This window comes from Eptesicus fuscus, chromosome 6, assembly GCF_027574615.1.
Source record: "Eptesicus fuscus isolate TK198812 chromosome 6, DD_ASM_mEF_20220401, whole genome shotgun sequence".
In the NCBI taxonomy this organism is placed as follows: Eukaryota; Metazoa; Chordata; class Mammalia; order Chiroptera; family Vespertilionidae; genus Eptesicus; species Eptesicus fuscus.
In genome coordinates this window covers 84,937,167-85,081,345 of record NC_072478.1, presented here as the reverse complement: position 1 = coordinate 85,081,345, position 144,179 = coordinate 84,937,167, and the positions used below count along the sequence as shown (strand labels likewise).

At 42.8% G+C, this 144,179-nt stretch overlaps 2 protein-coding genes, 1 non-coding gene and 1 pseudogene across 3 annotated transcripts in view; 1 reads left to right on the top strand and 3 right to left on the bottom strand.

Annotated features, from left to right (window-relative positions):
- The window catches only part of LOC103285324 (dihydropyrimidinase-related protein 3), a 57,821-nt gene extending 14,281 nt beyond the window's left edge, over positions 1–43,540 (top strand). Inside the window, exons 2-14 of the mRNA XM_008140731.2 lie at positions 14,155–14,243; positions 18,263–18,447; positions 20,813–20,977; positions 23,374–23,435; positions 24,294–24,374; positions 28,705–28,773; positions 32,620–32,740; positions 36,804–36,960; positions 37,652–37,793; positions 38,915–39,085; positions 40,286–40,465; positions 41,496–41,658; positions 43,016–43,540. Coding sequence (XP_008138953.1) covers positions 14,155–14,243; positions 18,263–18,447; positions 20,813–20,977; positions 23,374–23,435; positions 24,294–24,374; positions 28,705–28,773; positions 32,620–32,740; positions 36,804–36,960; positions 37,652–37,793; positions 38,915–39,085; positions 40,286–40,465; positions 41,496–41,658; positions 43,016–43,104 — 1,674 coding nt within the window. The 3' untranslated portion in view covers positions 43,105–43,540. The remainder of the gene's footprint in view (positions 1–14,154; positions 14,244–18,262; positions 18,448–20,812; positions 20,978–23,373; positions 23,436–24,293; positions 24,375–28,704; positions 28,774–32,619; positions 32,741–36,803; positions 36,961–37,651; positions 37,794–38,914; positions 39,086–40,285; positions 40,466–41,495; positions 41,659–43,015) is intronic.
- Positions 1,669–6,590, bottom strand: LOC103289371 (40S ribosomal protein S23-like; annotated as a pseudogene).
- A 3,914-nt stretch (positions 43,541–47,454) lies between the features above and the next one.
- On the bottom strand, positions 47,455–47,558 carry LOC114233511 (U6 spliceosomal RNA). The gene has a single exon (XR_003619656.2). It is a non-coding gene; the product is annotated as a U6 spliceosomal RNA (small nuclear RNA).
- A 5,858-nt stretch (positions 47,559–53,416) lies between these two features.
- STK32A (serine/threonine kinase 32A) lies at positions 53,417–122,826 on the bottom strand. Its single transcript, XM_054717022.1, has 11 exons — positions 122,787–122,826; positions 121,795–121,946; positions 96,449–96,622; positions 81,980–82,017; positions 74,990–75,079; positions 68,529–68,626; positions 62,818–62,934; positions 60,814–60,939; positions 59,317–59,445; positions 54,132–54,196; positions 53,417–53,740 (listed from the first exon to the last, which is right to left on the bottom strand). The coding sequence occupies exons 2-11, from the start codon at positions 121,911–121,913 to the stop codon at positions 53,647–53,649; spliced, it is 1,050 nt and encodes a 349-aa protein (XP_054572997.1). The 5' UTR covers positions 121,914–121,946; positions 122,787–122,826; the 3' UTR covers positions 53,417–53,646.
- Between the last annotated feature and the right edge of the window lie 21,353 nt (positions 122,827–144,179).

Genomic DNA, 144,179 nt, shown 5'->3' with positions numbered 1-144,179 from the left:
CTTAAGACTGTCGAAATTACGCTCATTTCCTAGCTATGTGTTCTTTGCCCTTTCAACCATACAGTACAATGGCAGGGAATTTCTTTTGCTCATTGTTATATTCCTAGTCCTGTGACTAGGAGACATTTACAACCGTTAAATGAAGGAATGAATGGATAAATAAAGGAATGACAGGCACACTGCTCCTTTATTGTAAACTAATGTGGTTTCTTTGGGTTAAGTGGTTTGGGGAGGATGGTGTCTAGGGAACAGTATTATCAGAAGCTATGATACTGCTCCCTGGTGATACGGACCATGTCTGTGTTGTTCTTCACTGTATCACCAAGGCCTAGCTCAGTCTAACCTTGAATGAATGGAGTGATGGATGAAAGATGAAAAGACTTGGGATAACAGGGACAAAAGTGATAAAACACATGAACACGGCTGTGTCTGAGATGACTTGGAGGGACTTGCAAGAGTTGTAACTTGTTGGTTGTTTTTTAGACACAATTTGATACATGCCACATCTTGCTTTGATATGCACAGGACAACGGCAGCTGTTCAGTAGTCACAGCACTTTTTGGAACCGTTCTGAGCAGAGAAACAAAAAGAACACACATTTTGGAACTTTTGCAAAAGAAGATGATTCTGCTGGTGTTAGAATCATACAGTGTTAAATGGTGATTATTGGAAAGAGCACAGCTTCATGGCTGTGCAGGGAGGGAGGAAGGCTGCAGGGCACATATTCCTGTAATGTCAGTGTGATATTTGAAATAAAAGCAGTCTTGTACATTCCAGGAGGTGCCCGTTGTGTACAGTCTTAGATCTCCGCTGAAGGTGAAGAAACATCTCCCTGTAGGATTAACTGCTGACTCTGATCATTTCTAAAGTGGAGCCTCAATTGTATTTAAGTGGAGCTGGCCTGACCTCTTGAAGTCCTTGTTCTCAGAGCATCTGTAGTTTTCTTTGTTAATATAACTTTGAGAAGTTTGGGGCACAAGAGTAAAATAACCACCTATCTAGCAAATGAAAGTGGAGATGTAGGTGTGCAGGTTTCTAGGCTCATAGATGGCTGTGACCAAGAGAATCAGTCATCACCATCTGCTTCTTGTGTCAAGAAAGAACCAGAAAGCCCTGGTTGGTGTTGCTAAGTGGTTAGAGCATTGGCCTGCACACCAAAGGATCATGGGTTCAATTCCAGGTCAAGGGCACGTACCTGGTTTTGAGTTTGCTCCCTGGCCCCAGTAGGGGTGCGTGCAGGAGACAACCAATTAATGTGTCTCCCTCACATTGATGTCCCTCTTCTCTTCTCTTCTCTTCTCTTCTCTTCTCTTCTCTTCTCTTCTCTTCTCTTCTCTTCTCTTCTCTTCTCTTCTCTTCTCTTCTCTTCCACTCTCTCAGAATGGAAAATATATCCTCAGGTGAGGATTAACAACAACAGAAGAGCCAGAAAAAGAGTGATCTCCTTCATTCCCTCTTCTCCCTATACTCCATCTTAGGAAGTGTGTCTGGGCTCTTATAGGAAGGTAGTTAAAGCATATGTGAAAATTAAAAAGAAATGCAAAGCCAAGTTACTTTTTGGGGATGGAGGAGAGAGTGGGTAGGCATCCAGGTGAACCTTAGAAGATTTGGGTCCAATTTTTTTTTTTTGCGTGTGAAAATTTATTACTATGTTTTTGTCACCAGAACTTATGATCTTGGCCTTTCCTCCTTGCCTTTGTCTAAGGCCAAAAAGAGAGACATCGGCTCCTTTGACAGCCTTAAAGCAGACTCCAGGAATGTCACCAACAGCATGACCTTTGGGACCAAATTTGGCAACAACCAGAACTTCATCATTTTCCTCAATAAAACTCGAACAACTGTCACTGGGTACAAGGCTGTGATTTTTGGGGGGAGGCGATTCTTGATCAGCCGGATGCTGACACACTTCCTGATGGCAGAATTTGGCTGTTTGGCTTCAACCCCTACTTTTTCCCTTGGCATGGGAAGTGCCTCAAAAAGGGTTGGCCTTCAGGGCTGTGCCCCAGTGGGTTTTCTGTACTGTTTATCATGCCATTTCTGACCTCGTCAGTGGCTCTGGAGCTTTCTGGCAGCACAGACTTGCCCATCCTGCCGGTGTCATGGGCCTGGACAAAAGAAATGTGCAATTATTGAGCACTAACTATGCACCAGAACGTAGGCTTAATGCTCACCTCAGGCCTTTGAGGCAAATCAAAGTCTTCTCATTTTGCAGCCAGGACTGTGGCTCCAAAGCCCACTGTTGTCACCATTTCATCAGGCTGCTCTGGCACTTGGGATCGTTAGCTGCAAAGTGAATGCTGAGGCCTGGAGAGACCGGTCCCGTCTCCTGTACAGACCCAGTCTCTGTGATGTCCGGACTCCAGAGCAGAGCAAACTGGGGAACAGCTCTGGCCTTTGAAACAGCACCTTCCTTCCACATTGTCTCTCCAAGTGCTCTTTCCACCACAGCGTGGTGTGAGTTGCAACATTGCAGCTGTATGTCCTCTTAAATGCACCCACCACGGGACAGTTTTAGGAAGTTGCATAAGCCAGTGGTTTTTGTGCCCATAACCACAATCCCCAGGCAGCCCCCGCCAATTTTAAAAGTATAAGGTCAGACTTGGAGAAGAATCCCCATGGCCACCACAAATAGATGGGGAGTAATTGCCTGTCATTTGAAGGTGCCGCTCACACATTCCAAGCCTGGAGCCCACATTTCTCCTTTGGGAATTGCATTTTGGCTGGCTTTCAGATTTAGTGAAAGAGTTTCTTGTTTCTGAGAAGCAGTCGGGTGGGAATTCACTAGACTTCCCTGTCATTCTAAAGGCTCAGTCAAAGCCAGCTGCCAGTCAGAAGTGATCAAAGAGGAGAAACACTTCTAAAAGAGGGAAGTGGGTACCATGCGTTGGCCAGCAGCCCAGAAAGGCTAAGTGCCTTGCTCGGGGTCGCAGAGTTATGACCAGAATCCAGGGCTCTTGACTCCCATTCCAGAGTCCTTTCTTCTACCCTTTGTTGCCTTTCAGTTGATGTAGTCATTTTCAGTGTGACATTAACTCAAATACGTCCATGAGCACCTGACCATCCTTCCAAAGCACAGGCCCCCATTCTAGCTATCTGCTGCATGGCTGTTGGGTTGGCCAGCACGTCTAAATTAGCATTCGTAGTCTTGTGCCACCACTTTGTTACTCTCCTTTCTGTTCTCCATTTTTATTAATGGGTCCTTCCTGCTGTCCTGCCTCGAAACTTCAATTTTTTTTAATGTGTGTGAAGTTGTGTGTGTGTGTGTGTGTGTCTGTGTGTGTTTTATTTTTTCAGAGGGAGGAAAGAAGAAGGAGAGAGAGATAGAAACATCAATGATGAGAGAGAATCATTGATCGGTTGCCTCCTGCGTGTCCCCTACTGGGGATCTAGCCCTCAACCCAGGTGTGTACCCTGACTGGGAATCGAACCCGTGACCTCCTGGTTCATAGGTTGACCAGCCGGGCCCAGTCGATTTTGACACATCACTTTCCATTCCCTTTCAGTCGCTAAGTGGATCCCAGCTTTTTCTACAGTTTCTGACCCATAGTCTTGTCACAGTAGACCATAGCAATCAACTTATTCTGTTTCCTTTTTATGATTTTCTTTATTAAACCTCTTTGAAAAGTAATAAAATGTCATACACATTGTGCAACTGGTGAAATTGTATAAATAAATAAGTAGAGGAGAAAGGGGGGGGGAATTAAGTTCTGAGGACCCCCTCCCTCTGCTTTCCTTGCTCCTTACCATACCCAGTGTTAATAGCTTGGTGGACATCCTTCAAGACCTTTCTCTTGCTCACACAAAAACATAATCATATTTACCTAGAGTATTTTTTGTTCGCTTTTGCAAGAATAGAATCATATTTTGCACTTATTTTAGATCTCCAGTTCAAGATGCCTGTTTAACCTGTTTACAAAAATAGCTGCGTAATAATCCATAGTGTGGCTGTATTGCAGTTTATGAAATCATGTTCCGTGGCTGGATGCTCAGAGCCTGGGCTGGATACTTCCTGCTTGCCTCTGGATACCCTCTGCACCTTTGTCTGCCCTGCTCCATGCCCGGGACCTGCCTTTGCCCTTGGGTGCCTGGTGGGATTCAGGTCACGTAATATCCCTGGGAGATGGAGAAAAGGGTACTTCTCCTGAGTCCCTCCTGCTGGGTCCCTGTGGAGCGGCTGCATGCCTCCACTGAAGGACACAGCTCCTGTCACACAGACCTCTCCGCACAACTGCCCTCTTCACTGCCCATAACCAGGCCCTGCCCGCGCCTCCTTCAGGCCTGGGATGGCGATGACTCCCTGCTTTTGGTCCCGGGATGCTGCGCATCCATTTAATTTCCCTAAACCCTGTCTACACTTTGTTAAATGATCCCTTTGCTAACCTCTCTTTCGTATTCCATATGTTTGAATATTCCATATGTTTCCAGGCAACCTAAGTGATAAAGGTTCTTTTTCCTTTTTCCTGCCACTTGCCATTACTTTCTAACTAGTTCCTTTCTTCATCTCCATCATGGCCATTCTGGTAGCTTAATTTTTCCTTTTACTCTGAGATTGTATTTCACTCATATTCTCAAAATCCTTCCAGAGCTCCCCAGGATTCATAGTAAAGGTCAAACTCCCCAGCCAGCCATCTCTTGCATCACCTACCCCTCATTCCAGGATCTTAAGCATTAGGGACCCTGCACGACTCCACCCCCCAGATATGCATTTCTCGCATTGGTACACTTGGTCTCCCAATGACTGGTTATGTGATGTTGGACCATGAACTGAACTCCCTGGCATTCCATGTCTTCATCAATTCAATGGGGATAATAGCAACACAGAATTTATAGCATTTGATTGAGGGTTAATTGAACAAAATGTACATAACGCTTCTAAGAGTTTCTGTCACATAAGTGTTCAATAAGTGCTAGTTAGGAATTATTGTACCCCCATTCTGATTAGAATTGCCTTTGACCTTGCCTGCATGATCAGCCATTTTCCCAAGACTCAGACCTTCTTTGATATCTACCCAACAGAGGATCTCTCTCTCAATAGACTTTGCTTTTTTAGGGTAGTTTTGGGTTTACAGGAACATTGACTAGAAGGTACAGAGAGCTCCCATATACTCTTCCCCACTCCCCCACCCCAGAGTTTCCCGTTACTAACAGATTATATTGGCGTGGTACATGTGTTACAATTGATGAACCACTATTGATGCATTATTAGCAGCAGTCCATAGTTTTATATTAAAGTTCACTCTTTTTGTTGTACAGTCCTGTGGGTTTTGACAAATCCATACTGTCATGTATCCTCCGGTCAAGTGCCTTAGGGAATAGTTTCACTGCCCTGAAAATCCTCAGTGCTCCAACTGTTCCCTCACCACCCTTCCCACCTCTCCCCTCACCTCCCCAAACCTCTGATCATTTTACTGTGCCTATCGTCTCACCCTTTCTCTTCCGATTTCACATTATTACTTGTGTTCATGGCTTACTTTCCCTACTGTTTCATCTTTGCTTCTCCATAAACCTAACGTGCAGCTTCACAGCCAGTAGTCACACAAGTGTGTGTTTCAGGGATGAATTATTAAACCTGGTTATCCCTGGGATCAAGGGTTGAAATTTCAGGCCCTCCTGCCTGATGTCACAGGCATTTGGCTTTGGCACAGGCTCTGGGACTCATGGACACAGGATCCTGTTGGGACGAAGCTGGAGCCCCGTTTTCTCATCTGCACAGAGAGCTCTCACCCACTGCACGTGGGTTGGAGGCCTAAAAAGGAGCAGCGCAAGACAAAAGAAAAAAGTAATAAAACACAAAAGTATCGTATAAACCCAGGCCAAAGATGGCATGAATTCATTCTCAGAAAGCACTGACTTTCCTTTAAGTCTGTGTTCTACTTTGCGCTCAGGTCCTGAGCCACACGTTTCTCAGGCAGTTTATAATATAAGAGCTAACTTCTATTTGTACTGCAATTTGGATTTGCCTTTAATTGTGCATCTATATAATAAGAGCAATAAAATAAAAATGGTAGCATGGTGGTAGGGTTATTATATTAATATTTAAAATGCTTACCACTTATGGAGCCTTTTCTAAGTGTCTGACCCTGCAGCGTGACATTTAATTCTCACAGTAACTCCTTGAGGTCGGCATAAGGATCTGTACCTTAAACGGGCCCTTTTGGAGAACTACACCTTCACTCAGCAGAGGAAACTAAGGCCCAGAGACAGATCAATTCACTTGCCTAAAAATCACACAGATAAGTAGGTGGCAGAGATGCAAATGTAGCTCTAGCTTCCACTCTCCCCAGGAGCTCTGCAAAATGGTTTCCATCCTAGGCAGCATCCTTTCTGTTTTCCCTCCCAAAAGCTCAGCCGAAAATGTGCCACATTTCTTATTTGACTCACATCTGATACGTACTATTTTCTCATAAGGCATGTTTGTTCCCACATTCAACCTTCCCCACCCTGCCTTTCCCTCTCTACCCCAACCTCATGATCCAGGGGTCCTTCATGATCCCCATCATCTCCTCCCTCTGCTGTGCTGCCTGGAGCCTGGCAGGTTCCTGTGACTCTGCTTTGGGCCCTGCTTTGGCTTCTGACAGGCCCCGGTCCATGTCCAACCAGTGACCTTTCGGTGGGCAAAACAACACTCAACCTACTGAGCCACTCTGGCCTTTCGGTAACCTTCCTTTTTAACAAAGGTAGCAGATCTGAGCTCAGCCTTTAGAACCTTTCTGAAGGCAGCAAAATGTAGCCAAAACTTAGCAATGTTTTTATTCCTAGTTTTAACGTCTATTTTTGGTAAGTGATACAGGCTTAGAATTTATGGGAGCTAGAGAGTGTTTTCTGTAATAACACATTTATTTAAGCATGATACTAAGCCAATAAATAACAGGATAGTTTGTACCAGGATGTGTCAAATACCATGAAAATAGTATATGAGTGACCAAGGTGTGGGCTTCCCAGGTCCAGGAGACCTTCCTGCTTGAGACTGGAATGGCTTTGTGTCTCCTCCTGTGCAGGGCTGGGTTGCCCCTCCCTTCCCCATCCTCTCGTTCCTGTCCCGGTTACCCACTTGTGCTTATCCGTGTCTGGAACCCTGCTGAAGATGGAGAGACTGTTATCAGGGGGCTGGGATTAAGGAGCCGTCACAGTCATCCCCCCCACTGCACTCTGCCCGAGGGCTGGCCACATCTCTTGGCTGGCCCTTTGATAGTTGCATCTTTAGAATGGTTCACGTGACGTTCTGGGGAGGGGAGAATGCCCGTAGCTGACTTTGATGTTCTGGTCCAGAAGACTGAGTAACCTCCTGTCCTGGTTAATATTGCCCCCGGCTACTGCTTCCTCTGCTGGCTGCTTTGCCTGCCCTGCAGTCTGTCCCTGCAGGGCCCAGCCAAGCATGATCCCTGCACACAGTGCTTCTCCTTTGGTATGCATTTGGCTGAGTGGGCTGTGCTTTGAAGGGGGTGCCCCAGGTTAACTCCCATCTAGCACACCTTTGATGGCCATAGTGTGTTGGGATGAGGAGAGAAAGGAGGAATGTTTTTGAGGTTCCTCTGTAGCCGTTCAGAAGTTTGGAAGAGCCATCCCTGCCAGACTCTGCCCAGTTTCAACGAAGACTCAGAGCCAGGGCACGGCATTGCTCTTCAAGACGTGTGTTTTCTCCAGATGTTTTCTGTCTCTCTGTCTCAATGGCACGTTTGTCATTGAGGCTCCTAGAAACAGACCCAGGCCTGGGGCAGGGAGTGTGGGTTTGGGGGCAGTTTGAAGACCTTTCCACCCACTCTTTGTTCCTCCCAGAAGAGAGCAAGCAGATTGTAATCTCCTCATGGAGGCTTATTTCCAAAGGAAGAATGACCTGGAGGGGCATGGGAACTTGCCCTTGGTGGAGGAGGGGGATTAAGAGGGGTGACCTTGGCTGCTGGTGGCAGGAGCTGAGAACAGTTGCTGAGGGCTGGCTGGGGACTGGCTGGGGACTGGCGTCTCTTTGTGGCAAGGTCTGTAGATTTCGATGAACAAAACTTAGTTCAGTTCTTTGTGAGCTTTTGTGAGAGGGGGGTTTATAGTGGCCAGTAGTAATGATAAGGAATAATAATAATGGCGGTAGCTCACATGTATGAAGCATTTATGGCATGCCAAGGAGAATTCAGCCCTTCACATGTGGTATCCCCATAATCCTAACCAGCACTCTGAGAGAGAGGTATCATTGTCCCCGTTTCCCAGGTGATGCGACTGAAACCCAGAGAGGTGAAGTCACTTGTCCAAACACAGGGAGTATTAGTGTTAGAATTTACACTCACGTCTGTGTGTCTCATCCAAGGTGCGTATTGACAGCAGAGGCAGGATGAGAACCTTGGTCTCCTAAAAGCCCATGCAGCGCCTTGTTCTGAACACCGTTTTGAGTCAACTGGACTATCTCAGAGCCTTTTCTCTTTCTTCTTTAATTGGTGCTGCTTCAGGGAAGAAAAACAAGATTTCACCCAGGTAGTCTACCCGTCCTGCTGCATTCTTAAGAGTAGAAGTGTTTTTAGAGAGTCAAATCTAATTACCCAGAGGGAATTTGTTTTACATAGCCACTGGCGCCTTCCCCTGGAATTCTAAAGGATCTCAGTCCCCCTTGAGGATTGGAGTCAGGTTCTGTGATTTGAGCAGAGGTAACATCATATGTGATTTTGGAAGACTCGTCTCTATTCTGTACCCTCTTTTTCTCTTCCGAGGATTCTAATTTTTACTCTGAGCTGCTGGAATGTCCACCGCACACACAACTGAGGTGCTCTAAGTACTGTTCTCAGGCTGACTTTATTGATGGGAAAAGTCCACGGGGGACTTTGGGAGGCATATTCTCAAGACCTCAGGTAGACAGAGGTGATAATTCAAGTTCTTGAAGTTGAAGACTAGATGAGGAAAATGAAAACGGGAACCAACATTGCCAGTAGGCTTGAGTTCCAGGTTCTGTTCTTTCATTCTCTATTCTCATTGGAATCCCAGCCTTTCTTAACAACATCCCTTGTTACAACTGTTTCCTCCTGCCTTCCCTCCTCTCCACTCTCCCTCCATTCCTGCCTCCTTTGTTCTCTCTCTCTCCCCCCTCCCTCATTCTCACAAACTCCTAATTTTTAAAAAAATATATTTTTATTGATTTCAGAGAGGAAGGGAGAGGGAGAGCAAGATAGAAACATCAATGATGAGAGACAATCATTGATCAGCTGCCTCCTGCACACCCCCTACTGGGCATCAAGCTTGCAACCAGGGCATGTGCCCTTGACCGGAATCGAACCCGGGACCCTTCGGTCTGCAGGCTGTCACTCTCTATCCACTGAGCCAAACTGGCTAGGGTGCAAACTCCTAATTTTTTGTATTGGTTTGTCTTAGTTATCTTTATACGCTAGTGAAGGACAAAAGATTTGATTTCGTCACTTTCTCAGACTTCAGGGACCTGTGTTACCTTGGATTGTGCATCAGGCCCCTTTATGAACTGCATTGACACATAAGGGGCAGGTTTACTGCCCTGACTTTGTAAGTGGCAGTGGCAGAAAGTTACTGGATTCCTAAGGTTACCTCCCGCAGAGCACTGGTCAGCAGTTTCAGCACTGGGCAGTCAGGGTCAGTATTAAACAGAGAAGAGAGCCCTGTCAGGAAGAGCCGCTTGTCTTACGGGTTAAGACACTTGGTGCAGTGGCTTCCGATGGAAACGGGTGTAGCGCCGCGAGGTAGAGACCTGGATTTTCTTCCAACTGGAACTAATTGACTCTGTCACTCAGAGGAAGTTACCTCTCTTTGGAAAATGGGAAGTCACCCCTTTTCAACATACTTCTTAAAGCTTTAAAAATATTAGGGTACTGTAAATAATATGAATGGAATCAATAGAACTAATATTTAGAGATGTTTACTTGTGTGCTAGATAGTTTATATGTGTGTACACACACACACACACACACACACACACACACACACACACATGTTTTATTCCTGGCAGCCACCCTATGTGATGAGCTAGCTAGTATATTCACTTTTAGCTAATAAAAAAACACCTGAGGTTCTGAGAGGTTAAGTCCTAACTCAAGATCACACTTCTAGCTAAATGGTCTGCCCCAACTCTCCCAGTGGTGGGAGAACCCAGCCGGACCCACACTTACTAGCTGGTATGCCTGGCACTCCTATGGCCTCTCAGAGCTTGCCACACTCAGCCCTGGGTGACTGTGCAGTGTCTAAGGCAGAGAGAGTCCTGGGCTGATGGCTTCGGGCTCTGAATAGCTTCATTTTGCGTTCCAGATACCCTCCAGATTATCCCAGTGTGCTCTAGCAATACCCTCATCCTTTATATACCTCATTCCAGGAGAAACACCGGTAGGCTCCAAACTAGACCATTTTACCTCCGTGGGCATCAGCTCATGGGTGCTAGACAACTTCAGCTGCCGGGAACAGAAAGCCCACAAAGCCACATTCACCCATCCTTCCTAACACCACCCTTCTAATCTTAGAAGTCAGATTTGTTCGTCTTGTTGGTTTTTGACCCCAGCATGTGTTACTCTCTAAAGCTGATCCAGGAATTCACAAACGAGCATGTTCTGTAACAAGTGAGGTTTGTTTTGATGTGGCTTGGGAGTGGTCAGTAGTTATGTCATTCTTCAGTGACAAGCCCGAGGCTTGCTTTTCAGACTCTTCTGTGTCTAGTAACAGTGTGCCTGGGTTGCCCTTTGTCGTGGATCCCATTCCACATGCATGGAAAGAGTTAACGTGAATAAAGCAGTTTTATTAACCACTTTCATAAAAGTTAGGGGGGCAAGCTGAGGATCCCAGGGCAGCATCCCTTGGAGTTCTGTGAATGGAGGTTTTGGTAGCTCTGTTTAGATTCCTGATTATTGAGCCAGAGGAGGTTTATTTAATTATCACTTGAAGGGTTTCCAATGGTGTTAACTCCACTTAGATCCGCTCTTACTAATCCCCCAGTGTACATGGGGCCTGAGATAGCTTCTGCCCCTGGCTGACATTTGATACGTGTGGAAGGAAGTGATGAGCAGGCCAGTGGCTCAGGGCTGGATGTCCCCAGGCAGGAGGATGGTCATATTTCATAGCTGGTCTCCGTTCAGGCAGTAAGTGGCTCCTTTCCAAAACCCAGCTTACTTCAGCTCTTTGTAGAAAGATAAAAGAATATCAGAAATGCACTGAGCTACGAGAGGGGACTCTTACTAGTATAGTTACCAAGATTGTTATTACTACGAAGCTCCTACTGGAGGTGCTTCTCATGCCCTCACAGGCACACGTGCCTGGGGCAGTGGTTTCTGCTACTGGTGTGTGACTTGGTCCTGGGCTGGCTGATGACACCAGAGCTGTGTATGGCGCTTATAAAGTGCAGCTGTGGTGACCAGAGCAGGGCAGGGGAATCTATATTCTCCAGTGTAGGAAGCACAGTCCTAGGACTGACTGCCTCATATAAATTTTCAATTGCTGCGAAACCAGTAGATTACAATTGCCTTCCAGGTTTTTATATATATATATATAAATATATATTTTATTGATTTTCCACAGAGAGGAAGGGAGAGGGATAGAGAGCTAGAAACATCGATGAGAGAGAAACATCGACCAGCTGCCTCCTGCACACCCCCCACCGGGGATGTGCCCGCAACCTATGTACATGCCCTTGACCGGAACCGAATCTGGGACCCTTCAGTCCGCAGACCAACGCTCTATCCACTGAGCCAAACTGGTTTCGGCCAGTTTTTTTTTCCTTAAAAGTCCAATTTTTTGGCCCCTTCACATAATTTTCTGACTCAGATGGTCTTTCCATCATATCGATATAATACAACTTCCTGTTTCCCACCCTTCTCTCATTCATTGACCATGACCTAACAGCTGTCAAGGATAGGCTGCAGGAACTAAGGTAAAATGATCAAAAGACACAGAGTTCCAAGACTAAGAGAGTCTTTGGTCTGATCAGGAGACAATTGAACAATAAGCCAGCTACTATAGAGCAATATAATTGTGTGAGCTAAATTGCAATGGCGGCAGGTGGAATTTGCTGGAAAGTCAGGTAAAATGTCCTAGGGGAGAAACCCTTTGACTGTAGGCTGAACAAAGGAGAGGATGGTTGTTGGATGCCAGGTAAACAAATGAGAAAGCAGAGAGAACATCTTTGCAAAGGCTCTGTGGCCCTAGAGCCTGATATGAGACAAGAATTACACGTGTCTTAGTTCTACCATTGTATAAAATATGAGGCAATACATGATATAAAGAAGGGTGGACATACTGACCATGATCTAAGCCCTAGATCCTGAAGGGCTTATAGATCATGGGTGCTGGGAGTTTGTATTTGACCTTATTACTGCATCTCCTCGCCACATATATAGGTTCTTTCTATGCGCCTCATTTATCAGTATCTTTTTAAAATCCTCTCCCCTGACAATATGGCATGATGAAATTTCTTATCCTCATGCAATACCTTGGAAACAGGAGAAACTAAGTGGTAATTTGCTTTATTGCTCATGGATCCCTCATTTCAGTTCTCATTTTCTGGCCCTGTCCACTTTAATTTTTGAAGCCAGAGGTCAGCTTGTGTGTAGGGCTTCCTTACCCATAAAACCTATGTTCTAGGACCCAGGAATCTCAGAGGGAAGGAGGCTTGAGAAGAGATTAACTGAAGAACATATGCATATGTATATGTATATTACCTTTGGATACAAACAATAGGGTGGTGAAGGCCTGGGGCGGGGCAGGAACCAGGTAGAAGGAGGTAATGGGGGAAAAAGGGACATAGGTAATACTCTCAACAATAAAGGTTTAAAAACTAAAATAAAACCTATGTTCTCTTTGAAAGCCAATGTCTGCCTCACCAACTTCATTTCATGCCACTTTCCTCTTTGATCCCCAAGCTCCCTCCACACTGATCCTTTTCAGGTTTTCAAATAAACCAAACGTACCCCTACCTCAGGGCCCTGCACATGCTGTTCCCTCTGCCTGTGGTTCTCCATCTCCACCCCATCTAAACTGATCTTCCCAAAGGCCTTTTCCAGCCTCTAGTTAAGTAGACAAGCCCCACTCCCCTATATTTTGTGGCACTTAATACATTTTTACTTGTTTTATTGATTTTCTTTTTCTTTATTGCCAGATTGCCCCATAAGTTCCATAAATGCTATGACCTGCGTGGCTCATTCACAAGGGCACCTTCCCCAACTATTTAATAATACATATTAAATAATGACTTGCTGAATGAGTGGGTGGATAAAGTCCTTAAGTTTAAACCTTAACAAAACCCAAACTACTATTCTTTTTTCATGCTCTGGTGCAGTCAACCTAAGGTTGCTCTTCTCCCCCATGAACCTAAGGAAGCTTTATCCATCCCTCGTGCTGCATTCATTTAATGAAATCTGCAGTCTCTAAAGCTGACACTGATTTGTCTATCTCCTGACTTATATGTAAAATGCATATTTATATTTTGTGAATAATCTCGGAATCTACGTGTATTGTTTCCAGTTGGATCACTCTCCAAACTTCTTGTAATTTGTGAAGACTTTTCTCAGCTAGGAAAGCAATTTTTAATAATAAAAGCAATAAAGAAATATATTTAAGATGTGAGAGATACTGAAGCCTACATAATTTTTTTCACCCTGAGCTAAATACTACAGATGTTTTGTCTTCTTTTCCCTCAAGTAGTTTCTTTATACATTCCACAACTTCGTGTGCACGTGTGCATATCTGTGTAAGTATCCTGAATTTTAAATGTAACATGACTACCATGTCATTGTAAAGACTTTAAAAGGCTGTTTCATGGTATGCTGGATCCTAAGTTCTACTTTTGAGAATCATGTGGAGCATCAGCAAAAATACCAGACTGCGTGGTAGGCACTGAAGTATATGTTATACCACTTTAAATATTGAATGCTCAATGAAGCAGAAACATAATAAAATGAATGTCTTTCCTCAAGTATCTATACTTCTGATTTGTTATGGTAGGTTGCAGAAGCAAGAGGTGAAACTCCAGAATAATCTGTATTAGAAGCAAAAGACTGGATCCCCAACAAATACCCCCAGTTCAAATACTGAGTGCATTGAGCACGCAGATGTCATCAGTAAATTTGTTCTCATTAGACTTCTAAAGCAAGGAGTTGGGAAAACCTTGGCAGACCACTCTTCTCTGAAATCTTGACTGTGAGAATGACTGCTGTTCTCTTTTTCTTCTAGAGTGACCGTCTTCTTATCAAGGGAGGCAGAATCGTCAACGATGATCAGTCCTTTTATGCTGATATTTACATGGAAGATGGCCTAATCAAGTATGTATCTAGAACGCTCCTCTTTATATTTTTGTACTTAACCCCTTCTTCAGAAAGAAGCTTTCTACTTTTTGCTTATTCAGCTAGTGGTTCTCTGTGTTTCATGTCTTCTTCTCCTTAAAAATGAATCTTTATTTTCACCCCTCAGTCTGGATGCATATGATTCTTCAAAAGTGGGAGCTAGCCTTAGTTCACTTGGATTACATGAATAAAGTGAAAAACCTGCGTTTGATCAATCCACCGAGGTTGATTGGACCAGCTGCGTGGATGGGCACTCTATGCGTCTTGGAGAAGTGGAAGATGTGACCACTGTCCTTAAGGATATTGAAAAGTGTGCACAAATTATAGCACCCTAAAATAGGTCCCCAAGGAGTTCAGATGAGGATAAGTCATTTAGAAGGGTCTGGAGGAAGGTTTTGGGGTGGAGAGGTCATTTAAACTGAACCTTGACTTAGGTAAGAGCACAGATAGGACATATTCCAGATGAGTTTTCCAAATAGATACTTTAGGAATGTATAATTTCTTAGCAAAATGGTTTGCTATTGGATGCCTGTAAGCAGCACAGCCAGGTAACCTTTATGTGCAGGTTCCTTACCTAGTGACCTTTAAGGAAGGGTTTGATAGACACATAACCTTTCATCACAGAAGGCACGGCACATCCCCACAGGCGCATTCAAGTCATCCTACTAGCCATTCCTGACCTCGTTCAGCTTTATGTTTATGTTATTCAATTTTATTGACTAGTTTAATATTCTGGTTATAGGAGACCTCTTCCTTATATTTGAAAACTTGGCTTAGATATAAATTTTTGTGGGTGGGCATTCCTTATCAGCCCCCCAATCTGAGCTAGCTTTCCCTTTTATATAAAACACCATGTGGTTTTGTCAATCATAGCAATCCTGACACTCTTAGGCCTCCTTGAGAGCAAGGACCATGTCTTGTTCATCTTCATATTCCCTGCACAGAACCTAGTATTAGCACATTGAGCACTTAGCACTTTTTAAAGAGCTACCTTTTATTGAGTATGAAGTATGTCAGACACTGTTAAATGTTTTTACACCTTACCTCACCTGATCTTCCAGAAATCCTATGAAGTACTCTTATTACGCTCTTCTCAAATGAGAAAGAAGAACATAGAAAGTAAATAATTTGCTAAAGATCAACATATAAATCAGTACCTTGAATGAATGAATGAACAATGCTAGATTTGGTATTTAGTTGCCTTGCCAATTTCCATAAATAATTTTTTCATAGTAAAAGTAGGGAAAAAATGGAAATAATAGGCAAGCTAACCAATATAAAACAATTTTGTCAAAATATCAGTCACAATTGATTTATATTTTTTATTGCTAAATATTATTTTATATAGTTGGCTCTCTTTGGAGGTAGTGAATTCCCTCACTTAGTGATTCAGAAATAGAAAAAAAAAAAGTATTACTTAATGCTTCTTTCTTATTTCAGAGCTTATGACAGGCATTAGTAATTGATCCCAGAACTTTCCACAGTTGAGTCTTAAATGCAAGTTCAATCCATCTTCACACACTTATTCAGTCATCTACTACCAAAGTTGAATATGCAAAATGAATTCCCTTTGGCATCTTTATTAGATTGGACTAGGGACCACTTAACAAGGATGTTATAGAAGGAATTTAACCATCAGATGTGTGGGTTGGTGGTGGAGACAAGGTTGGATAAACATGATCTCCATCCAATCCTGACATTTTTGTGTGTCTCTAACAATGTTCTTAACAGAGTATAGAAACAGAAATACAGGTGGTCCTCAAAGATGGTTTGACTTATGATTTTTTTTTATATTACAATGGTTTGAAAGTGATACTCCTTCAATAGAAATCATACTTCAAGTTTTGAATTTTGATCTTTTCCTGGGCTAGTGATAGATGGTACAATACTCTCTTATGATGCTAGGCAGCTACAGCAAGGTGATTTTGCCCAACTTTAGGCTAATCTAAATGTTCTCAGCTTGACTAAGCTATAATGTTTGGTAGGTTAGGTACACTAAGTGCATTTTCAACTTACGATATTTTCAGTGTATGAGTGGTTTATTGGGACATATAATCCCACTGTAAGTCTGGGAGCATCTATTATTTCCTCCAACTGTTCCATAGTTGTTTGCCTGTGAATATTTATGGAGTGCTTGCTATGTGCAAGGCAGTTGTCTTAGTCACTGGACATATGCTATGTCACATGCTATGTTAGATGCCTTTGGGATCTAAGTCATCTCTTCCCCTGGAAACCTTACATAATTTCAGGGGAACTAAATAATATGTGTGCTTGTGTGTGTGTGTGTGTGTGCGCGCGCGCGCGCGCGCACAAATAACAGATTTAACATTACCAGATAATATCAACATCAAATATTAAATTAGTAGAATGATGAGATTCAGAGGGAGAGGGCTGGTTAATAAATGGGAGTAGGATGGTTATTAATCATTGTAGCTGGTATCTATTGACTTCTTAGGTACCTAACAGTGTCCTTTAAGCTTAACACAATAACATCTAATCTCCACAACAAGCATTTTTATTACATTTTACAGATGAAGAAATTAAGACCTGGTGAGATTAAGTATATTAGCCAAGGTCATAACGCTAGTAACTGGCAAAGCCAAGATTGTGCATCTAGCTACCCCAATTCCAGAGCTGATTTACACTTAATTACTAGACCTGGCTGTCAGTAGAAACTGGACAGGAATTGATATAACCTTGGTTAGTTCAGTGCAGGAAAAGAGGAAGGCATTTCTGTTTTGGACTTGGTGTTGTACTAATTGTCATAGTGGTGCAAACGCATGTGCATCCACCCCGAGAGACCGGACAACTCTTCATGCCCTGGGCTCTCGTTTTCCCTCAGAGGAAAATCAGCAAGGGAGGAAAAACGGGAACACGGCTGGCCAGTATCTGGACTAGAATGGGGTTCCTTTCAGAGGCTGCATTTTTTCTACAGTGTGTTTTGAATTGTGGCGGCTCTGGAATGGCCCCGTGGTGATGTGGTGAAGTTGAACTCTTAGAGATGTCAGAAATACTTGATCTGAGTTGCAGAACTAAGATTTTGGCAGGCCAGCAGTGGACTTCTGGTGCCCCAAAGGAGTTTCCTTCTCGGCTGGCTATGAACAAAGGGGGAGCATTCATGCTACTGGCCGTGGGGCTCCTGGATCCCCCAAGGTAGGAAGCATTTAATGACAATGTAGGAGCTTATGAATCAGAGTCCTACCTGCAACCCACATGGGACAGGTTGAACTGGCCATTTAAGTCCAGGGTGTGAAGTCACAAATAATTCGAGCAACATGAGATGAAGTATGAGGCGACATTATTCCAGGGCTAGTTGTGTTTGTCCCTTGCCTGGTGGAATGTGCCTTGGGCATACTCACCAGCTTCTTCCCCACCCAAGTCCCCCTCTCGTCCTCCCTAGGGGGGCTCTGAAACTTCCTGGGGGAAGGTGTGTTTGGTTGAGGTTGTCATACTCATCTTCCTTGGCTTGAAGCTTCCACTGAGGTGCTGACCCCGCCAAAGCAGCTGAGAATTGGCAGCTGCATCTTTGACTTCCTCCCTATGAATTTGCCTTTGTATGTGATTGATGGATACATTATCAAGGAAGGGTGGGCTGGGGAGCGAAGACTGGGGTGCCGAAGGACCTCTTCTGTTAGGAGCCCAGGTGAACCCCCTTAGAGGATAGCTAAGTGCACATGCCTGTTCTTTAAATGATTCATGACCCCATGCAATCTCGCCTAAAAAAATATTTATTTCACACCCTATGTGCTGGACACTCTCAAACCCCTGGAGTCACAGTACTAAACCAGGACACATGTTTTCCCAAACAGCACATTGGGTTGTTTTGTGTCTGTAAAAACGGTTTTCTGTATGTATACCTATCTTTATTTGTTTCTAGAGCGCTAAACTTGTGTGAGTCTACTTTGATAAATGTGTTCCAATGTTTAAAACTGTTATAATACTATGTCTGTCTTTGAAATCACTCTTTTCAATTGCCAGTTGTTTCACTGTCTTGCCAGGCAAATTGGAGACAATCTGATTGTCCCTGGAGGGGTGAAGACCATCGAGGCCAATGGGAAGATGGTGATCCCCGGCGGCATCGATGTCCACACTCACTTCCAGATGCCCTACAAGGGGATGACCACAGTGGATGACTTCTTCCAAGGGACAAAGGCTGCCTTAGCTGGCGGCACCACCATGATCAGTAAGTTCCCCCAAATTACACACTCCTGGTCCCGAGTGTTAGGCGTGTGTTAACCACCGTGCTCTCTGATGATAACTTGTACACGTCCCTTAAGGCAGTTGGTAGACTTTCTGCCTGATGGGACCTGATAGAAGCAGGTGGGAGTGAGGACATTGGCAGCTCACCACCACTGCATGGAAGAGATGCATGAGGTTCATGACAATGAGCTCAGTCATCCCCTCCTGTCTTCCTTAGCATTTGGGGTGAGTGTGCCTGCGATGGAGAATCAGAAATGACCACCTCTGGGCCCGTCACTGGGAAAAGCGGACTGAAAAGTTGTGGATAGGGGGGAAAAGTTATTTCAGAACTTCCCATTTGGGTCTCAGGCAGGAGGGGCAGAGAGCATAGCAGAAAGTTTAGTGTTATCTGGTCTGAGCTATTTGTTGACCAGTTCATATTTTTAAGATTGGGAAAGCTACGGTATGTCTGTGGTTTCCTTTTTTTTTTTTTTCTTTCTTTCTTTCTTTTCTGGTAACTATTACAATTCCAAGGAAACCTAGGGAGTTGCATGCCATTGGATTACTGAACAGAAAGTGGTCCAGGCAGTCCTTCCTGTCCCAAGCGAATCCCAATGACCTGGGTCCCCTCCCAGGCCCCATTCCAAACTTGAGCAGCAAGGCCGCTGTTTATTTTAACACCTTATACATCCACCCACGGACATAGAACAGCCTAAACCTTAGAATCATTCACTTCCTTTTGCTTCCTTTTGACGGGAATCCTAGCAGGCTTCAGCTTCAGCTTCAGCTAGCTGGGTGTGGAAGCCCAGGACAATTGCATCGAGGCCATAAAAGGTGCAATTGCAGCCAAAGTGGGGAAGCCAGCTGACTTCTCAGCAGCCGCCTGCCCACGGAGGCCCTGGTGTGTGTCCAGACATCAGTAATGTAGCTCCGCGCATTTGCTTTTCCGATAAGTGCACTTAGGCTGCTTGCGATAGAGGGCTGAGGAAATGAGGGATCTTGGCTTGGCTTTCTGCCATCTGGGCAAGGAGTTGAGCTTGTCAGCACTCCGGAGATGTGTGTTTTGCTTAGTCTTCTGCACGAGGGAAGGAGCAGGAGGAACGGCAAGAGTTCCAGGTGGCAAGGGAGAAAAGTATACAAAGAACCACACAAGTGTTCGTGTCCTTCGTAGACAATTAAAGAACCCAGACGTGAAAAAGAAAATAAGGAAAGACAACCCATAAACCCCACATCACTGTTTCAGTTTGGCTATATATTTTTTTTCTATTTAACAAAAATAGGATCCTAATAGACACACCATGTTTTCACCTCCTATTTTCACAAAATGAAATGTCACGGATGTCTTTCCATTCATTTATGTTTATTCTACCACCACATGTAGGACGGATGCCAGACCCTCTGTTTTATGAAGGTATCACAATTTATGTATTTACCCAAACTTCCCTATTGTTAGACATTCGATTGTTTCCAGTTTTTCACTTACATAAATACGTAATAATTTAGACTGACAGACATCTTTAGAACCCAGATTGTGCACGCAGCGTTGTTTAATCCCGTGGGAATCATTCTTGAGTTAAGGTATGAGAAAAATGCCAAGGTTTTTGGCATCTATTTTATAATTGTTTTCAGGTAAGTTGTGCCGATTCTCACTTTTCCTCAACTGCCCAGGCGAACTCTGAGGGTGTCCCTTTTGCCTTATCCTCACCAACTGTAAATGTTATCGTTTTTAAAAATATCGCTTAGGTTGCAGGTACTGCATGAGTAGATTTGGGCCTCAAGGAAACCGGATTCTCAATGAAGAATTTGCATAGAAATAAGATCTGTGGGCCTAGCGTCAGGCTCCTTCAGAGGACAGGGCCTCTCTGTCTGGCAGTAAGCGTGAGGGTATCACTCTTCTGGGCCCTGACATAACTCTAAAACCCTTCCTCCACCCTTAGGGGGGAGTTGGACTTTTATTTGTTCTGATGACTCCCTACAGTACTGCTAATAACGGCACATAGTATGCACACATTGATAGCTAACATTAATTGAGCACTTACTATGTGCCAGGCATCAGGCAAAGCACTTTGGTGCATTTTCCCTCTTCATCTTATAACAAACTTAGAAGGAAGGCACTATGACATCCTGTCTCCTACCCCACTTGGGACCCATTTCAAGGATGAGGAAAATGAGGTCTAGAGAAGCTAGTAATTTGTACAAGGTCCCATAGTTATGTGACAGTTAAGCCATCAGCCACACTTTCCAAGGTTAATTCCGTGCTCAGGAAATAGAAATCTTGCAGCCATGGCTACGCAAGCAGGAGCAGGCCTGTGCAAAGGGGAACAGAAGCTGGGTCAGTAAGTCATCCGTCTGGGGTCTCTGTCCTTCAGTCGACCACGTGGTGCCCGAACCCGAGTCCAGCCTGACGGAGGCCTATGAGAAGTGGCGGGAGTGGGCCGATGGGAAGAGCTGCTGTGACTATGCCTTGCACGTGGACATCACCCACTGGAATGACAGTGTGAAGCAGGAGGTGCAGAGCCTCATCAAAGACAAAGGTGAGCCCGAGTGTGCCTTCCTCCCTTCCCCTCGCCCCTCCTCCACACAACATCCACCCATTTGAGTCCCTTCCCCTAGCTTGGAGCCTGGAACCTCAAGCATGCGTGCTGGAAGAAAGGGGCACCACTGCGTTCCAGGCGCTTTATTTAGTCCATCATTCTTACTCCTTGCAGGGTCCCCACGAGATGGGAATTATTATCCTCACTTGGCAGATGGAGAACCTGAGGCTCAGAATGAGTAGCAAGCAGTAGATCTCCCCACAGTCTAGGCTCTTCCCCTCCATGCAATGCTGCCCATTTGACAGAGGAAGAAACTGAGGCCAGGAGAGGTTAACTTCATATACAAGGTCACACACCTACTGGATATGAGATTAGGAATTTTTAAGCTTCATTATTTTTACTCCAAAGGTCAAACTCGTCAAACTCATTACTATTATATATTAACAGCATCCTCAGAAAAGCTAAGATATTTCTGGAGCAAAAATGTTTGTACTCAGGCTAGGAGCTTAGGGCACGAAACATGTTCTCGTGTGTGTGTGTGTGTGTGTGTGTGTGTGTGTGAGGGGGGGCAAGAAGGGGGGATTCCTCTTAGTGAGTACATGGTTTAGGTTCCCATTGTCTTCCTAGACTCCTCTATTCTCTACTTCTTCCTACATTTTGATGGCCAGATATTTCACACACATGCACCCCCCCCCCCCCCATACAGACACACGACGTGCTTGGCATCTAAGGCTGCCTGGGGGACGTAGGGAAGTATAAGGAATGGCCTCTGCTGAGCCACCGAGGCAGAAGGAAGCAGGCCAGTGAAGAGCATCAGAATAGATGCCATGAGATACAGGACTGACCGGATGCGCAGTCTTGAGGCAAAGGCCAGGAGTGTGTTCTGGGATGGAGGGGAGAGACTGAGAGGGCCAAGCCCCTTGCATGAATTTCGTGCACCGGGCCTCTAGTATATATATAAAATTGAGAATCACTGTAGCACACTGGTAGTGTTCACACACTTGGAGTTGCACCACATACTAGTTCAGTGCACTTGGAATATCTAAATATCTAACTTCTTGAGCCTCAGTTTCCTCATCTGTAAAAGTGACACCTCTCAGAAGAGGAGCTTTCCTTTCCATTCCCCTCCTCACCCCACAAGCTCTGCTCCTGTCCTTCCTGATTCAGAATGAGAGATTAACCCTCTCCCTCCTTCCTTGTGTCTCCTTTCACCCGGGCTTCGGAACGGCTTTAACACCCACTTCCTTCCAAAGGGCCCGGTCATTCCACGGATGACACAGAGGCTGTGGGCAGGGTGGTGTTGGGAAAAACTGCCCTCAGTTGAACCACTCTGGGTAGAGAAGTTCTCAAATTGCAGCCACTTTTGGCTTGGAACACTGTGGGCTGAGGCGGCCCTGATGGTTGGAGATCAAAATTATTCTCTTTTTTTCAAAATGACTCTCTGCTCCCCAGTCCCACCTATTTCTGTACATACTGTATTAATAGTTTATTTGAGGTGAAAAACTAAATGGATCATTTCTCAATACCCTTACGACTTAGTTATTTAAGCTCAAGGTGACATTTGACTTCCGCCCAGTAGCTCTGTTGGATCTCCAAGGACAGGGTCCTCTCAGATTCACCCCTGCAGAGGTCACGTGCAGGGCAGGCACTTCTTAAGCAGTGAAATCAACCAACCTCAGGAGATCTGTGCATGGAGACCAAGCATGGGTCACGGCTAGTGAGTGCTAGGAGCTCGGCATGTATCTCATTGAATGTTTCCCACACGTATTAAGCAGGGTATTGTTATTTTTCCATTTTACAGATGAGGAAACTGAGGCTCAAGAAGTTAGATAGTCCAAGTGCACTGAACTAGTATGTGGTGCAACCCCCAGTGTGTGAACAATACCAGTGTGCTACAGTGATTCTCAATTTTATATATATACACTAGAGGCCCAGTGCACGAAATTCATGCAAGGGGCTTGGCCCTCTCAGCCTCGGCCAGCCCTCACAGCCCTTCACAGCCTCGGCCGGCCCTCCCTACCTTGGCTTCATCCGGAAGGTCGTCCAGATGGTCGTTCTGCTGTTCAATCTAATTAGCATTTTAGCTCTTTATTATATAGGATACTGCCTTAAGCAAAAACAAAGCTTATTGACCCTGTGGGCTGGGAGTGCTGGTTGTGGGCAAGAAAGAGATGCAGAAGAGGAGACCATTCTCTATGACATTACGTAGGAATTGTTGCTTTTCCAGGGTGAGGAGGGAATAGAAAAATGCTCTTGGAGAATGGGAAGCATCACTTTGCATTGGACCGGAGCCTGTAATGTACTCGGGCCCCATGGGCCATAGAAGTGGGAGTAAAGGATGGAGAGGTTGTGATAATGCTGTCGTCTTCCTGTTCCCCTCCCTCCCTCTCTTGCAGGGGTTAACTCCTTCATGGTTTACATGGCCTATAAGGATTTGTACCAGGTGTCCAACACAGAGGTAATGATCCATTGCTATGTGGCTTGGGGTATCTAAATGGGTTTCCTGTTGTTGCTGATGACCTTGGCTCTTTCCACATGAGTCACTGTGGGAGACCGCTGGGCCAGAGTGCTTCTTGCAGTCCACGCTCCAACTTAAATCAGGTAACGGACAGGGTGCTGGTGGCAAGGGAGACAGGGAGCTCGAAGTTCCACTGGCGGCAGCTTTCTCAAGAGGACAAGAGGAAGGGCCTGCCTCAATCTCCATCTACCAAGCAAATGCAAACTCCTTATGAGCTCAGGGAACAGGCGAGGTGTTCAGCCTTGAAGGATTAAGGAGGGCCGCCTGCTGTTTTGGGGGAATTGTCCCAGCTTGCCTCTGACTCTGTCCTTAAGAAATTTGTGAGATGTGTTTTAGACATATCTAAAGTCTTTATTCCCAGCTTTTCTGATTAGAAGGTGAAGGGAGGTCTGTTTTGAGAGGCTGAGAGATAGGGGTTTCAGCTCCCGCATTAGCTTCTGGCTGGGCTGTGGTGGTCTTTGGGAGCACGGGTTGAGAAGGATTCTGAAGCTCTGTCTCAGCTCAATGGGAAATAATTCCCTAATAATGCGTGTTGAGGGGGAGTAGAGTGGTCGGTAGCATTGGTATGTGTTCACCCTGTCTGCTTAGGCAACACAGTAGGTTCTGTATATAGACAGTTTTCTGGAATTTCTTCGGACTCGCGCCCCTCTTGGGCGGGGCATGTTTTAGTCTGTATCTCTGCCCTAGGCACTTACTTCCTCTGGTTTATCCCCTCTGGCTCTCGTAACCCGGCCTTGTGTGAGGTTGCTGAAAGCACCGGTGGCCGGTGAAGGTGACAGAGACTCATTTCCATTTCAGCTCTACGAGATCTTCACCTGCCTGGGAGAGCTGGGAGCCATTGCTCAGGTCCACGCTGAGAATGGGGACATCATTGCCCAGGTAACGCGTGCAGCTCCCTGGAGGGCGCTTTCAGCATGGGTCTCGCTCTGCATCCCCTCCGTTTCCTCTTTGCTTCCCTGTTCCTTGAGCTCTCACTGTGTGGAAGGCACCATCATAAGCGCTCCATTAAAATCCTGCCCTAAAGGACCTCATGTCCAGGAGGAGGAAAAAAGGAAATGTGGACAAGTGAGGGAGCAGGTGCCAGCTGTTGGAAAACGGAGAGAGATCTGGCCGCTCTGGAGAATACAGAAAGGCTTCCTGGAAGAGGAGGTTTTCAAATCGGGCCATTAATTGGGAGAGTATTGCTGCTTCTCTTTTGAAAATGAGTCCAAGCTACGTGGCCTTCTGTGTCCTAAAGAAAAACCGTAAGGCAGCACTTCTCAGAAGCCAGAAATCTGATCCAGGACTGCGGTACTCGTGGCCTTAGATGATAAAGAATTTAAGTCTTGTGGGGCTCACATGTCCCATTGGTTTCCTAGAAATCATGCCGGAAAACCTGCGAGTGTAGAAAGTGAGGGTCCTAAGGTCCAAATTGATCATTGGTGAGGAAGCAGAAAGCACTTCTCTCGCCATCTCCAGGGCTGCTTCATGGGCTAATGCACAGATGTGCCTTAGCCACAGTTTTGTTTATCCCAAGATTGGCCTCTGCTAGATGGAGGCTGCCAGAAAAGAGTGTGAGCTCTCTTAGTCCATGCGATACGATTAATAGCAAGAAGCCATTATTCATTCTTTCAGAGAGTGTTTCCTGAGCGCTCTGTGCCAGGCATCAGGCTACAGAGGGGTGAGCCAAAACAGATGTCCTCCACGGCTCGGAAGTGCTTGGGCTCTGCCTTCATTTCAGAAGTTGTCCAGGACTTGGTGAATGTGATGGGCAGGGGTGTGGGAACAAAGCTGCGGCCCAGTCTAGCTTAGACCTGTCGGCTTCCAATAGCAGTACCGCTTGGTGAGCACTTCCTACCGTGTGCCAGGCTCCTATAAGTGGTCTCCTAGGTTCTCATTTAATCTTCACCCACCCCTTTAAAGTTGACTGCCATCCTCCCCATTTTGTGGATGAGAACATTGAGGCCCAGAAGGATTACATCACTGGCCCAAAGATCACAGCAATTGGCTGGGAGACCAGAATCTCAGTCCCTTACGTGATGGGCCTCAGTGGGCGTCTCACCCAGAGATGGTACATCTGGGCCCCTTGCCCCACCGGTCCAGCTGTAGGGCTCCAGCTGTTGGAGTGTTGTCTCCCTAGCGGAGGGGGTGAGCTAAGTGTGCACTTTCCTCTTGCTTATGACCAAGAGGTTAATTAGTCAGGCCCCTGACAGCCTTCTCCTACGTCCTCCACACACCCAGAGCTAATGAAATCATTTTCCAAGGAAGGTCCAAATGCCTCGCTCCCAGGGGAGGTATCTGGTGGTATTAGAGCCATCACTCCTCCCCCTTCTCCAAGTTTTCAGTGCAGCGGCAGAGGTCCCAGCCCCAGAAACCAAACTCGCAGCTTCTTCATTCTAGAGCCTGTGCAGGCAAACACGCTCCGACTCAAAGCCCCTTCTCCCGCTTCCCCTGTGGCTCCGTGGCACGGAAGTGTCTCTGCTCGCCCCCCCCCTCCCGCCCCCCTACCTTGGGAAGATCTGTTCTGAGTTAGGAAGAGAATAAGGGCATTCATCCATCTGGATGAGTTTCTTGTGCGTGTTTATGAAATTCAGCTTGAGCTGAAAGATTTGATCACATTATCTAAATGAAGCAGCTGCTGTCCTCAGAGTCTCTGGCTGCACTTCATGCCAAAGTGACTAAGGAAGAAGCAATCTTTCCCTACGGGTCCCAACAAGGGGTATTTTCCAAAGGACAGTCTGAGAACACAGCATCCTTGGCCACTCATCCAACAGATACTTATCGGGCACCTATTATGGTAAAGCACTGGAGAAGGAAGGTGAAAAAGACAGCGTCTCTTTCCTCCTGGAGCAGACCAAAACTGCCATGACCCAACCCGTGTGCTTACCCCATTGATCAGTGTCTCAAAGTGCCATTGCTCCCCACCCATGCCAGGTGGCACCAATGGCTTTTCACATGCCATTCTTTTTTTATTATTATTATTAATTGATTTTTTTTTAAGAGAGGGAGAAGAAGAAACATTGATTTATTGTTTCACTTATTTATGCATTGAGTTGTATGTACTTGTATGTTGATTCTTGTATGTGCTCTGACTGGGGATTAAACCTGCAACCTTGGTGTATCAGGACGACGCTCTAACCACTGAGATACCCATCCAGGGTCTTTTACATGCCATTCTTTATACACACACACACACATTCACACGCACACGCACACACACACACATTCACACACACACACACACACATTTCAGAGAAGAAGGGAGAGGGAGAGAGAGTAGAAACATCAATGATGAGATAGAATCATCAATGGGCTACTTCCTGCATACCCCCTACTAGGGATCCAGCCCACAACCCTGGCATGTGCCCTGACCAGGAATCGAACTGTGACCTGGTTCCTGGGTTGACCTCAATTACTGAGCCACACCGGCCGGGCTTACATGCCATTCTTAAATCTTCAGCTGTAGGAGCAGCCTGGCTTTGGGCACAGGACTTTCCAGCATGAGCAGCCCTTTAGAATCACCTCTGGAGCTTGGAGACTGATTTCTAGGATCCTCCCAGGTCTCTAGATTCAGATTCAGGAGGTCAGGAGGAGTGTTCAGACAAGCATGTTAGAAAGAATTCCCCTGGTGACCTTCACCTGAGTGTTGTCCTAGAACTCTCAAACAAGGTAACAGCGAGAGTGTCCTAACAGATAGAAGATGCTTTCACTGGAGACCTTAACCCTTGTGTGTGTTCGAAAGGCAATTCAAAGTGGAAACTCACCAGAGTTTGGAAGAAGTTTTGTTCAGTCCAAGTTTCAATCAATTAAACAGTAAGAATGAAATGGAGGTACACTGCTGGAACAATCAGCCTCTGACCACTTTTCAAATACTGTAGAGCTGGGGACAGTGGCCATTTTACTTGTCATGGTTGCTTTTAGCAGCATCTTCCTTTCTACTCTTCTTTTAAAAATTACTATCAAAAACAAACAAACATCAACAACAAAATAGTTATTTTCCAGGTAGAAGAACTATTATGAGGTGTTAGGAAGAAGGAAGAACTTTTCTTTCTTCCTAACACCTCATGGTTCCAGTTCACTCTCTTCACATCTCTCACCTCACCAGTGCACAGGCTCAGAGGAACTGGCTTTCATACTTGGAGAGTGAAAGCCAGCAAAATTGCCGAGATGGTGGCTTAGGATTTGTGCCAGTGCCAGTTAGCCATGCGTGTGTTCACTGTCCAGCCACCTGCTTCTTCCAGAAAGCTGGCCAGAAGTCTGAGGAATTTAGCCATTAGCCACAAGAGGTAGACAGTTCTGCCTCATCCAAGACCTAATTAATTAGAATTTGACCAATAGATGAACTCAGGTAATGGTGGTTAGAGGTAGTAGTTTGTCTGGTTAAATTCTAATCCATTCATTTAAGTCATAAAAGTAAAGCATTAAAGAGCCTGATGAGCTTACTAAAATGCAGGTTCCTAGAATTTAAGCTCAGGTATTCAGATCTGGTAGACCTGAATAGGGCCAGACTTCTGCATCTCCACAAACAACCCAGTTGATTCCAATGTAGGTGGTGGGTTGACTAGATTCTGGGAAGTGGCAGGACCGCGCTGTAAAGGCCATCAAGTCAGGGGCCTCGTTGCCTTAATTCAAGTAAGTACCTAACCTAGAGGCTAGCATAAAGCAGATACTCAGTACTTTTGTTGAATGAATAGGTTTTAAAATGCATAAATAAATTAAAAAATGAGTTAAGGGGGTGTGCTTACAGAGGTTTGCATCTGAAAGAAATGAAGTATAAGTGATCGTGTGAGTTTTGAAGCACAATGTAGAAAAAGTGGTACTTTTTAACAGACTTTCTTGTAATAAAAGCAGGCCACTCTCAAATGTTTTTTTCTCCTTTTAATTAAGGCTCTATCCTACTTTGCAATTCCTCCTATAGAGTTGATGAATTTGTTCAACATACATATTTTATTCTTTTCCCCCTTGAATACATCTTCAGCATAACTCCTCCAAATCTCAGTTGAGCCCATCTAAAAGCTGCCCTCTATGTCTTGGAAATAGAGTTAGGAGTCAGCTTATAGTGCCTTCTGTGCTTTAAAGTTTTAGTTTAAGTATTGATGTATTACAAGAAATTGCGGTAGTACCATTTTTGGTTGGTCTGAATGATTTCAGGCTTTGAAATGAATCGTGACTAAGTGATGTCATAAGTTTTAAAAACTAAAAACTGTCCTCTATTTTTTTCTCATTCTAGGAGCAAGCCCGGATGTTGGAAATGGGGATAACTGGCCCAGAAGGTCATGTGCTGAGCAGACCAGAGGAGGTAAGTTGCAGGGGGTTGGGGGAGGGAGAGGAGGAGGAAGAGAGAGAAGCAATAGCAGGAGGGGCTTTCTTCTTTTGTCAGCATCTTCCCAGAGACTCCCGTCACCACAGTGCCAATCCCAGCAGCCTCCTGGATGGCCTGTCAGTCATTTTACAGAGGCAGTGCTAGTACTCAGCCTGCCTCCCCTAGGCACAGGCGCACACAGTGTATGAGCAAACATGGTGAGAGGCAGCGAGGCTCTATCAGTACCAGACAGAAGATTGGAACATTTCTTCCAAAGACCACTTTGACTGAGCCAACTCAAGGGCCCCTGAGAAAATAAGAAAGGAATGCTTTCTTCTGACCCCTAATCTCTCTAAAGATAACACCAGTTGGAGGTATTCCGCAGTTATTCAGTAGGAGTGGAAAATTTCCAAATCCTTTCTTAATCAATGTGAATTCCAGAGACATTTCTACTTATTCCCGTGTCCCACATTACAGTTTGAGTCCTGCAAGATATTGGCCTTATGGGTAGGAGGCAGAATAGGTTTTAACAGGCAGTATGTCGGTCGATTTGAGTAAGGGGTTGATTGTGTCTAGGTGTGGAAGTTTCCCGTATGTAAAATGAATGCTGATTAGGGACTGTGCTTAGCAGCTGAAGAGTGAATGAAAGGTAAGTGGGGGCTGATTCCATGCCTCTGGGATGTCAGCAAACTCAGCTGCCGGCATAGGGCACAGTTGGAAATTGGCTGCCCACATGGCTGAGAGCATATTGGCTTTGGGGGACTACCCTGGGTCTGGCACCTGGAGCAAATTCAAGGTCTTCCATGTCAGCGAAGTGAACCATGTTCCTCATCTGTCATTCAAGCCCCACACTCTAAATCGGTAGAAGAAGGAGTCAGAACCAGAAATGATTACCTGCCCGTTGCCCATCTCTTCCAGAATCTTTAAAAAAAATAAATCCTAACATACATAGAGAATAGTGTTCCTATCATAAAAGTGCAAGGAATTTTAGCAAACTGAATACACTTATGTAAGTAGCACCAGAACATCATCAGCACCCCAGAAACTCCTTTGTCTAGTGATACTTTTGTTACCAGTTGAAATAATTTATAATTTTGTGTGTTGGGGGTGTAGCCACTGTGGACAACAGTAAAGAAGTCCCTCAAAACAGAACTATTAATTCATCTTCTGGGTGTTTATCTGAAGAAAATGAAAACACTAATTCAAAAAGTTATTTGCACCCCCATGTTTATTGCAGCATTATTTACAAGATATGGAAAGAACTTCAGTGCTCATCGATGGATGAATGGATGAATAAAATGTGTGTACACACACACACACACACACACACACACAGGAATATTATTCAGCTATAAAAAAAAGAATGGAATTCCACCATTTGTAATAACATGGATGGGCCTTGAGGGAATTATGCTACATGAAATTAGTTAGATAAAAAAGGATAAATACCATAGGATCTCACTTAGTGTGTAATCTAAGAAACAAAACAACAATCACTCCCCCAACACTCTCTACCCCCAAAAAAATAACAACAACAAGTTCATAGATACAAAGAACAGATTGGCAGTTGCCGGAGGCAAAGGGTAGGAAAATTGGATGAAGATGGTCAAAAGGTACAACCTTCCAGATATAAAATACATAAACCATGGGGATGTAATGTACAGCATAGTGTATAGTTAATAACACTGTATTGCATATTTGAAAATTGCCAAGAAAGTAGATCTTGACAGTTCTCATCACAAAAAAATGTAACTGTGTGTGACGGATGTTAAGAAGACTTACAGTGATCATTTCGCAGTAGGTACAAATATGGAATTATCTTGTGGTACACCTGAAATATAGTATCCTATGTCAGTTAAACCTCAATTTAAAAGAAAATAGTGATGAGGTTACAGTCACAGCATCCCTGTGAAAGGCTGTGTCCTCAATGCCAGGCCCCTCTGTGGAACAGTTGCTTTTGCCCAGGACTGTGCTGACGGCATTGTCACAGTTGTCCTTGCTGCTGCTCTGGGTGGTCAGGGTTATTGTGCACAAGGAAGCTGAAGAGCAGAGCGGTCAAGGCCCATTGTGTCTGAAGGAAGTTTACACAATGCAGGTAGGCCAGGGTGATCGGCGCTGTGGGTGACACTTCTCTTAAATGCTGGTCACTGTGGAGATGTGCTGGCGAGATAGATCCTTCAGCAGCAGCCAGGGGATTTCTGAGCAAAGTCTATTTTTGTCCCTTGGTTTGTTTGTCCAACCCCCCCACACACCCCGTTCCTCCCTGTTCCCGTCTCCTTTTTAGTAGAAAGCCTCTGGGAGGCAGATCCCAACAACCCTGGAAGCCCTTTTGGGGGAAGCTGGAGAGTGATGTAACCTTCCAAAGATAGTCATGTTGTCAAGGTGCTGACAAACCTGCAGTGCTGGGAGGGAGGGAGATCAAAGGGGCCCAGGCAGAGGTCACTGAGGTCATAGGGCGGCTGGAGAGGTCAGCAGAGGTATGAAGAGGGAGGACTGGGCATGGGAGGAGCCAGCCCCTCTTAGGTTCAGAGCACACCCAGGCACCAGCTGAGTGATGCTGCTCAAGAGCTGAGCCCGAGGCTCAGAGACACTGCTCCGGGAGCTTCAGGAAGGTGGCCGAGTTTCCCTGGGGTTGGTGGCCTCCAGGGTCTCATCCACGTGGAACAAAGGGCAGCCTGGGGGACGCCAGCTGGACCAGCTGAGTTCTTAAAAGTCTGTCTGCTGAGCCACGCTCACCACAGGCAGGAGCTGGTTTGCGTCGGGCATCTGCAAGCTATTTTTGGTCTTTTTGAAAGGGTTGGGCTGGATAGGCTAACCGGAATGTCATAGCCATCCAAAACGTTGCCGATTGAATGGAAACACGCCAGTGTCTCTGCTTTGGGCTGAATTGGGTAGTAACTTTGGGTATAACACAGGCTCTCGTATACCAGTCGGAAGCTGCCATCAGCACCAAGACCAACCTTCAAGGAACACTGGCCTCGTCCCGGGAGTGGGCAGGTCGCCTTGCATGGGTGAACTCTTGTAGTGCTCAGAACAACCATCTGTGACAGGTCCTATTATCCCCACTTTAGGGCCAAGGAAACTGAGGCTTTAGGAGGTGGTTTGAGGTACCTGAGGTCACCCCACTTCTAAGTGGCAAGACCAGAACTCAGATCCAGGCCGTTTGAGAAAGCCTGGGCCCGTTTGAGGACCCTGCTTTGTTAGTAAAATAAGGGAAACGCATGCTTTCTTACTTAATAAATGGGACTGGGCTGGTTAGCCTCTTTGCAAACATGAATTCCACATTGGGGTGGGGTGGAGGAGATTGATAACAAAAGAAGCCTTTGTGTGGAGAAGCCTGGGAATTATTAGTATCGGACGTGCCTGCTGGAATTAACCCTTCACTGACCACCGGCTGATGCAGGCGAGGATTGGAAGACGCATGGCGCCTCATCGCCTAGGCTGGTTATTTCATGCCATTGGTGTTGGGGTTGTGTTTTGCTGGAGAACTTGCCCTGGGAAGATTGGGGAGCAAAGGCTTCCATCACATGTAGCCTTTGTGATCATCACAGGGAGGGGAGAGAAAGGCTAAGGAAAAACTAGCTGCACGGAGGCAGTGTTTGCTCTGTGCCAGGCCCCGCGCTGGCCTCTCCTGAGCTCCATGCCACAGGTGAGGGGCGGAGGCCCTGGGAAGCTCAGTCAAGTCCACAGCCAGGAAGCGCTCTATGAGATTTAGACCCAGTGCGTTCAGCGCTGGGCTTTTAGCCTCCGCCGTGTTCTCAGTGTGTGGAGGTGGGAGTGGTGGCTTTGAGAGGCTCCCATTCCTGTTGACTTCAGGGGCCTTTTTTTTTTTTTTTTTTCCAGCTGGAAGCTGAGGCTGTGTTCCGTGCCATCACTATCGCCAGCCAAACCAACTGCCCTCTCTATGTCACGAAGGTCATGAGCAAGAGCGCGGCCGACCTCATCTCACAAGCCAGGAAAAAAGGTGACTCGTGCTCCCGAAGGTCTCGGGGCTCTGACGCTCCACGTCTCCTCTCCTCCCGGGGTATCCTGTGCAAATGGTGCCTGTTTTGCTCATTGCCTCGCTCCCTGGGAAGCCCCTCATCCATGGCAGCGCATTTCTGCGTTCCCGTGGATAACAGGATCCCAGTATTAATCTCACCGGGCAGAGGAGTAAACTGAGGCTCAGGAAGGGTTGGTGGTTTTCTCCAGATGACACAGCCTGAATCAGTTCTTTGGAGACTTGCTTCGTTTTCCTCCCTTTTTTCTTTTACTGTCAGTTCACATTACCTGAGCTTTATAAATGGACACATTAATCAAGATTATATTGGGTGCGGAAGTCAAAGACCCGACTCAAACTGACTTACAGAAACAAAAGTAAATTATTGGTTGCAGGTATTTCAGGCGTGGCCACAGCAAGGGGGTTAAATAAGGAGATTAGGGTTCTGTCACTCTCCTATCTTGGGTCTGCTGGCCTCTCTGGTGGCCTTATTTTCAGTATGAATAGTGACTAGAATAAATGCCTGTTGTCTTTCAACAGCTCAAGCCCAAGTCCTCAGGACTGTGATGGCCTCATCCCTGATCCAGGATCTGCTCTGGATGGTGTAATTGATTGGCAGGACTAAGGGCAGGGTCCTACCCCTGAGCCCCACAGGGAAAGACAAGTTATTTTTTCAAAAAGGGGTTGTATGGGTGGCATGACCTTCATGACCCAGGCTCCGTCCCCACTGCCTTCGACCACTTTCCTCCATTGCTGTTAACTTGGACATCATTCGCTCACCTTGCGCTAAGCTAAAGTTTACTCTCATTTCAAAGCTTTCTTTTCTGCTTTTCATTCTTGTCCTTCCTGGGAGACTAATGGGCTCACTTGTGAACGGTGGTTGAGGAACTGGAGGTGTGCGGCTCTGTGTTTGGTTGGGAGCGAGGATTTACTGGGCCCAGTTGTATGACTGTGACCACGGTGTGCTGTGGCTGTTCTGGAAGTGGAGAGACCCACAGTGAGTGAGTCATCTACCAAACTCAGAACCGGTCTGTGAACCTCCAGATGTGAGGGACCAGGATGGCTGAAAATAGTCCAGCTGACTGACGGCTGTGTTCAGCTGCGTGGCCTCTGGCAAAGGGAAGGGAATGGTCCTAATTGTCTAGACGGTCTTTCTAGCTGGCAGATTCCGGGCACCTCCTGTCTTGCGCTGCTCCCAGTAAGCCTGCTGTTTCCTCTCTCAGCTTTTCAGTGTCTCCACATGACATGATGTGGTTGCTCCATTGGGGATGAGTCATCGGGCGAGCACCAGGAAAGCAGCCCCATTTTCCTTATCCATTCTTGGAGAAAGGCAGACAAAGAAAAAGCAAGAAAAGAGCACTGAGGACACCCCCCACACCTCTTCCCATGACCCACTACCATAGCCATCCTCGTACCGGTGCCTTCTGCCGATGGCTGTGTCCTGCCTGGGACCCATTCTCAGGGTGACCTGGGGGGGCCCAGGACAGTGTTTCAGTGATATACTGGGTCTTGTTTTAAACCTCGTGTGGAAAAATTCCTCACCCTTGGCCTTTTGGGTCATGATTCGCCAGCAAGGACAAGGACAGTGTGTCTCTAGGGTGGAAGGGTTACATTATTTCAGTGACAAAAAACTGGCTGCTGAGATTGAAGCCAATAAGCCTCGAATGAGCTGTCATTTCCTGGGAGAGAGTCAAGGGCATTCGGACAGGAAGACAGAGGGTAGCAGGATTCCCTCCTCCCTGCTGAGCACGTTACTCTATAAGCCCCCCGTGTGTTCCATCACCAAGTGCTCTCTAGCAGCTCAGCATTGCTGCTCAGAATTAATATTAGGGATCTACAGTTTATGAAGACCAACTGAGATAAAATACTAGTACAGGCATATCTCGGAGATGTTGCAGATTTGGTTCCCAACCACCGCAATAAAGTAAATACCCCAATAAAGCAGATTACACATGAATTTTCGGTTTCCCAGTGTATATATAAAAGTTATGTTTACACTACACTGTAGCCTATTAAGTGTGCATTAGCATTATGTCTAAAAAGCAATGTACACGCACTAATTTAAAATACTTTATTGCTAAAAATTGCTAACCATCCTCTAAGACTTCAAGTCAAATCGTTTTCAATTTGTCAAAAACACAGTATTTGCAAAGTGCAGTAAAATGAGGTATGCTTGCACTTTAAATTTATTATGATGTAAAATTCTCAAAGAACCCTGAGAAATAGGCATTTTTACTCCCAGTTTCAGAACAGGAAATTGCAGCTCACCTTGTCCAGCTCTCTCCCAGCTTGGAGAGCTAGTATTCAAGCCCAGGTCTAATGCCAGTCTTTGCTTATGCTACTCTTCCCTCTATAAATAGTCCAAAGGGAGGGTTCTTCCGCTTTTAAAGTTGTCATTTCTCTTGATGGTACTTGAGTGCTTGCCTTGGCTTTCATTTCTTCATTTCTTTGTGGCCCTGTGTGCTTCAGTTTGGTAAATATTTTTGGAGAGCCCTTGAAGTTCTCATTAGTCATGTGCGGATCCTTTTTTACCGTCATCCCAAAGAGCTGGGGTGTCATATACAGGGGTTGGCAAAAGTAGGTTTACAGTTTCTCCTATGGAAAAAGACATGCAGGTTATGATTACCACAATAGCTTTAGTAACTTAAAAGCATGTAACTCATGACTATAAACCTACTTTTGCCCACTCCTGTATGAATCGTTGCCATTGCTTCCTTATTTTGCCCACGGCAGACATTACGAATCGATCCTGAGTCTTTTCTGGTGAAGTCAGAAACATTATTAGAATTCTTCCTTATGCAGAATTTCAGTCAAACAAAATCAACTGATAACAGTTGGAGCAAGGCAAACACCTATTTATAATCCTGGCCATAGAGCCTTGCTAAACTTCAACCTTGTGGGGAACTTGAATGTAGAAGATGAAGAACCGAAGCTAAAGAAGCCTAGGGCAATGCAAGCCATCTCTAGCCCAGGATCCTGGCGCAGAGAATCTTGGTACCAACCCACCTTCTGTATTTGCCTTCTGTATCATCCCTTTTTTAAGAAGTTGGACAGAAGCTTAGATCAGTGTATTTCCCAATATCCTTCTCCTTGATTTGTATTTAAGTCCCTAATTCCAGACATAGGGACCAAGAAGCGAGCCTCATCTTTGATGTGCCCCAGGTTATTGGGGGTCCTTGAGCAAATCATTCCTTGCCTTGGGTTAGTGAGTAATAGACATGATGGAAAAGATCATGAGAGCCTCTAATCTATGGAGTGGGTTTTACTTTGTGGAACCAATGCATGTCCTTGGAGCAGCAGGATCTAGCTGTTCCCAGTGATGTGGACACATTTGGGGCTTTGGAGCCCTACAGTGGGAAGAAGGAGGAGGTATAAAGAAATTAGATTTATTGGGCATATCCTTTGTGGCAGACATTTTGTACATGCCAAATCCTTTTATTTTCACAAGCCTGGGAAGTGGACATTATTTTGTTTCATCAATTCCAGGATGGACCTATTCTACATTTTAATATTTCTTTTTTTATATATATATTTTTATTGATTTCAGAGAGGAAGGAAGAGAGAGATAGAAACATCAATGATGAGAGAGAATCATTGATTGGCTGCCTCCTGTATGCCCCACTCTGGGGATTGAGCCCCCAACCTGGGCATGTGCCCTGACTGGGAGTCGAACCGTGACCTCCTGGTTCATAGGTTGATGCTCAACCACTGAATCACACCAGCCGGGCCACATTTTAATATTTCTGAAATGAGGGTGAATCTTAAAATCAATATATATATTTTTCTTTTGCTTTCCATTTTAATTTGCCTCAAAATTTGAGAATTAATACTGTATTTTGCAAGCAGTGGCTTCTTGTAATCTGAGGAATGCTTCCCGCCCCCCACTTAGCTAGAAAAGCAGAGGCTTAGCAAAGGTGGGAATGTGGACTTGAACCCAGGCCTGTCTGTTTCCAGAGCCACAGCCTTGAGTAGGCAAAGAGGCTATGATTATCTAAGACGTGCCCAGGGTAGCAGTACCTTATGCAAACTCTTTGCCTACCCCTTGTAGGAAACGTGGTGTTTGGAGAGCCCATCACTGCCAGCCTTGGCACAGATGGAACCCATTACTGGAGCAAGAACTGGGCCAAGGCAGCTGCATTTGTGACATCCCCACCTCTGAGTCCTGACCCGACCACTCCTGACTACATCAACTCCTTGCTGGCCAGGTTGGTGCAGAATGACAAGCAGCTCTCATTGCGTGGAAACATCCTGGGGCTGGTGGGATGAGGCCTAGGGCAGCCCATCCATCAGCTGGACTTGGGTCTGCTGTGAGGAAACACGTTGAGAATTCCCCTGCAATCTGGAGGGCAGACAACAGGCTCTTTCCCATTGTGTTTGTAAAAATACTACAGTAATTACATTTATAATGGTAACAGCAGTTCATGTGTTTTGTGTGCCAGGCATTAGGGTGAGACCACACACATGATCTCATTGTCCCTTATAACTTGATGAGTGAGGGACTTTCATAACCGTTTTACAGATTAAGAGGCTGAGGGTCAGAGGGACTAAATTATTGGCCGAAATTTGAACAGCTGGTCATGATGACCACCTAACCCAAATTATAGGGGACTTGTTTGCTGTTTCTCTCTGCAGATCAGTCCCATCACTCATTTGGGTCCCCTCTGTTTTGTTACACAAGAGATGATCTAATCCCACCCCCTCATTTTTCCAGATGGGGTAACCAAGTCCCAGAGCAGGGAAGACATTCACCCAAGTTCACATAGTTGGCAAGAGGTAGAGGGAGGGTTCCAAACTCAGGTCATGGCACTCCAAACTGACACTAGACACTTGAGTCTGGGCCCCTGCGGTGCCTCTGGCCACCTGTCCCATTCACGTGGAGCTTTCCTCCTTTGCCAGTGGGGACCTGCAGCTCTCTGGCAGTGCCCACTGCACCTTCAGCACCGCCCAGAAAGCGATCGGGAAGGACAACTTCACAGCCATTCCTGAAGGCACCAATGGGGTGGAGGAGCGGATGTCTGTCATCTGGGACAAGGCTGTGGTAAGGATCAGGTCATGGGAGGGTAGCCAGGCCGTGCATCGGTGTCTTCTGGCAAAAGGGCCTGGTTTTATTTTCCTTGTTAACATTATCTAAGCTGCCAAAAAAAATAGCCATGCAAATGAAAGTTCTCTCAAAGATTTCAGTAAAATTAGTGATTAGTATTTTACATTGGTCATGTCCCTCTGTTCTATTTTAGAAAAACTCTAGAGACACTCATTTCAGAGCCCAATAGGATGTGTATGCTCTGATGCCTCATTTATCTATACAGTGTAATCCACCAAGTTTCCCTTTTCTTTTTGGCTACCAGGAAGCTAGATTTTAAGCTAAATTCTTTTTTTCTTACCTGGGCCTTTTGTTTTGAGAAGAGAGAAAAGATAAATACTTTTGTCTCTCCTCTTACATACTACTTAGATTTTATTTTTTTTTACATTGTTATGTATTTGTGAGTGTATGTATGTGTTTATCTTGGCACTATCTAGAATTGTTTAAAAATTATACACACACACACACACACACACACCGTATTTTCCGGCATATAAGACGACTTTTTAACCCAGGAAAATCTTCTATACTCCCAGTCGTCCTATATGCCGGAAAATATGGTATATATATTACCAACATAGTACCTTCTTGATAAAGAACACTTGGAAACCACTGAAAAAACACACACCACATTCATGAAAGAAAACAAAAATTACTCATAAATTCCACTCCTCAGGGATAACCACTGTTAACATTTGGGTGAGGTTCTTCCATAGTTATCCTATGTGTGTGCAAATACAAACACATATTTAAAAAATGGGCTCATCGTCACTTTGTTTTTAGTGTGAACTCTCTACAACCCCTATGGGAATTAGAAGGGGTAAAAGTAAGTAAATGTATGCACGTAACCAGAGGAAAAAGAACATACTCCAGGAGCAGTAACTTCCCTCGTGAGCCTTGAGTTTAATCGTTTTGCCTGGGCGACCCGGACAGCCCAGCCGGTTCTGAAAGCTTGCTGGGTGTGGTTCTGTGCTCACAACCTCAGAGGCTCCTGTTTGTATTTTGGGGCCTTTGTGGTCACCCTGCTCTGAGCTTAGAAGCCCTGCATTGACAATAAAAAAAAAATTATATTTCCATAGGCCACAGGGAAAATGGATGAAAACCAGTTTGTGGCTGTGACGAGCACAAATGCTGCAAAGATCTTCAACCTGTATCCCCGCAAGGGAAGAATATCTGTGGGTTCCGACAGCGACCTGGTGATCTGGGATCCAGATGCTGTAAAGATCGTCTCTGCCAAGAACCACCAGTCGGTGAGGCTGGAGCCGGCAGGCGTGGGTCGGGGAGGGGAATGCGTTGAGGGAACTTGGTCAGGAGAGATGGGTGTATGTGGTGTGCCAAGGTAGTTAGGCTAGGATGTGTTCCAATAACAAACCATCCCGAGTTCTCAGTGACTTCCAACCTCAACAGTTTAGTTCTCACTCCCGCCTTCCAAAATGAGTCAGCAGAAGGGCTCTGCCTACCATCGTCACTCGGGGACGGAGGCCCATAGAGATGTCATCTCTACATGGTTCTCCGAAAGCTTTCCCATCATGTCACTTCCTGTCATGCTGCATTGGCCAAAGCCCGTCCTGTAGCCACAGCTTCCTCCGGGAGGGCAGGAAATGCAGTGGTGCCTTGTGCCTGGAGGGAAAAAGAATGGGGGAAGGGGGAGAAGGGGTGACCAGCACTGATGTCATCAGGAGGAGTTTCAGGTGGAAGGTAATTCCCAGTACCTTGTGGACAGGAGCTTAATACTTGTTAATAAAATAAAAATAGCTCATATTTTTTCAGCACCTATGTTTCAAGCACTGTGCTTGTCATCCATTCAATCTCCCCAGCAGTCTTCCATGGGCAGGCACTATCATTATCCTCATTTTGTAGATAAGGAAATGGAGGTGCCGAGGGATTAAATAATTTTGGCCGCAAGAAAATGAAGCTAGGATTCAAACACAGACAACATGGCTCTGAACTGATGCCCTTAACCACTTTGCAGTGACGCCTTGCACTAGTTGAATAAATGAAGGAGGTAGGGGGATATCCCATTGGTTGGTGGGAATGGCCTTTGTCAGACATTGTGTCATATCACATTATTTCATTTCAAGCTAGCAGGGGCCTAAGGGTCATGTGACCCACCTACCCACCCACCAACTCAAGGCCGCCAAGTACAGCTTCCCTGATACTTATCCGGCTTCTCCGTGGACACTGACAGTGACAAAATTTACTTCCACCGTGGGGACCTTAATAAGGACTGGGTGCTTCTCTTTGCTAGGAATTCCAGCCTGTACTTGGGTCGCTTCTGTCTCCAGGGCCTCTACCCACTGAGCCCTTGTGGATGCTTTGTAGGCTTTTCCTGGCTTACCTGGCCAGTCCTAGCCCCACTGAAGGCAGGATCGCAAGCACAAGAGAGCCACATTGCCTTTCTCCCCTTCCCACGCCCATACCCATGGCTGTGCCCCTGCCCCTGTCCCTAGGCTGCGGAGTATAACATCTTTGAAGGCATGGAGCTGCGTGGGGCTCCCCTGGTGGTCATCTGCCAGGGAAAGATCATGCTGGAGGATGGCAGCCTGCACGTGACCCAGGGTGCCGGCCGCTTCACCCCCTGCAGCCCCTTCTCCGACTATGTCTACAAGCGCATTAAAGCCCGGAGGAAGGTGAGGAGGCCGGGAGCCCGGGGTGGGGTGGGAGGGGCTGTGTCCTGTCCAGGCACCACGTGGACAGTAACCCTGGATGGGGAGGGGACGCTGCGCTTAGACCCCACCAAAGAGATGCACAGTGTCCGTCTCTTCCGGGGACACGCGCTCCGATTTAGTGCACACAGAAAGGGGTCTTCAAACGTTTTGGTCAAAGAAAGGTTTTTTCAAATGATTTTCCCCCATTTCATAGTGCTTTTCTTTAAAATAATTTAAAAATGGTAATAATTCAAAATAATGTTAATATGTATAATTTAACTCTCTAAGGCTTACAACGAGAACCAGGAGTCCACACTCGTCCCTGTCCCATTCTGTCCAGGGCTGGCCCACGGGGGCACATGTTTATAATTCTTCTAGCTGGTTCTGTGCATCAAATAAAATCTTATATTTCTGATTTAATAGCTAGATAGACAGACAGATATATACACACGCATATCTATCCATCTACCTACCTACCTACACATTACAAGCAGAGCATCCCTGGTGGATCTCGGGGTGAGGCCCATAACTGTCTTTCCAGCTCCCCATCCTACCCCCTGGAGTCTCAGGTCACTTTTAGGTGAGTGAGGGCTCCACGCAGCAGGGTTAGACCAGCCCTGGGAGCCTGGAGTTTGAACTCCCTTCCCACCTGCTCTGCTCTGGCCGAACAGGTGGTTCTTCTGTTTCATGTTTCCCCCATCGGTTTCCTCTGCTGGGAACGCTGCCCTCCACACCACACCTCTGCACCCCAGCCTCCTCCCTCCCTAACCAGAGCCCATACAAGCTTCTTGGATCCTTAAGATCAGAGGTCACCCTTAGAGAACCCTTCACCTACCTCCTTCATCAGCATTCCATCATACACCCCCCTTTATTCTATACTCCTCCTCTCCTTCAAATAACACTTTTTCCTTGTTCTGACTGCACACACTTAATGCACTGATATAGTTGTACCGCCTAGAACAGACCCTTAGCTGTTAAAGGAATAGCTGGTGACGTGCTTTCTCTGCCGCAGATGGCAGACCTGCACGCCGTCCCGAGGGGCATGTATGACGGCCCAGTGTTTGACCTGACCACCACGCCCAAGGGGGGCACCCCCGCAGGCTCCACCCGGGGCTCCCCCACTCGGCCGACCCCGCCTGTGAGGAACCTCCATCAGTCGGGATTTAGCCTGTCGGGTGAGTCGGAAAAGCTGATGGTGACCATTAGTGAGAAAGGGAGGAGAGAAGGGGGAAGGGGACTCAGTGCTCCAAGCTAACGGTGGTCCTTGGAGCGAACCCAGACCGCCTTTTAGGGGACCGGTTATTGGGCAAGAAGGATGGTTTGTGCTGAACCAATAAATATAAGTCCTGCCGAGAAAGCAAGATGAGGCTCAGTCAGGTGCAAGGGCAGGCTTAAATGACACCAGTTCTGCTCCGAGCTCACACCTGGACGGGGAGGAGGGGGGGTGAATTTATGGTGATTTTCTACATTAGACTGTGAGAGCGATGCAGTGTGCCCACGTGAAAAGAGAGTTCAGATTCTTTTTATGCTCAAATTGCAATAGCTTCTTCCAACCCAGGATTTTTATTCTGCCCTTCCTCGTACTAGTAATCAAGCTAGCAGCAGCGGCTGCTGATTGGACATTTACCCTGGGGCAGCCATATCACGAATCTTACCTATTCTTTAAGAACTGCCTGATATAAATACGAAATAATGATTCAATTCCTCCACAACCAGTAGTCTTAAATTGTGAAAAAATAAATGTAGGTTAGCGTCTCTATGATGAACAATTTAAAAGTGAGGGAAGCAGGATAACAAGAAGGGACAGAGATGTGTAAAGAGAAAACTGTGGGGGCAGGAAGGGGGGTAAGGAGGGGAGCAGCAGGAGATGGGGAGGAAAAGAGATGAGGGGGACATAGGTCGGGGAGGAAGACAAAGGAAAAGGGCTAAAAGTTCTCAGGTGACATGGCCAGAGGTCACAGCATGCTCTTTGCTGAGGTCTTTGCCAGTGTTTCTGCCCTTTCCTGTTGCTCCTGGCTCCCCTCAGCCCTAAGCTTCTCCGGCTCCTTCTGAATGGACAGAGGGACTCACTGGTGTTTCCTGTTGTGCTGTGGCTGCAGGGGCCTGGCCGTCACCACTCTCAGTTGTGACCCTAGCCCCTCACAGCCTCAGTCACCTCCTCTTTCAGTGGGACAATAACAGTCCATTTCTGGAAAGATAGTGGGGAGAGTTGAGTAAGACAAACGGAGAAACACTTAAAACGTTGCTTGTCACGTGAATGGAGCAGCTATTTCTCATAACACTCCCATCGTTGCTTTTATTACCATTGTTATGATGCGGAGGGCCGGATGAAATCCAGATACAAACCTGGCTTTCCCTGGCAGAGGGTGAGTTCCAGGAGGGTGGGTATGAAAAGTCTGGAATGGAAGTTTCTTGGGCGAGGAGGCCAGAAGGCACGTAATAGCTTAGACTCTTAAAATTAATCCCGTTTCTCTCTTGTCCACACCCTCCCCCCTCCCGATTTCTCTCCCTGGGAATGTGTTGCCAATGCAGGCACCCAAGTGGATGAAGGGGTCCGCTCGGCCAGCAAGCGCATCGTGGCGCCCCCTGGAGGCCGTTCTAACATCACATCCCTGAGTTAAGCAACCCCTCCCCAGAGAGAGGGGCAGAAGCAAGAAGAGATTGATTTGAAGCCAACATGGTACACCGATATTTAAGAAGGAGAGCGAATCCAAACAGTTACGACCTAAAGAATCAATAAGCCTCAAGCCTTATGTTTCTCCAATGTTACGCTCGCTTGCCTAGCTTTACGAATATTGCTTTGTTTATGCCTAGCCTCGATTTGGTTGACCCCTCTCCCCCATTTACATGCATGCAATCAGACAGGCCACTAAGGTAAGGAGTCTGCTATCTAGTGTTGAGAGCGTGTGTAGTGCTGCATCTTAAGACAAGGGGACAGACAAAGCTGGATGTCAGGAGACTGAACAGAAGGGACACAGTTATTTGGGGTGAGTGGGTGGTGGGAGCCCGAGCAAAGCGGGGAGCTCAGAGGGCTGGGGTAGGGTGAATACGGGGAGGGGGGTGGGGGGGTGAATATAAGGGGTCTTGTGTATTGTGTTAATGAAGTACATTTATTTCCTTGGAAGATGGCCCCTGAGGGTCCAGGGGCAGTGGAGAAGGCAGGCGGGGTCTTCAGGTTCCCGATTTTGTCACGTCCTCTCTTAGTAGATTTCATGTGTTTGAGCATTTTATTAAAAACACCAAAACTCAGCCATGGCTTCCACGTGGTCGTGCCAGTGCTTGGCCGGGCCTCTTTCTCAGAGCTGCTTTCAAATGCTTCTCTTTTCCTGGCTGGGAAGGAGGAGAGGAGGGAGGAGAGACACTCCTCGGGTCTTGCGCTACCGGCCTCTTTGGTGCTGCAAAGAGGCAACAGCTGGGAGCACGCACAGGCCCTCGGGGTGGGGCGGCCTCGCTTACACAGCACCTCCCCGTGAACAGGAGGTGGAGGTCACCTTCGCGCTGGTCTTTTCAAACTGAGGAGGGCAGCCTGCCCCTGGCAGCTTGTGTGAGGGGCTGGTCCTGCCAGTGGTGAGTGTTTGATTCTCTTCGTCTCCCCCAGATCCCGGCACAGCCCTGGGCGAGTCGGATTTCCGCTGTTGTTGAAAGCTGATTTTCGTAGGTGTTCCTTAACTTGCATCCGAGCTTGTGTGGGAGTCAGGCAGGGCTTTGGGAAGGCCAGCCTGGCGCAGCAAGAGCATGCTGTGTGACCATGGTTCTGGGGCTCAGTCCTAGGCCGGCCGTCTCCCCTGCCATCAGCACAGCTTTGTGGGGAGCTCTTGTTCGGTACCACGTCTCCCCAGGTGGGCGGCAGTGACATGTGGCCCATAAGTAAAGGAAGCTAGCGAGGAGCCCTGGCACCTTCCTTGTCTGCCAGAGCTGAGCGTCCTTCCCCATCCAAACTCAACTTCAGAACAAGTTCTCTGAACCAGACGAGATTGTAGAACTAAGGAGTCCCTGTGCAGGAAAAAAATGTATTTCACCTGCGATCTGACTTCTGTGCTGGGATCCAGCTGGTAGAACTCGTAACCCTGTGTACTAGGTACTTTGAAGAGAGGCCCCAAACACCTTCCAGGTGTTTGGGAGGAACCCAACTGCCGGTTTTAAGTGGAAGAGAATACGTGGCTGGAGAGGTGTGTGGACATAGCCAAGGGAGAGGATTCCCCCTAACTAAGCTCATTTCTCTTCCAGTTATGAAAAAGAGGATTTCCTCTTAAAAGAGGGAACTTGCTACCTTTAAGGCTTTTCCATGGTGCCTTTATTTTAAGGAAGCGTAAGTGAAGGGGAGGGTGTAGCTCGTGGTTTATAACTCAAAGATGTGGGAGCCTGTTTCAAACTGGGAGTGGCAGTTGTGCAGACAGGCAGCTAGCTTGTTCTGTCAGAAGCATATTCCATATACCTCATTGGCTGGGCTGGGATTTAGGATTTGTTGCAGTACCAGCCACAATCACCAGATGGAGGAAAAGACACGTAAATAACTAGTGGGATCAGCCACTTCTGTACCATCGGCTGCTGTTACCAGCCCCTGAGTCCAGCTCATCCTTCCTGACCTCTCTCTGCCATGAAAATCAATGTTTCCTGGCCCAGTTGGCCGCACTTGGAACTTCTGAGTGAAACATTCAACCAGGACTTATGTTCTCCACGAGCTTCCCCTGCTGTGGAGCCCCTTCATGCCTCGATGCTGGGAACACGATCTTAGAAAAGCCCGCCTTTCTTCATGCCTATTAGTAACTTCCCAAGCGTAGAAATTCCTGGGAATTCCAAGAACACTCCCACTGTTGACTTCGATTTCTGGTTCCTTGTTACTTAAGTTAAATTTTATATTCCAATCTGTCCTGTTCCATAAGACACATCAAAGAGCCCCATACACGCGAGTTTAGGAAGAGATCACCACAGTGAGTCAGGCCCTCTCAGAATTCACCGGCACCTCCTCCAGCTGTGGGAGGGTTTGCTGGGTCTTCTGCCTTCCTCCCAGGCTTTCTTTTGCTGTCTCCTATCTTGGCCTGGCCCCCCTCTAAGGATACCCCGCCTGCTCCCCTACCCTCAACCTCCCCACGTTGTCCCTAAACCCAGATGGCAATCAGCTAGGGTTCCGTGTGGGAGAGCTACGATCTTGGGCACTTGAAAGGTATTTGAGGAACTGTTCATTCAGTCACCCCAGCAGAGATACTTCTGTTTCTAAGTTTTCTGAAACTGGCGGGGTTGTAGCCATCTCGAAAATGGGTTTTCTTCAAAGTCCCGTCATCCATTGGTCTCTGTCTCTGTAACGACACCCAGAGAGTCACCGTCTGCTCTGAAGGCCTCCATCCTAAGCCTGGACTTTCACTCACCCTGAGTAGCCCTTCCCAACAGGGTGACGAGTTACACAAGCACCCCAGGCCTTCTCTCCCGGAAAAGTCCGGCTGGAGCCCCAGACGTACACCTGGGCTGTCCCGGCAGCCAGCATCCGTCGTCAGTCCCCTCTTTGGAAAGTGGTGTGCGGGTGTTCAGTTCTGTGTCTGGTGACTGTGGACGGACAGTGACCTCCCTGTGATCTGTGGTAGCTGTGAGGCGGCTCTGGAATGTGAAGAGCTGTTTGGTTTGAACCGTGAAGAAAACTGTGTTTTGAGTTTAGCTGAGATTAAGAAAAAAAAAAAAAAAGTTCATCAAGTGACTGTTCATGTAAACCTGGTTATTAAAATAACTATAAAATCACAGATGTCGTTCTGTCTTTTCTGTGTGTGACATGACATTGACCCAAATGATTAAAATCAGTAAAACTGAAATGGTTGGTAAGGGGGGTGGATCTGATGAAAACAGAGTTATCCAGAGAAAACATGGGGAGTCCCTATCTTTTCAGTTGAGGTTGAGCTTTTATTTGGCTAAAGAGTTTGATGACTATTGTTAAAACTTGGGGGAATTACTAAGTTTATAATATATATATTTTCTATCTAATAAAGAGGGAATATGCTAATTGACTGTCACACCCTCAAAGATGGCGGCGCTCAACCCCCCAGTCGCCCAGGGCTGGCCAAGGCTTGCACTGCCAGCAGTGGCAGCAGCAGAGGTGTGATGGGGTGTCGCCTTCCCCTGATGGCTGGGTTGACTCCCGCCCCTGAGGGCTCCCGGACTGTGAGAGGGGGCAGGCCGGGCTGAGGTACCCCCCGCTCCAGTGCATGAATTTTCATGCATCGGGCATCTAATATATATATAATCAAATTTGTTATTAGTGTAAATGCCTTTTTTTATTTCTTTGTTTGTTCTTTGTTGTGTCATTCCCTTAAAGCAGTGGTTGGCAAACTCATTAGTCAACAGAGCCAAATATCAACAGTACAACGATTGAAATTTCTTTTGAGAGTCGAAAACTGACTTCTGCGCATGGGCCACGAAGTTTCGATCACACTGTACGTGCGCGCCTGCACGTGGTATTTTGTGGAAGAGCCACACTCAAGGGGCCAAAGAGCCGCATATGGCTCGTGAGCTGCAGTTTGCCGACCACTGCTTAAAAGCATTGCTTCTTTGTAAAGGCCTGCAATTAGAGAAAATGCAAACTAAGCATGTTGCAAAGTATATTCTTTAGCAAGCTGGTCCCAAGGAATCTCATGAGTGTTAGAAAGGATTATTAACTATGTCCACTCCTTTGAGAGAGTTATGTGTATGTCATCAAATTCAAAGCTCTTAGAAATCCTGTCTTTAAAAATCTGTCCAATTCAAGGCTCTCAAACTATTTTTTATCTACTTATCATCTTCTAACATTCCACCAAACCCTTTTGGGGAAACACTTCTGGACCTAATTACAATTTACATAGAACATTTTTCATTGCAAATGTTAGACTAGAGTATGCAAAGATTTTTTTTTTTTTTTTTGGAAAAGTTTATAACTGAAAACATCAGGGGTAGATTTGGGTAGACTTAAGCAAAGCTGGATCTAGAATGTTGTTTCTTTTCTTTTAAAAACATAAGAACTATGTTTCACTAATTTGCATGTCATCCTTACACGGGGGCCATGCTAATCTCTGTGTAGTTCCAATTTTAGTATATGTGCTGCCCAAGCGAGCACAGGTATTTTGTTTGTTTGTTTTGTTTTTGTCTCTTCGTCCTGCTTGCCTTCATAGGAAAGCAAATGGGAGCAAACCTGGCCATCGGCATTTCTAGGTTTTCATTTTACCTGCCTAGTAATTTCAGGGGGAGGCTAGAAATTCCCTGGATAGTTCCAGCCAAAGAGACTGACTCTAATTGGTCTGGCTCTAGTCATGTGTTTTCACCAGGAAACTAGTCACTGTGGCCGGGAGACTGGCACTGATGGGTCACACCTGGTCACATGGCCAGTCCTGAGCCACCTGAACCATGTGGACTCTCACTAACTCAAGGAATATTAATTTGTGATATCAGAAGACGAGGAGATGGCTGCTGGGCAGGCAAAAGCAGCAGATGGTCCATCACTAGTCTAAAGCCTGAAGGGCATGGATGCTCTGCTCAGCAAAGTGTCTGTGACCAGGATGGGACCGGAGGGGGGGGGGGAGTGGGGTGGGGGGGGGAGAAGGAGATCTGGGTGCTAATTTCTGATGAATTGCTTTTATGTATGAGGAGCCCCTCTTGGTTTGGTAGACCGATGCTGCCAGTACAGGAACATAGAAGCTCAGAAACCATACTAAAAGCTACTCTGAACACATAGTTATTTCAGCTTGAGGTTCAAGGTCTGATGATTAATAAGCTTTGACTCAGCCTTTGCCAGTTGGAGCATCATCCCATGCACAGAAAGGTAACCAGTTCAATTCCAGTCAGGGCACATACCTAGGTTGTGGGTTTGATCCCCAGTGGGGGCATGTACAGGATGCAACTGATCAACGTTTCTCTCATCTCTATCTCCTCTCTCTCTCTCCCTCCTTCCCACCTCCATTCCTTTCTCTAAAATCATTAAAACAAACCTTTGAGGATTAAAAGAAATATCAAGCTTTAGGCCATAGTCCCATTTTCTGGCTCAAACTCAGGATTGGGGACTCACCTCTTCCTGCTCCTGACCAGGCAGCAGCTGAGCTCTGTTTAGGACTAGCGTGGGTTAAAGGGCACGGTCAGTGCTCACAGTGAACTCAAGTTACAGGGCTCCAAAAGAGATGGAGCAATTTTTAAAAAAATGTCCTTGCAATTCGCACATTGACTAACTTCCACACGCCTGCGGGCTGGAGGTATCCTAGGCGGAGTCACATTGACCAGGTGGGGAATGAGAACACTGCATAGGACTAACAGGATCCCTCTGGTTTCAAAGAACTTTCTGGAATCAGCTCTGGGACCCTCAAGCCATCACAAAGGGAATACTAACCATGAACAGGAAGTGGAGGTTGAAAGGGCCAAAGCAACCTGCAAAAATGACGTCACTTAAGGCTGGCACCCTTCAGAACAGAAGAGGCCTAGATCCTGCCCTGCGCTCCAATGGCAGCTGAGAACATGACAGACGATTGAATGTGACCTAGGTAGCAGGGCACCCAGCACGCAGGATTTCAGAGCCCACATGGCTTACAGGAGCCTCTCTTTCAGGACAACCCCAGGGAACCAGCTGGCCTGACTGCTAAGATGTGGGTCTGAGGGGTAGTGAAGGTCCCTCTATTTTCTCCTAAGGCAGAAGTTGCTTCTAGTTGCAGGAGTTCAGAGCTGCTACTCTCTTCCCGTCCTAGAGTACGGGTCTTGAAACACCCACCTGCTGCTTTGGTGGATGGAATGGAGCAGGAAAATGATGTTGAGGGGAAGGAAAGCAGTGTGCTGGCAAAAGGTGCACAGGCTATTATTCATGGACTAGAGGCCTGGTGCACACATTTGTGCACCAGTGGTGTCCCTTGGCCTGGCCAGCAAGATCGGGCTGAAACCGACTCTCCGACATCCTCCAAGGGGTCCTGGATTGTGCAAGGGCACAGGCTAGGTTGAGGGACCCCACCGGTGCATGACCAGGGCCGGGGAGGGACTGCAGGAGGGCTCCAGGGCATGTCTGACCTGTCTCGCTCAGTCCTGATCGTCGGGACCCCAGCAGCAAGCTAACCTCCCAGTTGGAGCATCTGCCCCCTGGTGGTCAGTGCACATTATAGTGAGTGGTTCAGTGGCCTTAGCATATCATTTGCATATTACACTTTGGTTGAACAGGTTGACCAGACACAGCATATTAGGCTTTTATTATATAGGATTATGGTCCTGGTGAAAGGCAACATCTGGAATTCTGGCTTGTGTTCCCTAAGGTGTGAATGCTAAAGGGGCCAGGTTCTTAGGTTTCACACATGGGGATTAAATTGTGTTGCATCCAATAGTTTATAGAATATCATCTCTGTCACCAGTTTGCCTGGGAAAGGACTTTCCTCATAGCAGGAAATGGAAGAACCAGTGATGTTGGGCACCACAAATCTTCTAGCGCAGTGGTCGGCAAACTGCGGCTTGCAAGCCACATGTGGCTCTTTGGCCCCTTGAGTGTGGCTCTTCCACAAAATACCATGACCTGGGCGAGTCTGTTTTGAAGAAGTGGCATCAGAAGAAATTTAAGTTTAAAAAATTTGGCTCTCAAAAGAAATTTCAATCGTTGTACTGTTGATATTTGGCTCTGTTGACTAATGAGTTTGCCGACCACTGCTCTAGAGAAAACCATCATCACACACACACACACACAGCTGACAAAGAAGGGTCAGTGGCTGACTGTATACAGAAGACGTTTTAATCACGCAGGCACATTTACATTATAGATGCTACAGCTGAACAGAACCGTGTGTTTCCCATCCAAGGTCTGCCTGTTCACAACAGCACAGACAACTGCAGTTTGGAGGTTTCACAGCAATATTTACTATCAGACACAGACACGCGGAGCTTGTCAGAAGCAGTAATCACAGGCAGGCAGAGTGGGGAAACAGGATTTTGTGTAGACACAATGCAAGGATAACTGAGTGCTGAAACAAACCCGCTGTGCTCCTCATGCCTTTTCATTCAGCTTTGGAAGAATTGAAGCTTTAGCGTTACTGCATCAGCCCAAAGCAGCAACACTGGCCCCGCCAGCTGTAGTACCATTCTTTCTCGATACTTACTTATCGGTCCATTCAATCTAGACAACCTATGATGGTCTAGTATCTAGTCACTTCTGGTTAAAATTTTCCTATCAGAAGAAGCCTAACAACTAATTAATTTAATTATCCAAATTAATTTAACCATGCTCTGTGCTGCTCGACATCTCTTCCTTCCCTAGCATTGATCTCAGCCCAAACCAGTGCTGCCATCCAGGTTTGTTAGCCATTAACAGTATTCAGGGACAGTTAGGACTGTGGCCTGGGTCACAGAGCTCCAATGCCCCGCTCATCCACTAGAGGTCACTGCATGCACCGGGACGGTGGCCAGCTGCAGCGCTGGAGTGTTATAAGCAGGAGGTTCTGTCTTCAAAACCTGCTCAGACTAGATGCTCCACCAGATAAGGGAGGAAGCTGTTAGGAGGAAAGGATTCCAGGGATATGAGACAGAAAAACGCAATAGTCAGTGTTTTCTAAAATTCTTAGCCCTGAGCCCTGGTTGTCACAAATCCCAATGAGACATGTTCCACAATGTAGGATAGTAACTTTCAGCTTTTTTTAGGGGCAAAAAGCAGAAGGTCTGATTTTAATAGTAGCAATCATGGTAAGGACTTAGGCATCCTTTAGTTTTTGGAAAATTGGTTTGTCTTAATATATAACAGTGGAAGGTATTTATAATTAGTCCTTATCTACACTGATGGATGCAAAGCTCTTTCTTTTCTAGCTGGAAACACATTGCGGGGCTGCAACCTGATTAAGACTGGAAATCCATGCCACCTCTCTGAGGCAGTGTTCTCTGCTCAGCGGGTCCTTGGTTCCTGAACGTCCATCAAGGTGCTTCAGGCACAGGCGTAGCGAGTGCGTTGGGTTCCTATCGAATTTTCCACTGTGCAGACGTGAAATGGTACGAATGATGAGCTCTCATCCCAGTGGAGACCCTACCAACCCCCTCGCCCTTTGCTAAGTGTTTCCCAATGCCTCCCCTTTGGGTTGATGCATCCAGGGTCATAGCAAGAGGAGGAAGCATTGACTAGGGAGTCAGGCCAAGCACATCAGGGCTTGAATCAAGGCAAATGAAAAGATGGAAGTTGGTAAATGTGCAGGTGGCCCCTGGTCCCCTGGAGCAGAATCTGGTCATCTTGTCAACCCATCCCTCTCCTTGTGAAATTGAGTCAGGGCAAGCACTTAGAATTTATAGTGTTCGGAGGAAAACAAAATAGCATAGACACGGTGTGGAAAATGTACAGAAAAGGAATCCAACACACAGAACAAAGGAGCTGGTTTTAATTCTTAACAAAAGGATGGCTGCTGTTAAAGTAGGCAGGCACTGTTTCACAGCTCCGCCAGAAATGCTGGGCCTATCAGTTTAGTGAGGAGATTACTGTAAATGCCGAGTTAAAATTCAGCACTGGCTTCTACCCATGCCGAGATGCCCTAGTGCAAACCCCTCCTGGAAAAGTCTGGTGTAGCAGGTGGCTGCAGCTGGGACTTCTGCCTATGTCCACGTGTCTGGTTTCTCAAATGGGCCAGTCTGGTCTCCCCTAGTGCCAGCTTAACACCACCTTGGTGATGCCCACACTCTCCATAAAGAAGGACAATGGTGGCCAAGAGGTTAAAACAGTCCCCCGTCAAGACTATTCACTTCTTGACTCCCTAGGCAGTGGCATTTGTAGGTGGCCCAAAATAGTTCCTCTGCAAAGATCTTCAGGAGAGTGGAGATACATTACATGCACATCTCATGTAGCTGAATTAACTTGGCGATTTACAAATACATAAAGAAAATATAAAGGAAAACAGTGAGCCATCAATCATACTTTAAGTAATTAGGTGATCCTACCTGCCATTCTTCAGTGAGCACAAGGCATTCCCTTAGTTCCATGACCCTTAACCTCACAGACATGTACACATCCATGGTTCTTAGTGTAATTCTACTCTATAAATGCATGTGTAATTTGTTCAATGTTTTTATTCATCTGATGTCAGCCAAAAACAAAGGTAAACAGCAAAATCAAAATGAACAAAAAACGGGGACTTGTTTCATTGTTGACAGGTGGCTCACTATCCTGGCTTCCCAAAGACAAGATACCCACCATACATTATGGGTAATCTCAGGGAATTTTCAAGGGTAAATTTTACTGTTCAAATTCACTGCACATTCTAACTGGGACTGTAACTCCCAAGTAAGACACGCCACTGTACTGCAAGGTGGACATGCTATCTATGTGACAAGTCTTTCCTGATCCCCTCCAGATATAGGTCTCTGATTATCTTAAGAGGACCATGAGCTCTCAAAGATTGTGATTAATGGAAGAAGGCAAGTGGTGTGCTCATAAATATCTAACAATGGCTTGCTGGGTGTGTGTGTGTTGGCGGGGGCGGTGGGGCGGGGGGGAAGCCTTGATTTGTAGCATTGGCCAATTTCCATGGTGTAAATGCCTCATCATCACCAATTTCAACTTCCCAACTTCACGTCACTGTACAGGGTGTTGGGACAGATGTGCATAGCAGGCTCTTGCTAGCTGGGATAAGCTGATGTGGTGTGTCACTTTGGCATAGCACTGGGAGGCCCAGGTAAGTCTGTTTCACTTTAATCCAGTCCCATTCATTTCTTCCTGGTTGGATTCCTTATTCCTATTCAATCAGACTGGGGGATTGCGACCTCTTTATTAAGTTTCCTACCCCCTCAAACACCTCAATCACCCACCTATGTCCATTTGTCCATCAGTCACAGTGTAACTAGAAGAAGTGGAAAAATAAATCTACATCCAAATAGTCCTTTAGAAATAAAAATAAAGGCTGTTTAGGACAACAGTGGTTGCAATAAAAAGGCAGAGGAGAGCTCATGTAGTAGAGCCCTCTCATTAAGAATAAACCGAAGCAGAGAAAGTGGTTAAGTGACTTGCTCATGGTCACATGGTTTGTTAGTGGTGTAACCAGTTCCCAGGAGCCCAAGGAGCTCTTCATTGTTTCGAGCTGCCTCCCTCAAAGGTAGGCATTCACGTTTTCTAAGGTGTGTGCGGTGTGCGGAGGGAACTACCGTCAGCTCATCCTGCTGTGGAAATCAGAACTTGCTGGCCTGAATGGCAGGAAATGTCCCAAGAAGAAGATGTTGATGACTCAGAGGTTGTTATTCTGACCATTTTCTTCTTGTGGGTCTTTGGTCTGTTCGAAGGCTAGATTTGCTTGTCTTTTATTGAAGTCCCTTTTTACTCTTAAAAGGGGAAAAAAAGAAAGAAGGATTTATTCACTGAAAATAAAGAGAGGTAAACCTTTGAAATGATAGCATTAAGCCCAACAATTTATAAAGAGGTCAGGGAAACCTTAAAAACATCATAGATTTGAAATGTTTTAAGTCCCAATTTCTCAGGCCTTCCCATCAACAGAAACTTGAAGCTCATTTACCTACTACAATATTTGAAATTTCTTACAAAAAATAAAAAGGTTCCTGAAATTCCCAAATTTTCTATTATGGATAAGCATCATTTTTGTAATTAGAAAGAATAAAAAATGTTAAAAATAAATTAAGGCTTTGCATGTAAAGTCTGGCTTGAAACACTCTATCATTTGCTGGGCTGCTGTTCTTGCAGGAGCTACCGACTTACTTTTCCCTGTTGAAAATGATGAATTCCTTTTGCACAGAATCAAGGTGCTCTTGAAGAAGGCCCATCTTCCAGGTGAACATTGAAAAAAAGAGTAGAGATATAGTTAGTAGATCAATGAGGGTCCTCAAACAGCCAACACCTATTGAGTGTCTGTTCACTGAATGGCCCAATCAAAGAATGCATCCTCAAAACAGATGCTACCTCAAAGTTTGTAGCAGGAGTGAGACCCCAACCAGAACAATAGGGCAGCAAATAGGGAAGAAAGAGCAAGAGGATAAACTACATCAACACACTGTTCCCCACAATGAGCCCGCAGGGAAGACTTGGGTTATGGTTCATGACCTTGATGTCTTTCAGCCAAGCAGCCCAAGAAGAAACCATGGCTGCAAGCAGGGTGGGGACAAGGGCTTATTGAGCTAGTTACCTGCTCACCTCTTGTCTCCTGGCCCTCATGTGAAAGGTTTGGAGGTTCTACTTGAATTTAATGAACAGCCTAGAAACATTGCTTCACACTGAATTCCTATCGAATGTTCCCCTCAATGACTGTGCTGGGGTTCATGAACTAGACCTCAGGGGCAGCAAACAGAGCTGTCCATATCTGTGACCTCTCACAGACATGCAAACCATTTGCTTTGCTGTTTCATTGTCTTAGCTTTCAACACCAACCAATGACTTGGCCATCATCATGAGAAAATTGAACCTTAAAAAAATAATACTCATCGGGCCCAGGACAGTGTCAGCCCCAGATCCAATATTTTAAAAGTCTGCAACAAAGTACTTCCAAATTACTTCTGATGAAAAATATTCTCTAAGAAAAAATGCCATTCCTTCCTTTTTTAAAAAAATCTAGGAATTAGAAAAAGCTATATCTTCAAGTATAATTTTAACACTAAAATATTACATAAATATATAAACAAAATATTACATAATATTTAAAAGTATATTTATTTACATAATATTTTGTTTATCTATTTTATATATGTATATGTTTATATATTTATATACATATATATGTATGTACTTACACATTAAGTACATATATAAAATATTTTTTGTATATGTAAAAAAACACATTTATATAAACATATACAAATATAAAAAGTTATATAAAATGTAATATGATAAAAGGCATTTACAAAAAACCCACAGCTAACATAGTGCTCAATGGTAAAAGTTAAAATCTTTCTCCCTGAGATGGGGAAAAAAACTAAGATGCTCACTTTCACCACTGCTATTCAACATTGTGATTAGGCAAGAAAAAAAATAAAGGCATCCAAACTGGAAAGGAAAAGTATTTCTATCTGCAGATGATATATATATATATATATATATATATATATATATATATATATATATATATATATATATATACTAGAGGCCCGGTGCAGGAAATTCGTGCATGGAGGGGGGTTGTCCCTCAGCCCAGTCTGTACCCTCTCCATTCTGGGACATCCCTCTCACAATCCAGGACTGCTGGCTCCCAACTGCTTGCCTCCCTGCCTTCCTGATTGCCCCTAACCGCTCTGCCTGCCTCTCACAATCCAGAACTGCTGGCTACCAACAGCTTGCCTGCCTGCCTTCCTGATTGCCCCTAACCGCTTCTGCCTGCCAGCCTGATCACCCCCTAACCACTCTGCTGCCAGCCTGTTTGCCCCCAACTTCCCTCCTCTGCCGGCCTGGTCACCCCTAACTGCCCTCTCCTGAAGGGTTGATCACCTCCAACTGCCCTTCCTTGCAGGCTTGGTCCCTCTCAACTTCCCTCCCTTGCAGGCCTGGTCCTTCTCAACTGCCCTCCCTTGCAGGCCGGGTGCCTCCCAACTGCCCTTTTCTGCTGGCCATCTTGTGGTGGCCATCTTGTGTCCACATGGGGGCAGGATCTTTGACCTATTGCAGTGATGATCAATCTGCATAGTAGTCTTTTATTAGATAGGATAGAGGCCTGGTACAGGGGTGGGGGCCAGCTGGTTTGCCCTGAAGGGTGTCCCTGATCAGGGTGGGGTACCCTTGGGGCGTGGGGCGGCCTGAGTGAGGGGCCTATGGTGGTTTGCAGGCCGGCCACGCCCCCTGGCAATGCAAGCGGAGGCCCTGGTATCTAAAATTTATTTTCCTTCTACAATTGAAACTTTGTAGCCTGGAGCAGAGCCAAGCCTGGGGCTCCCTCCGAGGCCCGAAGCCATTTGTGTTGGGTTTATAATTGAAACTTTGTTGCCTTAAGCGGGTGGGCCTGGCCAGGGTGTGCGGAAAGCTTTGCTTCCCCTGTTGCTGGCGGCAACCCTGGCCTGCTCTCTCAAGCTCCATTCTGCCACCATTTATTTGAATTTGTTTACCTTCTATAATTGAAACTTTGTAGCTTGAGTGGAGGCTTAGGCCTGCAACGGCTGGCAGAAAGCTTGGCTTCCTCTGTTACCTAGGAAACCTTGCTCTCTGTGGCTGTAGCCATCTTGGTTTGGGTTAATTTGCATGCTTGCTCTGATTGGATGGTGGGCGTGGCTTGTGGGCGTGGCTTGTGGGTGTGTCGGAGGTATGGTCAATTTGCATATTTGTCTATTATTAGATTAGATGTGTGTGTATACATATACACACACACACACACACACACACACATATATATAGAAATATATATAGATATATATCCCAAAGAACTCACAAGAAACTACTAAAGCTAATAAATGAGTCCAGCAAAGTTGCTGTGTACAAAATTAACATAGAAAAACCAGTTGTTTCTGAACACTAGTAATTAATGATACAAAAAAGAAATTAAGGAAACAATTCTATTTCCAGAGTATAAAAAAAAAAAAAAGTCCTAGGAAAAGTTTAAACAAGGAGGTGAAAGAGTTGTACTCTGAAAAGTAAAAAACATTGCTGAAATTGAAGAAAAAAGCAATGGGGCTTGGAGTAGTAACAATTTCGAAAATAGTGGTAGTGGATGTACAACATTATAAATGTACTTAATGCCACTGAATTGCACACTTAAAAATGGCAAATTTATGTTATACACATTTTACCCATATAAAACAGTTAAAAACGAAATGAAGATGAAAAGGATGTGAACGTCTCTGATTAGTAATGTAATGGTCTGTTTTCATTATGGGCAGAGCCACTTCTTGGTAAGTGATTCTAAGGTTGATATGAGACTTGGGGGAAGGAGAAAACTGCTTTTTTTCTTTTGTTTGATATTAGAAAGTGTTGGGGTCTATGCTGTGGGTAAGTGCTCATAGCCTTTCCCATCGGGGGCGGCAGGCAGGCTTACTGCTTCAACCTGGTGGCTGGAAGGTAAGGACTAGGACAAGAGGGGACCACAGGAAGATTTCTCATGGGTGGAACTTGACCTTGTGACTCTAAGAACAGAAATGTTCAGTTTCTGCTGTTCAGTCATAACTTTTTCTTTCCTTTTTTGAATGTATTGAATCACTTACTGAGGTTGGGGTGCCACGAAGATAATGATGGGTAAGACTGACCTGGTCTTCACCCATAGGAAGCCTTCATTTTAGTGGGACCGAAAAAACCCACACAAACATCTACATCAAACATTTATAAACTATGTTAATGTCGTGAAGGAATTAAAAATAGGGGCTAAGACAGTGATGGTGGCCGGACTTCATCTTTGACAAGGTGGCAATAAGGGCGGAAAGGATGAGACGAAGCCTCCTATGTGAAGATCCAGGACATTCAGGAAAAAGGAGGAGCAAGGGTCTTGAAGAAGAACAAAACCTATAGTGCTTGAGGGTCAGACACTTCAGGCCCTATGTGGTTGGAGGGCAAGGATGGTGAGTTCCAGGCGATCATGGAGAGCCCAGTAGTCATGGTAAACTGTTATTTGCAAATCGTTGCTGTCTCTCAAACTTTAGGAACTGTACGTATAATAAAGATGATATCTTGTATTTGTTACATTTGAGGCCTCTATCCAGCTTGAGTCAAACTATATAGGGACATAGAGAGGGGTAAGTCTGGAGAAGCCAGTTGGTGATGATGTGAAGAACAGATCATTAGGAGGAAAACGGTCAAAGTGCACAGCAATAAGCAAGATAGGTTGTGGCACAGCTAAGCGCTCTTTGCAGGACCCTAGAAAACACTTAAGGCTGGGGATCTGGCAAGAGGCCAGCCTGTGAACAAACAGGATGTGGACTTCGGTTGGCCTTTAAAGGGTCTAGTGGTTCCTAAGGACTAGAGAAATGCAGGATTTGTTTGCAGAGCTAACAAAACTATACAATCCTTGAGAACAGGAATGTCATTGGATGCAAGAATGATATTCATAACTACCTCTGATATTTAACATACGACCTGGAAGTTAATAGGTGCCCAATGAAAGTAGCCTAAATAAATGGATGGAGGGATGGATGACCATTAGTTGAATGGGTAGGTGGATGGATGGAAGGATGGGTGAATGAGTGGATGAATGGGTAATCATTAGAGGCAAATTGAATGTTTATTTCTTCTCCACCATTATAATGCATATTACCACATGTCTAAAATCCTACTAAATCCCTATAAGTTGCTGTATCGAGATCTGAGCTCTAACTCTGACAGAATAATATGGTTAAAAAATCAACTCAGCCTAAAAATCCCAAAATAGTACTTGACCATATAAGAATTCCATCATTTCTGCTCTCTATTCTACTAGCTCTGGTAGCATGAAATTTTGCTTATAGCAAAGAACAGACACCACCTCTAGGGCTGGCTGCTCCCAGCAGGACTGAGGCCCCAAAGAGCCATGCATATACAGACCTATTAGTACCTCAGAGATATTGTGGGTTCCATTTCAGAGCACCACAATGAAGCGAGTATTGCAATATAGCAAGTCGTAATATTTTTGCCGGTGGAGAGTCTTGCCTTCAATTTGTAAAAAACACAACATCAAAGCAAAGGGCAAATAAAATGAGGCATGCCTGTGCTTTGAAACCTAATCACCTGGCCTGAGCTTGGCCGATCAGAGTCTCTCCCAGAAAATTGACAATTTTGAATTGAGAGCTGGGAGAAGGTACTAACTGAATCAAGTTCACGACAGAGCTAGAAAGCCCACAGGGAAACGTTGCTGCTAGGATGCCCAGGGCTGCCTAGCTGTTCAGCTTCTCGGCGCATTCACAAGGCTGCAAAAGCCAGGCGCTGAGAGGACCTCCCAGCAGAAGCTCTCAAAGGAATGCAGCCATCCTGAAGGTTCCCACGGGTTGGGCAGGGACCTGCTCACCTGAGAGGAATCACATTTCCTCATCTCCTTCTCCTTCTTTGCCAGACGCTTCTTTTTCTTATGAAGAGGTTTGGACTCCAAAATCATTTCTTCGAGTTCAAAGGTGGGGTCGCAATTCAGCCTGCCTTTCTGCAAGGAACACAGGTTGGCTCACTCCCTAGATCCCTGTATCATTCCAAACTACACCTGAGCGAATGTGGAGACAGACACGTGGTCCTAAAGGAGCATTCCAAGGGTACTGAGCTAGGATTCCCACGCTAATTTTGGATAATGTCTTGCCAGCATTGTTTAGCACATTCATTAATTTTATATTTTGTTTATTTTTCTAAACTCCCATGAGCCTCCTGTGGGTTGAGTTGAGAGGAAACCAATGACAATTATTTTTCTAAAGTTTGACCTTTTGGGTTCTGGGTCTCAACGTTATGCTCTAACGATCACATAGACAATTAGAATCACTTGAGTTTGCTCAGCTTCTCAGTTCCCCAACTGCACGTGAGAAAATTGCACGTTTCACAAGCTCCCCACGTGATTCTGATTCACAATTAAGCCAGAGCTGTAGGTGGAGGGCCTCTTGATGCAGAGCTGATGGTTACTTGTTGAGGTGCGGGTTGTGGAAGCAGCAGGAGGGTCCAGTGTCACCTGTCAACCTGGTACCAGCTACCCCTACTGGACTCGGCAAAGTGGCCAGGTAAGTCCTTGACCCCACCCTCTAGTCTCTCCATAAGGTCGTGATTCTCCACCCCCCTAATTCCAGTACACCGCCGTCTCACTGAGCACTTTGACCTGGACTCAACGGTCTGCAGTAGGCCACAGTAGCTGTTTTTACAACTAACCAGGGACTCATCCAGTGGGAATTATTTCCCTTTGGCCCTTAGTCATTACGGATATAAAAGGGATGAATGGTAAAAATAAATGCCTCACCCCAACCCCAACAGGTTTCAATCCTTTGACTCACAGAACCCCAGGCATACAAATTCCTACATCTTTGGAATCAGAGAAAGCATCATTTTTTTCAATTGGCAGATTCCTAGAAAGGACAACAACAGGTCTTTGAGGTTTTGTTTCATTATAACGTTGAGGAGATATGTAGGAATTTAACCCTTGTTTTTATCAGCCAGCCAATGGTAAATCTGGTTTCATTCTATGCCACTTCTCTTAAAGTCACAGAGCCTATTTATGACATTAAGTGAGGACTGTGTATTAGGAGAATTAGATCTTTGGGAAAAAAACAAAAGCATGCCACAAAAAGTGTTTAGAAGCTGGAACTCCAGACACAGATAGAGCTGGATTGGAATTCCCACTTGGCTACTTGGTAGCCACGGGACTCTTTGGTGGCCAAGTTACCTGTGTGCGCCTCAGTGTTCTCATCTGTAAAATGGGAATTTGGGCTGTCTTACAACACTGATGTGGTTATCTAACCAGACCGGGTGCGTCTCTGGCACCCAGGGCGATATGCACTGCATGTGAGTTATTATGGGTTTGTTGGGATTGACTCACATTAGGAATGAAACCTGGAATGAGCCTCTTCTGTAAAACCGCATCCCAGTTCACATCACTCATATATGGGAAGTTCTGAAGGTCAGACAAGTGAGAAAACCGTTGGTCTGGATTAGGTTCAAGTAGCTGCCAAAGGAACAGAAACATTAAGATCACAAGGAAGGTCAAAATGGGGCCAAAAAAACACACAAATTCCCTCTAAATGTTTTCAAGTGTAAGATTGAAGGAAATAAGGCATTATTCCCCTTCCCTGGCCCCTAAACAAATAATACAGATAATGCCCAGTTAGAATGAATTGTAGGTTGTTTTTTTGCAAGGTGGAGAGTGAAAATAGCTTGTCCTGTGGAGTCAAACGTCTCTCTGATGGTTGATTCCCCTACTTTATTAACTATGGGCAAGTTTATTCTCTAAATTTCAGTTCACCCATCTGTTAAAAGGGGATCATAACCTATTTCATACGGTTGCAGCTAGGATGAAATAAGACCATGTATATAAAGTGCTTAAGAGAAGGTCTGTTCTTATTAGGGGGGGAATATGTGCACATTTTCACAAATGAAATTTATTTCTCACTAAAAATTTTAGCTGTTTTTACAACTAACCAAAATATATTGGGGGTGACACAGAGAAGATGTAACTAAGGTAACTGTTATAGTTCTGGGTTTAATAAACTGGGATTAAAGATTTTTTCCCCCTTAACCACTCCAGAGTCAACGACACCACATCAACCCTGTGGTTCTAATGGAAAGTGGCAATTCCACCTGAGAATTGTTCTGCAGGGGATAACCTGGGATCACCAGGGTAGAAATTTGGGGTGAAGAGGCTATCTTGAAACTGAAGAAAATTTGCTTAGGGGAAATTACCACCTGTTCATCTTTGACATAACCAATGGCAATGTCCCTATTCCAAAACAAATGAACTTGACCCCAAAGGCAAGAGACACAGGTTTGACTCTTGGGCCCTTTTCCTTGACCTGCCATCACCTGTGCAATTTTCTTTCCTGAAAAAAACCACACCCATCCTCTTGGGGTCCATATTCTTCACACACTATCATTCGACACACACTATTGAGCTCCTGCTACAAATGAGATGAGTCCACTGACCATGTGCTTAGAGGCAGTAGCAATAGCAAATGCTAAAAATATTTCTGAATGTTTCTTTCAATTTCTGTACTTGTCATGAACCTGAAGAAACAATTCACGGATTTGAACTAACCAGTGAATCACACTGAATGGTCCTGGTCTAAGGGAGGGAGCTGGAAGAGTTGGGGAGGGGGCAGTGTTCTAGGCAGAGGGACTAGCATATGCAAAGGGCCTGTGGTGAGAGACTGATATGTGAGAGTGAGATGGAGGAGGGGAAACATAAGAGAAAAAGACTAAAGTGGCTTATGTGTAATCAAAAGGGGGCAAAAGTCCAAAATAAGGCTTGAGAGGTAGTTAGAACTTATATATCATACAAATTACTTTGATCTTTATTCCACAAACAATGGTAAGACAACAAAGTCTGCTTTGATCAGATCATTATAGGACAGAATGGAGTGTGTAAAAGTGCACAGGGCAAACCAATTATAATGCTTGATGGCAGTACGGTTGAGAAGACAGTAATGGAGATAGAGGGAAGTGACAGATTCAAAGAATATTTAAAAGGTCAAATTACAGAACTTGGTGATGGATTGGATATGGGGGTGATGAATGATTTCTGGTTTCTGGCTTGCATAAGTGATAGGATGGAGAGGCCAGTCACTGAGTTGGGAAGCTTGGAGAAAGTCCAGGAAATACAGAGAGACCAAGAACCCATTTCGGGCCCGCTGAGTTTGAGGTGGCTTTGGCACATACAAGAGGACATGTGCATTGCCTTAATGAAGCCATGCGTTTGAAAGCTGTTAGCTGCAAAGCCCACTCTGGAAATGTACCCTATCACGGCCACCTCCAATATTGTGCACTGACTCTAACCAGAGAGCATGCTGCTTTTTAGCGTTTCTTGTTGTCATGCAATCCTCCTCCTTACCTTTCTAAGAAGTGACACCATTTCCTGTGACCAGGCAGAAGGGTAAGGCACAATAGCCGTCTCAAACATGTGTGCAATTTCCTTGCTGGAAGTACTGGAGCGAATATGATATGGTCTCTTAAGGGAGAGAGGAGGGAAAAGTCTTCATGTTTACAGGGTAAAAGAAAAAACCACACACGCATTCCTTTACAAATGTTTCAAGTTAAATTTTCAACCAGGAAAATCTCAGTATCATTTTCTTATCCCTTCTAGCTGTTGCCTTGTTGGCATATACATATATGGTCCATCCTGTGTTGCCAGATCTACTTTGTTTAAAAAGGGCACCAGACAAACCTATGGTTTCTTTTGAAATCTCAGATTTTTTAAAAGTTTGTAATCATTCTGGGTCAAACAATACCTTTCTGTGGGCTAAATCTACCTCTGAGATACTAATTTGGAATAGTTTTGTAAGGTAACTTATAGATGCATTTTCATAAAACACTGTACATGTGCTCAGTAAGTTGAAATTTTAAACTCTTGTTATTTAGTTTGATTCTAAAGAGATTCAGAGTTTACCATACATCTCTTTTCAATTGTTTGAATCATAATGAATACGTTCAGAATCGAAAGTTACCCAGAAGACTTCAACTCTCTCCCAAAAGTCATGAGTCCCTGGTCCTATGAAGTGGAGTGGCAAATTTTATGATGAGGCAAAAGTACTTTTACTTCTGAGAAAACCAGGTTCTTCTATAGTTTTAATTTCTGTCCGGGGGTGGGGGAGGAGAGTAGTTTTATTACAGTTTTCATAAATGTCCATAAGAGGGCAGCCTTTACCTATAGTAATTCTATTTCATAAAGAAATCCATGCTGGCATTTTCTCTTTTATGTGAACTGGGAGCTACTAAACCCCAGTTCACATAAAATGAGAGATTATACCATACTCACATTTTCCCCATAGGTCCTAGCACCTAGTAGGTGCTTATTACATGCCTGTTGAATGAACAAAATTTCCATGTTGGTCTATCCAACAGTAGGACAGCTAATATGGATATGTACATGTATCAAGGGTCTGCCCTTTCGAGATACTTAGCAAATGATTGTGGATTGATGAACCAAATTGGAAGATGTGGAGGAGTTTATTTTTTCCCTGTTGTAACTCAGTATTAAAAGTTAATAAAATTAAGTGTTTGAGTTCTGAAGGCAAAAGAATGTGAGGGCTAAACGGAGCCCCTCAATTTGGATTTCAATTCTTTCATCTGTAAAAGGAACCACCTCATGAGATTGTTGGGAAAATTGAATGGCATAATACATGTAAAGTTCTCAGTAGAGTGGCTAGTATATATTAGACATGATATAGGAGAAATATTTTATTATTACTGACACGGTAAAAAGGTGGATATAAATGTGAACAGTGACTAAAGGTGGAGAAAGGCTTAACATACTCAGCATGTCAATGTCCATTCTCAAGGAACCATGAAATGCTAGGAGTTGACCTCCCAAAAAGATGACTGGCCAAACGTTATTTTTGTATGCAAGGTCTAAACACACCTGTCATATATTTTCTTCCCTCAAGATGGAATAGAGGACCAGCGCTAATTCTGGTCTCAATAACCATATAACGGAAATAACCCATGCAACCCAATATCAGAAAATGAGTAGTAGGTACCTTATTGCTATTATCAGTGTTTAATGACTGCTGACTAGGTGAAGGGCACTGTTGGTCACTACTGGGATTCATTCCATGTATACCATTAAGAGTCAGGGCATGTTTGGCATAGTAGGGTCCAGGGTTACATACGTGTGCAATGTCAATATTTTTTCTAATTTACTTCTTTGACTAATTGCTGCTTCTCAACCTACTGTTTCTTAGCCATCTAAAATCACAAATGATTTGATAAGTGAATAATTAACTGATGAATGCTGCAAGCAAATGGCTTAAGAGTGTTTTCATTTACTAAGAAGGCCATACAACTGATTTTTAATATTAAAAAAAAATCCTCATGGCCTATCAACTTGTTAAAAACAATCAAACTGCCTTTCTCTTCTATGATATTCTTCTAGTTCTAAATTTAAAAATCTTTGTTAGTTCATTAACTACTAGAATTATATATTTCCTCATTTACCAAATATTTATTGAATGCCCAGAATGTTGCAGCACCTCTATTGGGTATTGTGGATGAAGAATAATAATGAGACAGGCATAATTTCTACGTTGGTGGAGCTTAACATCTCCCTAGGGAAACCACAAATAGTTATATAGACTGCACACACATGCTTCAGTAAATGTACTTCATGCTCTAAAGAAAAATTACAGTGTACATGATAGGATACATCAAACAATTCTAAGGCAGCATATTAATAAGAATGAGAATATAAAGAATGGATGAAAGTGGAAAAGGTAAACATGTAGATGGGAGAAAGTGATGTTTTATGATTATATAATACTAGAGGCCCGGTGCATGAAAATTCATGCACTGGAAAGGAGGGGTCCCTCAGCCCAGCCTGCCTTCTCTCACAGTCTGGGAGCCCTCAGGGGCAGGAGGCAACCCAGCGATCAGGGGAAGGCGACGCCCCCATCACACCTCTGCTGCTGCCACTGCCGGCAGTGCAAGCAGCCCCTGGTTACCTGAGTCTCGGGCGGCCCTGGGCAACTGGGAAGTCACCATCCAAGGCTTGCCTGTGCCTCTAGCCAGCCCTGGGCAGCTGGGCAGCTGCCATCTGAGGCTTGCCTGCGCCTCGGGCTGGCCCTAGGCAGCTGGGGGGCTGAGGGGACTGGGGGACTCAGGAGGTAGGAGCGTGGAGCGGCTGGGCCCACCTGGGGGCTGGCCCGGCCTTCCTGCATGCCTGCTGCCCTGGCGGGGCTGAGGGGACTGGGCACCACCATCTTGTGGCTGTGGGTGCGCCATCTTTGAGGGCGGGGCAGTCAATTAGCATATTCCCTCTTTATTGGCTGTGTGCGCTGCCATCTTTGTGATGGCATGAGGGTCAATTAGCATATTTCCTCTTTATTAGGATTTTTGGAGTACACAGCAAGAATTGTAGCTAGGAATGTACACTTTGTGCAAAATTCCTTATGTGCCTATGAAGCTAATGCTTAGGGAAAATACAAAACTAGGAAAGCTATTGGCCTTGCCTTCACAATGACAGCTGGGAGACAATGCAGGTCAGTAGCTGTGGGACCCATTCATCAAAGCTGTGAGCAAGCTCAGAAACAACGGGGATGTTTTCAAGTACATTTGTAAATGTGGAGACATGATTGTTTGGCACACTCTCTCTGTGGGCGAGTCGTGTTGATAGTCATTATTAAATGCTGTGTTTCATTTCTTCTGATTAGCTCTATTTGGAAACATAATTCCATGCAGCCTGCTTGGTGATCCTTCCTTGGAATGTATGAGAATTGACTTGTGGAGACTTGTTCCCCCAGTCATTCACTACACACATAGGTAGCTAGTTAGAGTTATCACTAAAGTATGTAAGATTCATGCTTAGCCTTTAATGAATTTACCATCTCATAATATAGAAGAGATACAAACATCAACAATGATATACCTGGAAAAATTTACAAGGGCAATATATTTACAAAATGGATTTAACCCTAAAAAAATAAAATGGATTTAGATGTTTTGATGTAGAAAGTGCTACATTTTATCTTAAGTGGGAAAAAGTCTCAACAGAAAGACAAAGCATATTTTACTTTTGTTAAAACAACAATAATGCATATATGAGTATGTGAAAATAGATTAACCTTATAAAAACAGAAAAAGTTTGAAACTGAGTACGGCGACTGCTAATTCTGAAAGGTGGGACTGGAAGGTCAAAGGGGGGTTGAATTTTTAATTGGGAATATTCTTTGCCTTAGTGAATATGGTTGATTTTACCTTTATTTTTCTGCTTCTCTATATTTTCCAATATTTTTAAATTCAGGTTATAAGAGAAGTAAAGTGCATAAATATTTGGGAGATCACTTCAGCTGGAGATCAGAGAATGCTTCTCAGGAGAAGGGGCCCAAGAATGGGTAGGGTTTGAGTAAGAAAGACCTGGAGAAAGGCCTTCCCCACAGAGACATTTGGGACAGTGTCATGGCATGGCTTTTCTCAGAAACGACACATATACATTGAATATAAAGATGCTGAATGGTCCTGCACTTAAGACACATCCTTAACTTTATTCAAATTCAATTTAGCAATTCCCAAGTACTTTGAAAGTGATTCTTTAAGAAGACCAGGGTTTACCTTGCCAAATATCTTTATAGGCAAAGGAACATGAGGTGAAAAGAGGGAGGAAGGGAGGGAGGGAGGAAGAAAAGGGGGAAGAAAAGGGAAAGAAAAGAAAAGAAGCCCAAGATGCCTGAGAGAAGGACATCTAGAGGCCAAAGTGAGTTTATCAAGAGTCAGGGTCTTTCAAGTTGAAGCAAAATCTGAAAAGTTAACCTGGTTCTAAGGGCCAGAGAATGCCAAGCCACACAAAGACATCTGAAGAGTGTTTGTGTTTGTTGGGTGGGGTAAGTCCTGTGAAGGGTGTGTGTGTGTGTGTGTGTGTGTGTGTGTGTGTGTGTGTGTGTGTGTGTGACTATGTGAAGCTTTGGAAGCAGCAGTATTTTTTCTCGTTGAAGTTCACACCTGTGCTTAGAAAAATAAACTGCACCCCTACGTTCACTGCAGCATATTCACAGAAGCCAAGATATGGAAACTACCTAAGTGTCTATCAACAGAAGAATAGATGCAGATGTGTATAGACATGGGGTGGGGCAAAAGTAAGTTTACAGTTCTTCTTATGGAAAATAATACAATAATAAAATACAAGAATACACTGTACATTGTATAACATTGAACTTTGCTTAGAGAATAGAACTTAAATGTCTTTCTCATATATATATATATATATATATATATATATATATATATATACATATATATGTATATGTGTGTGTGTGTGTGTGTATAAACATACAGCAACCTAATCATAACTTTTCTTCACCTTTCTAAAGCAGAAAAAAGAACCTGACGATATAGATACATCAGATAGGTAACAGGGAACTACCATAGAGGTAAAAAAATAACATATGGGAGGAAGAAAAAAATATTTTCTTAGAAAAATTCTTCCTAGGCATTTTCTTAGTTTAAGAAATATTTATTTTAGAAGGAAACTACTGTAATTTGCCACTGAACCCAGAACCCAGGAACTTAATGACAGACAGAAATCCAACAAGACAGGGCATGGATAGTGTTGAATTAATAATTCACACTTTCCTTGGGGAAGTGTGTCTGTATTAGACTTTTGTACCGTGACTGCAAAATGCTTTTCTTTAAACAAACAAATATATTTATACAAGATATTTAATGAGGCATATGGATTTCCCCTCCATGAGAGCTTATAATCTCAACATTATTCATTGATTTCTTTATTTTCATGTTTTTATTTATTGAATTGATTGGGGTGAATTGGTTAACATGAACATCTAGGTTTCAGGTGTGGGTTTCTATGTTACAAGATCTGTATACTGCACCGTGTGCCCACCACCTATGATTTGATGTGAACTCTCATGCTTGGTCCCCATAGCTGGGAGAATGAATGAATACAGAAATCCCAAGGGTTGCTAACAGCTTCACATGGCATAGCCATTTTCACCTCTCAAACAAACTGCTGGAATTTTAGCACACACAAACATCCATCTTTTCCGTCTAAAAATGGAAATAGCTGGAAGAGTGCAAAGAAATGCAGTCCTACTGTACCCGGCCTCTCAGAAGCTCGTAGGCTGTCACTCCCAGGGACCACCAGTCCACAGCAAAGGAATAGCCGGATTCTCTCCTCGAGCTGAACATCTCGGGTGCTGAAAACACAGGAAAGTTAGGTCTATTCTACTCCCTGAGACACTCACAAATCTACTTTCCCAACAGGGTCCTCCAAAGGTGAGACACCAGGGCAGAGGGGAGACACGCTTGTATAGATGTCTATCATCCATGGCTCGATTGCTCACAGCAGGCACCATTTCTAATTTTCTGGTCTCTCTCAGGAGCCTCATTCATCAACCAACACAACAGGTAGCCTCAGGCCTTTGTGGACACATTCTTCTCTTATTTAGAACATGCAACTATGAAAAATTAGATCCCATCAGGCCTCAAATGTGTGGCTGACCCTGAAATCAAGAAGGCTGAGATGATATGTGTGTTGTCTTGACTTGGCAGGTTGGGGCTAAAGGGCTGAAACGTGTTGGCTCTCCATCTCCGTCATCTTGAAGAGGCAAGGGCAGCATTTGCACCTTGCTCTTGGGGGTGAGGGAGGGAGGGCAGAGGGAGTGGGCACTCTGAGATATAATGTTTTACAAACTGTGAGTCACTTACACTTTGTAACATCGTTCTTTGAATGGACTGCAGTGGAAGGCAGAGCTACAGTTTATTTTAAGGCCCCCATTGCCCATTCTCTAAGCACTTTGACCAAGGTGAACCTTCTACATTCTACATACTCTTCCAAGAATAGCCCTCACTCCTAAGGGGTGGAGTAGGGAGAATGAAACACAAAGCAAAGGAAGGCATCGTATCTGCTTGCTCACCACTACATTCCTAGTGCCCAGTATTGAGCCTGGCATTTAAAGTCACTCAAGAGACACTGAATGAATGAATGCTGCTGAATCAATTAATCAAGCAATGGTTGCAATTATTAGCCCTGGAGCTGTGCCGAGTTCAAAACTCGCCTTCATCGCTTATTGTGACCTTGAACAAGTCTGTTGGCTGAGCTTGAGAATCCTCACCAGCAAAGTCAGAATAAGAAGGCAATCTTTCTAGAGGTGAGAAATTAAATGAGGTAGTACATGCCAAAATCTCAGCTCAGTGTTTGGCACCTAGATGGTGCTCACAAAATTAGGTACTCTTCTTGCCCTGGCCGGGTGGCTCAGTTGCTTGGAGCATCATCCCATACACCAAAAGGTTGTGGGTTTGATTACCAGTCAGGGCACACACCTAGGCTGTGGGTTTGATCCCCAGTTAGGCTCATAAGGGAAGTGACAGATTGATGTTTCTCTCTCATATCCATGTTTCTCTCTCACATTGATGTTTCTCTCCTCCTCCTCCTCCTCCTCCTCCTCCTCCTCCTCCTCCTCCTTCTTCTTCTTCTTCTTCTTCTTCTTCTTCTTCTTCTTCTTCTTCTTCTTCCTCTCTCTCTCTCTCTCTCTCTCTCTCTCTTCTCTCTCTCTCTCTCTCCCCCCCCCACTCCCTCTCCTCAACCTCCCCTCTCACACCCCTCCCTCTCTCTAAAATCAATAAACATATCCTCGGGTGAGGATGTAAAAAATTAGGCACTCTTTTAGAGAGGCAAACATCTATAATAATGGGAATTTTACCTAACCAAGAGCTACACACACTGGACCCATTCTCTGTAGTGAGGTGCTGACTCTGGACAAAGAATATTGTTGGGTTGTGGGTCTGACTTGCCCTGCCCAGTGCCCTCAGTTCTAAGTAAAATCTTCTGGACAGCATGCAGTTAGAGGTAGAATGCTGACATCCCAGGACTGAGCCTGACTGCAGGAGCCTGCCATAGCAGGACTGAGCAGGCCTCCTTCCCACGGGATTCACGGTTCATGCATCACTGCATCCTTTCTATAAGTCACAGGTCCCTGTGTGATTTGGGAGGTAATGGCCCTGACCCCATGGTACCCCACAGATGGGATGGAATGGCCTATAGTTCTGCTTTCCTTTCTCAGTGTCTCACAAGTCATCTCAGATAGTACCCAGGGTGACTGACATCTCCCTTAGAGAAGCTGCAGAGAACTTTGAGGGATAAACAGACCATCGTGCTAAGAAAATACCCATCAGAATGGCATTACTCGATAAAAGCTGTGAATCCTGTCATCTTGGATCATCTTTGGAGTTTATATGAGCATATTTTTTTCCTTTTCTACTTATTCTGTTTTCCAGCATGAGGACATTTGAATATGTGTTCATTCATTTAACAAATATTCAAGGCACTGAAGATTTTTGGTAGAACATGATAAAAAACACATCAGGCCAACATGTAAAAGCACAATGGATGGGCAATGCTTTGAGCCCTCAAAGAGCTGAAAAGCCAGACAAAGAGATAATGAGGGGCTCTTGTCAACCCTGCCAGAGGATCCCCTGCCCCTGAGAGGGTACAGATAGAGGTGGAGAGGGACAAAACTTCCCTCAAACAGCCACTGGGTATTTTGTTTGTTTTTTAAAGTATTTCAACCTACACTCAGAAAAGGAATTAAAACACACAAGAGCAACTTAACAAGTAGTTATAAGAAAATAGCCGGGGGACCATTACACAGGTCACATAATAGAATCTTGAGCCCACCTTCATTCCTGTCCTGTTCACAACCCTGGAAGTAACCACTTTCTTGAATTTATGTTAGTAATTTTGTTCCCTTTCTACATAGATTTACTATCTTTACATGCATTTCTAAGCAATACTTCAGTTTTGCCTATATGTTATATATGTGTGTGTGTGTGTGTGTGTGTGTGTGTGTGCGCGTGCGCAAAAGTAGGTCTACAGTTGTGAGTACACTAAACACAACAGCTTATTCTTGTATTACTTATTAATTATTGCATTATTTATTTGTATTATAACTGTAAATATACTTTTGCCCTCCCCTGTCTATATAACGTAAGTATATGTGTGTATATATAGCATGTATGTGTATATAACATATATGTAGGTGGGTATATACATCTCATATATGTTAAATCCCACTCCTTGCTTTCTTTGGTGTCTTGCTTTACTTTTGATTACATGTTATCAAAATTGCTGCACATGGTGTCAGTTTGCTCACAGTCTGCTCACCTACTATAATTTACCTGCCTATTCTATAGTTGATAGCTATTTGGATTATTTTCAATTTGGGAGTATTGTGAACAACCCTTTCATGACTCTCCTGTACATGGAAGATTTCTGTAAGTACATTCCTGCAAGGAGAGCCGCTGGGCATGGAATGTATGTCTTCACATACACTAGATCACATGGAACTATTTACCAAAGTGGTTGTACCAATTATCACGATGACCAGCAAGGAGTCAGACTTCCTTTAGTCAACCTCCTTAACCACACTTGGTATTAACTAAGCTTTTGAGTTTTGCCAATCTTGTGAATGTCTAGTTGTCTTTCATTGTGGTTAAAATGGACATTCTCCTGATTACTAATAAGCTTGGCCATATTTTAATGTGTTTATTAGCTATTTGGATTTCCATCATTTGGTTTTCAGATTTTAAGCCAACTGGAGAGTAGATTCTGACGTCAGACCCTGAGGGCTATATCTACAGCTCCTCTTGGGCAGAGCTTAACTTCTCAGTCTGCAAGTCTCAAGTGGGAACAGCAGTAGTGCCTGCCTCATCTACCGTATTTTCTGGCGTATAAGACGACTGGGCATATAGAAGATTTTCCTGGGTTAAAAAGTCGTCTTATACGCCGGAAAATACGGTAGTTTAAATGACATGATACACATACTTAGAACAGTGTTGGGCACGTAGGAAGAGCTCAGTAACTGTGAGCCATTACACCTCCATTGCCATCAATGCTTGAGACGTATTTAGACTTGGGTTTAACCTGGTGCTCCACCAGTCCTTGCTGTGTGATTATGACCAGGTCAGTTTCTCTCTAGGCCTGTTTTTTGTTGTTGTTGTTGTTGTTTTTTGTAAATCTGTGAAATCAGAATAATGGTGAAACCTATTCTATAGGGTTGCTTTGAGAATTTAATGACACAAAATGTTAAAAACTTAGCAAACTGCGTGGGACATAATAAATGCTCAGATTATAATGTCTGTTATTATTGTGATTACATTATACAGTGAAAATTTAGGTTACAGAAATTCAGTATAATCAACTGTAAAAAGGGATGTCTTTGTGTGCACATAGACAAAAGATCTGGAAGGAAACCATAAGTATCTGTAAGTAGAGGGATTAATTTAATGTCCCCTTTGCTTATCTGCAAGGTACACAGTTTCCATAGTGAATTTGTTTGTTTGTTTTTGGAGGGGAAGAATGTTTTAATTTAAACTCTAAGTGATCTGGATTATAGTTGCCCAGACCTAGGAGTAGGGAGAAGGAAGGATTGGAGTGATGGGAGAAAGCATGGACTTAGAAGATTATGAATGAAAAATGGTTAAGAACTGGCAGACTGCTTATCTTCTCATTCCCAGAGCCAAGGAATTGCTTCATTATATGCTCGGCATCTCATATTAAGAGCTGCTGTATATTCCTATAATCTTCATTCAGTATTGAATCCAAGTTTTCTTTCTTTTCAGATTTTTTTCTGGTTAATTGCTAACTAATAACCTATAGGAGTGCTATAAAATGAGTGCTGGTGAAGGTCTATTAAGTAGATTTTTCCAAGTTTTGGTAACACATTTTTTTTTTCTTAAAGAAAAATGATTTCCACCCATAGTTCTTCTTAAGAGAGACTCCCATCCAGAAATCAAAGCCAAGGGCAACTTCTGGACAGAGAAACAAGAAGCCATTCTAACCATTTGGCCTACTTAAATTGGCTTACAACCATTTAAGAACCACAAATAACATTAACAATTTTTCTCTTTCAGGAAGAAACTTGATTGTCTAAAGTCAGACAGAGCTTGATTTAATCTAGGCCATTTTCAATTACTAGCCATGTGATCTTGGGCAAATCACTTAGCTTCTTGTTTTCCTCATTGTAAAATGCAGATAATTATAACCTGTCGTATACAATTGTTGAGGAAAAAAGTGAATGAGTAAATGAATGCAAAACATTTAACACATCATCTGGCCCACAGAAGGCTTTCAGTAAATGTTAGTAATTGTTAATTATAAGCGTGAAGATGGAGAGGCACAGAGAACCTTGTCCAGATTCCAATTTCTAAGCTCCATGTAGTGAAAAGACTAGACATGCCAATTTTGAGGAGAATTAAATTATATGGATCTTGTATTGAAAATTACTGGGGAGAGAAAATCAAGGTGGCCTCCCTTTCCTCCTCTCACCATGGAAACCAGGCCTAAAAAACCCAGATGCACATTTTCTGGCTTGGCTCCAAGAAAATAGTCCTTGATATGGAAGGAAACCCAGATAACCTGCAGAATTAAACCCATCAGACCAGCAGGCGTGGATAGTCCTTTATATCATTTGAGAACCATGGGCTTTAGGCAGAAAATAGGCTGAATTATATGTGTCCATTACTTCAGAAATGACAAAATAGAATTATTCCCTCCACTGATCATTGGAAGCCAGAACATTTGCAATTCAAGTATCGGATAAAATGAAGCTCATTTTCTGCCATAGATTTCTTTCTCTTAGAAAGTGATGCAGTCCTGCACGTGGGGGATCTCTTTCCCTTTCTCTCTTCAGCTGCATGAGGAAAAGAATGAACTATCAAAAGAAAGTGGCATTGTCCTTGCCCTTGATTGCAAGTACAGATATCTGGCCTGTGAATTCCTCTGACGGCATCTAGCCAGTACAATTCATTCCACCCCCGACTTAATTTAATGCCACCAGTTTAACCAGTGACCTCATCCACTGTAATCATCAAATTAATTAGGGTAAAAGCATGTCATTTTAATTTTTTTCTCATCCGTTCACTCTGGGTAAATTTTAAATATTCAGAAAAAACACAGATCCTCATATTTAAAAAAGGAGGACTCATGGCATTGTGATAAAGTGAAAACTAAAGTTATAACTGGAAGGCACTCTAAACTTTACAGTCCTCTGCATGTAATGCCGTATTATGTAAACAGTGGTTATAATAACACTTGTCACTTATTAGCATCTACTTATGTCTACTTCTCTGATTGCTTCTATGTTTAAACTCCTCTCACCTGAAAGTAAGCTCCATGGGCTGGAGACTTGGTCTGTGTTGCTCACTCCAGGGTCCCCAGCACCTGATACAGCACCGAGCACCCAGAGGTAATTAGTAGAAATTAATGAATTACTATTCTTTGTTAGGGAGTGGGCAGACGCCATCCTAAATAATGCTATAAAATAGTGTTTTCCAAAGGTAATCAGTGGCCCTCCTGAATCAACCTCCACTGAGGTGCGTCCTAAAATGGAGAATCCCGAGGCTCACCTGAGACCCATGAAATCAGAAGCTCCCCAGGTAGTCAGAGGGGGGCTTGTCACTTCCAGCTGCAAGTCCCTATTGGGGCGTAATAAATGGTTTCTACAGGAATGGAAAACAAATGCCTTGCTCTGAGTCCAGACAGCTGCCCCCGAAGCCCATACCCATGTAAGGCTTGGTGCCAGCCAGGGTGGTGATCTGCGTCTCCCTGGGCAGCATGGCGGCGATGTTGAAGTCTGTGATGTGCACGTGCCCTGGCGGGAGAGAAGGACCACAGAGAGCGTTAAGTCCATTCAACCCGGTGGCACACGCATGCTTCTAACTGGAAGCTTAGTCTGTAAATTCTTCTGTGCTTTGGGTACCAGCAGTAAAAGCTCAATCAGTCTGTCCTCAAATCAATACGCTCTTCAACCAGCAAACCCTCTAGCAAACTGGGATGAGTATCTGATTGTAAGATCTGGTCCACAAAGATGAGTATCTGATTGTAAGTCTGCAGTTCAGCTTCAGAAAGTGTTAACTTGGGGAGCGGTGGGGGGTTAACAGCACATGCTCTAATAATTCTACTTGGGCAATTTTTGTCCACAACATTTTAAGTTGGTATAACCTGTGAGTAGCAACAGGGAATCAAGAGCTATGCAAAAATATCAAATTGCCAATGGTCTCTTATGGGATCTTTTTAAAAGAGAAACATTGTTACTATAAAGCACAAATGAATGGAAATACAGCAGATCTTCGAATAGTGCTGCTTTGTTCAAGGTTGTTTTAAGATGGATTCCCAGCAGGAGCTACTGTCTGTGTGGAGTTTGCATGTTCTCCCCATGTCTGCATCCTAAAGATGTGCACATGAGGTGAATTGGCATGTTTACACTGTCCCAGCATAAGTGTGTGTGTGTGTGTGTGTGTGTGTGTGTGTGGCCCTGTCCAGGGTTGGTTCCCACCTTGTCCTTGAGCTGAATGGACAGGTTTTGACCACCCTGTTCCCTAAACTAAAATAAGTGGGTTGAAAAATTCTCTTACTTATTTTTATTCATTTTTCCTAAATATATATATATGTAGCTCACCTTTACTTCAGTGTTTAATATTAGAAGTGTTTGGGTCTTTATTTAAAAATTTGGTGATGCTTTCTTTTAAAAATATATTTTATTGATTTTTTGCAGAGAGGAAGCGAGAGGGATAGAGAGTTAGAAACATCGATGAGAGTGAAACATCGATTAGCTGCCTCCTGCACACCTTCTACTGGGGATGTGCCCGCAACCAAAGTACATGCCCCTGACTGGAATCGAACCTGGGACCTTTCAGTCCGCAGGCCCATGCTCTATCCACTGAGCCAAACTGGTTAGGCTTGGTGATGCTTTTATGACCAGAACATGCTATAGGAACTTAACTCTTCTTTATGTCAATTAGCAGATGGGAAAATGGGTTCTTTATATGTCATTTTGCTTAAAGTCACAGTTTCCAAGAATCTCCTAGTGACATAGGACTTGGTATATCTATTTCTTTGCTAGGTAAGAACTCCTTTTTATTTTTATTTTTTTCTGAAACAACATTAGTAGTTTTTTGTCTGTTAAGTCAGAATGGCCCCTAATGGTGCCCAACAAAATAACTCACCACAGGAAAGCAGGGGGAACAGTTCAGCTTTATTTACAAAGAGGCTGTATAAAGCGTTCTAGACTGGGACCCAGGAGACTTGGGTCCTACCCTGACCTCTGCCCCTAACACATTGCAACTTTAAGTCCCATTCCTGTATTGAACCTAAGTTTCCCTTCATAAAAAATGGAGTGGGTGGACTAGATGATCGCCTGGGTCTCTCTCAGCTCTAACATTCGTGCCATTGCTGTGTGGGTCTAACACTTAAATCCAGCAGGGAGCACATCTGCAAAGTGCATTGGAGTCTTTGCACCGACAGCGAGAAGGAAGGAAGGGGCAGCCCCAGGAGCTCAGGCAGATAAGCTCGTTATGTTAGCTGTTGGCATGAAAGCCATGTGCTGTCAGAGGATCTGGAGGTGTTGGCATTTCCATTTCCGTGCGTCCGTGGTTTCAAGGAGCTGTGGCTGTAATTGGAGGCGATGTCATCTGACTCTTCGTCCAGGTCTCTCCGTCCATACTCCTCCTGCCAAACTTGACTATCTACTCTTTGATGGCATCCAGCCTGCTGCTAAAGATAAATGTCACTGCCTTTATTGCCAAGGTTTGTTTTATGCCCACAGTGTTTGTGTTTGCCTATGTGATTCCATTTCAAGACAAAGTTGCACTCAGCTAGCTCAGTGGTCGGCAAACACATTAGTCAACAGAGCCAAATATCCACAGTACAACGATTGAAATGTCTTTTGAGAGCCAAATTTTTTAAACTTAAACTTCTTCTAACGCCACTTCTTCAAAATAGACTCGCCCAGGCCGTGGTATTTTTGTGGAAGAGCCACACTCAAGAGGCCAAAGAGCCGCATGTGGCTTGCGAGCCGCAGTTTGCCAACCACGGTTCTAGCTAAAAGTGGAGGTTTTCTTGTCTGAGTGGTACCAGTGGGTGATTTCGATAACTCACCCTGTCAGAGTGTAGGTGGTCTCTGTTCTCTCTCTCTCTGTTTCCCTAGGGGTCATGCTCAGAGCACTGCATCAGTGGTTCACAAGGTTTGAGATGCTGTGGTTAAGAGCCTGTTTTCTGGGGTCAGACTCTTTGGCTTTAAGTCCAGGTTCTATCACTGATAGGCTGTGTTATCTTAGAAAGGTGGCTGATCTCTCTGTAAAGGTGGGATGATGTAACAGTCTTCTCATGAGATTGTTGGGAAGATCAAATGAAATAATGTCTGTGGGAGACAGTTCAGCATTTGGCAGGAAGTAAGTGTTCAATTGTTGCTGTTTGTCATCATCAGAAACTCCAGAGTTACATAAAGTACTGTGTGTGTGTGTGCGTGTGTGTGTGTGTGTGTGTGTGTGTGTGTGTGTGTTAATATGATGCCCACTTGATTTTAAGCACATTTTGGGGATCTGCAAGGGGGGAGCTATTAAGATAGCAAGTTAGTTCTTTTTCACACCCACAGACTGTTTTTGCCTTTCTCTGTTCCCCAGGACTAGGGATGATATTAAGAAACCCACATTATGGATGATGCCATAATTTTATTTTGTCAGATATACCAGGCAGACAGTATTGTTCTTCCCGACAGAGCATTTATTTCCCAAATAACTTAAAAACACGAGAATTTTAGACACTATGAAATTGATGGAATTGGATGGGGTGCTTAAATTGGCAGGATATGAAAAAATATATATCAGGACAACTGGTTAGGGGCCATCCAATGTCTAATGCCTTCTTGGGCTCTGAACTAGTGAGTTCATTGGGGGAGAACAGCAGCAGGTATCCTCTAAATTAAAACATATTTAAAGTCAAATTCTGATGTGCAAGGAATGTTTATTCACACCATGGAAAGGTTTTCCACTCTATGAAAGCATTTTGCTCCTTTAAATATCAATCTTTTCAGATGATTATGAACCAAGATGAATCAGTAAGAATAAAACAGTTTCTGCTTGGTGCTGAATGAATATATATAAGCAATGCAGTATCATACACAGCTCACTTAGAGGAATGGGCGTAGGAGGCAGATCAGAAATAGGCAATTATCCTTCCCAATTGCTAAAATCCCCGGGTAAGAGGTGCATGTAATGGCCTGTCTGGGGCGAAATATACATGTGAACAGAGAGGATAAATGAAACATGGAAAATCACACCAGAAGACCCTCCAAAAGGCAGGCATTGATTTGCAGTTCAGTTGGTTCTCCCAAGAGAAAACTCTACATGCTGAGCTCAGGGTGGGGGATTACCAGGAATTGGTTTATTTAAAAGTGGTTCATTATGGTCCCTGGGAAATGCCTGAAAGCCTTAGTTTTTCAGAATTTGAATAAATAGAAAGTAAATAACCTTAAAATTTTCCCCCAGAAAGGGACCCCAAAACAATATTTAGAGAAGAGGTCTCAATATTCTTTGTTTGTTTGCTTTTATCCACTTACATATCTAATTCTTAAGCAACGTTTCTCTTATTAACTGCAAAGATTCTCAAATGGAGTTCAGAATGAAATATAATACAGAAAATCCCTAACCACTCTGCCTGCTGGCCTTCTTGCTCCCAACAGCACCTCCCGCTGGCCTACTCACCCTCAATTGTCCCCCTCCACTGGCCTGAATACCCCCAACTGTCCCCCCACCAGCCTGCTCGCCCCCAACTGCCCCTGCTGCCGGCCTGCTCACCCCCAACTGCCCTCCTCTCCTGGCCTGATTGCCCTTAACCGCCTCTGCCTCGGCCCCACCACCATGGCTTTGTCCAGAAGGATGTCCGGAAGGTCTCCCAGTCTAATTAGCATATTACCCTTTTATTAGTATAGATGTCAGTCTGTTTTTACAATGACCCTAAGAAATAAATATTCTTTTTATCCCTGGAGAAACTAAGGTAGCAAAGGAAGTTTAGGCAACCTGTTGGCCCTCTCTGAGCAAGTGAGTGGGTGAATTGTTTTTATTTTATTAAATTTACCAGGATGACATTGATGAATAAAATGATATAGGTTTCAAGTGTACAGTGCTATAATACATCATCCATATATTTCATTGTGTGTTAACCACCCAAAGTCAAGTCTCCTTCTGTCACCATATATTTGGACCCCTTTAACCTCTTCCACCCCCACTGCCCCCCTTTCCCTCTGGTAACCACCATATGGTTGTCTGTGTCTATGAATTTGTGTGTGTTTTTTGTCTTGTCTGTTTGTTTGTTGCTTTCAGTTTTATATCCCACATATGAGTGAAATCATATGGTTCTTGACTTTTCCCATCTGACTTATTTTGCTTAGCATGATATTCTCAAGATCCACCCATGTTGGCACAAGTGACAGTATTTCATCTTTCCTTAGGGCTCAATAGCATTCCATTGTATATATGTATCGCATCTTTGGTTTTGAACTTCAGCGATCTGGTTCCAGAATCCACAATTAATCTTTCACAAGGATAGTCTCTAAGAGTGGTTACACTTACAGATTAATTTATTTCTGGACCTTTCTCCCAACCTATGACCACCAAGCTGGCAAGAAACCATGAGGAGGTGAAAGAAGTTGAATGCGGGAGGACAGAACGACCTCATGGTAAAATTGGGATGAAACCATGTTCGAAATCTAAGATTAAAACACTGTTCTCTGAAAGGGAAGGTAAATCTTGAACAAGTTTTGGTTGACAGGACCTGTATGTCTCCACTCAGAGCCTCAACGAATGGCAGAGCAATATATTGTAAACAAGGACAACCAGCACAGGTGGGAACAGAACCCCAACCTGGGTCCTGCGTGACCAGCCAGCCATGCCCTTTCATGAGACTGTGGTGGGCAAACGAAGCACCTTTTTCTAAATTGTGCAAAGGTGGCCTCTGTAGGCTAGGGGAGGCCCTCTCCATATCCGGGAAGCTCCGCAGAGTTTATGTGCACCAGGGAGAGCTGGTGTGTTAACCAAAGTGACCTTCATGCTAAGTCTCACCATTGCTCACATTTCTGAAATCCAGAGAATCTGTTCCCAAATGTCAGAAGCAGTGAAGGGACGGAAGAAATAAGGCGTTGAAAGTGGAAAAACCTTTTTCGACAGTCTGTAAATAAATAATGACCCCGAGCCTTGAAATTAGAGGTCATACGCAGAAGTGTTTCTTAGCTCTCTGAGCACAGGTGGGGTCTGGCAAAAATCAGGTTCAAATGCAACTAGGTAAATAAATAATGAGCCATGAATGGTACTTGGAGTTTCAGTCCCACTTGCAAATCCTTTCTGTTAAAGTCACATGAGTAAGGAGCTTTGCAGATTCACGACTCATCTAGCAGCTTTCTGAAAAGAACGAGGATCTTATTGCCACTGTAACATTGATAACTTATAGTCTGCTCTGATGGACCAATAAATCCAAACGTACATTCAAATAAATATTAGAAAGAGAATAGACACATTTAATCATTGTTGGCAAAAGCTTGTTCTACAAGGTATCTTTAGTCAGTGTTTTTTGAACTTCTGGCATTCATTTTTTTCACCTTCATGGTTCTTCCCATATCCCTATATCACATTTCTATCTGGGTACCACATATTGTCATCTACTTTATATTTTTCTTTAAAGTGACTGATTTTTTTTTTCAGAAAGAGGGGAGGAGGGAGGAAGAGAGGGAAGGAGGGAGAGAGAAGAGAGAGAGAGAGAAGAGAGAGAAGAGAGAGACAGAGACAGAGAGAGAGAGAGAGAGAGAGGTATCTATTTTTGTTGTTCCACTTATTTATGCACTCATTGGTTGATTCTTGTATATACCCTGACCAGGGATCGAACCTGCAACCTTGGTATATCGGGATGATGCTCTAACCAATTGAGATACCTGGCCAGAACCCTGGTTGAATTTTTGAACAGAAAACTTGATATCTCTTCTGCAAATGTAAGACCAATTTGCCCTCCTAAGAAGGAAAGCATAAAAGTGGGTGCAATTCCAACAAAACAGTGTTCCAGATTTATAGGGAAATATTATTGCCTGCCTAATGCACTAAGTTTGAGGCCTGTTCATCTTTATTAAAAAAAGGATACGGTGGTCATAAAGATATTAAGGTAAACCAGCACCAAAAAACTGTAATGGTTTTCTTAAAGAAATGAGTTGGAGTGGAAGGACATGGAAAAGAGAGTTACTTTCTCATTATGTAAATTCAGTGTTATTTAGGGTATATCGGTGTATTTCACCACTTCTGTGTAGTGGTATAGTACACCAATACTAACGTTTCTTCAGATTATCCCTCCCCTTAAAAAATGGAGTATGTACCCAGGACAGTGTGGCTCCGTTGGTTGAAGCATCATCCTGTGCACCAAAGACTTGCAGGTTCCATTCCTACTGGGGGCATGTGTGTATGTGTGAGGCAACTGATAAGTATTTCCCTCTCACATCAATGTTTCTTCTCTCTCTCTCTCTCTCTCTCTCTCTCTCTCTCTCTCTCTCTCTCAATAGCAATAAAAATATATCCTTGGGCGAGGATTAAAAAGAAATAAAATAAAACGGAGTTTGTATATGTAACTCAAGTCAATCAAGCAAGACACCTTTTCTACGTGTAACACTCCTTAGCTGGGGATAATCATTATTTTCTATATACAAGTCTAGTTGGTTGCAAACAAATCATTCACTTACCATGTTCATCAAGCAAAATATTGTCAGGCTTCATATCCCTAGGGGAGTAAAAAGAAAAGAGAAAGTTGCTTATAATAAAACAAACATAACTAAAGGAGAAAGTGTTCAAGAATGCTAAGTAGCGTTGAAATAATGTACTGGCCCCCCATTGCTCACAATCTTATTAAATTCTCAGAGTGAATCTATGAGACAATGACCATGAACACCCCAATTTTTAGATCAGAAAGCCAAGGCTTAAAGAAGTTCAGTAACTTAGCCCAGGATCAGAGATAGGAAATGGAAGAACTGGGCTCTGAGCCTGGGTCTCTCTCATTCAAAAGCTCAGACTCTTAATTTCTATAGCATATGATATCTAAGCATGTAAGTATTGCTCCACAGGGTCATACAGGGCATTTAAATTGTCTTAAGGTAGTAGTACTAATTATCATTTACACTAATTTTCATCTGTGTAAATCTGGGATGACTGTAAAGACTCTATAAAATAAGAAACAAAAAAGGTCTATAATGCGAGTTTATTTTAAATGTGCAGAGATTAGAATTTTCCTTAGGATGATGCTATAATTCTCTAGTTACTTAATAAATATTATTCCAGGGGTGAAGGTGGTTGATTAAAAGATCTGGACCAGTCTTCAGTGCTTTGGTGAGATCCTTCAATCCCAAGAAGAGAACAAAACCCACCCTCTTCCAGTAAAGGAAGTAGTTTCATGATAACTACTTAGAGGAATAGCTTATAGAATTTTCAAAATTCTCCTGAAACAAATATTGTTAGAAGTGCTGCTCGATCAGAGAACAGTGATGCTGTGCCTACTACCCTGCTCCTCCACTCTCGGGTTTTACTGCCCTTCCCTAATGTACCATTAGAGCACTTCAGCCTAAATTCACAGAAGCCATTAGGGAAGAAACTCTGAAATGGGTTTTGGGAAAACACTTTCAGCCTAGTCAAGTGGCTTTTATGTCACTTGAATAAGGTGACCTTGGTCTTTGACAGACCAAGATTGTCAGGGTCCTTTCTTCTTAAAAATATTATTGAATAACAAGCCCCTTACCTACAAACAGAACCAAGTATATACCACCCCCAACATGCAGATGCATGGATAGTTTCAGGAACTTTGAGTATCTTCTCATTTAGTATGTTAGGGTCTTAACATTCATTCTGGATTCATAAGTGATCATCTGTAGCCATGACAAATTTTTCTCTGGTGCCGGGTGCAATTTTCCAAAAAGAGAGAGTGTAGGGGGTTTCCAACTGCATGCTTCTATGGCTAATCTCTCAATATTGCATATTCTGCCCCACACCCTTTGATGGATCCCATTATTTCAAGAATTATCAAGTTCAAACTCACTTACTAGTATATGGAATAAAGTCTCTTTTCTCACCTGGCTCCTATCCTCCAGCCACATGGAAGCACACGCCATTCCCCTAAATGCTCCCTGCATCCCCCCACCTTCTGCTGTTCCTTCACCAGAATCAGAGCCCTCTCACCACTGCAACCAGACAGTGCAGATTCATCCTTCACCTCATAGCTCAGATGCCACTTCCTACAGGAAGCCTTTCCTGATTTCCCAGTTCTTAGTCAATGGCCCCTTCTATGTGCTCTGCAGAGTACACTTCTTTCATCATAACATTTATCATTTATATTTGTTCTCCAACTGGATCATGAACTCCTTGATGTCAGGTTTCTAAATTAATGTCATACTCCATCACATAGGCTCACAGTGTCTGGTGGCCAGTATATGAATGACTGTACGGTACTAGGAAAATGTCTAGTGCACTCAAGGTTAATCCTAACAGTATCTACCAGAGCACTACAGTGCACCTCCAAACACTCTGCAGTTGAAAGCTTGGGTAGACCAGGTGCTAGGCTCTTACTACCTCCTTCAGACCTGCATCCAGTGAGCGCCAGTTAGTGTTTGCCAAGCGAGGAGGAGGCCTCAGGAGCCCAGCCAGGAAGGAAGAGACCTGGATGTGGCAAGATCAGCAGACTGATTCCGTGGCCTGGATTTATGAGGGCTTGCTGGGAAAAATGAATTGCTCTGGATACGACACTTTATGAGCTTCTATAAATCTCTGAGCATCGTTTTATTTTTTATTAATGCTACATATCATTATACCCACTATTTGCCTCAGAAACTAAAGATGATGCTTAAAGAATAATACAGAGATCAGAGAGGAAACAATTAGTTTAATGTGTCACTTCTAACTTCAACTCATATCCACTTATTCATGAAATATTTATCTATTTTAATAAGTCACTATGCTAGGACTTCAGAAATATAAAGATAACTGAGATATAGTTCCCCTAGGGATGAAGAGGATAAGACAGATTCATAAAGAACCATGCAAAAAAAAAGGCTTAATGTGGCAAAGGCGTGTATTTACTACTAAATTCAGAAAAAAAAAGACTATTTAAAAAGAAAAAGTGGACTTTCCACCTAAAAATGAAGTAGGCATAGATTCTAAATACATAGTTTTCCCAAAATGTGATGAGGTGACTTCTAAGTCACTACAGGGTCAGCTGCAGAATGATAACATTGTTTATTCATACACCAGGAGAAAGAAAATAAAAAGAAACCCAGTGTGCTATATAAAAATTCCTGCTAGAACAAGTTGAGATTTTTCTCATTCTGAAATTTAGCACCACTTTCTTATCTTTTCAAATAATCCTAAATATGAAATAGCTTATGCTAATACATTTCTTTCATTTAAGGCAATCTGTAATATAGTTTCACTTAAGGTGACTTAAAGCTCTATAATATGATTTAACCTGATGGCTACCAAACCTGGATATGTTCAGAATCACCAGACGGGCACACTTTAAATGTGGATTCTGTGACCTACCTAGCTCAGTCCTGTGGCAACTGGACTCTCTGTGGATAGGCCCAGGCATCTGTCCAAAACAGACTCTTCCAGACCTTCTTATGTACAGTCATGTTCAGAAATACCATTCAGGCACGGTTCAAGTCCAAAAATAGCAATCTGATTTTAAAACGTGAACCACTTACAAGCTTATCTATGAATGTAAAAGTGTTAGAAACGTACAACACCTACCACTCTGGACAAATTCTTTGGTTAAAATGTACATGGAGGTCTCTTACAGCCTACATACCATTAGCAGGGAGCTAATGATGACAATGTCTGTGTGGGGTATTCCATCTAATACCTTAGCCTCTCATTTCCCTGACTTTCCTCCAATCTTTTCATCTATCCCACCCAATTGTTTCCTTATCCCTATTTCCTTAATCATTCCTTTGTCTTTATTCTAGCCTACCCCCTGCCCAGCATGACCTCCCATCCAATACAATTCCCAAACTGGCACGTCGGATACACTGAGACCATCAACTTCTCAGAGAAAGGACATCTTTTCTGCAGGCTCCCCAAAGTGCCCAGAACAGAGGAATTGCTTAAGTAAATATCGGTTATAAAAATGGGTGAATCTGGTTCCTTGGTTTCTCAGACTTCTGGAAAAATAAGCCATGCATTCTTTTTTCCCTTAAAAAAAGAAAAAAAAAGAAAAAGAAAAGAACAATTCCCTCTCCTGCCCCCCCCCCAAAAAAAAACAACAACAAACAACTCTCTATGCCAGATGCACTATATTTACTGTTAGTCAACTGAACAATTGATCATTTTAGTAAGTGGATGAGCATATACTAGAGTAAGAGTGATAAAGCCGTGATTTCTGCAGTCTGAGCCCCCGAGTGCAGAGGGGAGGCTCTAGAATGTGGGGAGTGGTAAAGTGCAATCCTAGGCACACACACTCCAGAAACTGCGTCTTGATTGGAAGAAACAGCAGGCCACAGCCTGCTTTCTCAGATGACTCCTACTGTGGGAACCAGAAACAGCATGTGCAAATGTAATGCTCCCCGTGGCGGGGTCCAAGGTGGGAATTGATATACCTGCCATTCTCACCTGAATGCCTTTCCAGGACATTAGCAGAACTTAATAGGCTAATTACATCCCTTCACTGCACCTACCCTGGGATCAAGTCACTCACCCTGCAATCCAATATGAGGTGTGGGAACAGGGAACAAGAAAATCAGTGTATCCAAACCAAAATCAACTCCCTCCCTGTCCCCCAGCTTTCTGATGGGTCCACAGTTTGGGTTTAATTCTCTGTTACATAATAGTCTCCTAGGTTGGGTCTTCTTCAAGTTCTTGAGAGGGGAAAATATCATACATATAGTTCTATAGTATATTATTTAGGGTGTCACCTAAAGGCTATTGGTCACATAAACAAATCTATGTTAAGAAAAGAGTTGTTTGGGGTGGGAATCAGGAGAAATTGTAAGCAGAAACATAGTTTGGAACGGGAGGTAGAGGTGAAAATTGCCAGGATTGGATTATTACAGACCAGGTCTCATCTTCCATAGTTATTACAATATTATTGACTACATTCCCTATGCTGTACTTGACATCCCCGTGACTATTTTGTAACCACCAATTTGCACATCTCAATTCCTTCCCCTTTTTTAACCAATTCCTCCAATCCCCCTCCCATCCGCCAACCATGGAATTGTTCTCTATATTTCTAAGTTTGTTTCTATTTTTTGTTTATTTTGTTTTTTAGATTCCACATATAAGTGAAATCCACATACTTATTCACCTGCAGTCCCACCGCTGTGCCTCCTTCTCTGGCCTGAGAGCCAGGGTCTGGATTCACACAGTCTACACTCAGGTCCTGGGGCCACCAGTCAGGAGCTCTGTACGTGACTTAGAATTTTTTAAAAGCTCAGCGCAGGCTAGTTAAATGTTAACCTGGAAGTGAGCAGTCCTTTACCTTTCTCACCTGGGTTTTTACGAATGGGTGGCCTTGTGTGAAAAGCACAGTTCCAAAGTTCCTTTCAAAACTGCCTGATACATGATACAAAGAAGGCGGATTCTCCTGTTTTCACAATGCGTAATTCATGCTCATTCATTATTCCGTAGCTTGGGAGCAGGTGCTCAATAGAACATATCAACCTAATACCCTCATTACTGCACTGCCGTTTTGTTCTTGAGGCTCAGTTGCCTTTCTGCTCTGGGAGTTAGAAACAGAACCTGGGCAAGGGCTTGTGAGCTACTGAAGCGAAGACTTATCCAACTAGAAAGAAAGGGCATTTTCTTAACCACCCCATAGAAAATAATGTTACCAAAACCTATTACCCCACGGCAGTAAACAGAAAACATGATCAATATATGGAAGGAAGAAAGCCAGCATCAAGTGAAACAGGCACAATATAAGTAATCAGATAATCTATCACTCCTTGGGGGCTTTTAATTTTCTCATGCTGGAATTGCTGATTTGATCATTTGGAAAAGATTTAACTTTCCTTCAAGATATTTAAATGAAAAACAAAATGTTATTTAAAAAAACCCACAAATAGCTGAAAGATCTCACCAAATCTAAAATGCAGAAGTAAGCAAAGAGAGTTTCCGGGCAACATAAAATAGGTTACCATATCCCAAAGCTAGTGGGTTGGACTACCATAATTGTACAAGCAATTCTAACAGGTTTTGTTATCTGGTCTCCCATCCCATAATATATTTGAAGACAGAAGCTGATCTGAGTAACACCAGCTAAAGAAGCAAAGATTGAAATCTTAGCAGCTAAGAAAATGATTAAAACATACTATATTAGTTTGCTAGGGCTGCTGCAACTAAGTACCACAAACTTAGTGGCTTTAAAAATAAACCAGAGATTTATTGTCTCGAAATTCTGGAGGCTAGAAGTTCAAAATCAAGGTGTCAGCAGGGCTCTGCTCCCTCTGGAAACTGCAGGGGAGGGTCCTTCCTTGCTTCCTCCCAGCCTCTGTTGGTTTGCTGGCAATCTTTGACCTTTTTCCCAACCCTTCATTTTCACATGGAGTTTTTCCTGTGACCCTTCATTTCACCTCCCCTCTGAATATGTTTCTCCCTGTGTCCAAATTCCCTGCTTCGATAAGGACACCAGTTACATTGGATTAGGGCCCTCCCTAATGAACTAATTTTTACTTGATTACCTCTATCAAGACCCTATTTCCTATTAAAGCCACATTCTGAGATACTGAGGGCTAGGACTTCAATATAGTTTTTATTTTTTTGAAGGGGACACACAATTTAATCTATAACACCAACTAAAAATAAGTCTATAAACTAATGTTCATTGCTATTGGGTAGATAGCACTAAAGAGCTTGTTTGAACTTGAGGATGTCTATTATTTCATAGGAGTGAAACTAAAGGAGCCTAATATGAAGAGCAGGGTCTTGAAATCAGATAATCCTACTTTTGAATCTGGCCTTCATATACTAACTGTATGATATTGAGCAAGTTACTTAACCCCATCGTGGTATTGCTGACTATCAAAATAGGCAGTATGTGCAAAATGCTTATGAGCGTGGTGCCTAATTCTTGATATGTGCTTAAGTGATAGCTCTTCTTCAGTCATTAAGAAAATGATGTATGTACTTTGTAGTATAAATTAAATGGTTAAATGTTGGTGAGCAGAAAGGAGTAAACACCTTCTGGAATTAGCAAAACATCTCTCCAGATGACTCATTCCCACAGGCTTCAGAGAGCTGGGGTGTCACTGTGTTGGCAAGTTCATTTCTCAGGAGCTCATCTGTCACTTAATGATCATTGACAGAAATGATTAGTGGCAGAAATATCTTATTTTTTCCTCTCAATTACCATCTCAGGAAAATAAAATGTGACTTCCGGGCTACTACAGTGTGTGTGAGTCAGACAAAAAAGTGAAACTCAGTCTAGGACCGTGGTCGGCAAACTGCGGCTCGTGAGCCACATGCGGCTCTTTGGCCCCCTGAGTGTGGCTCTTCCACAAAATACCACGGCCTGGGCGAGTCTATTTTGAAGAAGTGGCATTAGAAGAAGTTTAAGTTTAAAAAATTTGGCTCTCAAAAGAAATTTCAATCGTTGTACTGTGGATAGTTGGTTCTGTTGACTAAGGAGTTTGCCAACCACTGGCCTAGGAGATCTCTGCCTGTAAAAGACCTGGGTTCAAACAAATACTGTTGGTTCACAACTGAATTGCAAATAACACATTGATTAGTAAATGTGCTGGGAGCTGTTTATCACCCCTCACTGTCACATGCTCTGTAGACAGTCCATTTCCCTCATGCGGCCTTCTTGGGGAGAAGTGGGAGTGTGGTAGAGAATAGAAGGACAAATGAGACCATACATTGAAGAGCATCCTACCAGTGCTGAGAAGAAATCACCCTAGACTCTTTGGTATGGAAGAAGCATTCTTGATCATTTGACCCTTTTTAACCTTTTGCACTCGGATGTCGAGTGTGACTCGACACGGTTAGCATCGGTAGCAGCTCTTTTTATACTCTTTGAATGTATCAATAATTTGAAATATAAAAAAATCCAAATAAATAAGTTTGTATGAAAAGAAACTCCAGTTTTTTATTCTACTGCCGCGCTTTGTAAAATCTGGGGTATTTAAAAAATTAAATCCCGAGTAGAATAAAGGAATCGAGAAAAAAGCAAGCAAGTGCAAAGGGTTAATAGAGGAGTTCAAAGCTATGTTTAAGCTCACAGAGACAACTGGTGTCAGAGTCTGGTTTAGTACAACTTCTTTAGAAGAAGTATGGTGGACAGACTTTATGGTGACCCCATGATTCTCACCTCCTGGTGTTCAGGTCTTGTACAATCTCAAGCCCCTGAGTGTGGGCTGGTTGTATGGCTTGCTTCTAACCAACATTATATGGCAAAGGTTGATAGGAGGTCACTCTTGTGATTGTGATATATTATGTCATGTTATTCAATGATATATACTCTGTCTTGCTCGCAGACTCACTCCAGAGTCTTGCCCTCCTCACTGAATTTGAAAAAAACAAATTCTGCCATGAGTTCTATAGCCCCAGAGAAATGAATTCTGCCAACTTCCTGACTGAACATGGAAGTGCACTATTGTCCAGTCCAGCCTCCAGAAAAGAGCCCAGGTCTGGCCAATGCCTTGCTTGGAACTTTGCAAGCTCAGATGTGCCCAGACTCCTGATGCAAGGAAACTATGAGATAATCAATGTGTATTAAGTCATTATATTTGTGGTCATTTGTCACACAGCATAAAAAACTAATAACTAAAACTAATGGGGGAAAGCCACACACACCAGGGGTATGCAATAGGAATGTGTGGAATAAATTAAAAATTGCTGAAAACAGTGTTTTCCACAGCAACCTTTACCATCTATGTTCACCTAAGGATTATTGTATATACTGCCCTCATTCACTGATTCAGTTGTTGATTTATTCAGCAACCACTCTGGAGTAGATTGCAAACATGAGTGAGGTGTAGTCTGCACCCATAGGGCTTAAGTTTGGGAGGAAGATAAAGCTTTTTATAAAAAAAAGCAATGTGTTCCAGGGGCAACAATTAGAAGTATGATCTTGAGCATTGTGAAGATGCAACTGTGTGAGTGATGTGTGTATGTTTGTGTGTGTAGCTCAGGACATGCACATCTCTGCTGGTTTTCTTTATAGAAGTGCCACCGAATTATACACCTTTTTGATGTCAGTATTGAAGGGTTTACTTGACTCCCTTTCACTCTGTAATATTGTCAATCCTGGACGACAGGGGAGCTGTCTGTCCTTTCACCATTGGAGGTCAGCACTGAGAGAACACTGCCTGGCGAAGGAGCTCAAGAATCAGTTTTTGAATGAATATTTATGACCGAAGCATTATTCCTAAGCTCTTTCTTTCACAATCAAGATGATGATTTCTAGAAAAATGATAGAAACTTCTCACAAGTAGCTACTGCAATCCAAGATGGGATGTGCATCTAACAGAAGCTCTGAGATGAACCCGGGTGTCAGTTATTGGTTCCTGTGATTACAGCAAAGAAGACAAAGGTGATGAATACAAATTTCATCTGTCTGTTTTTTGACAATCATCAATTTTCTTATTCCTACTTCAGCATATCTGTAATCAATTAGAAATGAAATTTTTGCAACTCTCTCTGCTGTACTGTAATTATTTATACATATTTCCTAATTATAGTTTTATCCCATTCCTATAGGAATTTAGAAATCAGTGAGTTATATCTTCATTAGAGTAGGGGTAATTCCTAGAAAGAGGAAGAGACAATCACACATCCACTCAACTGGTATTTTGATCCAAGATGATTTACTGTTTAAGTGTCCCATACAATTAATCTCATTAGCTTAAGTTCATACTTGGGTCTTCTTTGACATCTGACAAGGGAGTGAGTACACATTTATCTCTGGGCTGTAATAATTACTTTTCATCCCATTATTCTATATCCAAGAGACTGTGGCAACCAATGAATTAAATAGTATTATCCCATAGGAAGGATTGTAATGACTTTTATTTTCCTGCCTTTTTTTAAGAAACAAAAGCAAATAATCACTTTGCCCATATTTTAAAATCTTCATTTACCAATTTAATGTAAGTAAAGAGGAATACTGAATTAGAAACTGGCCATAATTTGGAAACTAAAGTTGATTTTTAAAGCTGTCCTCATAGAAAAACATTTGACTTCTTGACTAAAAAGAAAACTGCCTAATTGTACAGTTGCAAATTAATGGTTATTATGCAATCCGTGTCTTTCACAACAAGCTTAGAAAAGAACAATTCTAAAATTGAGGGACATTAGCTAAATATTCTACAAACTTAGGAAAGTACAGAAAAAATTTCAAGTCTGTGGATTTTTAGAAAATCCACAAACAAAATAAAACTCCATGTCTCACTTGGAAATTATGTCAGAAGCAGGACCTATTGTATTTTTAAAAAATAAACTAGGCTAGACATTGCTGGCAAGAAAGTGAATACGAACAAAAAATTAAAACAGCCCATCCAAGGTTACCACCCAGAGGCGAATAAGTATTTTTACTTACTTAGCTTCCTTTACAAGGACTAGATTCTTCTTCCCGCTTTGGCTATTAAAATCCTTTTTAAAACCTCTGAGCTCTCAAGAAACTTGGTTTTGTTACCCCAACCATTTTCTTCTCTGAAATACTTTGGTCTTTCTTGCACAATTCAGCTTCTAGTTTTAGGCTGTTCTGTCATCTGTTGGTTCCACACGTATCATCTTCACGGTACAGCCAGACCGTGGGAGCCTCAGGCAGGTGGTCATGAACCTTACAAACTATATCCTTGACTGTGCTCAACATCTGTAGGGTGGAGAGTAGCCAAGACCTTTGCATTTCCATCAAGTGATGCCTCACCTGCTTGTTAGCTAAGTTATTTTCTGAACCAGAGTTTCGTCAACTATAAAATAGGGACAGTCACACCACCAACCTCCTGGGCTGTGGGCAGATTGGGTGAAATAATTCACTATTGCTTAGCAGAGTGCCTGGTACCCAGGACGCCCTCAGAAAATGGCAGTCTTCTGCTCCACACGTATTTGCTGACTCTTACGGATAATCCTGAATCTTCTACCATGTCCAGAGACAAAACGTTTCTCAGCTGAAATTAGGAAGTCACATACTGTACAGCTGCAGGTTTACGCAGATGGTCTTTCCTTGTCTGGGGAATCTTACTGTATTTCGGTGATTCTTTTTCTCCCCTACTCACACTTTAGTATCTTGGAACTCAGGAGGTGTCTTACAATCCAGTTTCCAAGCAGCTGAGAGATGTTTTGTTTTGTTTTCTTAGAGTCAATCAAATCCAGCACAAACTGATGGATTCTTTTGAAGAAAGATTTTAGAGAATTATATTCCGAAGCTTCTATCTCTCCTTCTATGTTACTCTTCATGCTTTTAACTCTGCCCCATAAGCTCCCCTCTCAGAGTGCCACCGTCCTTGTCCTTTAAATGTCATAGACCAAGAGACACTGCTCATTTTTACCATGGCCATGTTTTCTAAGCCATTTGACAGCATTTCAAATTGATACCACTTCAAACTGATCCCTGGTACTCTGAGCACAGAAAGTAATTGTTATTAGAGCTCTCTCACAATTAAAATGCCTGTCTTGCATCAAACAGACTTTCAAAGTACAGGGGGAAAGTTTGGGAAAGGCGGGGGAGTTATGAAATCAAACGAAGGACTTGTATGCATACATATAAGCATAAACAATGGACGCAAAACTCTGGGGGGGGAGGGCATGTGTGGGTGTGGGGTGGGGGGTAATAGTAAGATATGTACACATATAATACCTCAATAAAAATATTTAAAAAAAAAATGCCTGTCTTGGAAAGTCTTCATGATATTGATATATGTCCTGATTTTCCCAGAATATTTTTTAGTTTTGCCTATTGTCCCCAGCATAATTATTAACAGCAATTCCTTTCATCCTCAGGTGTACTCTTGTTTGGACAATGGATGATAAGATTACCCAAGGTGAAAACTAAGGTAGGTCCAAAATTTCTAGTTTTCATGTGCTATGTTTTAATTTTATCTTTGTTATTTGTAACCGTGTGCTTCTAGTCAACTAGTCATTTGTGTGGTTCAGGCAGTCTTCATTCCTTCATATTTTACTGCACACTGATTATACAATGAAAAGCAAAACATACATGGCCCTAACACCTGGAGTTTACAACTTAGAAGAGCAAACAGACATTATTAATTAATTATACATCATAAATGTCACAACTCCTCAGGAGAGGTGCAAGATGCTCTGACTGTGACATGAGGAGGTGGGTGGGCCTTGGAGGCCATAGAAATGCCGCTGCATTGTTTGCTTCATCCAGGAGCATGTCATTTCATTTTAACACAGTGTTCAAAATGTCACTGAGTTTGCCTTCCATTCATTTGCTATGATGCAGAGACATTTCAGTACAAAGAGGCCTTTCTGAAGTCACACACAAAGTCATAATCATGGGTGTGTAAAGGGCAGTGAACAGAAAGTTAATCTTGGTTTCTTACTAAAGTGGCAAAATGATGTGGGAGCAATAAACAGAGAGAGGGCAGAACAATGACACTTGATATTTGGGATTTGGGTACCAACGGTATGAAGTTTTTTGTTTTGGGTTGGGTTTTCCGCTCCGGCATTCCTTTAGAGCACAGTTCTAAGCATACAGCAAAAGGGCCCAGAGCATCTTGACTCATGATGACAGGGAAAATGAAGCTCAGAGAAAGAAGGCTTGGAACCCACACTCAAACAGAGAAAGGAGAAGGTTAAAAGGCTTGGTTTCCCACAGTTCCTGTCTCCTTTCTGAGATCATTAATGTCAGCAACCAAAACAGACAGTGGTTGGCTATTGGTGGGGAGGATGAGTGAGCATGGAGGCTCTGGGAGGGACTCCATAGGCTACGAATAAGCAACGTTCTGTGGGAGAGCAGAAACCAATGTGGGAGCCTGTGTGAGAAAGACCGCTGGGAACAGGATTCTAGTTATTGACAAAGCGCCAGGTGTGTAAATTTACTTCCCACATCATGATTCACTGGTCTGCTTCCCACTTATCTGTTTTTCCGAAGAGCACATTTACAGTACAAACAGGCCCTTCCAAAGACAGGAAATTAAATAATAACTATGTAAGTGTACCGGGCCAAGGCCAAAAGAAAAAGAAAAAAAAAATTGGTTCATGGTGCCTGCACAGAGAATCTATAAATTATTATGCTGCCTCTTCACTAATCCAGATAAGTTCCACATAAATGTTAACTATGGTTGGGCAAATATTTTATCTAGCCAAATGTTTACTAAATGAGACATGATTATAATTAAGAACTCAGCAAATTCTTCAAGGATTAGAGATGACACTGGTGGTCACATGTGTTGAGTTTTCATTTAATGGTGTGTAATGAATGCAAGTTGAGGTAGTAGACAGAACTCTCCCTCTGGGATCAATAAGCCTAAGTTTAAATCCTGGCAATGCCATTTGTCACCTGTCTGTCCTTGGCAAATCTTTGAGCCATGGTTTCCTCATCTGTGTAATGGGGATATTATAATGACATGAGGATTCCACCTTTAGTTTTGAGAATTTAATAAGATACCACGTGAAAGTACTTAGCAGTGCCTGGCATATCAACAGGAAATAGTAGCTGCTTTGATGGTGATTGGGTTCAAAATTCTCACCAATAACCTAGGTAAAAATGTAATGTCTCCTAATCATGGTTTTCTCATATTTAGACTGATCTAACTGTGTCTGCTCTGTTCACTTACCACAAATTATTACAGTGATCAAGTGATATGTCACATAGGAAATCATCATTAAAACTATCAATCCTACCTAATAAAAGGGCAACATGCTAATTGACCGTACCTTCGCTATGCCCACAGCCAATCAGGGTGCTATGCAAATTAACCAAGATGGCGGCCCCCACGCGCTGCCCCGCCCCCCATTGCTGAGTGGCTAACGGACCTGGGCCGGCGGGAAGGGTGGGGCCTCCCGCTGCTCCAAACCCTGAGTGGCTGAGGGACCCCGGCTGGCGGGAGGGGCGGGGCCTCCTGCCACGCCGAATGCTGAGCGGCTGACCGAACCAGGCCAGTGGGAGGCGCCCAGATCGCTGCTGGCGGCTCCGGGCGGGCAGTGCCTGCCCCACACTGCCGCCATCCGGGGCCAAGCCCCGACCCTGAAAGAAGGCGGAAGACGGTGGCCAGAGCCAAGGCCTGGGTCCCCCCAGTGCCGGCGGAAAACTGGTGCAGGCAGCCAGGTGAATGAATGTCTTGCACGAATCTTCATGCAAACGGGCTTCTAGTTTCTTTATAAATGTAAAGTATTATCTTTCCCCTCTATTGTCTCTTTGGGTTTATAGCTGCCTTGTTATAGTTCACCCTTAAACAACACAGGTTTGAACTGTACAGGTCCATTTACATGTCGATTCCCCCCATAAATACACAGTCGGCTGTTCTCATTCCAGGGTCTGGCACCTGCACGTTCAACCAACCATGGATCGAAAACAGTATTTTCTATCTACAGTTGGGAATCCTCAGATGCAGAGAGCAGACTGTAGGCCATTTTATTTGAGGGACTTGGGCATCTGTGAATTTTGGTATCTCAGGACGGTCTTGGAAGCAACCCCTCCCCGTCCCCTACCCCCAACCCCAAGACACTGAGGATACTGAAGGACCACTTTTGTTAACTTTTGGGGCAGTCAAAAGTGATATGCAGGTTTTCATTGATAGGGGACTCAGCATCTCTAACCCCTCCCCCTCTTGTTCAAGGATCAACTGTATTTGTCTTTATTTAACATAAATGTTCCAAGTGAGTGAAACAGGTAGTTTCACTGCTGACAGATAGTTAGGACTCAAATATTCTCCCCAGACACTTTCCTTCCTATGAACTTCTTTATTAGTATTTCAATTAATTCATTTAATATTTATTAAGTTCCTGTGTGTCACCTTTCTCCTCTTCTTCTAAGCTTAGATAGAATATAGCACCAATATTCATTCGTTCTGGTCTTGGGGCACAATGTGCTTAGTTGCCTTGTTTTTTTAATCTTCAAAATAAGGCCAAAAACCTACCTCAAGGAATAGATGTAAGAATCAGGTGAGGGTTAAATGTCATGTTCAACAAGGACCCGTTGAACGCAGCAGGTACCGAATTCTCTCCTGTGCGCTCAGTCCAAGGCTGTCCCCTTGGACTTGACTGACCTGTGAATGATGCGCTGGCTCTGCAGGTAGTCCAGGGCCATGGCCAGCTCACAGATGAAGAGCTTCACGGTGTCTTCCTGGAAATGGACGTTCTGCTGTAGGTGATACCGTAGGTCCCCGCCCAGCAGGAGGTCCACCACCATGAACATGTCTTCCTCATCTTGGAAGGAGTACCTGGGGTAGAGTCAGAAAGGAAAATGTGTATGAAACAGTTCCACACAGAGGAGTCCCAGAGGTGAAGACACCCTCCAGATCCGAGCAGAGTGTGTTTGAGCTAAGAGGTCAGGCTTCGGGGGTAGATGATTTATCACTCGCTCTATGGCTCTGGGCCCCCAGTTTCCACTCGCGTAAGATGGGAATAATAAGAATATCTACCACATTTGAACATAGTAAAAAATGAAGTATAATAGCTAAGCCATGCGCTGGAATATAGTAGGCATTCATTAACTGTTAGCTTACAAAGTTATAAAGCCAAGGAAATAAAGAAACCCTCACTTATTCACTTATCATTAACGATCATATCCTAACCACACTGTTTAAGAGGCCCATAAAATGTGGATTACACAACCTCTTTGAAGCATTCTGGTGCCCATTTTCCCATGCCACACTTCATTGCCCAGCAACACTATGAAAAAGCATGTACCAACACTAATGACAGGAAAAGAATTTAAAAGGCGCAATAAAGAAGAAAGTGCACAGTACAAGGAAATGATTTACCTAGGGTTTGAGAAGAGGACGTGAGGGAAAGCTTCTCACCAGAGGTAAAACCTGAGCTACATTCTAAAGGGTGGTGACAAGAAAAATAACTAAAAAATAAAGCTAATATCGCTGACATTTCTACTGAGCAACTTCTTCCCTGGGGTAGACTCAGAAACATCCAACAGTAATACACCTATCAGTCCCAGAATGCTGCTTTTATGCTCCCATTTTACAAATGAGGAAATCAAGGCTCACTGAAGTTCAAGTAATGCACAAAAATCAAGCGCCCAATAAATGGCTGATCTGAAGAGTTCTCCAGGTCCAAAAGTCATATTCGAAAGCAAAAGGTAGCACATACTAAGCACAGACATGGGAGAAAACAGAGTGTGCGTGGAGAAAGGAAACAGTTTGGGTTTTCTGGAATCACAGGGAGGATGGGGAAGCTTGAGCCTGGAGAGGAAGGCAGAGGGTAGATCTCAGGATGGGAGCTCATTCAGAATCTATAGATGCTGGGGAGACACCGAAGGGTTTTAGGCAGGATGAATGATCAGCTGCAGGCTTCACACTTGATGGAGCAGGACGGGGTAGAGGGATGGGAAGAGGAAATGAGCCACAGGAAAGCAGCTCTGGCCTCTGCTGTTTGCAAAGAACTCCCTGTTTAAAAAAAAAAAATGCTAAAATGCTTTCCTACTGCTTTGATTGGTATTGTTTCCCTCAAAGACTTGGCATCACCATAGAGCTCTTTGTATCAACGCTGTTTTGACTTGTTTCTTTTGACATGATGTCGCTGAAATCACATGTTCAAGTTTTACTTGAATCCAAGAATTAAGTGCCTTGCAAGCAGTGTCCGGGGATGCAAACCAATTCCTTGTGACCGATTCCCTGCTTAGGAAGCAAATGTAGAATATCCATGATGGGTGAACTGTACTTAGTACATTTTGTTCTTTATAATGATCATTGTGCTGAAGGATAAGGAAGGGACTTGAAAACAAAAGAAAAAAGAGAAATTCCATGAAGCATTAATCTGAGGCATTAAGATTCTAACGAGGAGCAACTGTCCTGATGTTTACTTGTTCAATAGATAAAATCGCGTTTACCACGGAAGACTGAGTCACACAGAAGATGTTGGAAATTAAGCTCATGGGGGCAATTTAGGCAGAAACACAAGAAGTGCTTTGTAAAAATCTGAGAAACACATCTTCGGTGTTGCCTGTTAGGAAATGACTTTCTTCACCTCCGTGCAATGACTGGCAGGTCGTCTCTGCCATAGGTTTTGTGGGCACCAGGAAAGGTGCCGGTACCTGAGCTGTTTGGTTCACAATCTTCCCAACTGCACCACTAACATTATGTGTGTTGTGTTTTACAGTTCTTTCAGTAAGCAACAGTAATTAATATGCAACCATGCCTGGGACCTGTTGTACCTTAGGGTCCTCTCAGCTAACATAACAGAAACAATGATTGCTCAGGATGTGAGCAAAGTCTTTTGGGATGGCCAATGAATGAGGTAGAGAGGGTGAGGTGGATGAGAGCTGAGTGTCAACTACAAACAGATCTAGATGCTAATGGAAACAATCGATGCAGACAGGGGTGGGATTCAGAGCAGCTGTGACTGCCTTCAGCTCGCCACTGGAGGCAGGCAGGTGGAGAAATTAGTGACAGACCAGAGGACTCTCTCCCATGACTCCACTCAACTGGAAGGGGGGACAGTGGTTTTATTAAACTCACCCTGAAAGAGCGAATTTTTTTTTATAGGGACTTGGGTTAAGCTATTTTTATTCTAAGAACACACTGGAAAAGGTGCCCATCATGGCAAGATAGCAACAATGTTCGACCATGCTGGGAATTATTAATCAAAGAAAAAAGAAGTCAAGGCAAGAGGCAACATGCTTTCTTTGCCCAGTCTGAATCTAAATTTATTTAATCCTGGAGCCAGGTTTGGCTGTTAAAAATCATCTTTCTCCTTCAGCACATAAGATCTGAAACTCTCTATCTCAGATTTTAAACTCTCAGAGGGAGTTTAAGTATTTTATTTTCTAGAACTGTACCTAGTAAAATAGTACAGTTTGGTGATAACTGGAATTTGCAAGTTCAGATCTTTTTTTTTTTTTTTTTTTTTAAAGAAAAGAGTAAGAGTTTTTTGTATCTTGGTCATTTAGCACCTGGACTCACTGTTGCATTTCCACACCTTTTGTTTTTTTGGAATGCTACATCACGGCTTATTTATTTCTTAGTTGACAGCTCCAAAATTAACAAGTCTGGTCCCAGTGCATGTGAAAGACATTGCAAAACATGCTCAGTAAGAGGAAATAAGTAATAAAAGGCCACCACCCAAATGCACCCGAGTCTACCATGTTTGACTCAGACCATTGTATTAGGCCAGTGGTCGGCAAACTGCGGTTTGCCGCTCTGTTGACTAATGAGTTTGCCGACCACTGGGATAGGGGCTTAATCACAAGGAACAACAACAGCCTGTAATTATTGGAATCGAGAGTCTAGGCTATCGGATCTCTCTCTGCATAACCTCAGACATCTCCAATCCATTCCACACAGCACAGTTACATGTTAAAAATGTGAGTCTTATGTTCTCCAGGCTTGTAAAACCCTTTCAACTCTTTCCATGGTCAACAGGACCCTGTACGACAAGCATGTCAAACTCGTGGCCTGTGGGCCACATGCCTCGTTTATTTGGCCCCTGTTAACCTTTGAGTTTGACATGCTTGCTGTACAATCTGGCCCTGTTTCCTTTTCTAGACTTATCTTTAAGATCTTTTCCTTTCATTCCTCCACGAGCAGTCCATGCCTTCCTCTAGTCCTAGAAGCTTGTGACATGGTGTGATCTGTGCTGTCCGCTGCCTGCTTGTTTTCTATTTGCTCTCCAGTCTCAGCCCCAGTGCCACTTTCCACGGAGCCATTTCCCACGGTACATGTTAAATCCTGGCTCCCTGTTTTATGTGATGCCGGATTCTTGTTCACAGAACTTATGGTGATTTGAAAACGTTTTCCTGTGTGCAATTGGGCGAACTGTTTTCATTCTCACTGTGCTGTCAGAATGCATGCCTGCTTTTACTCATCCTCGACTTCTCAGTACTTGTCCACTGTCTGAAGTGTACGCTCTACAAATAACTGTAGAAAAATAATAAACAAATAAACAAAGAAGGGAAAGAGAAAAGCAAGGTTAACACACAAGTGTCAGGTGGGTCTGTGACACATTCCCTAGGCTCTATTTTTAGAAATTAGCATGGTTACCAAATAAGTTCAGACAAATCACATCTTGAGGTGAACCTCAGTCTAAGCACTGAAAGAGACCTAGAATATTCTCCAATGCAGTGTTTTTCGAACTGATGCTCACCACCCATTAATGGGTTGTGAAATCAGTTTGGCTGTTTTTTGTTGTTGTTGTTTTTTTTAAATATATTTTATTGATTTTTTACAGAGAGGAAGAGAGAGGGATAGAGAGTTAGAAACATCGATGAGAGAGAAACATCGATCAGCTGCCTCTTGCACACCTCCCATTGGGGATGTGCCCGCAACCAAGGTGCATGCCCTTGACCGGAATCGAACCTGGGACCCTTCAGTCCACAGGCCGACGCTCTATCCACTGAGCCAAACTGGTTTCGGCAGTTTGGCTGTTTTTTTGAAGAAATAAAATAGGTTGAATAACATAGAATAAATGCTATTAACATGTAAGGCTACATATTATTTATGAAACTTTGGTTCTTGCGAATACTGTGTGTCACTGTGTGTGTAGCTACCGGCTTGCGATGAAAAGTATCTTTCTTTCTATGGGTGGCAGTCAAGAAAAATGATGAGCCCTGGCCCATTTGGCTCAGTGGATAGAGTGTCAGCCTGCAGACTGGGGGTCCCGGGTTCGATTCTGGTCAAGGGCACATGCCGTTTTGTGGGCTCGGTCTCCAGTAGGGGGCATGCAATAGGCAGCCAATCAATGATTGCCTCTCAACATTGTTTCTCTGAAATCAATAAAAATATATTTAAAAAAAAAAGAAAAATGATGACACAGGGGGAAGCTACTGCCTACTGCAGAACTATTGCAACAAATCCTCATTTAGACTCTACCTAAGCAAGGGTCAGTTCTTATATATCCATCTAGCAAAGCAAGGGAGACACACGACTGGTATTAGTTATTGCTTCTAAAAGCTATTCAATTTTGGAGAAAAGACATTGATTGATTTCAATATATCACACTGAAGGAAAATAAACATGAGAAATGCACAGGCTTCAGGCAGGCCTGGGTTAAATATCACGTGAATTTAGAGAAAGTCTCTTAAAGGAAACTCAGAAAGGATACCTGTACATTGAGAATGGTTTTATGTATTACATGGCAAAGAGTAAATTAGATAGAATGTTTGTAAAGTTATTAGCACAAAGCATGGCACATAGCATAATGGTGACAATCTTGGCCCTGAAGCCAGATTATTTTCGTTCAAATCTCAGGTCTGCCCTTTAACATCCTATATAATAATAGACAAATATGCAAATTGACCATACCTCCGACACACCCACAAGCCACGCCCACCATCCAATCAGAGTGAGCATGCAAATTAACCCAAACCAAGATGGCTACAGCCACAGAGAGCAAGGTTTCCTAGGTAACAGAGGAAGCCAAGCTTTCTGCCAGCCGTTGCAGGCCTAAGCCTCCACTCAAGCTACAAAGTTTCAATTATAGAAGGTAAACAAATTCAAACAAATGGCGGCAGAATGGAGCTTGAGAGAGCAGGCCAGGGTTGCCGCCGGCAACAGGGGAAGCAAAGCTTTCCACACACCCTGGCTGGGCCCACCCGCTTAAGGCAACAAAGTTTCAATTATAACCCCAACACAAATGGCTTCGGGCCTCTGAGGGAGCCCGGGGCTTAGCTCTGCTCCAGGCTACAAAGTTTCAATTGCAGAAGGAAAATAAATTCCAGATACCAGGGCCTCCGCTTTCGTTGCCAGGGGGCGTGGCCAGCCTGCAAACCACCACAGGCCCCTCGCTCAGGCCGCCCCATGCCCCAAGGGTACCCCACCCTGATCAGGGACACCCTTCAGGGCAAACCAGCTGGCCCCCACTCCTGTACCAGGCCTCCTATCTAATAAAAGAGTACTATGCAGATTGATCATCACTGCAACACACAATATAGCTGCCCCCATGTGGTCAAAGATCCTGCCCCCACGTGGACACAGGATCGCCACCACAGCAGCAGGAGAGGGCAGTTGGGAGGCACCTGGCCTGCAAGGGAGGGCAGTTGAGATGGACCAAGCCTACAAGGGAGGGCAGTTGGAGGTGATCAACCCTGCAGGAGTGGGCAGTTAGGGGTGACCAGGCTGGCAGAGGAGGGAAGTTGGGGGCAAACAGACTGGCAGCAGAGTGGTTAGGGGGTGATCAGGCTGGCAGGCAGAAGCGGTTAGGGGCAATCAGGAAGGCAGGCAGGCAAGCAGTTTGGAGCCAGCAGTCCTGGATTGTGAGAGGCAGGCAGAAGCGGTTAGGGGCAATCAGGAAGGCAGGCAGGCAAGCAGTTGGGAGCCAGCAGTCCTGGATTGTGAAAGGGATGTCCGACTGCCCGTTTAGGCCCGATCCCTAGGACATCCCTTGAGGGGTCCCAGATTGGAGAGGGTACAGGCTGGGCTGAGGGACAATCCCCCTCCGTGCACGAATTTCGTGCACCGGGCCTCTAGTCTTTGTAATAATTGGAATAAGCCCTAAGCCTCCCCATTTATAGTAATACATACCTCATATGACTGTTGGGAAGATTAAGTGAGTTCAAACATATAAATGGCTTACAACAGTGTCTGGAAGATAGCAAGTAACAGATGTTAGCTATTACTATAATTACCTTCCTTTTTCCACCCATAAATGTAATATAGCTCTGCTAGTAAGCAGATAAATTTGTTTTATGGCAGTGTCTTATTCTTGTATATGAGGTAATTATATGTAGATAGTTATTGTCAGTGGTATAATCAGCACGGTTCCCATTAATTGAGCTTACTATGTCTCAGACATGATATTAGGTACTTTATGTGTATTTATTGCATTTGATTGTTACTACAAACCTATGAGGTAAGTAATATCATTATCCCCACTTTTTCCGGATTCAGGATAAGAATTCAGGTTTAATCCTCAAAAAATTAGCAAATCAAATACATCAACATATTAAAAAATTATATACCATGACCAAAAGGGATCTGAAATCAATCAATATAATACATTGTGTATTAATAGTGAAGGACAAAACATATGATCATCTCATTAGGACAGGAAAAGCACTCATTTGTGATAAAAAACAACAACAACACTCTTAACAAATGTGGAATAAAATGAAGCTTTCTGAATCTGATAAAAGGCATCCACAATAACACCTATAGTGAACATCACACTTAATGGGGAAAGGTTGAATCTTTACCCCTAAAATCTGAAACAAAGCAAAAATATCTGTTCTCACCTCCATTCACTATAGTACTGGAGGTTCTAGCCAGTATAATCAGTGAGGAAGGAAGGAAGGACGGAGAAAGGGAGGGAGGGAGGGAAAAGAAAGAAGTGAAAATGCCTTTAATCACAGACAACATAATTCTGTATACAAAAAAATCATAAGGGAACCACAAAATAACAACAACAAAAAGCAACGACCCTGTTAGAACTAACACAAAAGATAGCAAGTTTGCAGCATATAAGGTCAATATGCAAAAGTCAATTGTCTTTATCTATATAAACAGTGAGCAATACAACAATGAAATTAAGAATGCAATTACATTCATAAAAGTATCAAAAAGAATACAATACTTAGGAGTAAATTTAAGAAAGAATTGCAAGATTTGTACACAAAAAATTATAAATCTTGGTTAGAGAAGATTGAAATAATGGGAGAAACATGCCATGGTCATGGATTGGAAGACTCAAATATTGTTAAGATGTCATTTCTGTCCAAATTGATCTATAGCGTCAGTGCAATCCCTATCAAATCCCAGCAGGCTTTTTTCCCCCTTTTGTATAAATTGACAAGAAGGTCCTAAAATTTATAAGAAAATTACAAATACCTAGAATAGCCAAAATAATTTTGAAGAAAAAAAAATTGGGGAGACCAAGAAGTGTGGCATTGACATAAGAATAGACTTATATGTCAATGGAATAGAATTTAGACTTTAGAAACAAATCTTTGCATTTACAGTCAATTGATTTTTGACAAATATGCAGGAAAGGACAATCAGTTTAACAAATGGTGTTGGAACAATTAGATACCCGCATTCAAAAAAAACGAACTTAGATTTCCACGCCATGCACAACAGTTAACTCAAGTAGATCCCAGATGTAAATGTAAGTACAAAAATAATAAAACGTTCAGAATAAAATGTAAGATAAAAATCTTTTGCTCAGAATAGGCAAAAGCATCTAGATATAATACCAAAATTAAGGTCCATTAAAAATTTGATAAATTAGACTTTATCAAAATTCAAAACTTTTACACTTTAAAAGACACAAAGAAAATGAAAAAGCAAGCAATAGACTAGGAAAACATGTTTATAACATGTATAACCTAAAGAAGAATAGTCCTGTGTATAATTCTTTTTATGTAAAAGAATTATACACAGGACTATTATACCCCAAAACTCAACCCAATAAAAAATGAGTAGAGACAAACATAGATTTCACTAAAGGAGATATACATGAAAAGATGCTCAATATCATTAGTCAGTAGAGAAATAAAAATTAAACCACAAATTTCACACCCATCAGAATGACTATAAGAAATAAGACGGATAATAACAAATATTATCCCCAAGATATAGAGAAAGGGGAACACTCATGTATTACTGGTAGGAATGTAAATGGTACAGTCACTTTGGAAAATAGTTTGTCAGTCTTTCAAAAAGTTAAACATAAACTAACACATCACCCTTCAATTCCACTCCTAAGCATCTTCTCAAAAGAAATACAAGTATAGCCCTGGCCAGTGTGGCTCAGTTGGTTGAAGTGTCGTCCTGACACTAAAAGGTAGAGGGTTCAATTCCCGGTCAGAGCACATACCTAGGTTGCAACATAGAGAGGCAACCACTTGATGTTTCTCCCTCACGTCAACGTTTCTCTCTTTTCCTCTCTCTAAAATCAATAAACATATCCTCAGGTGAGGATTAAAAAACAAAGAAATACAAATATATTTCCATGCAAAGATTTGTGCACATATGCCTAATGGCAAAAGAATTGGAGATAAGATACATGTCTGTCAAGTGGTGAATTGACAGACAAGATGTGGTATCCATACAGTATTCCCTGTTCATGGAATACTATGCAGCACTACAAAGGAACAAGCTAGCAACACATACTACAATATTGATGAACCCCATAAACATGTTAAAAGCAAAAGAAGGCAGCACAAGAGTGTGTTTATAAGTTTGAAAGTTATAACTTATAAGTATATGTTTATATGTTTATTTCATTGACATAAAATTTCATTGCCAGAAAAGGCACATTTATAGATACAGAAAATAGATTAGCAGTTGCCTGGGGCTCAGGTTGGGAATGGGGATTAACTCTAAATGGGCAGAAGGGATCTTAGATGAAGGAACAAAAGGTTCTAAGATTGGTTTATGGTGATGGTTGCACCACTCAGAAAATTACTAAAGATCATTGGGAATGGGTAAATTTCATGACATGTACATATACCTCAATAAAGTTGTTATAAAAAAGAGGATGTTGAGTAGGAAAAAAAATTAGTGTGTAGAGAGAGGTTTAATAGTATTTGCTCTAGAATCACAATGTTAGGAAATTGTGGAGGCAGGACTGCATCTAACCCTAAACAGTTAACACACATGTTCTGCACACAATGACCAATAAAGTTCATGGGAGAAAAAACATCTGAAACTTATAATAAAATCCTGCCAGGATAATTATTAAAATGCCCTTTCAAGTCAACTCTCAAAATTCAATTTGGATGCTTCCTGGAACGTCTCATTCCAATGCTGGGACACTTGTATCTTCAGCCCGGGACCCTCCTAGAAGTTTTTAAGAACCAATATTGTCCTGTGCACTAAAGCAATAGAACAATTATCTGTGATTTTCAGACTCTGAACAGGGGTGCTCACAGCAGGCTTTTCAGTTTAGGAGAAGCACTAGCCTTGTAGGAAGAGATCCCTGAGGAATGGGCAAAGATGAGATTAGGGTACAATGTTCCATTCTTTAATTACAAATTTGAATTTAAAAACCTGTCTTTGGTGCAATGGCCCATCATATTTCTCCTCTTGTGTCTCTGGAATAATTTTTCTAAGTGTATCTAGTATGAAATTAATAAAGAAGTAAAACCAAACTAGTATTATTTCACCCAGTTAATTTACCATGACAACATTTAAAAACCAAGGTTTGTAAAAGTCAGATTGCAACAGTTTATCAAAACTATATCCAATTGTTTTGTGTGTGTGTGTGTGTGTGTGTGTGTGTGTGTGTGTGTGTGTGAAATTGATATGCCACGGCGTCCATTACCAACTGAAGTAAAAGAAGGGTTAATGACTTGGATAACATTGGAACCAAGTTGAGACAAAAACTCTACTGTAAATTTAGAGGGAGGGGAATTACAATCTAAACAAGCATGTCATGGCTTCTCAATAAAGTTGCACATTTCCAGCGAGGCTTGATGAGACACTGTGGGTGAGGATGTGGAGATGTGGGCCTCTCCTATGCTCTGGACGGAGGCTAATCTGGAGAAACCTTTATTGAATAAAAGGTGGAAATATTTCTTAAAAATGCAGGATTTTGAGCCTGTAATTTCACTGCTAGGAACGTTCACACTTGACACACTTGAAAAATTATACCAAGATGTACTTATAAGGCAATTTATTTTATCATACAAAATAAAAAACAATTTGCATGTCCATCAATAGGAGAACTTGCAAATAAATTATAGTAAATTCATGTTACAGATTGTACCACATTTAGAAAAAATGAGGCAGATCTATATTCTGATGTGAAAAGATTTAATAATATTATATTATAAAGACAAAGTGAGGGAAAGAACAATGTTCATACTACAATATGCATTAGCGTATATAATTTACAGTATAATATATAAATGCAATGTTTATACCATAACTAGCATAAGAGTATATTGATGCTTAGAATGTATTTTTAAAAGGATATACACACAACCATAAAAGAAAAATAAATATATTACATATAGGATGTCCCAAAAATGTATACACGTACTTTGAATAATTATAAAGGCAGTGTTTATGAAATTACATTTCGTTTTCAAAATTGAGCTCCCAGCTATTAAAGTGTGTATATATATATTTTTGGAACACCCTGTGTATATGTCAATATAGACATAATTTTTTTCTTGAAAATAAGATAACCAGTTATCTAAATGGTAAGATTATAAATATTTTTATTCATATTTTTATATTTTAAAGACCCAAAAAATATAACAAAAATATTTTTTCTACTCTGATATATCTATGTTATCTCCTTGCCATGAGTCATACACAGTACAGTGAATGTAGACAACCATATTGTGTTATAATCATCAAACTTGCTAAGAGACTAGAGTTTAATGATTCTAAGCACTAAAAAGAAAGGATCATTATGTAACATGATAGAGGTGCTCATTATCACTACAATGTCAATCATATTACAATATGTAAATATGTCAAATTAACATGTTGTACACCTTACATTTGCCCAATGTTATGTGTCAAATGTATTTCATTAAAAAAGGAATAAAGTAATATATGTTGTCTCATTAGGAAAGGAATTAACACAGATAAGTCAGCTTCTAATCTAAATAAATTATTTAGTACTTTTCATCAAATACCGAATGTTCACATTTCCATGATTGTTCTTTAAATGTTCCTTTAAAAAATTATAGACTATTTGGGTCTTCTAAATGAAGTCAAATAAGATTCACATATTACATTTGGTTTATGCGCCTTTAAAATCTTTTTTTTTTAAATTCTATAGCTTACCTGACAACTCTTCTTTTATTCCTAGTAATCTTCTGTTGAAGAAACCAAATCACTTTTTCAGTAGCATTTCCGCAATCTGAATTTTACTGGTTGCGTTCACATCACATCTTTCTAAGTGTTCCACAGCTCTGTATTTTGTGAAAATTAGTTAGATCTAGAGGCTTGCTCGGATTCAGATTTGATTTTTTGGTGGAAAGACTACTTCACAGATAGCGTGTAATCTTTGATCAGGAGGCATATAATTAATAAGAGTATCTTTTCATGGTGTTATCAGCCATTAATCATCTGAATGTCTAGATCCAAAAATTCCGTAGGGGATGTGATATTTCAATTCTCTCATTTCTCCTTTATATTTTAGCTGGAGGACTTTTATAAAGAAAAATTGGCTTTCATCAATTCTTTGCTTACTCTCAGGTACAGTTCCTATTAGGAAAAGTAAAGTAGGTAAAACAATTGCTTAAATTTTTTAATTGAATTTATTGGGGTGACATTGGTTTGAAAAACCATACAGATTTCAAGTGTACAACTCAATAAAACATCATCTACACCTGCATCATGCACCCATCACCCCAAGCAAAGTCTCTTTCCATCCCCATTTTTCTCCCTTTGCCCACCTCTAGCTACCTCCCACCACCCTTTCCCCTGTGGCTATCACCACATGGTTGTCTGTGTCTATCAACATCACACTAAAAAGCTTTTGCACAGTAACCATCAACAAAATGAAAAGGGAACCTATTGAATGGAGAACGTATTTGCTAATGATACATCTGATAAGGAGCTAATCTCAAAAATACATAAAGAACTTATACAACTCAACACCAGGAAGACAAACAATCCAATGAAAAAATGGGTAAAGGGCCTGAATAGACACTTCTCTAAAGAGGATATACAGATGGCCAATAAAGATATGAAAAAATGCTCAAAGTCACTAATCATCAGAGAGATGCAAATTAAAACCACAATGAGCACTTGGGCTGTTTCCAGATCTTAGCTATTATAAATATAGCCCAAGTGCCCATCAGTAGATGAGTGGGTAAAAAAAGATGTGTGATATATTTACAAAGTGGAATACTATGCAGCTATAAAAAGAAGGGTCTCTTACCCTTTGAGATAGCATTGGAGGGACCTGGAGAGTACTATGCTAAAGTGAAATAAGCCAGTCAGAGAAAACAAGTATCACATGATCTCACTCATATATGGAATCTAATGAACAAAAAATAAACATGAGCAAAATAGATCCAAAAACAGAGAAGCATAGAACAGGCTAAGGAATCTCAGAGGGAAGGCAGGGGGTTTGTGGTGGGGAGAAATTAACCAAAGAACTTATATGCACTTATGCATAATTCATGGACACAGACAACAGTGTGGTGAAGGCTTGGGAGGGGAGTGGGAGCAGGGTGGAGGGGGCCAATGGGGGAAAAAAGGGAACATCTGTAATACTTTCAACGATAAAAATTTAAAGAATACACACAATGAAATATCATTTCACACCTGCCAAAATGGCTATCATCAATAAACCAGCAAACAACAAGTGCTGACCAGGATGTGGAGAAAAGGGAACCCTAGTGCACTGTTGGTAGGAATGCAGACTAGTACAGCCACTGTGGAAAACAATATGGAGTGTCCTCAAAAAATTAAAAGTGGAACTGCCTTGTGACCTAGTGATCCTACTTCTGGGAATATATCCTAAGAATCTCAAAACACTAATTTGAAAGATTATATGCACCCCTATGTTCATAGCAGCATTACTTACAATAGCCAAGATCTGGAAACAGCCCAAGTGTCCATCAATAGATGAGTGGACAAAAGAGCTGTGGTACATTTACACAATGGAATACTATGCAGCTATAAAAAAGAAGGGGATCTTACCTTTTGTGGCATCATGGATGGACCTGGAGATTATTATGCTAAGTGATATAAACCAGACAGGGAAAGACAAATACAATATGATCTTACTAATATGTTGAATCTAATGAACAAAATGAACTGACAAACAAAATAGGAACAGAAGCATGGAACAGCTTAAGGCTTTATTTGTCACTTTCAATATGATGTTTTGGTTTCCTAGAATCCTCCCAAAAAAATCAGTAAGTTTATTTAAACTAATGAATTCATGGGTTTGATGCTATCATCCTTATTGATGCTCAGTTCATGACTGTTCTTTGACCAATAGAAAAATATTTAAGTTTAATCATGTGTTATTTTGAAATGACCTTAGGAGGTTTTGATAACTTTATGACTTTCTGATGTGAAGATATTCCTGGCTATCTTGCACATGTCCTCTTCCAGATTATCTGAGAGGTAGACATGTTTGCTGTAATCTGGTTGTTACTGTTACTAGGTTTTCTCAGTGGACAGAGATAGAAATAAATGAAGATATTTGATATGGGTAAAGGTATAGTGTACATATGCATACACAAATGTAAGCTAAGATAAATACATCCTAAGTTCATAATGACATTCATCCTAAGTTCATAATGACATTCAACCCATAATGAAGGGCATTCAGGTTGTTTCCAGTCTTCTGCTGTTACTGACACTGTAACAGTGAAAATCTTTATGCATATGTCTTTTTGTATTCTGGCCAGTCTGACTTTGGTGTAGATTTCTAGAAGTGGGTTCCCTAAGATAAAGACTTGTTAAAACAAAAGGTAAAGGCACATGCAATTCTTGCTCATTATTGCCAAATTAATCTCCATAGAGGGTGTATGACTTTGTATTCCCAACAGCAACATCTGGGAGTTCCCATATCCCCACATCCTCTCTCTAGAGTATGTTGTCAAATTTCCAGAAGTTTTTAACTTCAGAAAAACCCACCCAGTGGAGCAAGAACATTGAAATGTATATAGTACTTTTTCTCTGTCTCATAAGTAGCCTTATAAAGTTCTCCGAGGAAAAAAGCACACCTTAAATGCCCCCATGAAAACACACTAATGACCTCACTCACTCTTGTGTATCATGTGTATGTATAGGTTAAACACCCATATAGCTAAAATTCATAAACACAGATCATTTAGGGTTTACATAGATCCTTTGGACAGTGAGTAGAATGGATGTGAGGGTACTGTCATGTAAGAGTTATAAGAAATGTCAAGTAAAATAGAGACCTACTCATAGATAGAAAGCAGGCAGACAGCTCTGGTGGGGAGGGTGTTGAGGGGTGGGAGGATTGAGCTAAAAAGAGAGAACTCATGGACATGGACAACAGTGTGGTGATTGCAGCAGGGAGAGGGTGGGGAGGTGGAATAGGGCATAGAAGGGATAAATGGTGATGGAAAAATTAAAGTACATTAAAAATGTATCTAAAAATATATTTTTTGGCAAAATAAACTTTTGGGTACATTTCAAGCAAAAGAAACTTTTTGTGCATTAACACCTTTGATCAAAGTTCATCTTTCCTCTACTTTAGTCTTTCCTAACCTATTCTTGCCAAACACAAATTACATGTCACCTCTCTCTGTGCACTTCCCTAGCACCCAGCCATTTCTCTGGTATAGAACACTCCAGAACCCTATCTATATAAATGGTTACATTATATTACATTGTATCAGGAAAATTAATATTTTTTACCTAAATTCCTCATTTGACCGAACAATGTGATAAATTTGTGCTTTGCTCACCTTGCATCCATCAGCAGCTACCCCCCTGCCCCCCAACAGCTTGGTCTATAATGAGCACTTGTTTATTCAATGGCTATTTTACAAATATTTATTTACTTATACAGTTATTGGAGATAAAGGAGTAAACCAAGAAACATGGTTTCCCCCTTCTTGAAGCTAATCCTACCTAATAAAAGGGTAATATGTAAATTACCATCACTCCGCTACACCCACGATTGGGCCAGTGGGAGGCGCAGGGGGCGGGATTCGGGATGGCCGGGGTAGCCGATTGGGCCAGCAGGACGCTGAGCTCACGTTGCCAGCGGCAGCACGAGCTCAGCATCTGCGCCATGGCTGTGCTGCGGCACAGAAGGGGCCTCTGGGGCAGTGAGCTCACGTCCCACCACAGATCATCAAAGGCGGGGGAGCTGGGTGCCTGTCTGCTCCGGCACCAGGACTTTCAGAAGCCTCTGCCAAGCCGAAGGCTTCTGAAAGGCCTGGTGCACCAGCGGACAGGCACCCAGCTCCACTGGGATTGAAAGCAAGTGTGTAGGGGACCCTACACATACATGATTCAATCATGCACTGGGCCTCTAGTCATTTATAACAGATAAACAAATATTTACATGAGCAAATATGTGATTATAGTGTGTGCTAAGGGCTGTGAGAGAGAAGTGCAGAAAACCATGATGAAGACTAACAGAAAAGCCTGGCCGGTGTGGCTCAGTGGTTGAACATTGACCCATGAACCAGGAGGTCGTGGTTATATTCTCAGTCAGGGCACATGCCCAGGTTGCAGGCTCAATCCCCAGTAGGGGGTGTGCAGGAGGCAGCTGATCAATGATTCTCTCTCATCATTTATGTTTCTATCTCTCTCTCCCTCTCCCTTCCTCTCTGAAGTCAATAAAAACATTTTTTAAAAGACCAACGGAAGGACCTAATAATTTTTTTGCTCATTTTTATTTTTCAGCAGGACCTAAGTTTGATTGTAGGGGCTCATGAAATCCTCAGATAAAGTAATACACATACTTACCTGATTCAAACCATAAAATATAGCCTCAAATAAAATGAGCAAACATCCATGATTTACACAATGAAAAAATTTGTGGGTGATTTTTTAAAAATCACACATAACAGGTTGCCAATTATTTTCCTGATGTTCTGATGTAGTAGTTGGCTTTCCTTCAGCCCTGACCTTTCTCTGGGCAGAGCTCTGAGTGATATTTTGCGATCTGTGGGCTCATCTACACTGGCTCTGGAGATGTTATTTATGAAGCCTGTCTGGGGAAAATTTGACTGATTATTTTCTACAGAATCTCTGGAGACCATTACTTCAGAGACTAGGACAGTCAGTCAACAGGCCAAGGGGAATAAAAGATGTTGCTAACCATATAAAATGAAAACCCAAGACACAAGCTCGGATGATAACAAGGAACAATTAAATCAGGCTCTTACCCATGGTGTTTATCAGGGATTCGGAAAAGTACATTTTGATGTTGACATTTTTTGTGCTTCATGAGACTCATAGGCTGATTGGAGAGAGACGATCTAAGGGGGGTCATTGATTGGTTGGCAAATGGCCACTGGTGATTCTGAGAGTGACTGGGCAGCTCTGATCTGGCTGAGGGAGGTCCAGGACGTGCTGAGTCACAATTGAAAAAAAATGTATTTATTGATTTTAGAGAGGAAGGGAAAGGGATAGAGAGATAGAAACATCAATGATGAGAGAGAAACAATGATTGGCTGCCTCCTGCACACCCCCTATTGGGGATCGAGCCCACAACCCAGGCATGTGCCCTGACTGGGAATTGAACTGGTGACCTCCTGGTTCATAGATCGATGCTCAACCACTGCACCACACCGGCCGGGCTGAGTCACACTTTGATAGGCTCTTTCTCCAGTGTAGATGAAGTGGAGAGACAAAATGTTCATCTGGCTCAGGGTGTTGTCTAGCCTCTACCTCTGTAGCCAGAGAGGCAATTTACTTCCTGACTGATGAAGTTGCCAGCCCAGTCTCAGAATTTTAGGGCAGAGAGAGGATTTCCCAGCACTGCTACCAATTACAGACTGCCCCCGCTCCACACACACACCTACACACACACACACACACACACACACACACACACACACACACACATCTTCACTGAGCTACTAGTTCAGGCATGACAGTAAGGGCCAAGATTCTGAGGTTGGGTCCGGGCTCAATGAAAAGCTTGCCAAGATTGATTAATAATGTCTGCCCAGGGATGGGGAGAGGGCAATGGTGCTTTCTTTTTTTCTTTCCTTTTTTTATTGATTTGAGAGAGAGCTAAAGAGAGACATACACACCAATTTGTTGTTCCAATTATTTATGCACTCATTGGTTGATTCTTGTGTGCCCTGACTGGGGATCAAACCTGCAACCTTGGTGTATTGGGATGACACTCTAACCAACTGAGCTACCCAGTCAGGGCAACAGAAATTCTTATTTTGCCCTTCATGCCCTCCTCCTATCCTCTCCATTTGTAATGCACCCCACTTCCCCTCACCTGCCTAATGTTTATAGTCAAACCAGACCAAGTGCATCTTCAGAAAAGTTGGGATCTTTCCTGCCTTTTCTCTCATCTCATGTGGTCCTTCTATCCATCTCTATTTCTGATGTCCAGTGGTTGGAACTCTACCAGGGAAGCAAGAACAGGTATAATTTTTCTCAAATTGGAGTGTAGTAAGTTATACGTGTTGATTTTGTTTCACTGAAACATTATCATTTCAGAGCCATTTATTTTAAATGGCTCTTTAAACTTTTTCTTATTGATTTTGCAGTTGAATTTAATTTTTAAAAATTTGGTTTTAGAGATTTGGAAGTAATGATACATATTGAAATTAAAACATAAGTTAACACTGAGGATCTTAGGGAATTTGGAGGGTGTGATTTGGAATCCAGATTTGCTATCACTTTCTGGGTTTGTGATTTGGGCATGGAATCAAACCTCTCATCGTTGGCTTACTCATCTTTGTAAGGGGACATACGATATCTGAAGATATATGAGACAAAGATATGACAATCTATGAGATAATGCATGTAATATCTTAGCATAGTACCTCAAAGGTATAAATCCTCAAAAATATTAGCTGTCTTAAAGAGTGATTTTACATATGTATAATTCCCCCTAACAATCTAATTCTTCAGCCAATGTACAGATGAAATCTTAAAATACTGAAGACCTTCCCTATGAAATCCGGGCAAATAGACAAGATGTCCACCATACATGTACTCAATATAGTTCTCAATGCAAGTGCAAGAGGCATAAAAATAACAAATAAGACGATCGAATAGGAAGAGCTAAAACTGGCATTGTTAGTTAATGGCATAACTGTAACTACTGAAAACCCAAAGAACCTACAGGCCAACTAGTAGAATTAAGAATATAATTTTAGCAAGGTCACTGGACACAGAGGCAATAAATCGTGGGGCAAAAGTAGGTTTTGGCTGGTGTTAGCTGGAACAGACAGTACGTTCTTTGGGCAGCACTGAGTTTTCTCAGGCAAGCACTTTAAGGGGGAGCTAAGGTCATCCTAGGGATTCAGCCTTGAGCTTTTAGAAACTGTTTTGTTCAGTTCTTTACAGAAGAGGACTCAGAGGAACCTGGCTAGAGTTTGGTCACCAGGTGGACCCAAAGTCAGAGACAGGGAGGATTTAGACTATGCTTTGCTGCTGGCTTTCAAGACGGAGAGAGGCACTGCGAGCCAAGAAATGCAGGCAGCCCGAGGAAGCTGGAAAAGGTAAAGAAATAGACTCTCCTTAGGACCTCCAGAGGAACACAGTCCTGCTGACAGCGTGATTTCAGCCCCGTGTGATTTTACCCTTCTGACCCTCAGAGCTGTACGATAATAAATTTATGGGTTTAAATTTTTTTCATATGCTTTTAATGAGGTACAATTCATTTATAGTAAAGTGCACAGGTATTAAGTATACAACATACTGGATTTTTACAAATATATACCTTCATGTAACTGGCATCACAGTAAAGGTAGCAGAGTATTTCAGCCACTCCAAAAGTTTTCCACATACCTTTTAGTTAAGCTCTACAACCCATAGGTAATCATTGTTCTGATTAGTTATGTATTCATTGGTTGATTGCATGATGTCTGTTTGTGAACATTAGTGCAAATAACAATGCAGGGCAGAAGGGAAATAATAGTCTTAAGCATATTATGAAAATCGCTTTGCCCTAGCTGGTTTGGCTCAGTGGATGGAGCCTGGACCCGCAGACTGAAGGGCCCCGGGTTCGGTTCCAGTCAAGGCAGGCTCAGTCCTCGGCCTTGGTTGCAGGCTCAATCCTTGGTCCTGGTCAGGGAGCATGCAGGAGGCAACCAATTGATGTGGCTCTCTCACATCAATGTTTCTCTCTCACTATCTCTCCCCTTCTCTTCCACTCTTTCTAAAAATCAATGGAAAAGAATCCTCAGGTGAAGATTAACAAAAAAAAAAATAGCTTTAACCTCAAGTACTCCAGTTTGTGTTAAGTCACTGAGTTTGTGATCATTTATTACAGCAGCAATAGAAAAGTAATATAGTTATTTCTGAGTGATAAAATTTCTATTTTCATTAGAATTCCATGCATTTGCATATTTTATATATGTATTATTTACATTCAAAAGAATGATTTATATTTTTAATAGTTGAGAACAAAACAAAAGACTTTCTAGTGCCCAGGCCAGCTCCAGCTCAAGTGAACTTGCTCACTTAAGAATCTTCTCTGGCTATGGCGACTGAGGGGACTTCCATTCTGGAAGGGGCTTCACTGAGTTGTTTGTTTAAAGCCATTTATTAAGCACCTACTATGTGTGAGCTGCTTTATATACATATTCATAGCAGTACCTTCTGCCACGGGTATTGCTCTTATTCCAAATGATAAATGAGGAAACCAAGCAGAAGACATAAGGTATCTTGCTCAATTCACATACTAGTAGATACCAAGTGGTGACGCAGGGATTCAAATGTGGGTCTCTCTGACGTCAGGGCCTGCAAAGATCCTGGAGTGGGTGTGATTAAATGAAGGGATGTTTGTGCGTGTGCCAGAGGTGGCAGTGGTATGATGGGAAAAGGGCAAACAAGCAGGAGCCAGAAACCTGGTCCCACCACTAAATCACGTCATTCATTCAACATATGTATTGAACACTACTGTGTGCTGAGCACTATTATGAGAGCTGGGGAATGAGGCAGTGAATGAGGCAGTGAACAAATCATGCAAACGTGCCTGCTTCATGGAGTTTGTATTCTTATGGGGTGTGAAAGACAATAAACAAATTAAACTCGGTTTCCTTCCACAAGATTATGTAAAGGAGTCACAAGCTGTCTATGGAGGATGGCATGGTGTAGCCAGAAGAGCACAGACTCTGATGTCAGGATTCCTAGGTTAAGTCCTGGCTCTGCCACTTCCTAGCTGTGCGACTCTGGGAAAATTACTCAACCTCTCTGAGCTTCCATTTCTTCAAGTGTAAAACAGGAATAATAATCCCTATCAACCTAGATTGTTAGGATGAATACATGAGATAATCTATGTAGAACCCAAAAAGTAGTAGAATGCCATGGATAGGAACACTATTACTATTGCCATTATTATTATTATTATTATCATTATTATTATTATTATTGATGCTGATGCCCTGAGGCTACCGAGTTCTCATAGTCTGTGATTCCCTGAAGAAACACTGGTTTCTGAGTCACAGATGATGGAGGTGTTTTCCCGGGAACCCTTTTACTCAGCTCTGTTCAGCCATCTGGCAGGACCCCCTTTTCACACTCCCAGGACAAGTGGTCCCTTCCACTGAAAACAGGCCATCTCATCTCCTAATTTCCGGAAATGACACATGGACCCTTTCCGCTCACAGGAGCAAGAGAAGCGGGTAAGGAGGGAGCTGGGTTTGGGAGAAAGTGGAGGCCAAGGAGCTGTGTGCAGCTGCAGATTCAATCACAATTAGCAAAAGCCACCTGGGGAACCGGCTGTGCCGGGCATGACTGGGGCCCGTTTGTTTGCAGGCTGTGGGTTGCCAGGGCTTTGTTAGCAGCCCTCAGCGAGGGCCTCGCAGGAAGATTTTATTTGCTTTTCCTGTATGCCAGCCCTGTCGGGCAGCCTTCACTGTATAACCTGGCCTACATCTGACCACTGTGTTCAGAGTGGGGCCAGGTTCGTGGAGGCTGGGAAGATTTGAATTTTAATCAGAATGTTCTTTCACCTTTAACACTGCTGCTCCTAGGCTAGTGAATTTCCTTCCCTAAAACTCTTCAACCCACACATACACACACACTCCCCTTTATACTTTTCATGCCCTTTTCACAGTTCATGTATTTATGTGACATTTTCTTGAAATATGGTTTTATAGATATGAGAGAGGAAGAGAGAGGGAGAGAGAGAGAGAAACATTGATGTGAGAGAGAGACACCAATCAGCTGACTCCTGCACACACCCCGATTCCAAGTCAGGGCACATGCCCAGGTGTGGGCAGCCTGGGCATGTGCCCTGACTGGGAATTGAATCTGTGACCTCTCATTGCATGGAAGGACACTCAACCAACTGAGCCACACTGGCCTGGGCCATGTGCCATTTGACCATGTCAGCCTCTCCTGGGTATTGGAGATGTCAGGCAGGCAGGTCAGGCGCTCTGTTCACTCCTGCTGACACGGCTTCCCCATGGTGTGGGTCCCTCTTACAATTAGGCTGTTGGACTTAGCAAATAAAACCACAAGATGCCCACTTAAATTAGAAATATGAATAATGAATGATCTCCAGTTAAAATATGTTCCGTGCAATCCTTGGGACATATACTATGAATTATTGGTTATTTATCTGAAGTTCAGATGTAACCATACATCCTGTATTTTACCTGGCAACCCTAATTACAGCTTGTCTGTGATGCTCAGTAAATACATACGTGAATGAAGAAGTAAACAGAGTTAATGCATGATCACAAACAGAAAACCGAATGCAGGTATTTTACTGGGAAGTACACAGGAACACCTTAGGGGTGATTATTTCAAGGATTATTGAAAAATTTCTGTTTTTCAATGTGATTTTGTATATTTTTCAATTTGACTGAGATGAGCAGAAAAGGTTTCAAATACCATATATGTATTTATTTATACCTATATAAGCACACACTATCTTAAACAAAATAAACCTGCTTATAAGAGAAACAATTTGTGTTTTCCCTCAGCCTGAAACCCAGAATTTTCTGAACACATCCCTGTGGTAAGGGACATTTTGGGAATACATGAGAAGATTATCGAAAGCAATATTGAGAAGCATATTATGCTTATCAGTAAACTAGAACACACAAAGGGGTACAAGGAGTTCAAAAAATATTGCTGCTCTTTTATTAACTGTACAGTACTTCTTAAGAAAATTGGCTCCTGAAGCTTTGGAAATGTAAAAGCAAGTCCAGTTAAACCCAAGACACAAATCTTGATTAAACTGTACATAATATACTGGGGATGCTTTGATTATTTTTGTTTGATTTGCAGAATGAGGGTGGAAAACCAAGTAAGACAAACATAAGCTCTTATAGAAAATGAGTTCAAAACCCCTCCGCCCCCACCACAACTTCCCATGATGCCTCGTTCCAAGCATCATTCAAATGTACTTTGGGTATTTAATGATGGACATGTTCAGAATGCGTCACCTTAATGGGGCAAGGAAAGGAACTAGAATTTGTAAGATGCTTACTATGTGCTTGGCACTGAGCATAGCACTTTGTCTTGTTTCATTCATATAAAAAACCCAAGTCATACCCATTAACCCTGCGTTAGAACAACGTGATTTAATGATAAAGATTGCTCACAATCACACCTCCAGAAGTATTGCAAGGTCCTTAATAGTTGTGGAAAGAGTGACTTACATTTACTATGCTGTACTTACTAAGGCAGATAGCATTTTTTTAAAAAATACATTTTTATTGATTTAAGAGAGGAAGGGAGAGGAAGAGAGAGATAGAAATATCAATGATGAGAGGGAATCATTGATTGGCTGCCTCCTGCATGCTCCACACTGGGGATCGAGCCCACAATCCAGGCATGTGCCCTTGACTGATATAAAACCTGGGACCCTCCAGTTAGCAGGCTGACACTCTGCCCACTGAGACAAACAGGCTAGGGCCAGACAGCATTTATTAGAAGATCTTTAGTTCAGGGTTTGAGAGACAAAGGTTTTCTGCTGTACCTTGAGGAATGGTACCCCTCCCAGTTTTCAGTTCTGAACGTGGGGCTAGAATCATGGGATGAGAGGTGGGGTGTCTCTTCTCTCTCCTCTCAATGTTAATGGCGCCCAATGTTCCACTGTGAGATTCAGTGTGAGAAGACGGAAGGACAGGGTAGATGTCATGTCATCACCAAGTCAGCACCCACGGAGAACAGAAAGTCATCTGGAATGACACCATGTCAGCAGATAGCAAAGTCTGCAAACTTTGGCTAGCTTAAAGTCTCATAACACCCACCCATGTGGTAGGAAAAAAAAAAACAAGATTAGAATGAAATCAGCCTTACCTACTCAGTGATGAGAGACAAGCAGGAAAGGGGAAAAGGCTAAGTCTGTCTTTATGAAGGGCTCCTGGTCTTAAAAAGAGAAAATTAGTTGAGTGAACTTTTGAAGAAGGAAAATGTGACTTTGGACAAAAAGAGCCTGTGAAGTGAGAGCACTTCCTTATTCTCGGGGTGGAGAGAGACAGAAAAAAGGCAATTTGATGATTGCTGTGGATGGGGAAGAAAGAGCTGCCTCCGTTTAACTCTTTCCACGGCAGCGTTTTCCATGGGCCACTCTAAAATACTGCCTGAATGCATGAGCCTGAGCCAAAATTAGACTCTCCCATGTCTCAGTCGTGCAGAAGCTATAATAGACCTGTTTCCAAGCCACCCGGAACCATCTTCTATTCAATGGCAGTGGGTAGCATTTGAGCAAAGTGCATATTAAGTGAAGTATGTTAATTAAAGATGGAGAGAGACAGGTTTTATGCACTGGTTCCTCCAGAGGAATGTCCCTAAATACACAGTGACATGTCAATTACTTTTCCATTAGTATTTGCTGAATAAAGACCTTTTTCTTGCCTTTGCCGGCAAGTAAGCACTGCTTGGCATGCATATTTAAATGACAGTCCTACGGAATTAGCTTTAAGAATTGGCTCTGAACATAATGGCTGCCTTCAAATGTAGAGCAAGATGAGATGGCCACAGAAAGACCTCCATACATAAGAAAAGAGCAGGAAGTCATAGATAAGGCAAGCCTCGCCATTTTCTAAGCGTGGGGTTGTAATAATGGCTTTGAAAACAGATCACTTAAGGTAGCTCCAACTCTGTTAAAACCTATATGGTGAGAAACACGGCACCTATCCTTGCTTCAAGGAAACCAGCTTTATTGCCAATCATTTGAAAATATGTTTTTATTGATTTTAGAGAGAGCAGAAGGGTGAGGGAGAGGGAGATAGAAACATCTATCTATGAGAGAGAAACATCAATCAGCTGCCTCCTGCATGCCCCTCTCCTGGGGATTGAGCCTGCAACTGGGCATGTGCCTTGACTGGGGATCAAACCAGCGACCTCTCTGTTATTGCCAATCATTTTAAGGGGAAAGCTCTTAGTATTCATTCCTTCAACCTATTTAATTACAATGCTTTTAAAAAATAAAACTTGATCTCAAGGGCAAGAGATAATAAAAACAATTATTTTGTTTCATTATCAAGTCAAAGACACCAAGGAGAACAAAAGTCCTTGAGGAAGATCCTAATAAGGACTTTGCAATAGCACACCTAGAAATCAAGGTACTCTCATACCACAGTATTGGGGATGAAGACAGGAGTATCTCCATTCAGAGGTGCAATAAAACCACTCACCACAGTCCTGGCTCATGTGGCTCAGTTGGTTGGCATCATCCTGTTCACCCAAAGGTTGCTAGCTGGATTCTCTGTCCGGGCATATGCCTGAGTTTCAGGCTCTATCCCCTTTGCCGGGGTGGGAGGTGTGCAGGAGGCAGGAGATCGATGCTTCACTCTCACATCAATGTTTCTCTCTCTCCCTCCCTCTTCTGTTCTCTCTCTTTAAAAATCAATTAAAATGTATATTTAAAAAAACCCACTTACCACAAATTAACCAGGAAAGGGTGCTCCAGACCCTGCATGATCTGCAGTTCTTTGAAGACATTTCTCACTTCATTGCGCTCAACACACTTCTGTTTGTTCATGTATTTCATTGCATACATCTTCTTGGTATCATTCTTCTGAACGATGCAGACCTATTGGGGCAAACCAGAGTGAGAAAGTGATCAGGGAGATGACGGATCATAGTGATGAGCCACAGAACAAGATGCGTTCTTCAGCATGGCTTGGAGGCCTTATCACTTGCAAATACTCTGTTGCTAACGTTGCTACTTAGTTCTGATTTCAGAGTAAAAAATCTTCATTTTCTCCCCATGTACAAGATCAATTCCTAAATCTTTGCTTTCTCAAATGAATTTGCCTGTTTTTGCTTTGGGGACTTTTTTTTAAAAACAGCATTTTGGAGAAAATAGCTGCCTCCTTGTCAGGAAACTTCCCATAGCAAATGACATACTCATTCTGCTTGAGTGACTTAAATGAATGGGCAAAGCTGTCAAGCTAAATGACATTGTGCAAAGAATTTCTGTTTGTACCCATAAGTGGTATAACTAACCAAAAAAGACTTTTCAGAAAGGGCTAACACTAAACACAATGTCCATATTTTTGACGTATTTTTAGAGGCTCATATAATGCCTGATAATGTAGACAGCAATACTTTTAAAATACAAGTTCAATATGAAATATTCTCAAGACACATCTCCACTAAGAAGCTAATAATCAGGGTTTGAATCTAGAAGTTTCTTCCAAAAAATTAAACGGTATATGTATATTTTTCATGATAGGATTCTTAAAAAATAAAAACATGCTACAACTTGGGAAAAAAAGAAATCAGGTGGCATCTTTCCCACATGAAAAGATTTAAAGCTTACATTGATATCTCTGAATTATTCCTGGTGGTCCCAGTAACTCGGTAATCTGAACATTCTTAGATTCTGTTCCCTGAGCTGCATAACCCTATTAATCATTTGGATTCTCACCTTCCCAAAACTGCCTTTCCCAATGGCTCGCAGAATTTCAAAGTGGTCAAAGTTGACTGCAAGACAAACAGAAGAACGTTGTAAGTGATTATCAGTTGTCTTTTAGTAGCTAATAAATAAAGATTGGGCTAAACCAAAGTACCTCGTTTAAAACAAGATTCCAGGCTAGCTTAAAATGCCCATTCATTTATTCAAGAAATATCTCTTGAACATCTATATATATAAAAGCCTAATATGCAAAGTGTCCCCTCAGGAGTTCGACTAGGAGACTGGGAGTTTAATTGCTCGCTATGACATGCGCTGATCACCAGGGGGCAGCACGGAACCAAGGAAGGCCCCAGGCAGCAGCCAGAAGGAAGGCCCCGATTGGCCCTGATCACTGGCCAGGCCTAGGGACCCTACCCGTGCATGAATTTCATACACCAGGCCTCTAGTTATATTATGCTGTAATCACAGTGCTTAGTACTGGAGGATACAGTAATAATAGAGTAGAAATCTAATCTCTATCCATATGGAACCTGTGGTCCTGTAAAGGCTCCACACAGAAAGAAACCCTTAACGATTAAACAGTCACAAAATTAAGTGGACAATTAAAACTGCTGCTGGATGTTAAGCAGGATAAAGTTGTGGGGCTCTAAGAGCATGTACTGGGATTTCACACAGGCGACAAGGTCAGGGGGAGCATCTCTGCCCACAGACGTTTATGGGGAGATCTGGTCCCCTGTGGATCTGGCCCTGCTAAGGATCCGCACTTCAAATATCTTCTTCTCCCTGCCTATTACCCCCACAACCAACCACTCTTTTGTATCTTAATAATTTTTGTTTTCCCAAGTAGAAAACTATTGCACTCTTAAGTTCATAGAATGAGCCAATCCCCAAAGGACATATCTAAGAGATTAGCATGAACATGTAGACAGTCTACTGAATGGTGCTATGAAGTGCAGATGATCTTTTACACCTGCCATTTTAACACTTCAGCGCCGAGAAGTTAAAAGCAGTAGCTATTGTATAGGTGGTGTGGTCTCTTGGGGGCAGTGCTCATGAAATGCTTGGTGATGAGAAAAGCCAAGTATAGATTCTCTTAGGTTACAATTTTTGGTTTCTTGCCTTGATGATTTTGAGGAAACATTCCACGTGTTTCCTGATTTTTGAAATAAGGATTTAGATGAGTAAAATTCCAAATGAGGAATTATAAGAGCTTATTTGGAAAGGGTTGGGAAACACTAAAAGGTACCACTCTTCTTTTTAAAAGATGTATTTCTCTCTCTCTCTCTCTCTCTTTTTAAAAATAATTACATTATCTCTTAAAGAAAGAGAAATAAGTAAGGGGACCTCTAAAGGTTTTTCCAAGCTTTCTGAGGGTCAAGACATTTCTATAATATAACTTATGGGTGAAAAAGGGGCCACATACTAGAACTGACAAGCTGGGGGCAGGGGGGTTGCCGGGGGCTGTATGGCGGGTCTTACAAACTCACAGACCTAAAGTAACCACATAGGATGGTCTGAAAGTAAGACTTTCTAGCCCAGCTCATGTAGCTCAATGGTTGAATGTCGACTTGTAAACCAGGAGGTCATGATTTGATTCCTGGTTAGGGCACATGCCTGGGTTTCAGGCTCAATCTCCCAATCCCAGGTAGGGGGAATTCAGGAGGCAGCTGATTGATGATTCTCTCTCATCACTGATGTTTCTCTCTCCTCCCTCTCCCTTCCTTTCTGAAATCAATAACAATATATTCAAATAAACAAAAAACTTCCGAACTAAAAGCGAGTCATTGTGGGAAATAATATTCTAGGCAGGTAATTTCTTTCACAAAGGTTGATCTTTACCTTATATGAGCCTGTCTATTGTCATTTTTGCATCTGTAATAACGTAACTTTGTAATGTCAGAGTAATCCCCATTTTTCCAGGTCACTCAGGGTACAGCCTCACACCAGAGTATAGACCCCAGTATCCCTCATTGTTATCTTCTCCTGCATACTCTCTCTATATGCTGTAAATGTTAATTGTTAATTATCCTATAACCACCAATGTAAAAGAAGTATGTGTCTATCTGTTTTACTTTTTATCCAGTCTCAGAGATTTCCCCACTTTGCTTTCTCCCTAATCTACCACCAATGGATTTCATGTAACCTCCTTACATCTTCCCCTTTGATTCTGATGTACAAAATAACTGGTAAAACTGCCATTTTTCTGGAGCATTTTGTCAGTCCATTGAGATTTTGCTTCCCAGCAACTGTCGTCAGTTTGGCTCAAGTAAACTCATAAAATTTCACTACAGGTTTGAACATTCCTTACATCAATAGACTTGATCATCACTTTCTCCTCTAAACTCCCAAATGAATTCATTTCTACCACTAAAGCCATTTAATCATGTGAGGCAGCATGTACATTGCAAATAATTCTGGTTTTAGACTCAAAATAGTGAAGTGACTTGATCTGGATAATGTGGCTCAGTTGGTTGGAGCATCATCCTGTGCACCTAAAGGTTATGGGTTCAACTCTTGGTCAGGGCACATACCTAGGTTGGGGGTTCGATCCCCAGTCAGGGTTTGTATGGGAGGCAACTGATCAACGTTTCTCTCTCACATCGATGCTTCCCCCTCCTCTATATCCCTCTCTCTCTCCCTGTCACAAAGCCACACTCAACACTTCAGTGGAAAAGTGGGCAGAATCAACCCACCTGAGTCTGCTCAGTAGCATTCATATAAATTCAATATACACCTTTTTGATGCTGGACCCAGGCTCTTAACCACTATTTTTATAGTTGTTTTAATGTTATTATCATCGCACATCTACCTATCCCAGAGACGGAATCAGGGGGAACAAGGTGGAATTTCTTCACCTCTCCTTTTAGAATCAGATGAGCCAGGTCAGGTTTTTCTGAGTCTTTCTCTAACACAAACATGCTGATTGTGGAATCCAGGGCTGATGTTTTGATTTCCTTTGCTTTACTTCTCATACCATCTCCCCAGTCTCAACATTCTGCACAATAAACAGGGTTGAAGGAAAGAAAAGGGGAAACCCTCCTTACAGTTTATTGTAACACTCAGACACTTGAAATTTGGAAGAAGAGCATTCTAGAAGATAAAGCAGATACAATATGGTGGTTAAGAGCATGAAACTCTGGGTTTGGGTTCTGGCCAGACTACCTACTAGCTATGAACTTGAAGTAAATTATTTAAGCTTTCTGAGTTTCCGTTTCTTCCTATGAAAAATGTTGGTCATATATAGTATCCCTCCTAAGGTTATTATGAGGAATAGGTGAAATAAGACATATCAAAGGTTCTTAATTAGGTATTTTGGGGAGAGAATAAGAACTCAATAAATGTGCCACTATTATTGCTGGAATTTTTTGTAATCGTTACTATGTGAGTCATCTTAATATCAGCCCAGAATATCATTTGCCAAAACATTAGGCTAAATGATGTTGGGACTTCACACAGGACAGATTGCCAAGAATGTCACTTCCCTGAAGACATTCACTGGCCAGCCATGTTTATCTCTATATCTACATTTCCTGGAACCCCTTGGGCATGTAGGTGGTAAACCCTTGTTACGTGGAAGAAGGAGGCAATAAAGTACCATCAGCAAAGTTTCACAAAATATAAAGCTTTGGAGAAAAAATTTAAAGATAGTTTTTTCCATGTTGACTTCCTAGCATATCATCATTTATAACAGGTACTTCCTAAGAAAGGTCGTACCAACAACTTACTATCAAAAGGCTTCTTAATGTGCTACGCAATAAAGTGGGCTTCCATTGGAATGTTATTATGATACGACAACTTCAGATTCATCTGGAGAAAATGGATTTATACCTTATAAACCTCAAGGACTGACTGACTTTCTGAGCTCAGAAGCATGGAGAGCTGCCATTCTCCACCCCACCAACTTCACCGTGACCAACGGTCCTAAGGGAGGACATGGATGAAAAACCCCAGGAACTGCAGGTAATTAACAGCAAGAGTCAGAGGACATTTGCTCTGTCAGCACTGCATCGTCTTTGAACAAAAATCACTGTATCATCCTAAGCAACACAAAGGAACTGACATTAAATGACAGTCTTCCATACACCTTGTCCAAATGAAGAGGGAATCAGTGACTCTGCTATGTCCCGTCACTTTGCCCATTTTTAAGGAAAAGGACAGAAATAAAGGCTTTCCTTACAAATATAATCCTTCCGGTGAATTTTATAGTTTTCCATTAATTAGATGAATGAATGAATGTTTGGTCATCATGCTGCATTCCCAATGGAGGCCTTTACAAGGAAAGGCTCGCTTATGCCCTTAATAAGACAGTCACAGTAAGAGGGGGAAGAAGCTAGTCACTTCTCCAGAAGCCACAGCTTTGCTAGTGAGTCAAATCAACAAATATTCATTGATCATCTGTGTGCCCAGGACTCTGCTAGGCACTGATGATAAAACAAAAGGAGCCCTGGCTGGTGTGGCTCAGTTGGTTGGGCGTCATCGCGTGCACTGAAAGATTGCCTGTTCCATTCCCAGTCAGGGCACATGCTCAGGTTGTGGGCTTGATCCCTGGAAGGGGGCATGCAGGAAGCAACCAATTGATGCTTTGCTCTCACATAGATATTTCTCTCTCTCTCTCTCTCTCTCTCTCTCTCTCTCTCTCTCTCTCTTTCAAAATTAAGTAAATAAATAAAAAATAAATAAGAAAACAAAAGGAGCCCTAACCAGTTTGGCTCAGTGGATAGAGGGTTGGCCTGCGGACTCAAGGGTCCCAGGTTCGATTTTGATCAAGGGCACGTACGTTGGTTGGGGGCACATCCCCAGTAGGGTGTGTACAGGAGGCAGCTGATCGATGTTTCTCTCTCATCGATGTTTTTAACTCTCTATCCCTCTCCCTTTCTCTCTGTAAAAAAATCAATAAAATATATTTTTAAAAAAAGAAAACAAAAGGAGCTTGGGACTAAGTCACATCCTCAGAAAACTGAGTGTGACTCATTCAGCAGTATTTGTGAGAACTAGCTAATCAAATACACCATACCTCATTTTAACTTATTTTATTTTGCTATAGTGTGTAGTGTATGTATCTTTGGAATCAATCTTTCCTTTTTCTGGAAGTAGAGAATTAGATAAGTATAAGTAAATAGGTACATGGGCAAATAAAGCAGACAAATAACAGCCACAGACTATTACTATTTGGTATAGAAAGAGGCTCTCTGGACCTTCAGAGATGGGAAAGAATATTGCGCCATGAACATTTTGCTTCTTGGTTTTTGATGGAGATTGAAAGCTTTGATGAAAGATAAATATTATTTGGGTCAGACAGAATTGCATTAGAATCCTAGCTCTGCTGTTTACAAGATAAATAAAATTAGAACTTTACCTGACCTTTCTGAGCTTCAATTTCTTGTTCTCAATGAAGATTATTTTTATATAAAACTAATATACTTTTGGTAGACAAAAAATACAGAAAAGTAAGAAGAAAAACAAAATTATTGAAAGATAACAATAGTTAATATTTTGATTAAATTTTCTGTCTTTTTAATGTTCTTATTTTTACCAAAGTTCTATATATCTATCAATGTTTATATACAGCTTAGAATCAAATAGTTTTTAAAAGTCTATTATAAAACACTGATATTAGTTCTATGACTCATTTGTCTCGCTTTCCAATCTCTCCAAGAAATGAACACCTTTACTTCTTTTGGTAATAAATTCGGTAGTTTCCACCATATCTTCTAAATAATAAAATTTTACTGTTGTTTCTTTTCAGCTTTAGTTATTACTTATTGAATTTCCATGATAGCAGGCAAGGATTTAGCTCACTTTCCTGGTCGTTTGGGCTTATCCCAACATGCTCCTATCTTTCCAAAATATCGGTATCTGATATAATAGTTTCAATTAGATCAATATTCAAATTATTATGAGTATGGAAATGGTATGTGCAGCTAAGTCGCTCAGCATGATTAGATTCCTCTTCTTGCACAACGTTTTAGTTTCCCTGGAGTCAATAATTGTCTTGTTTATACATGAGCTTATTTTTCTATATCTTTTTTCCTAATTCAAAAGATAGTCTCTATCTGGCCATCCAACAGACAAACTCCAGCCTGGTGGGTGACCATCTGAGGATGTCATGGGGGTGCTCATCCCCAACCATCCCTCCATTGACACCCAGGCTCATGCCATAGACAGAGGGTGGGATGGGCCAGGGTGGCAGCAGGAACAACCAACTTAAACCCCTTCCTGGAGAGGCAGCAGTGTGTGAGCCCGGCTCCAGCCTCTGGGCTATGAGCCATTGTCCCATCAGACCTCACAAACTAATTCAAAGATAAAATTGGTAAGAATTTAGAGACAGTACCTGCAGGTCATAAAGCAAAATGTAAGGCCCTTCTGAACGCACTGTCCTGCCTGACTACATTGGCCCCACAGGGAGGAAACCAGTCCTGGTTCCTGGCTACATGAATTATTAGTTTCTTTCCTTTATATTGATTAATTCCACTTTCTCTAGTATCTGCTCTTTAATAGAAAAATTCCTCCCTTAACATCATTTTCAGCTTTAGCTATTGGCTCATTTCTCTGCTTCTCTTTAGATTAAATGTTTTGAAAGAGTTGACTACATCTGCTGTGTCTATGTCCTCAGCTCCCAAACATTCCTAACTCCCCAACATCTGGCTCATGCTTTCACAACCCCCCTGAGCTGCTTTTGTCAATGTTACCAACATCCTGTAGGTTGCCTAAACCCATAGATAGGTCTCACCTTATGCAACCACACAGGAGCATTCAATGTAAGGGACTGCCCCCTCATTCTTAAAACACCCCTCACTTTTAAATTTCAGGACAGATGTTCTTCCTTCCTCACTGGCTGTTCCTTCTCAATTTCCTTAGATGAATTGCTCTCCTCTGCTTGACTTCTAAATACTAGGGTTCCTCTCCTCTTTTGTTTCCACATTCTCTCCCAAGGAAGACTCACCAATCCCCATGCCTTAATATCATACTCTTCCAGTCATCTCTGGCCATTCAACTCCAGATTCTGACTTGACATCACCATTTAGATGCTGCACAATCATTTTATGCATCCAAACTAGGACTCTTGACTAAACCCAAACATGTCCCAGCCCTTCAGCACCCTCTTTTCTCCATCTCAGAAAATATCACAGCCATCCATCTACCTGACTACTCAAGCAAAAATCTGATTCACTCCTGATTTTGTTTTTTTCCTCTTACCCCATAATCAAACCATTAGTAACTTCCAATTATTGTATATTAAAAATAAATGTTGAATAAACTCTCCATCCACATTGCTATTCGATTGGCCCAAGCATCATTCACATAAATGAATGACTGTCCTCATTAAAGCAGGTCACCTTTGGGTCCCGCCCTCCCCAATTTCAGCTATTTAAGTGATCTACATAGCACGTATTGAAAATTATAATTATAGACCTAAATTTCACCAATCAGAAAATCCCACTCCCCAAAAAAATAAAACAGGGAGAGAAGAGGAAAACCAACATTGGGTAGCTTTTATTTTTTTTATTTGCCATGTAAGGACATTAAAATCTATAATTACGATAATGGTAGTAATAACAGCTAACCTTTATTGAGCAATTCCTATGTGCCAAGTGTATGCCAAACTTTTTTCATGGATAATCTCTTTTTATTCCCACAAAAAAAGTATTTGAGACAGACACTATTATGAGCCTCCTTGTTACAGATGAGAAAACTGGGAATCAGAGAGGCAAATCACATGTCTAAGTTCTCACTATGAAAAAAAATTTATTTCCATAATCCTTAAATACAAAACACTCATACTAAGAAAGGACATAATCTTTAGCTTTATGAGAAGCATATTACCTGGTACATTGTCTGCCTTTTTCTCTTTTCACCACAGACTAAGTGAAATAGCCATTGTTTGGTATTTGTCTACAGAGGGTACCATTGATTTAACCTCTGTGATACTATGGTACTAGTTAAGGTTGGAGGTCAGCTATATCACTTATGATCTACTGGTGAAAAATTATTTAGCTGGCTCACAAGCCCTTTATTATCCCAGTGGTTGGCAGCAAATGGTTGCCCGTAATGCATGTGGGCTTGGCAGGTCTTTTAAGAATATACTTGGAATTTCTCCAGAAAAGCAGCTTCCAGAGCCAGTTGGTGGCATCAGTTTGCATAGCCAGCGCTTCCCTTTTATGAAACACGGTGCCCCAGGGAGTCTGGGGTTTATTGACACCCATTACCGATGCCAAGACCAAGCAATGGGCACCAACAACTTCTCTTCCTGCTGCCTGGACCCCAATTCGTGAATTTGCCCAGAAGTCAGAAATACACTGGCTATTTCTTTAGAACAAGTTGCAAAGTAGAACAGTAGGGCAGGGTGGGGGGATCAACACCCCCAATTGGTGATGCCCCTCAGTTGAATCAATGCTCCTAGTAGGAAATGAATTCTACCTAGTTATATTGCAAATGAATTACAGGTTGTACCCACTTAATCAAACCCAGTCTGTAGGGCTATCAAATAATATATTTTGTCCTCTAATACATTAGATTTATTGGTCCAAGTATTTCCACTGGCTCACAATGATCAACCAAATGATGGTCAGTGAGGAGTGAATTTGTAGTATTGTCATAGCTGTGTATGGCGCCGGGTGGGTGCTGGAATGCTCGGGGTGGGGTTGGAGAATCACTTCCTAGATTGTATAGATGTCTGGCCACTATGCTGCACACCTGAAACTGATGTAGAATGGTGTTGAATGTCGCTTGAAAATTTTTAAAGAAGTTCAGATTAGAAAAAGATTTGAATACAAAAAAAAGATAAAAGAATGAATTTGTTAAGAATCTACAGCAGAGTCAGTCTCCTTGCCTAGTCTCGGAGTTAAGGCTAGAGGGTTATGAATGGGATGGGTACGAGACAGCCCCAACCCATGGATATAAATGTCAGCAGGATGCTTACAGCAGGAGTCAGCACAATACAGCCCATAGGCCAAGTCCAACCTCCATCTACTTTTACATAGCTCATAAACGAAGAATGGCTTTTATATATTTAAATGCTTGGAGAGAAATAAAAATAATATTTTGTGACAAGTGAAAATGATGTGAAATTCCAATTTCAGTGTCTACAAATAAAATGATATTGGCACATAGCCACATTCATCTCTCTGTTTCTTCATTATCTGACTGCTTTCAGGTTACAATGGCAGAGTTGACTAGTTGTGACAGAAATTGTATGAACTGCTAGGCATAAAATATTTACTATTTGTGCCAGTATAGAAAAAGTGTTCCAACCCCACTTTAAATCATTCTCAGAAACTACAAAAAATATAGGCTACTCAAGTATAAAACAAGGTTAATATTACTTATTTTACTAAAAAATGCCTCCAGAAATGAAAGAAGAAATCATTCAGGAGGAAAAAATATAGCCTGTGACACTATTTAATTTTCAAAAATCTATAACCATCAGTTGTGCATTTTTTTTACCACGTAAACTGGCTCAGTGTCCTAGTTTGACAAGAATATTATTGCATGACTGGCTTTCTGTGTGTGTTTCCAAGTGAAATTGCCATTGGTTGTCACATAACAAGGCATAGTTGAAATCACTGTGTATTTATATTTCATAAGACTTGAATTGCAGAAATGATGGTGAACAGGAGTTACTGTAATTAAGTTTGCCAGGGAAAGGCCATACAAGAGAAGTTGGATCTCCTGAAGGCCTTCATCCCCATTCTCATTTATTTTATTTTATTTTATTTTTTAAAATATATTTTATTGATTTTTTACAGAGGGGGAGGGAGAGGAATAGAGAGTTAGAAACATCGATCAGCTGCCTCCTGCACACCCCCTACTGGGGATGTGCCCACAACCAAGGTACATGCCCTTGATCAGAATTGAACCTGAGACCCTTGAGTCCGCAGGCCAACCCTCTATCCACTGAGCCAAACGATTAGGGCCCCCATTCTCATTTAAATCAGTAGGCTTGGCCCTGGCCAGTGACTCAGATAGTTGGAGCATGTCCTGTACACTAACAGGTGGCAGGTTCCATTCCAGATCAGGGCACATATCTAGGTTGTGGGACTGATCCTCGGTTGGGGCTGTAGAGGAGGCAACCAAAGGATGTTTCTCTCACATCTATGTTTCTCTTTTTCTTTCTCTCCCTCTTTCTTTCTCTCTCTCTCAAATCAATAAACAGACAAAACAAACATATTCTCAGATGAGGATTAAAAACAAAAAAGGCAGCCCTGGCCAGTTTTACTCAGTGGTTAGAGCAGATCTAAGGGTTTGGGGCATGGGCATGTACCTGTCAAGGGCATGTACCTCAGTTGCAGGTTCGATCCCCGCCCTGGACAGGTCACATGTCACTCCCTTTCACTCTCTCTAAAAATCAATGGAAAAATATATCCTCAGGTAGGGATTAAAAAAACAATAAAAGACAGTAGACTTGGAGTACCAATCACATTGTCTGAAGTTGAAACTGGCTTACAGATTTAGTTTCTTAATCTAGAGTATTTTCCCAAATTGAGATCCACAGAATATTATATGACACCAGGTATTAAAATGTTTTCCATAAAAAATGGTTTCATTTTGAAATAAGTTTGGAAAACATCAAAAATCTGAGATTTTAATAACGTAGTACATTTCAGAGCCTTTAATATGTTCAGGAGCACTGTGAATCTCCAAAGGCAGGATGTAAATTCTTAATATACTTGAGTAGATTCTCCTACACATGTGCTCATAACTCACTGCTCAGGGAACGTGCAGTTCAGAAGTACTAGCTCAGTCTCCCGGGTTGTTTCTTAGCTGCCTACTTTGTCTCTCTGAATCTTGCAATCCCTAGGGCTGGGGCAAATAAAGCCCTCACAAAGTGTTGTAATAAATCGTTGGATCTGAAGTTATTTATGACAAATGTCATACCTAAAGGTTAGACATTTCAAGATGACTTAATTTTTTACGAAGCTAATTTTTGCTAGACACGTTTTGCTTTTACTTTCTTAACCATTTTAATGCAAGATAGTGAATAACGTAAGACAACATTGCTCAAGTTTGAGAGGGGAAAGTGGGTACAAATATGCAATGCATAGACATTAAACTAACAAAGGAGGTTCTCAAAGTCCTTCCTTGCTGGAATCAATTCAGTAACCTCCTGTTTCTTTTGGATTGCAAATCTGTGACCAATTTGATTGGCCCAACATTTTGAAGGTCCCATTGCCTCTGTCACTGAAGATGGAGGAAAACTGGAAACAGTCACATATCCTAGGAGACCAGTGTTGCCAAATGAAAGAAGAACATTGAGTTTTCAGCAAGTCCAAAGAATAATGGAGTAATTGAGTTCTCTCTGCAAACTCAGGACATGGATGAACTCTTTGTAGCAGCTTTTTAACCTAAGGCCAACTTTTTTTAGCTACAGCGCTCCAGAAGAAAGTTATCTCTTGGTTGAACCAAACCCACTCACCTCTATATTTTTTGTATATAGTTGGAAACACATGCAGCTTATAATGATTGCAAGACCCTCTTCTGTTACCTAGACCCTGAATTATCAACAGTCTACTTTCTCCTGTTATTAAATAACTTTTTCTAAATTAGCACAAAGACCTCAATTATTGGACTTGTTAAATGTTGGTTTAAAAAATAATAAAACAAGCCAGAAGAAGAAGGAGGAGGAGGAGGAGGAGGAGGAGGAGGAGGAGGAGGAGGAGGAGGAGGAGGAGGAGAAGGAGAAGAAGAAGCTCAAACTACACAGAACAAACAAAACCACTGCATTCAGAAAGAGGAAATAAAACAGATTAAAGGAAAAGAATTATAAACATTAATAACAAGTATCACTTGCACTCCTTTTCTTTCAGAAAACTTAAAATGTCTCTCTGTATCATTCATTCATTCATTTCTCAGAGTATCCAGATGGTAGTTGGGTATGGGGGATGGGGAGGGAATGCAATTGTCACTGTGTCTGTTGATCCAATGGATTACTTAAATAGGCAGCTTTAGGTTGAAGTCAGAAGAAGTTTATTGAGCCCTAGCCAGTTTTGCTCAGTGGATAGAGCATTGGCCTGAGGACTGAAGGGTCCTGAGTTCGATTCTGGTCAAGGGCACATGCCTGGGTTGCGGCCCAATCTCCAGTGAGGGGCATGAAGGAGGCAGCGGATATATATATATATATATAAAGAAAAAGTTAATTGATTTGCAACTCAATGAGTTCTCAATTTTGCCTTAAATAAAATCACAATGAACTCGGGGGTATAAAGGGAAACCAGATGAGACTGTTTTGCACAGTCAATAACTTGGCCTCTATTTAGAGGGCTTTTATATAGGTTTTCTGCCCTTCCATTGATCCAATTCCATTGATAGGACTGTGAATAGGTCATATTGACTATGGCATCAACAGAGTTGCATTGAATCAATTTTGTTTCTTTCCAAAGTTGAAGTAGTTTAAAGAGTTCATGCTAAGAGACTCTGATGCTAATAAATAATACTATCATTGGCATTAATTGGATGACCACTTTATGTAAGACAGCTTGCTAAGTGTTTTACTTGCATTATTTTATTTAATTCTCACAATGACCCAATGAAGTTTACCCATTGCTTACGTATATAAGTTGTTGTTTGTTTTTTCCAAATGAATTCACTAGTAATTGTTTAGGCTGGGGATGTTTTCATGATATTGCAAGTCCCTCTAGAACACTTAAAATGAGTCAAATTGACTTCAATGTTTCATGATGTCCCCTTTATTTTCCACATTGCTAGTCTGTGGCACAGCTGAGATTTGAACCTGTGCATATCTGTCCAATATCAGAGCCCATGCTTTTAGCCCATTATGCCAGGTGGTTTCCCATTACTAAAACACTAAACATAATTAGGTGGAACACTGTCAGGTAGTTCCTCAAAAAATTAAAGAATTACCATAGGATCTAAAAATTTCACTTCTAAGTACATATAACTAAAATAATTGAGAATAGGGACTCAAACATTGTTCACCAATGTTCATAGCAGTCAAATTCACAGTAGTCAAAAGATGGGAACCATCAAATGTCCACGAATGGATGAAAGAATAAACAAAATGTTGTATATACACACAATGGAATATTATCCAGCCTTAAAAAGGAATTAAATTCTGATACATGGTACAACATGAATAAACCTTGAAAACATTGGATAAGTGAAATAAGCCAGACAAATATTATGAGGGACCTAGAATAGTCAAATTCATAGGGACAGAAAGTTGAAAGGTGGTTGCCAGGGTTTGGGGAAAAGAGGGAATGGGGTGTTATTGTTTAGTGGGGACAGTTTTAGTTTGGAAAGGTGAAAAAGTTCTAGATGGTGGTGATGGTTGCCCCCAAATGGGAATATACTCAATGCCACTGAACTGTGCACTTAAAAATGGTTAAGATGGTACATTGTGTGATATATATTTTATCATAATAAAAAAAAAGTAATTAGGACTTAGGTTTGTGCTAAAATAGAAAAGTAAGAGCCACAGAACAAAACAATAGTATAATTTGAGATCTACTTTGTAAAAGTTGACTTAACATTAACCAAATAAGCAAACCTTATTATGTCCAACAGTACTGTAAAGCTTACACTTTATTTTCATTAAATAAAGATCTACATAAGTAGCAAAGAGAAAAATTCTTTCAGTATCACTATCAGATGGAACAACACGAAATACAAAGTGTCTGGATGAATTCTAGCAAGAACAGCTTATCTCAAGGGACATCCAATAACATCTTATCTTATTCCTTAATTACCTTCCATGTGAACCAAAACATTTTCCATGAGAAAGAAATCTTGAAATATTACCAGGGAAAATCGGTTTGAATTTTCTTCAAACCAATGTTGGGAATAGTAAACACTTTGAAGGAAATATTACATAATTTTTCATCATCACATATTAGTATTCTCTTCAGCAATATTTTTAAAATAATTAAATTGGCTCATTTGGTGCTCTAGATTCTGGCCCAATTTGATTATTTACATTAAAAAAATGGACATCAAAATAATATAAGCATTAATGTTAATTGATTAGTATTTTTTTCTTTATTGTTTTTGTTTCTTGACCAGAAGCTTCAAAGCAATCAAATAAAATTTACCTTGTGCTCAATCCAGAGCTATAAAAGGAGCCAAATCAACTCTATAAGATGTATTGATTTAAAAATTAGTTTTATATATGCAAACTCATGGTCATCAGATGGCCAACTATTCAATCCCAACTTTTTCATTGATTGGACTTTGGATTTGCTTTTTTCCTGTGCTTGAACTATTCTTCTCGTGCCATTGCATGAGTGGTTCCTTTTCACCTTTTCCAACTCAAATGTCACCTTCTCAGAGAGGCCACACCCGACCATACTCTATCTATCATGGTCTCCACCATCACCCTGTCACTCTTCCTAAGATCACTCTGACTTATTTCCTTCAAGTCACTTTACCATTCTCTGAAGTTATCTGGATTTTTTTTACCTGTCTATTGTTTGCCTTCCACCAGTAGAACATGAGTTCCACAAGGGCAGGGCATGGCCATCTTGTTTTCTATTCTATTCCTCATCCTAACGGAGTGACAGGCTCATAGTAGGTAGAGTTGCCCTTCTGGTTCTGCCTTGCAGCCATGTATATAAGTGGGCTCAGAGCCTTGTCCCCTGGGAGGCACAGACAGACTGCTCTGCTCAGCTCTTCTCTTTATGGGTGCTAAGTGGGATCATCTCATTGGCTGGGGAGGTTGGACAACAAAAAAGTGGCAACCTAGAGGGTTTTGAGAAAGAACTGCTTGCTCCTTAAACCTGACTCTACCCTAACCCTAACTCTTCCAGAGTTTTTTGCAGAGTTTATGAAGTGGTGCCTCATTTCCTATTGGCCACACTTCCTTGGCTCTGTAACTTTCTTGGGCACCCCATGAGAAGAAGGGCTAGCTGAGTTAAAGAGTATTTAGTCATTTCTATGTTTGCTCTTTCTAATGCTATTCTAATACCTTGATATGACACATATCCTTAGCAACTTACAAGTATGAAGCTCGCCTCTCTTTCCTACTTTGTTCTCTGAGGACCAGCCCCATGAACAACATTAGCTCTGAATCCATAGGGAGGATAGTGAACCAAATGAATAAAATCCAAGCCAACTTGTCTTCCCATTTTAGAGATGGAAAAATCAAGTACCATCACTGGTCTCTAGATCTTTGCCTTTACCACTTGATAAAGCAAAAGGCAATAGAAATTAAGAGTGGAAAAAAAAATGTCTTAAGACCATTTCTAACTCTATAATTTCAGGGTTCCTATACAATATTTTGTGCCTCTAAATTAATAGTGAATAGCTGGGATCAAAGAAAACTGATCAGTCAGATATTTTGTTTTTAAGAGGGTCAATCCAAAGTCTCAAAAACTAAGATTGTAGCAGGCTTATGGTATGCCCTACAACCATGGCAAACTGCTAATTCTTCCTGGGGAACTAAACAGAACAACTTATTTTGAGAAGGTTCATGGCCATACAAGATAAATAAATTTTCATGTCCCTTGTAACTACGTATGTGCATGTGAATGAAAGTGACCAGCTAAGCCAGATCATGTGCTTCAAAACAGTGGGCACAGCCCCTTCTTCCCCTTCCATTGCTGGCATTTGGAGGTGGTGGTGAGCCATCCAGAGGCACCAGGGGGAGAGTAAGACTCTAGGTGTGCAAAGAGAAATCAGCTTTTCAGAGTCACCATTCTTAACCTTCTAGAGCCGCATATCACCCATTACTTATGCCTAGATTGTTACACAATAAAGAAAACATGTCCGTCTTGTCTAAGCCACTGGCATTCAGTTTCCGTTCCAGCAATCAAATGTCCATTTTAACACAACTTTCCTTTTTGATTGTGACACTGCATCATCATATTTTCAAATTGGTTTGAGGATCTCAAAATGGTAAACTTTTTGAGTTAAAAAAGACCTTCAAGATCAGCCTATCTTTCACTTAATTGATGAGGAAATTGAAAAGGGAATAATTCTCGAGCCTCACAGGTAGCTTGTAATAGGCCTGGTGCTCAGATCTCCTGAATTTCAGTTCATTGTTCTTTTCCTTTAAGGTCCATTAGCAGAACTCCCTGGAAATGACTCTGGGGGCTCCCTCTGGGAAGCCCGGACAACTTACTAGCTGGGGACTTCTTTTTCCCAGACAACACATAAACAGCGCTACCCTGCATGCACTGACGAGGCTGCTCTGACTCCCACTATGGGAAGGAAGAATTACCAGGCCCATGCCTGGTTTCGGCACCCCTCATGGTGGGATGATGGGAGAATCAGGTTCCATGCTTTTACTTCTTTTCTTGCTGAGTCTGGCCTTGAAAGTTTTCCAGCGATTCTTTTTCCTGTGACCTAGCATTGTGGAATTTGTCTAGGACCCTGGATTTTGGCAGTTAGAGGCTCAGAGAACACCTACTTAATGACTTCATTCTATACTCTGAGTATGCATTATTGTTCACATGTAATTTGATAATATAAGAAATGTTCTATAATAACTAGCAGTGGGCAGTAGTAACTTCAACTGTCAAAGGAACAGCATAGAGAACAAACAAATCATTTCACTTCAAGGCCTTCTACTGACCAAGTGCCCAACAGCCCCCTTTGGACACAGGGCATTGGTACAGTCCTGATTAAGACAGCTGCCTGACGTCCCGTGGAAAGTGGGCGGTAAAATCTAACTGTGAGCATACAAGGTTCTTGGGCTTACCCTTGCAGTACATTAAAATATACCTAAGAAACTAAGCGCTTATTTTGAATTGTGCAAGATTCTACCCATGATGCACAAGTAGCACACATTGCTTACCATCCTCATTTTCATCAAAAACGGGGGGTTTGCTTGACGTATTGGCTCCCATGGTTGTCTGCTCAGACCTGGATCCTCCAGTTACATAATTCCGGCAGAAACATTCATCCTCGCTCAAAAGAGGTCTGGATGCCTTAGCTAGATATCAAGGAGAGAACAAGAAATGATGGCCTTGTAATACCGTACAAATGGCACATTCTAGTACCCTGAGTGCAGACGGTAGCCAAAATGTTCATTTGTACCACTCTGGTGAAATTTTTTGTACTTGAAAATAATTTCAGCAATAACAGAGAACATTAAGCATCTGGGAGAAGCCACTTCACAGCCTCATTAGTAGTGGACCTAGACTTACAAAGAAGGAGCAAAGCGAAATACGTTTGAAGTATGAAGACAAGTTTAAAATGAGGTCAGCAGTACTTTAACAACTATAAAATAAAAATAGTATTTTATTGTGACTCTCCATATGTTTGAGAAAATATGTTGATTTAAACATTTTTTTTGATGTGTGATCAACAACTTTAATTTCTTTTTTAATTGTAAATAATACATTCCCTCTCTCTTTTCTCTGACCCTGGGAGGTACTACAGTATAAAAGGAACAAGGGCTGAGTTTGGGCTTTACCACCCCAGGAAGGTGCTAAATTTTGCTAAACATGTTTCTTTTTTCCCTTCCATGAACTTTATCATGGTCCTTACTGCCAAGGGAGATTAAACGTTTAATGAGATAATATGTAAAGTGTTTTCACTGCATAAGTGCTCAGTAATTATTAGCTATTCTAAAGCTCAAATTAAGTAATGTATGTGAGAGCTAAAAAGCCCTGGAAAACATATACACTTAGGGCTTTCTTTGTTTCATTACTAAACCCAATCGCAAAGAATTTCACTTTCCTGCCCTGACCAGGTGACTCGGTTGGAGCACTGTCCTGTACACCAAGTTCATGGGCTCGATTCCTGATTAGGGCAATGTACCTAGGTTGCGGGTTCCATCCCCAGTCAGGGTGTGTACAGAAGGCAACCGATGGATGTTTTTATCTCATATAGATGTTTCTCTCTGTGTCTTCCTCTCTCTCTCAAATCAATAAACATATCCTCAGGTGAGGAAAGAAAGAATTTTACTTTCCCTGAAATTGGTAAAAAGAGGCAGCATCCAGAGTTCAGGTTCTAAAACTGACACTGAGAATGGCTCTGGGCCGGTGACGTCACACCTCACCTGTAAAATGGGGGCAAGGACAGTGCCTTCCTCAGGAATCACAGGCTCAGATGCCTACCAGAGGCAGGCAGAAACGCAAAGGAGCTAACCAGACCAGGCAGAGGACACAGTGACTGGTGGGAACACTGGCAACCTGGAGAGTCCAGGCTCCACCGAAAAGAGGTTACTGCCCTCAAATCTAAGAGAGTGCTGCCACGTGGAAACATGGGTCCAGCAGCTAGCCCTTCAGAGCCACCATAAATGGGTGAAGGTAGTGATTTTATACAAATTATTTAAATATTCATTTTTAGCTATATGGCCTGAGCTACTCACAAGCCTGGGACACAAATGGCCCATGCAAAGAACAATTGTTAGCTACAGATAGTTTTAATAGTAGCAGTATTTCCTTTCCATGTATGATTTTTTAAATTGATTTTTAGAGAGGGAAAGGGAGAGAGAGAGAGAAACATGGGTGTGTTGTTCCACATATTTATGCATTCATTTAATTTGACTACTGTGGACTGATTTCCTCTTGGAGGAAATCTGAGATGAAGGAGATACAAATTAGAGACATCATTGAGGAAGGTGTCCCAAGGGAACTTGCCCTAAGGACTTCATTGAAAAAGAACTTGAGAAGCCCCTAAACAAGCCTAGAAGAAAGGCTTATTTTCCTGTTAGGAAAATGTAAGTAAAGCCCTCATTTGGGAGGCAGACTCATTAAAGAAATTCTACTTTTCATACTAAAAGCCAACTGCTGGCAAAGTGCCTTCTGAACTTTAAAAAGAATCTGTAAACAAAGAGCAAAGAAAGAGTCAGCAATTAGGAAGCAACCCATTCAATGGCATGGGAGAGGGGCTGGAGGGGCAGGTGGTAACAGGTGGCTGGAGGAAGCCCGGGGGATATTGAGCTCAGGAAGATAGAAAGAACTAAACTGTCTCTCCAGGCTGAAAACACAACGGGCTTTTAATTCCCTTGGAAAAGGGAGTAGGAAGAAGCCTTAGTGTTTCCTTGTGAGCTAGGAAGAAGCGATGGGGGTGCCCTGTGCATTCTATTATTGCATTTTGAGTCCAGAATAAGTGGGGACTAGTGTCAGGGCTGAAACACAGATGACATTTGAGAAGATTAATCCTAAAGAGAACATTGATTTTAAGGAATTTCGATTATTAACACAGCAGGGGTTGGAGGGGGGGCGGCTACACTCTCTTTTTATATTTTTATGTGAAGCCTCAAGTTTTCCCATCACACCCCCACCCTGTCATTCTTCCATACTTTCTTCACACCCCGGGCCTCTCCCAAGTAGCCTATCTTCTGCAACCAAGCATTGACCTTGCAAGTTGTCAAATCAGAAAGCAAAGGAGAGAGGAATATTACCGCAACTTGCCACATTTCAGAAGTTCATTTTGATGTGCAGACAATTTTGTTCAAAGAGGCAGTGATTTTTTTAGCAGGAAGAAACTATGTAAACAGGGAAGGGAAAGGCGGATGGCATGATTAGGTGGAGGCTTCTCCATTGCACTTCACATACCCAATCCAATTTAGAATTGTCTTTCTCTTCTTCTCCCCATGTGGATAATCAAATTAGGCAACTTTCCCTCACATCCAGAAAGAAATCAACCTTTCTCTGCTAGGAAAATAGGGATGCATTTCCCCCCTCATTCTGCTGAAGTAGGGCCCAGAAGAGCTATAGGACTCTCTTCTGCCAAACCTAACACCCTCCTCATCTCCTGGTACTAAGTCTGCAGTGTCAGATAAGTTTCATTTCAAGATGTCAAGAGGGCAGTCACCACCCATGGAAATGAACCTCCTCCACATAGGAGATACAAGAGAGAGAACAATGTGGTTTATAAGAACACAGAAAACTTGCAGCTTCTACCTTGACCTATCATCAGACTATTAACTGCAGACTCCTTCTCTGATGCCAGCATTTGACCTAGGGCCTATATTTGGGGGGCTGTCAGTAGGTGAGCTTTTGTAAGGGCTCCCTAGGTGCAGAGGTGTCATCTTCAGGAATTGAGGAACCTAAGTTGTAATGCAAGAAAGTTGCAACGTCTGACAAAACTGTACGCCTCATTGCAAAGGCATCGCATAGGCAGAACGTATTGTGTTTGCATTTGAAAAACAGAACTTCTTAAACTGGGAATTATGTGGAACCAGAGGGAAGAAAGAAAGTGTCATTTTAAAAAAACCACTCAAGTTAACGTTGCCCTCCGTTATATTGTTTCTATTTCATCATCTTTGCTTCATCATTTGTATGTATTCAGAATTCTAGGTAAAACATTATCTCCACCTTCATCCTCATGCCAAATTCATTCCCCTTTCATACGGCCCAGACAGCCACAATCATGAATCTGGGACACATTTTACAGTCCACTTTCTACGATTTTACAATGTGACGTGTGTTTTAAAGTAAGTCACCTAAATGACATCCTAAAGTAGGTATATTTTTGCATCTGATGCTCATATACTTTTATACCTCTGCCATCTAGGCATGCTGATCCCCACAGCCCTGACTTCTGCTTGTTACGTGCTGCATAGCAGGCCATGGTGTGAGCACACCACATTTTTAATTGTCTGGGTTCAAATCCTTCGCTCTGGGGGGAGGAATCCTTGTGGAGATGAAGCCAACCATCAAAGGCAGTTTCTGCTTGTTTGGAAGCTGAGTGAGAGAAACAAGCACAAATACTTCCAGCACTTGTCTCCACCCAACAAATACTCGCTAAAGTCTGTGTGTGTCTGGACCCGAGTCAGTGGGAGGCTGGGGGACCAGGTGGGGTACAGAATAGCCAGGCAGCTAAGATTGGTCCCAGCCCTATCTGGTGGTGGTGGGTTGTCTGGACTGCCTGCCTTTGTCTTCTTTCTCTTCCCTTTTAACTTCCTAGCTTCCCCACCAGTGCCCTTAGTATGCAAGTTCAGTAAAAAGAAAAGGAAAATCGAGGTCACCACTCACCTAGATCTGGCTTCTCCCTCCTCGCCTCCCAAGAAGCCCGGACTGGTGCTTCCGCCCGGGGAGCAGGGGTAACACGGAACTCCCAGAAACATGGAGAGAGCAGGGCGCCCGCCGGGGCTGCCGCGAGGGCTGGGCTGGGCGGGAGCGCGGCACCTGCTGGCTGCCGAGGGGTCCGAGTGCCGCCCGGTGCGCAGTTCCCCGGGGAGGGCGGCTCCGGCCTGGCCCAGGGGGCGGGTTGGAGAGTGGGGTGCGGAGGGGAGCAGGGGGCAGCTAGCCAGTGGACGCCCCGTACCAGAGCCCCTCCCAGAAACGGAGAGCAGTCGCCTGGGGTCCGTGCGGGGAAAACTGCTGCGGGCGGGGCTGGGAGCTGGCGGCGGGGAGCCCAGGGCGCCCTGGCAATGTCCCCAGCCGCCGGGATGCAGAGCGCACCCCAACTTCCCGGACCGAGGCCCAGTTCCCCTGAAGTGACCCCCTTCCCCTCCAAGATACCTGGGCGATGCCCCAGCGGTTGGGTGGATACAGG

Coding starts and splice junctions, on each gene's coding strand:
- STK32A (XM_054717022.1), bottom strand. CDS start 121,913: ATGTATGCAATGAAATACATGAACAAACAGAAGTGTGTTGAGCGCAAT. Junction 75,080..81,979: donor TATTTTGCTTGATGAACATG/GTAAGTGAATGA, acceptor CTCTCCCGCCAG/GGCACGTGCACATCACAGAC. Junction 62,935..68,528: donor ACGAGCTTCTGAGAGGCCGG/GTACAGTAGGAC, acceptor CTCTCCCTTAAG/AGACCATATCATATTCGCTC.